Below are 119,921 nucleotides of genomic sequence, written 5' to 3'. Positions count from 1 at the left end.
AGACAACCTAGTGAGAGTTCTGTGACTTCCATTATTCATTACATTTTTTAGCTGATAGTAGACAGGAACTCACTTGGCTGTATTCATTTTGAGAATAAATGAATAATAAAAATGGGATTTTTCTTTGTCCTACACACAATGCTTGTTTTCCCTCAGTACAAGAGGGAAAGGACATTTTTTTTAGTTTCTCTGGTCATCTTCTCAGTCAGTTTTGCACCCATAGAGCACCCTTCTTTGAACGAGGTGCATGACTGTTTTTCACTCTTTTTTTCCTCATGGGTGTGCATTCTTCCAAAAGTCTCCAGGCCTCTTCAGTTGCACCCAATCAGCTGTAAACCTCTCACAAAGTGTAGCTCATCTTTGTCCTGGCTCTGATATTTGGCTAATTTTTTAGCAGTTGTTAATTTTTATAGCTGTCAATCTGTAAAGAAGGCTGAACTAGACATGTTGCATTTAAACTGAGTTTGTTATTGTCTGTTGACCCATTCACAGAAAACAGTACCACTTTTCAGTACAAGAAATATCTATACCAGTCTCATTATTTCCTGTGATGATTTATGGTCCAGGAAAACCCTTGCAAGTTTGATGATAGTTAAAGTCAACCCTGTCTGCTGGAATTCCAATGTGGCAGTTCTGCTGGCATCGCTGATACTTGACCCAAACTTGAAAACTCCATCATGCTGTAGTTGCTATGCCAACAAATTATGAACTATGAACCAGCTATGGTTGGCTATGAACCATCTTCACAAACTGCAAAAAACCCTGGGAAAGCTGTGTCACCCTGAAGGCCATGTAGGCACCTGCCATTGGGGAAGTAAGAATAAGAACCTGGAGCAGGCATGGGGATTAGAAGAGTTCATTATCATGAAAATCTGATTTCTGTTTGCCTTAAAAGTTAATGATACTGGCATTCCCTTTAATCAGAAATTGAATGGCTCATTGCTTACACAGGCACAACTTTGAAAGGATTAACAGGAGCTCCTCAGGGCAAATAGGTCAGCAAGTCCTTTGGCTTTGCATGACAGCTGCACGAAGTGTTCAAAGCGTGGCTGAATGAGTTAAGCTATATGCCTCTGAAGACACAACACAGATACCAGATTCTATTTAATAGAGGGCGTTCTCTTGGCATCTGCTTTATCTATGGCATGACAAAATAATTTAGATGCTGAACTGGAATATCCAAGTCAGGATTGTCATCCTCCTAGAGTGAGAGTGGAGAGAGAAAGCAAGGCAGAAAAGTCTCTAGAGAGCTGAAATCTTAGACTTGTCTAGAAGCTTTCCCTGACCACAGAAGGAACTTGAAGAAACTGTGTTTTAAACTTCAGTGTCTTTGTCAATTGGTTAAAGATAAGCAGAAAGGTTTTACCCTAGGCTTGAATAGGTGCCGAGTAAGAATAAAGGATTGTTCTGTACCTTCTATCTGAAACTTTAAGAGCTGTAATCATTAGACCCCGGCCTGAACTTGACACATATAACTCAGACCACTCTCAAAAATAAAGGTGGAACTTTTTAATGCTACCTAGCCAGTTCTTACTAACATATGGAAGAGAATGTACCTCTGAATCCCCTTTAGAAATATCTTGTTTTCCTATCCTGTGCAGAAAGCTGTATTCACTTCAGCTTAATCCAGAGACACCTGTGCAAGATTTCCCTTTTTCTTCTGTTAATTCTTTATGTTTAAAAGATTTACCTTTTATGTAAGTCTGTTTGTGAGGTTTGGGTATTTGAGTTAAAGAGCTACAAGCTGAAAAGTAAATATAATTAAACAAAAATTTAATATTTGAAACCAGATTTAATTTTACTTTTATATTTTTAAACTAAGATTCTAAACTACCTACTGGTTAGGTTAGAATATCTTGTTCTCCTAACTTTTTCATTCTACTGCTACTCACATTTTTAACTTGGCCAATTACAGCTGATAAAATAGCACTAGACATTCTTGTTTATTTCAAGACTATTCTGCTTTTTAGATGTGGTAAAATCTGCTATTTCAGATAATTTTAATTAGCATGCAAGACAAAATATTGTACAAGACAAGAGGATGTCTTATCAGTAATAAACCAACTTAATAGAATGTCATGATATTGCATAAAATAATTCTTTAAAATGAAAAATAATGTGTACATCATACTCCTGTTTGGTAACTTGTTCCTTGAATTTCCATTGTTAATAAATGGATACTAAAAATTATTTTGATAGGTTATAAGGTATTTCATGGTTTTGCTTCCTGATAATTTTACTGCTATATTTAATGTTGGTATAAGAATTTGCAGTATGTTCTCAGTATTTTGTCTAGGTTTTATTTATCAAGCAGTTTACCAAAAAAAGTTAATTGACAGAAAATAAATGGCAGCTGAGCAAACCTAAGTGCAAGACTACTCAGAACAAATACAGAAGTATCAACATCTGAGAGATTTGCATCATTCTTTTTGTTGTTTATAGTTAACTTGTACTGATCCTGAATCATGAGAGCATGGTCATCATCATTTTCACCATAAGCAGGTGAGAAAAATGGTCAATAATATGAATGTGCTGTACAAATTCAAACATACCTATAACTGAAAATGCATTTGATAGGTTTTGTGATCTGCCAGTTGCTTGAAGGTAAAGCATTGTCTACAATGAAAAGTTCTCCCTTAAAAAAATTAAATGCATGGTAAAGAAAATAAAGTAGATGCAAAATGAATAGTTGGGTAAATATTAGGAAAATTACATGCCTACAAACCTTTGATCATTTCTATAATAACCTATAATATCCACGCAGATTTGGATATCTGCTTGGCATATTAGTAGACAGAATGATTTACCCAGGAAGATTTTCATCTCAAGAAACAGATGCTATTCAAACTGGAGTTAAAAATAACTGGGTCTGTGCTGTTTGTTTTGGGGTGTACTTCCCAAAATGTGTCATTAACACAGTGATTTAAAGGTAACCTTCAGAATTATGGGAATTATGCTCATATAATGTAAAAGTAAAACAAAAAATCTCCACAACAGCAATAATAAAAAAAAAAGCCATCAATATATATATATATATATATATTTGCCTTCTTTTTTGTTCTCATAAGTAGAGTATATGATAGAAACTTAGTAAATATCTGACATTTTCTGAGAACTAACTCTGACACATACTATGCTATTTGAAACTTCTTAAAGAGGCTAAGTGTATGTTTAATGAAACCAAAAGAGAAAGTCTATCACTATCTCTCTTTCCCTTTTAATTTTCCTGGTTTTTTCTTCGTATTTAAAAGGTATTTTTATGCAAGTACCTCTATTATATTCATCTGTAGCCTGGCACGTCTTATCCAGGTTTGTAATGCATCAGCCCTCCTTAGGGTAAAATCTATTTTTCTGATTGTAATAATTTTCTGGTGTGTAGAACCTGGACTTTGTGCTTGTCTTTTATGGTATAATATCTCAAAGAGCACAGATGTGGAACCCAACTCACAATATGCAAGCAAGAATCAAATTCTGTTTTCTTTTACATCCAGACAGCCCAGGAAAGCCAACAGAATGAATTACATGAGTGAAATTTTATCAGTAGCAAATTGCTTTAGGATCTTCACTGGATTACAGCTGGTCCCTCCTTGGATACAGCTAACACTGATGGATCATCTAACTTTGTCAACAGAGCTCATGGATTTTCTGAAGTTCCAGAGCTGATCCCTGCAGGTAGCAGCAGGGTATAAAGTGACTTTACATTACCTACACACTACATTATGTACGTGTGGCTCAGTGCCACACCCAGGCTCTACACAGGGCAGTGGGAGGAAAGCAGCAGTGCTGAGGCAGGGCCCTCAGGTGGGTGTTCTTCCTCAACTGCTGACAGCCCAGCAAGAGTATTAGAATACCACAAACATATAATGATACTTCTCACACATAAAATCCCAGCTTCTGGTGATTCTTGAGCTAGGTTATTGGTATTCAATATCACATTGGGTTTTGTTCCATAATATTGTCATTTAATCCTATTGTATTTTCAATATGCACTGTCTGCTTTGAAAAGGATTTCCTTTCTTTACAGCTATACTATGCAATTGTTGAAGTTACTCTGTGAGAGATTGTGTGTAAATGCTCCATTTATATCCTGTTTAGGTCTATCAGATGTCATTGTGTGTAGAGAAATGTAAGTGAGAACAGAGGAGCTGTGTCTATGAAAGTTCCCGTCTGTATTTCCTTACAGAAATGCTGTCAGTGCTGCCTTGTAGAAGAGATACAGTGTGACTGCCAAAGATATTAAAATTTGTCAGTAATAGCTATTACTAAGGATGACATTGGATAAAATTTGAGAATATGTAGAAAAGTATGATATGGACATTTTAAACTAATTTCTTTAATGTTTGTCTTATGTATCCTTAATGAAATCAATTATGCAGTTAATATAATAAAAACAGGAATAAGAAACAGCAAAGAAATAGCCCATACATTAAAAATAATGATCTGCATATGCAAAAATACTATGTTTGTAAATCACGTGGTTTTCCTGAAGAAATTGAAGAGTTGCCATTTCTGGCATTTGGTATACAAACCTTCAGTTTTAAAAATACTTTTATTTTAGAAAATAAAGAAATAGGTGATCAGCATATCTGGCATATGCATGAAGTAAAAATGGAAATTTGACTAAAAGATTAGAAAACTCTTAACTTTGACTAAACTAGATTACTTTGTTGCAGGCTTTTTCCATACATTAAAAAGAAAGCATGGTTTAAGAGGAAAAACAGTTAGAGGTCTATTGAATGACTATTCAATGCTGGCATAATACCAAACACACATCATTACAGTTTAGCACGTGCTTAATCTAGCATTATTGCTAGTGAACTGCTTTGAATTATCCTGTGAAACACATTATATGGTCAGCTATCATTAGATAAAAATAATTTTATATAGTAACTGCTTCAAAGTCCTTTTTAGACATCTAAGGTTTGCCAAACTAGGCTGAAATGAATGATCTGAGAGATTATAGAAGTTCCTGGGGAATTTAGGCATTGAAAAATGAGACAGAAATATATTCCATGTCTGAAAACATTGACATTACTCAATGTTTTCTTATCTCAATATATTCACTAGCTCTGATGTTTTTTTCCTACATATCTCTGAGCAGCTCACAGTGAGCATTTGATACTATTTTAAAAGAAAACTGTGTGTTTAACACTACAAATTACATTTTAAATCCTTGCTGCATAATTTTAATGTAGACTGTAGAAGTTCATATCCAAAAACACCAGCCTAGAAGTCTTGCAGTTCAGAGGTCCCCACCTTCACTTGGCACACTTAGTCAGTTTTCTTAAAGGATCAAAATTAGGTACCAGTCCATGCTCAGAAATACAGTGGGGTAGAGAGCTAGTTATTCCTCTCATCTTTAACCTCTTGAGTGACTACCTTAGAAGTGTTCAGAAAAAGGCTTAATAGCTCCAGAAGCCTGAAATCTAAAATACTGAAAAACAAACCAACAGGCACAAACAAAAACTCATAATATTTGGAATGTGTTTTTTAACTTCAAAAAAATGCAGGGCTCTAAACCATTGTCCCAGAGGACAGTAATCATAGACAACATGTTTCAAAGCTCTGAAATATTGTTTAGCACATCCCTTTTAAGAGATTCTTTTTTACTTGTCTGTTCTGAAGATTGTTTAAATCTTCACTGTAGTCACACTTTCTCCTGTTTCTACTGAGCATTTTTTGGTTTATGAGCATTTATTGATTCATTTCTTCATACTCCTTAATTAGCTACATGGGTCTTCCATGCCCTTTGCTCCTTAAACCCTTGTTAAGATCAATTTCAATTAAAGATGGGCTCGTGACATCAAAGTCTAGTCAGGATCTTGAGTAGGCAAATTTAAGAGTTTATGTTCAGCTTTGTTGCTCAGGGGCCTGTTTAACTTTATCTGCTGAAGCTCGTCTCTTCTTTAAACCTTGACCTAAAAACTTGACAATGGATGAATGTGCCTTATAATTTGTTTATTCATCATAAATCCCAGAATGAGTGATTTACTAAATTATTACCTGGAGAGTATTAGTTGCACTAGTTTCTTTTTTCAAGGTTGAGAGTGCAGTACTCTTGTGTTTTTTCCTCAAATTCAGTATTTCTCTTTCTGTAGCCTTATTCCTAGTTACAGACCAATACTTTCAAAAAGTCCAATAATGCAGAAAATAAATAACATTTTCCTTTGTTGAAGCATCATACTGGATTATCTTTCCCATTCTTCGTGTAGGACCAATTCTAATCCTTTCTTGTTTGTATATTTTTATGGGTTTTGAATGAACATTTTGTGGTTCACTCCAGTTTGCCAGATGCTGCTCAGCTGTCTTTACTACATCTTATTTTCTCCTTAGTTCTTTTAGATTGTTATTTATTCCCAATATTCTGTATAAAATGTACAATATTTTACAATATTCTGTACAATATTCTGCTTTTCTTTTGTGGAGATATGGAGCCTCAATGTTCTTTCCTCTTGACATGAGCTGCAAGCATCACAAAGTTTTATATTCAGCTTAAAAGAAATTCCCTATGCCATGCTACAGCTAAGCCTCTAATCAATGACCCCAGCTGACTTCAGTGAGTCTTCTAACAACAAGAAAAAGATCTTTTTTTAATACTGTCATTTTACAGATGCAGTTTAAGGCAGAATAAATTACCAACTTAGAGGCACAAGAAATGTGCCTCTGTAAAGAGGTGAAGACGTAAGGGACAGAAGTCTACAGCTGAAGGTAGGAAAAGGAAGGATGGAGCTTAAAGCAGTTAATAAATTCTTAAAGATTCATAACATAGACTCAAACTACAGGTTCCTTCTTGGGAAAGAAAAAGCTTTAGATTTCTGTTTTTTTTGCTTTCCATGGAATTGAATCAGCTTGTGATGACATAATTTAGGTTTAGTGTCAATAATCAAATCATCACTGAAGCTCTGATGACTCTCTAAGAACGAAGTCTGAGGGAGGATTCCACCCCCTCCCGAATTACTCTGCTTCCCCTGCCTCCTTGCTGCTGGGGTGGTGTGAGGGCCAGAAAAGGCCTTGACATTTTCTAAGTGCTGTTCAGAAGTAACAAAAACACCCCTGTGTTATCAACACTGCTTTCAGCATAAATCCAACACACAGCCCATACCAGACATGAAGAAAACTAACCATGGCAGCCAAACCCAGCATGCATGTGCTTCTGAAATTTGTCTCTCCTTGGGGTCAATTACCACCCTGGAGGTCTGAAGTTCATTTTTTAATAAAACAGAAATAAACATAGCAAGTCTTCTCCTGATTCCAGGTGCCTTTAAGTAAAGGGGAAAAAAATCATTATTTAAAAAGGAGGTAATAGCAGAGCCAGCCTGATTAAATCTTGATTATTTAATGGTAAACTTGAACTGTAGGCCTCCCTGTGTTTAAAGAGGTTTCCGCCACTATTTAACTCCTAAAATAGAGACATTATCAGTAGGCTAAAAATCTTGACAGACTAGGAGACCAGCCCTGTTAATCTGAGAAAGCATGATTCTTCAGATGGAGGAAGCAAAGAAGACATCTCTCATTCTGGTTTTTCCTGCTAGGATCATTTCTGCATTTTGTATTGAAGTCTCTAGAAAATTACAGTGACAGGACTTGACCTCAGGCTCCTACACACCCTCAGTTAACTGGTGGGTTACAAAGTCAGCTTCCTTCTTTCTGTTCCTATTCTAGTACCAATGTTCTTGGCTGTTTGTTAATCCAGTTTCTGTAGGGTGTGGAAGCAGATTGCTTAGGAACTCCCTGGAAGTGGATTTGTGTTCAGATCTGTAGACTTGAACTTCTTTGGGACATACAGAAACTGGAAGCAAGTTTCTCACTTTGCCAGCCTACCCTCTTACCCTCCAACCCACTTACAGATTCCAGAAGCACAGGAAACTGGCTGTCCTACAATCTGCTTTACACCTGATCAAACCCACATTGCCACTAATGTCAGCAGCCAACAGAGCTGGAAAAATATTTCAAATATATGTCTGCTAAAAGCTTCCACCATTTTTCAACATAAATAGCCCAAATATATCTAGCAAATACAATGCAATATTTTTCATATGATTTTTTAAATTATGAAAACTTTTGTGCTCTTTGAAATTTTGTCATATATAGATACAGACTGCCTTTAAAAAACAATAGTTTTTTTTTATTTCTCTCTGGTTCACATGTAGAGCAAAATTCATGGTCACACAGGCAAATTGTCAAGTCTTCCATTTAAACACAGCTGAAAAACCCACAAATATATATATACACCTTTTTGATTCTATATTTACTCTTAATATTACAGCCATTCTTTATGATAACTAGCACTACCAAATTTGGAACATATTGAGTTTATAGACTTACCATCAGTTCTTGGAAGAGAAAGGGTTTCTAAATTAGGCTACTACATTAGACTGATTCATGTGATGTGTCTATAAACTATGTTTATTCTAACAGTTTTCAGTCAGCTGGCAAACTTCCAAAACATTTCCAGGGAGAGGGAGATTTTTCAGCATCAGCAATTTTTGACTGTAATCGCTGCTCATACAATTTGGGAACAAACTGTGCATCCCTACAAACCTGTCAAAGTCACTGTTGTAGGTCATGTCAAGTTGGAATAGATTCAGATGTTTTGGCAATGAGGATCAAAATTTAAAATAACTTCAATGAAAGAAAGAGGTGACACAAAATAAATAGGACACAATTCAGTGAAGTTAAATGACAGAAAAGGAATAATAAAAAGCACACTGACTAGGTCTCAGGTCTAGAAAACAGGGCCTGGAATTTATGAACAAAAAATTAATAAATGCATTAACCCTACAGTGGGAAAGGACAGAATTTTAACCTATTATTACAAATACAAGCAACATGAAAAACAATTGACCTGTTCCATTAGTTATCGGCAATATGCCAGCTGGAGAGGTTTAAGAAACAGTGGATCAGCTTGGGAAGAGCAAAGAAGAGCCACAAACAATTAAAAGGGCTAGAATATGTGCCCTCTTAAGGAAGGCTGAATAAGTTATTTTTGCTGAAGAAAAGTAGATTAGAGAAAACTTTATAACAGCATTCAAATACACAAAAATCTATGGCAAGGAAAAGAAAAACATCTATTTTTCTGCTCTTTCTATACTCATGATAGAACAAGGAAAATGACCTTGAGCTGTAACCCAAAATATTCAGATACAGGGAACGTTCTTACAGTAAAGCTAGACATGCACTAGAATAGATATTTTAGTAGGGTATGAAATCTCCACCTTGGAATGCTTATTAAAATCCACTTCATACTTGGAATCACAGAATGAACTAGGTTGGAAATGACCTTTGAGATCCTCAAATCCAGCCTATGACCTAACACCCCCTCATCAACTAAACAAGGGCACTGAGTGCCACGTCCACTCTTTTTTTAAACACTTCCAGAGACGGTGACTCCATCACCTCCCTGGGCAGAGTATTTCAGTGTTCAATCCCTCTTTCAGTGAAAAATGTCTTCCTGATGTCTAACCTAAACTTTCCCTGGCACAGCTTAAGATTGTGTCCTCTCATTCTGTCAGTGGCTGCCTGGGAGAAGACACCAACCCCCACCTGAATAGAACCATTCCCAGGTAGTTGTAGAGAGGGATAAAGTCACTGTAAACTCCATTCTGGAAGACTTAGTTTAATATGACTGAATAAAACTCAATTCCCTCTCATACAGTGGTAGATTCAAAAATATGAGGGGAAGAAAATTACTGCAATGTGGCATTTTCACTAATATTTGGTTGTGATTCATAAGATGTTCATTTCTTTCACACAAAAGGAAGTTGAAAAGTCTAGTGTAACATAACTGACAAAAGTTCAGGAAAAGGACACGACTTTCTTTTATCTGCCTTTGTCTTTCCCTTCATCTTGTGACAAAGTTGTTTTCTTTATAAGAACAGCTTTTGATCTGATATTTCAACAAAGAAACATATTTACATTTTCAAGGTACTGTTTTGAGACTTGTCTAGAATAATGAAGACCCACATTACTCCTTGACATGCCAGTCATATTGTGTCTTTGGTAGATAAGCACACAGTTTGATACATTAATGTGAAAATACACCAAAGAAATAGTATCTCTGCAGGAGCAAACATGCATCCTTGTGATGAGTGGAAGACTAAATCACAGGTATTATTTATCTATCATAAGGACATTACCCAAACACTGGCAACATTGGCTAGTATTCTACAATACAGACAGGGTGTCTGTGGATGCTGTGTTTAAGAAGGCTTTTGGTCTCTTTTTAGTTTTCAGAATGGCTTCATATCTGCCACTCCCTACTCCTCAAGTGCATCATTGGCACAGGGAAGTTTTAAAATGCACATGACAGCTGCTTTATTGTTCACAACATTGATCCCACAATTGATCAATTAGTACATTCAGTATTCTTGCATTGTTGTGGAACAACTGTGTTTCAGAGACAGGACTGGACAAATGCTTTTTTGTCAAAACTTTTTCTCCAAATTAACTGAGAATTATAAGTGTATTTCCAAATCTTATGAGAATTTGACATTCAGAAGAAATATAAAGTGTCTCTTAAAGTCATCTTTAAGCCATTTTGTCTGTATGAATCTGGGGAATTTTAATGGGGCTACCCACATCCCCATTAAAAATATCCTGGGAAGGCATGTTCTTGGTCCACAGAGAAAACTGAACCCTTTAAAAATTACCAACAAAACAGTGAGGTTCATTTGCATTGGTTGTTTCACTAGGACTGTAAATGTCATAACAGGGAAATGGGAAGGCAATGGGATCTGGAACTCTTTGGAGCACCATAGGAACTCTTTCTGACCTTGTAGCCTTCAGGGCACATGCTTTGTGAACTTCAGTATCTCTTAGACTGTAATTCAGTAATGGCATATATTCACTTCTGCACTGGCAATAGGCAAAATTGGTTGGAGAAAAGGACCTCAAGGATAAGACGGGTAAATCAAGTTTGAGAAAGAAAAAACACAACACATCAAAGTCAATGGTACAACAGTGGACAAAAAGGTATGAGCTGTGTCAAGTTACCTCCCCTACGCAGGCTTCAAAATTAATTTCATATTGAAGCAACTGCAAATTCTACTTGGTTTAATACATTAAATTTAGCATGTTTATGTATTGAATATCCATTTAGCATATTAAATCTCCATGGGTTTCTTTTTCCTGATGCTAGAAGAAGGAAGGTTCCACCTTTTCCCAGGTAAAGATGGGCAAGGAACTTCTGCTCTGAAAGAAGGATCAAGAGGAGGAAGAAAATTGCATCCCAAGTTGTCTCCCATGAGTAGGAACTGAGTTTGGAAAAGCTTCAGATCTCTTATTTGGGCTTGGATCTGCAAGCAGAACACACAAAGCTCAAGCCAGAAACTAAGTGTTCAGTGGCAACTGCTTTGTTCTCATTAGACTACTACAGGAAATGAAGGAAGGACCATGACATAGGTGGCAGTAGTTGGAAAAGGATGTCAAAAAGTCAAATGTCCTTGGAAAGGAATAGCTCCATGAATCTCTCTTGTGGCAAAGCAACCCAGTAGCATCCTAACTATTTTAGGGAGGCTGCTGCCATTAATTCTAGGGAGACAATCCTATCCCTCTGCTTAGATCTGGTGAGACACATCTGCAGTGTTATTTTCAGTCTTAGGATTCCCAGTACAGGAGAAACATGGGCACACTGCTGTGGGTTCAGTGAGTGATACAAATGTGACCAAGTGATTGAAGCATCTGTTATACAAGAAAAGCCAGAGAGAGATGGGATTGTTAAAGACTGGAGAAGATTTATACACATGTATCAATGTGTAGGTCAGGGGTAATAAACAAGTTGGAGCCAGACCCTTCTCAGGGGTATCAAGGGAAAGAACAGGAGATAAGGGGAATAAATTAAAATACAGGAAATTCCATTGAAACTTTTTTTTTTAACTGAGAGTCATCAAACACTGGAACAGGCTGGCCACAGACATTTTGAAGTCTCCATTCCTGGAGACATTGAAATCCTGATTGGATATGGTTCCAGATAACCTGTTCTACCTGACCCTGCTTTGAGCAGAGGATGGGACTAGATGAACTCCATAGGTCTCTTCCAGCTTCTGCAATTTTATGTCTCTGTGAATGGCCCTTCTTGACCCCAGGGGAATGGAGATGTCTTATGCCTTCATTGCTGCAGAATTGTCCTTGCAGTTATGCCAACGTGGTAGGCTGCCAGTATGAATTTAATCAGATTTTAATGCTGAATAATCAAAGAACACATTTGTCATTTTAAATATTGGATTATTCAGATTGTTTAAATTATGAGGATGATTGATGAATTCAAAGGCTGAAACTCAGACCTCAGTTTAATACATATGGATAGGCATGACAGCATGATTTTGCATTTTAGAAAACAACTAGCACATTAATAAACTTAGCAACTGTAAAACTCTAAACACTACTCTGATCTAATATAAAAATCAATGAAAAATATATAGTGCTTTCAAAATATATTGTCCTGGACAGATTGTTGTGATGTATTTATAAGGAAAATTCAAAAAACAGTATTAAAAATTACAGATCCAAAAAAACCCAAGAAAAGGATTTGTACTTTTCAATGATTAAATGATCTATAAATCAGAAATATTGAAATGTACTATTTGCAGGTAGAGTTTTCCACATCAGCAAAAAGGATCTGATAATTATTAGTGGTTTAAAGGAGGCTGTAGAATTCAGAAATGTCTACTGTTATACTCTGGAAGTCTTCTTCCAGCCCAAATCTGGCTCCTATTTGAGCAGGGGAAGTGCATTTTATTACAGATATCAAACCTTGGAAACATGGTTAAAACTGACTTTTTAGATATTCATTTTACAAAATTCTGCATCCAGCATAATTACAAAGATTTATACTATTAAAGAACATTACAGCCTACTTGAGAATGGTCTTTGTGTCTTTAGTGGTAAAATGGCATTGAATTTTAGATTACTGGTGATTAAATAAATGGTTGTGCAGTATATGTAGGTGACACACTATAGAAAGAATTATTTTATATTTATTTATACACATACCTACAGATAGATGTAGATAGATATAGATAGGCATATATAAATACAGAAGTTTCCTGGTGGTAGAAAATTATAATTAAAATGTAGAAGGATCATGTGTAAAGAATGAAAGACTTTACTTCCTTGAAAGAAAATTTTTTAGGGGGAAATTCTTATTTCATGAAGATTTGTTATTTCTTCTTTCATAAAATCATTCAAGTTGAATAAGATCTTGAAGATTGTTGAGTACTGCCATTAACCCAGCACCGCCAAGTGCACCACTAAACATGTCCCTGAGTGACAACATGTCTTTTGAACACTTCCAGGAATGATGAATCACCACTTCCCTGGACAGTCTGCTCCAATACCTGACAACCCTTTTCTCAAAGATGTTTTTCCTAATATCTGATCTAAACCTTCTCTGGTAAAATTTGAAGTCATTTTCTCTTGTGCTGTTGCTTGTCACTTGTAAGATGAGGGTGACTCACACCTCTCTACAACCTTTCAGGTAGTTGTAGAGAGCAACAAGGTCTCCCTTCAGCTTTATTTCCTTCAGACAAACCCCAGTTCCCTCAGTCCCTCCTCCTACAACTTGTGCTGCAGACCCTTCATCAGCTTGGTTGCCCTTCTCTGGACACTCTCCAGCACCTCAATGACTTTCCCTTAGTGAGGTGCCCAAACTGGACTCAGCACTTGAGGAGTACCTTCCCCACCAGTGCCAGGCACAATCCCTGTCCTGGTCCTGCTGGCCACACTATTGCTGATCCAGCGTGCCCAGATGCCTCTGAAGAACCTTCTAACCCCACAGCAGATCAACACTCACAGGTGACCTGGTGTCATCTGCAAACTGACTGAGGGTGCACTTGATCACTGCATCCAGATCATCAGTAGAGATGTTAAACAGGGCTGGACCCAACAGTGAGCCCTGAGGAACGCCACTTAGCATTGGCCACAGTATTTATTTATTTACCACTCTCTGTGCCTTGCCATCCATCCAGATTTCACCCAGCAACCATGTCCCAAACCAATCCATGACCAGCTGGTTTCTCCAAGAAAATGCTCTGGGAAGTGGTGTCCAAAGGTTATGAAGGTATAGAAATCCAATTTACCAGCAGATAGGAGAGGAAATCAGTCATTTAATATGTGAGTTTTGCAGATCAGATTTATGTAACAAAAAGAGAATATAATCCAATTGCTTAAAAGGTAACTTCTCAAAATGACTTCTCAAATTGTTAGTGAATGGAAATTGACATAGAAATTTTTGTGGGTTTGCTTTGTATATTTAGTCAGTGTATATAGAAGTCCATGCCAAATTACAAATATTTAGGAGTTAGACCTTTTGAAGTCATCCTTCATTAACATAACATGATTGGTAAAATCAAAGAAATGGGCTAGTTTTTGCTTTTGGTTTAATATCAAAATAAATACAGGGGAGAAGCCTCTGAACAAAAAAGCAATGAGACAACAGATGGATGAATCATTGCAGAGGCTCTGATAAAAATACACTGACCTCACTCAGACATTCAATAAAACCCAGTCTTTTGTTGTTTGTATGAAGTTTTCTTCAAAATGTGGCAATTAAAAATAAAACAACCATTGATTGTTATATGAGGTTCTTAATATCTCAGTTCAACTGATTTGTTGTCTTACCTATTACCGTATGAATTTACAGAAAAACAATTGACAGAAGTTTTTTGAGTTTATGCAATATATTTATAAGTTATTTTGAATAGCATTTCAGAGTCCTTCTGTGCTACTGAGATCAACTAGGAAATCTATTTATCTATCAGTTCTAGAAATTTATATCTATTTAAAAATAGAAAAATACATTTTAAGGAGTCATGATTTGAATTCTAAGCCCATCACAATAAACCTGGAGATTCATTTCTATAAAAAACAACACATAAATTGAGGACGTGCTTAAAGCTAGCAAAGAAGAAACTCGGTGAAATGAAAGGGTTTTAAAACCCACCCCTCTTAAAATTTTGACAATTGATCCAGAAGTTATTTTTGATCTGCCTACATTGCAGCTAATGAGGATCTGATATTCACACTATAAATATTCCAGAGGGCTTTTCCTAGGAATAGGATGGCTTAGTCCCTGCTAAGGAAACACAGTCTAGATTCTTTGAAGAGTTGTTGAAGAGCTGCATGGATGGTGGTGGTGATAAAGGGCATGGTTTCCATATCTTAGATGACAGGAAGCAGTAAGCTACATCATCATGCTCCTCTGATCATCTCAGCTGCTCTTTTGCTCTCTGATACAAAAGATATTAGTTATTTTGTCACAGTGTCCCTGCTTTACTGTGGATGAACAAAACCTTCTCTAAGAAAATATCTTGGCAAAAAAGAAACTCAGAATTATAAAATTTCATTCTAAAGAGGGCAAAAACTCCTAATTCTTTGGTGAGTAAAAGCAGTTCCTCAGTCCCAACTGAAGAAAAAAAAAATCGGGAAATTTATTATTATTTATTATTTCCAGAGAAGCTGGACCCTGTGAAAACATATTAAGGAATATTTGTTGCATGCCACATGAATTCCCTCTGCAGATACAAGCTCTCATTCACCATTTTTTTCAGATGGGTCCTCACAGAAATGTGGCACTGAGTGTAAGATTGAAAAACTAGCAGCATGCCCCAGCTTCAACAAACTAGACACTTACATAGCCAATGTGGCAGACGATCTTGATAAGCTGAGGTACTGTGAGGTTTGGCAACAGTTTGGATTTTAATTTTGACTGTAGACACAGAAACTTAAAGACTGGTTCTGTAATTTAAATGTATAACAATTATCCCTTATGAGAATGATTAGTACAAAAAACCCAAAACATTAATCTATAACAAGAAACATTCTTTCCTTGCTATTAGAACTTTCATTGACAAATATAGCAGGGAGGTCCAATAGATTTTTTCCACTAACATTCTTTACCAGCAGCATATTTTTTACCAATTCACCTTAAACCTGTGATTTAATCCCTGAAATATCATCAGAAATGTGAATTATTTCAAGACTCCAGGACTGACTGAGAGCAAATACTGCAGAATCAACAGTATGTTGAATATGAACTCATAACCACACCAGAACATCTGCTTTAAAAAAGGTCAAATAGAAAATATATTTTTATTTAGATTTTGAAGAGCAACTTTCATACTGCCAGACTGCATTTTAGGAAACTTCTTGAGGAGATTAGTCACATTAATTTTCCCACCTAGTGAATGGGTAGATTCCCTCTGAGACTGAGTTAGGATATGTGTAATTTGGAAGACTGAGATTACTCCCATGTTCTGTCTCTGCTGATTAGAATGAAGAATACAAGTATGCTTCAGTTTCCTAATCCTGCTTCCCTCAGGAGAGAAACCAGGCCATGGAGAATAACAGATATGGAAGTATCTACTGATGAAGGCTCTAACCAGGGTTATGGGAGGATGCATGCTTTACAATCAGTCTAAACAGTCCTTTCCTGAACCCAGACTGGGTCCCTGGTACTCTTTGCATTTTCTGGTACCTCAAACACTGAGCATAGTCTCTATTACTTCCACTTAACTTCTCTTCCCACATTTTTCCTCTTTCTTACCTTCATTGTGGTGCATTGTTTAACCCTTCATACCCAGCTACTTTTATTCCAAAGGTGACTGACACTAGTTGTGGTAGTTTTGACATCTCTTGGAAGGTTAATGTTATAAGGCTCCTCCAGAAAGAGAAAGGATTTCCCATAGGGGAGAGAAGAGTAAGTCTGAATAGCTTTCTGAAGGCACTTCTTCATTCAGTGAGGATAGAATGCCTTTAGAAAGATTAACTGCACTTCAGTGAAGTGAGCCTTTCTTCTAATTACCTTCACCTAAATACCATAAACTCTTCAAGTCAGGGGCTTCATTAGCATCTATAAATGGCCAAACGACTAGGCAGTAGTAGGTTAAATATGTATTTGGATATTATAATTAATATGATACCTTGTGGCAGAATTAAACTCCTGCTCAATATTCTGAGCTCTTCCCTGTTGAAGCCTGTAAGGAATAGATATGTGATCCAGGCAACCCATGGAATAAACCTCAAGTATGTATAGGAGGAGAGAGCATCTTCTTCCTTAAGGATGTGTCGTCAAGGACCTTTTCAATGCAAAAAAAGGATAAGAATAGATGGAAGACATAAACAAGGAGATGCAGAGGCACAAACCTGACAGACAACCATAATGGGGAAAAAGACAAGAAATAAACCTGTCCAGTCACAGCAGTTTGTAGGCTATTAAGAAGTTGCAAGCAAACTTTGCAAACCCAAGGGCAAATGAAGATGGAAGGGGGTCAATGGAGCTTAGCATGCTGATGAGGGAACATGCAGGGGAAGAGGGAGCAGGAAGAAATGAAGGGGGAAACTGATAGAAAGGGATATAAAAAGGGCTGGTTGCATGTAAAATGGAGCCACTAACACACTTGTCTGATGGAGCTCTGCAGCTGATCATCACAATCCATCCTAACTTTTTATTACATGCTGTAGCTCTGCATGATCTCGCCCTCTGTTCCACATGGGCGAGGGCAAGGTCTGAGTGCTGCCTACTGGGGTTCTGGTGAGACACGGTGGTTCAGCAGTGGCAGCTGAAGCAGGACCTTGACTCACAGCTCACATGTGTGGCACCAGTTTGGGGGTGGGGGGACAGGTGTCTGTATCACTGTCAAGATGTGTGTGCATGAAGCGTGCATCTGTCATTCAACAGCAAGCTCCAAGCAAGAACATGAGGCAGGTAGAGTCCATGGGAATGGGGGCTGTGGGGTGCTTGTGCAATGAGAATATGAGTCTGTCACTTTGCGGCAAGCCCTGAGCTAGACCAGCTGGCAAATTAAGGACCCAAGGGGTGGGTAAGAGGGTCTGGAGTCCCAGCAGGGGCATCGAATGGACAGAAGGGTCATGCTGCTACCTGTGACTGTGTGTGAGCTAGTGAGCCTGGACACTGATGTATGTGTGCCCACACAGGAGACCTGCTGCCTCTGCCAGCCCCTGGGGAGGAGGGCATGGTGCTCTCTGTGCTTTTCTGATGCGATGCAAGACCTGTGCAGGTGCAGCATCTTTGTGCAGCCAGCCATGTCCATGTCCTTTAAGTGTCCTGTGTGCCTGGGAAAGTGTTCAGCTTCCCTAGGGGATGAACTGAAAAGGAAAAGGGGCAGCCATATCTCACAGCCTGGGCAGAAACTCCAGGTATCTGGGGTACCTGGAGGTACCCTAAGTCAGGCTCCAGAGGTCAGGCAAGAAAAAGTCTTAGGACAAACCTGCTGGAGATGGGAGCTGCCACTAACAACTCTTAGCAATAACTACAGTCAATTTTATAATACAAATTTTTGATCTTTAAATCTTCTGTTAGTCTGTGAGAAATAATTACCCTCTTTTTGGAAGTTATTTGAGAAAAAAATATTAAGGTACTTTCTAACTTATGTGTATCCAAAATGACTTTTGGAAAAGGTCTTTAACATTTCCAAGAAACATTAGTTCACATAATTTTTATATTTAGGAATAATTATACAGTTCCACATACGTAAGAAAAAGGAAAAGTAATTATTTCTACAATAGATCTAATTACAGAAAGGTTTTGTGGAAAATGGAAATGTCAGCTTTCAATTAAGTTCACATTGGACTCAAATTCCAAAATGCTTGTTTAATCAAAAACAAATATTCCCTCAATATAGTGTATACTGAATAGTTATAGTAAGAAATTATAACCAAACCAGAATAGAAAAAGGAAAGTTCCTACTTTTATGAGATTCATTCACTGTTTCATTGTTTCTGGTTTCATTAATATATTCCTGCAAGGAATCATTACATAGATTAAACGATCACTACTTTTTACTCTCATTCACTTCTACTTTAATATCAGAGAAATATTTTTCAGTTGTCTAGATGCAATACACCAGAAAAAACCCCTAACCGGTGTCATGAAAACTACCTTTCTCGTACAACTTTCAAGTGTCCTGAGCCACCTTATGCTATTTAAGGAATGGAAGAGAAAATCCTATGTTCATCCTACCGAACCTTGAGGTTCTCATTTAGGAACACTACACTTTCTGTACAATCACGTAACCCTCAATTAAAATCCAGATGAGAGGAGATGTACAAAATACAACAATTGCCTCCAACTTGCATTCTTTTCAGAGTGCAGCCCACTGATATGGGATGAACTGTGGGACCAAGCCTTCAGCTGTTGATCTTGAAATAAATATATTAATCTTGTCTTCTTTTCTGTATCTTGTTTCTTAGTTAAATTCTTAATTTATTACAAATTACAGATGCACAGGTGCAGAATACACCTTTTTGGTATGCAAGGGCTGTCACGTGAAAAGTAAATCAGGGGTGAGTGATTGATGATTGGTTCTCCAGCACAGCTCCTTAGCACTTCAGGATGGGGTGCAAAGCAACACAGTCGTGGAGGCATATGAGACATTGTTCAACTGAGAACAGCAGACAGGAATATTAACACTTTTGACAATGATTTTAGAATTTTAGATGCCTATCTGCAGAGTGAAAAAATGAATAGGCAGCAAAACTTCAGTTTAAAATTCCTCAAACTGCCAATTTCAGAAAGCACTCTAGAAAATCAGTCTGTAGGTCTATACAGCTGGGGAGCTGAATCTGAGAAGGACTACTGACTACATCAGTCTCTACTGGTAACACTGGCCTTTGATTCTTCCAGGTCCTTAAGATCAGTGGGAAAATCTGGAACAAGCAGGACTTTTCCTTGGAGAAGGAGAACCAGGTTAGTGAATATTTAAACAAACTGGACATCCTCGAGTCTAAGGGATCTCATGTGACACAACAATGATTACTTGGAAGTTAGCCAATGTTATTGTAAGACCACTCTCAATTGCCTTTGATAGGTCAATCAAGAGAAACTATTGAGAGCTAGAAGGGACCAAATATAATTCCTATCTTCAAAAAGAACAAGAAGAAAGATCTGGAGAACTACAGTCCAGGCAGCTTCATCTCAACTCCTTGGGAATATGACAGAGCAGACACTTTGAAACATACGTATTACAGGAAGCTGGTTAAATCTAGTCAGCATGGATTGACAAAGGAGAAATCCCTCCATACACTCCAGATAGATTTCTGCAATGAAATGTCCAGCTTAGTTTCTGGGGAAAGACCAGTGGTTCATCTTGTTGTTAAGATTCCCCACACTATCTTTCTTAACAAACTGGTGCAATTTAGATTATGTAACCAAAATGAACTGTTTGGCTCAAAGTGACTTGATCAGTAACATGACATCCAGCTCAAGACCAGCACCTGTAGTGCACTGGAGGGATCAGTGTGAGAGCCAGTATTGGCCAACATTTTCATTACCTGGACAATAGGACACAGTGGTCTCTCATCAAGCCAGCTCTGCTGAGGTCAAATCTGAACTATTGTGTCCAGTCCTAGGCTCTCCAGCATAAGAAAGACATGGTCATAATGGAACAGGTCCTGTTCAGGACCATGAATATGGTTAAGAGACAGGAATATCTACTATACAAAGAGAAGCTCAAAGAGATGGGATTGTTTAGAGAAGAAAAGGCTGAAGAGGAATCTCATCAGTATGATGGGATATATAAACCTGATGGGAGAATATAGAGAAGAGGGTGTCAGGTTTTTTTTCACTGGTATTCAGTAAAATGAGAACAAACAATGAGCACAAATGGAAATACAGGAAATTACATTCAAATATAGAAAAAAAGTTTATTACTGCAAGGATGGTGCTCTGGAACAGGTTGCCTAGAGACATAACTCATAACGCCCAACTTTTTTCTGGAAAATGCCTGTAGGGGATTGGGCCACTGAAAGCAGGTCAGGGACCTGACCACTTTTACTGTCCTTGGCGACTATGGAATATTGTTTCAGCAAGGAAGGATGAAAACATGTTTGTTTGCCTTATTTTGAACTTATTTTATATACTTGAATGCCAAATCAAAAGACTCAGCTATGAAAGTAAATATAACCTGAGGCTCTACAAATCAGGTTGAGCTCACAGAGAATGGTAAAATAAAAATGAAACAAAACCCAACCAACACCACCAAAAAAATTCTCTGAAGGTTTGTTGAATTCTCTCATTAACAGAATTGACATTTTTCTTTTATGAATAACACTTAAACATATGACTGTCATAGCACTTAAAATTATGTTGGCCTTGTGTGGAAGCACTGATGTCATTCCACTTCCATTGACTAAAAATTAATCAGTGCAGAAATGGTTGTTCTTTCTTCACCCAGCTAATTTAGAAAGATTTAACAACAGAACATTATGTACTTTTTACCTTTCCTTCTCTGTTCCCATCTGATGGCATTTGCTCAAAAAAACAGAGAAACTGATTTTCTCTTAGCTCCTGCTGAACACATCAGCTATTAAATGAAGTAAGATGGCCATGAAATCTGAAAGTACATATGAAGATGATATATGACAACAGAATATTTTTTAAATTATGTATTTACCTTCATCCATAAAGAAAAGAAACATCACGGCTGGAATTGCTAATATTTGGCCAGTAGATCAGAGATCACACAGGTAAATGGAAAAAGCATTGGTTATAACCATTGATAAAATTAAAGTATTTGGTGAAGGCAATTGCATTTGATATCACAAACATCCATCTACATTCAGAAGGATACCGGAAATCTAATATTTTTTCTATTACTTTTACCATGTCAAAAATGCATCAGGAACTATTTCCTCTCAGATTCCTCTCACCCTGGATGTCTCTTGATAACTTTCTTTGGAGAAGGGGCAGGTTATCTGCACCAATTGCTTTCTTTTGTGTCTGCACCAACTCACTCTTGATGGAAGGGAGCACTTTGATTGTCAGCTACAGCTGTTCAAGGCACCAAACAAAAAAAAAAAAAAAGCATAATTTGGAGGGTCTTTGAGATACTGGCATCTAATTCTGTCATGCAGGGGCCAAGATCCTTAATTGAGATGACCAAGCATATACTCATCTCTCCCTCTGAATTACCCAGAGTACAGACTAGACATACCCCTAGAGGCATAGAAGAAGTTGAGAAAAAAAGGAGAGGCATCGAAGGAGAGTCATAAAAGCATAAACATTTGGGGACAAAAGCAAGAAGGTAAAGCTTGCTAAAGGATAAGAAGAAAGGAATCCACCAATGTACTAGTAGTAAGAGGACATTCTGGTAAAATATGGTACCTTTTTTTAATAGTACTCTATATATTTTTTGGGTCTCAGTCTTCACAGTAAAAATTGGCTTTCAGTCATTCTCATGTACAGTCTGAGAACACAAAATCATGGCCTTATAGAACACTTTGGGTTGGAAGGGATATTTTAGGCTGCTTAGTCCAGGCCCTCTGCAATGAACAGGGACATTTTCAACTAGAGCAGGTTACTCAGAGCCCCATAAAACCCACCTCAAATATTGGAAGGGGTAGGATATCTGCCAAGTTTCTAGGAAACCTATTCCAGTGTTTTTTACCACCCTCATTGTAAAAAATTTCTTCCTTATTGACTGTATCTAGTCTAAATTTACCCATTTATAAGTATTAAGCCACTTGCCCTTGTCCTGTTGCAACAGGCTCTCCTAAAATGTTTATCCCCACCTTTCTTATGGGTACCCTTTCATTACTGGAAGGCCACAATAAGGCCTTTCTTCAGGCTGATCAGCCCCAAATCTCTCAGCCTATCTTCATACAAGAGGTACTCCAGCCCTGCTAATCATTTTCATGATCTGCTCTGGAACTGCTTCAATAATTATGGCAGGATCCATCCCCATACCACCAACTGACTGACCATCAGTTTATCATCCTACTGTAAAACTTCCATACCTTCTCTCTGTGAGTTTCTACAGGCAGCTCCTCACAACTCTCACACCTTTTCTCTTTCTTCCACATGGCTCATTGACTTCTTCCTAGCCCTATTACGACTGCCTAACCCTTACTGTCCCTAGCACAACCACCTGACCCTTACTCCTTACAGCAGCACAGCCAACTGACTCCAAATCTCTTCTCAACCACCTAACCCACTCTTTTATACACCATCCTTATTGGACCATCCTTACTGGACACAGCTGTGACCTATTAAAGGCAAGGCTGTTCCTACTCTTTGGTAATTAGTACAGCTGCAACTCCTCAGGGGCGAGATTGCCTTCAGTGCTATCTCTATTCTCTTACATCATCCTCCTACATAAATATGTGTCTTTTCTGTGCAGGGGACCCCAGATCTGGATGCAGCACTCCAGGTGGGGTCTCACCAGAGCAGGTAGAGTGCAATGAGTAGAGCAGAGGGCCAGAATCCCCTTCCTTACTCTGCTGGCCACACTGCATTAGATGCCATCTAGGATGCAGCTGGTCTTTGGGCCTGAGAATATTTCCAGCTCGTGTCATCTATCAGCACCGTAAAGTCATTCTAAGCAGAGCCGCTCTCAATCCCTTCATCCCCCAACATTTATTGATACCAGGGGTTACTCCAGCCTGGGTGCAGCACCTTGCACATGGCTTTGTTGATCCTCATGATTTTCACTTCTCAAGCTTATCCAGGTCCCCCTGCTGTGTCAGCTGTACCACTTGGCTTGGTGTCTCTGGAAATTTGCTGAGATAGAGAACAACTTGAAGTGGGGAATCAACAGGTTAGGGACTACTTTGAGAAGCTGATAGTAGTCAGATACATGGAGCTGTAAGAGATTAATTCAAGAGTGCTGAAATGGCACATTGTTATGAGGCAGTTGACTATCATCTGCAGAAAGTAGATGAAAGATGGAGAAATTCTCTGCCAGGTGGAAAAAGTTTAAAGCTATGCTTATCTTCATGAGAAGTAAGAATCACCTTAAGAACAATAAGCTGATAAGCCTCACCTCAGTCCCTGGAAAGGCCTCAGAGCACATTTCCTTGCAATCCATTTCCAGTTTATTGAGCGACAAGAAGATAATAAGGAACAGGCAGCCTGCAAACCCTGCTTAATCAACATGATTGTAAGTAGGTTACCAGGTGAGGATAAATGAAGGGTGAAGGGCTAAACTGGAGGGCTTTAATCTTGAGGAGATTTGAGAAGCTTGAGCGAAGAGAATCCTCACAAAGTTCAACAAAACCAAGTGTGAAGTTCTGCTCCTGGAGAAAAATAATCCCTTAATAATAATAATAGGTGGGGGAATAGTTGAATGTATAGCAGCCTGCTGTAAAGGACCTACAGTGTATGTGACATTGCACGTCGTTCTACGTATATGTTACAGTCATACTGCAGACATCCTAAGATTAAAATGAGTCTTTCATCTCTCTTCATGCTGTAAAGGACCTACAGTGTATGTGACATTGTATGTCGTTCTACGTATATGTTACAGTCATACTACAGACATCCTAAGATTAAAATGAGTCTTTCATCTCTCTTCATAAAGTATAGAAGATAACTGCTCATGGCTTTGGTAATCTCAATGTGAAAGACACTTATGTGATATCTTGCATTTTTCTTACTTTGTGTGAACTTTTCACGTCATTGGACTGGTCAATAATTGAATTATCTTTAAAAAGTTTAGTTCTTACCTAATTAGTCATCAATTCTAACTTTGCATTTAATATTCCCATTAAAAATTGGGAAAATATTTTCATTTACATATTGAAACATGCCTCTAAACTTGCAAAGTAAATTTTGGGATTCCAAGGCTAACATCAGCATGCTATTTATTAAAAGTCCCCATCTTCTGAAAAGGAGGTTTGGACTTGACTAAATCCCAAACTTTGGGAAGTGCTTGGGGGAGTATTATTGTTTGAGGCTGCCAGGTAGGGTTATAACAACTAAATAGTATAGGCAGTTGAGTTGCCATCCTGTTCCTTTTACCATGCTGCTTAATTTACTAATATGGAGGTAGCAAAAGGGCTTGAAGTAAATACCAGTAGGTAAAATGGCAAAATAATGTGTTTAAAAATTTTTTTGAAAGGAAAATCCATAGCCCAGTGCAACATCTATATGTAGAAAATAAATTTTATTTATTTGTGTTTTATGAACAATAAAAGTGTTCTGGTATGATGCAACAGTTTCAGGTCATAGTGTTGTGTGGCCCAGACAAATTACACCTTGTCCAAGTTTTAAAAAAAAAAAAGAACAAACGTTTTCCAATTCCCATCTGAGTAGGAGTTGCCTTGGGGCAGTTTTCCTTATCTGTTGTTAATGGCCCCATCAATGCCTGAGAGATAACACCGTCCAGGAGGAGGAGGTGATGAAGGACACACCTTGTGACTCATAATGACCCATCGTGAGATGCTCTGCCCAAGGGGAGGAGCTAGGCATTCCCACCTGGATAAAACTGGAGATTTCTACACAGAGGGGAGCCTTTCCACAGGTTCTCTGAGAAGACTCAGCAACTACATCTGCCATCCCAAGAGGACTGCAGCTCTTCCAATTCGGACTGCTACCAGCACGCTGGCCAGGTTGTATTCTGACTTTGTCAGTAGCCTTTCCCTTTATATTATTGCATGTATTTTTGTCCTTTTCCCCTTTTCCCAATAAATTGTATTTCTGACTTGGAGTCTCTCAGTAGTTTTGCTTTCAAACCAGGACACACCTAATGGCCTTAAAGAAAGGAACAAGAAAGCTCTGTGAACATAATATAGTTTAATGCATTATATATTAAGAATTAATCTTTGAATATGGAAAAAACCCTCTGGAAGACATCTGCTCATATATTTCCAATAGATATTATAAAAAGGGTGAAATGAAGCATCACTTCTAAACAGTATAATAGCTAATTCAGGGCCAGCAGCAGTGACTTTACATGTAACTGACCAACACTGAGTGACTGACTACATACTCATACTTCACCACTTGTAAGGTGTTCAAAGCACAGTCTTGAAAGAGGACATATTTAGAAAAAAGGGAGCCTTGTGATGAAAAACTTGAAAAGAACACTGTATTCAGCTATGGAGATTACTTGTCCTTAACAATTAATGTGGGCTTGTAATTTCCATTGTGGTATATCAAGAAATATTTCAGACCTACAGAAAGGAGCATGAGATAGCAAAGTTGCTAGAAGTTGAGGTCAGGCCACTTCCCTGAGGATGAAAATTAAATGTTGGAGTAGTTCATAAGAAGACATAGGGGAATGTTAAGGTCTTGCAGAGATATTGAATTTCATTTTAAAAGCCAACCATTGATCCATCTCCTGGGGGCAATCCTGTAGTCAGTGTTCAGAGCAAGCCTGCACAGATCACCATGTGGTCCCATGGCACCATCTGAGTTTCTCTGTGCTGAGCTGCCCTGGTATAATGCCATGGCACATCAGACTGAGTCAGAGTCCTCAACGCATGTCCCATCATGCCCTGTCCCCACATCTTGGCTGTGACCCCAATAAGGACCAGTGTCTATGGAGCTGCCAGAGCAAGTGTGTCCCACTTTGAGGCTCTCTGCACTTCTGGTGTTAGCCCTGCAGGGGGGATAATTCCAGTCTGTTTCAAACTCTTCCTTTGGAACCACTGTAGGCGTGTTTTGAATTTCATCCTATCACTGTCATTCACATTAGTCTTTGGACAAAAGCACCTCTCAGATTGAGAACCTCACCTGTGTATCCCACTGCACATATATGGTCAAAAGACAGCTGCTCAAGTTGTATGTTAAAAGCAAGTGACCCCTTCTACCCTAGACTGACAGAATGCCTTTGCAGAGTCTTCACGACTGTTGGAAAGCAGCTGAAAATACTCCTCCTGTGGCTGTAAAAGGAATATTAAACCAAACACTTTAATGATTATTAAGAAGATTAGACAACAATAAAAAATGAATAATTAGCAATAATTTAAAGAGCTTGTTGTTATGAAATATAATTCCCAAATCCTGTTCTCTTTCCTCTTTTCTGAAATAGTATATATTTTCTGGCTGTCCATGCCTAAGCTTCCCACCAGTTCCCAGCACATTGTGGCTGTGCTGGGACCTAATTGACATCATTAACAATCTGTTTTTCAAGGTTCCTGGCAAATGGTGTTGGCAAACCTAGGGGATGATAAAATGGATTGACTGATATTGCATGCAATGAAGACCAGCCAACACACATGGTTCCCTTATCTCCACAAACCCAGGAGGTAGACACATTTGAACTACACTGGATGGATCTACAGCATGCACTGATTCCTATGCTGGGGCTGGGACATGGCTGTTATACCCAGCCATGCCAGAGCCAATGCTGAGAAATGAATGGTGAGGTAAATACTGCTTGGGTTTGTCCTCTAGCCTGTTTAAAGAAATAAATGCACTTAGAGGTGTAGGCAGCTATCTCAGCAGCACTACACTAAGAGCATCACAATTACAGTGATTAAATTACAGTGCTATAAAAACATCCAGTGTGACTTTGGACTTGAATTCTCTTGTTTCAAGAGAGGACCAAAATTTAAAATGTTATTCTGCATAGCAGCCTTATTATGAGGGAAATATTTGGTGTGAACCTAATGTTAGTGCTACCCAGCTGTTCCTTTTGCCTTCATCTTCCGTTCTGTAAGTGCTTATACAGTAATATGACACCATAAATTACATGAGAAATAGCTTAAGAGCCCGACAGGTAAGAGTATGCCAATAACCAATTTTTGGTAGTAGGCGAAGCCCAGAAACAGGAAAAAGAAACAGAAGGCTAAGCAGAGATTTCATGAGAACAGAGGGCATGCTGCCTTATCAAAACCAAGAAGTGAAATATTATTTTGGTTTAGATGCCTTATAAAGAAAATAGTTTCTAGGATACTGAAACTCTAGGATGTCCAAACAACTGCATGTCTAAACAAGTATAAAAAGGGTAAAGGATTCAGCCATAACAATGTGTAAACAAACTCTGAACAAAGAAATGTGAGCTCATTTCCTATGGCTCAGAAATCACAAAATAAAAGCAGAACATATTAACATGTCTCTGCAGTTATTTTTGTCTTCTATTCCAAAGACTAATCAGCCTATGAATACTTCACATGCTATCCCAGACAAAGATATACTTCATCAACTATGATAAATACGAAAATCAACTTGAGATGGTGGGGTGGTCTAACACCAGCTGGAAATTAGACTCCAAATAAGCTATTGCCCTTTCCCCACCCCTTCTGATAAGAGATGGACAAAGGCAGAGGCTATGGGTTGAGGTAAAAATTTACTGAAAGCAAACAGCCTTGGAATAAGGAACGCACAGTAACAGCAGCAATATAAATAAAAAAAGTATACAGAAAGTGAAGGTGCTTTACGCACAAAGGCTGTTCACCAGCTTGCCTTAGCTATGTGTGGCTGCTGGGACAAAGGCAGGATGGAGGACACTCCCACGCAGCACGACATGGTTTCCCCAGACAAAGACAAGATGGTGGATGCTCCCCACAGACAGTTTTCCCAACCCTGAGCCCAAGACAATGAAAAATAATGATTGACATACCCCCAAAGTCTCGACCATCTGTGCTGTGCCACATATTGTTTTCCGGGCCGCCGTGCTCGGCTGGTTCCATCCCACATGGTGCCATTGCTTTGCACTGCTCCACCCCACTCCACTTGGCTCCGTGTGGCTGCTTTCAGCTGGGCTGGGCCCAGGCTCACCTCTGCTGCTCTGTTGCCCACGGGTACTTCCCACACCAGGATCACTTTTCAACACCACTCTTTGAAGCTGTGTCTTGGAGGAATGGGAAGGGTATAGGCAGCAATAAAGGACAATGCCTGCAGGGCTGGTCCCAGCAATCTCCCTGATGGGAGAGAGGGAGGTAAAATGTCACACTTGTATTCATACATTCATCATTTCTTCCCCTCAGTGATGATGTGGGTAGCATAGAATGGAACCCTGGCCATGCCACATGGTGCTGAGCCATTCCCCCTCTCTGCATTCATTGCAGGCGAGTATCTATGCAGGGATTCAATCTAAGATAAAGATATTTAAATTAATAAGTGTCTGTAGGCACATGTCATTCTTTGCTAGGGTCCATGGAGGTAGAGTTGTAGAGAAAGCAGCTCATCCTTCAGCAGTATCCTACAATGAAATTCAGCTGCCTAGATATTGATGTCAGGTATTTTCTGGGTTGGTGTATGGTACAATACCTGGTTTCCAGTTTTCAGAGGGATGCAAGTCTCATGTAGTCTGTACCTCAGTAGGTATAATGCACTTCCCAGTGTGTCTGAACTGGCACTAAGGGACTACATAAAGGCAGCTGAATCCTGCATGTAATACTACTTCAACTAACTCACTCCACTTGCTGCAAAGAAAACTTCAACACAAACAGCACACCTAAATACATAAATGCAAGTCTTGAACAGATTCTACCTCCAAAATCTGTCACAGAAACTCTGTATGTGATAAGAAGCATATGCTGTAACAGACTTTTTGCTATTAGCTGATATGGATAGATCATGGGTAGATGAATTATAAAATTACTTCAGCTGAAAGATTAAGACTAACTGATCTGCAATTGAATAAATAGTCTTATTTGGGATATATCCCATATTTTCTTTAGTTGTTGGAGGTTTCTGAAGCTTTTAGATCAAATAGAGTTGATATAGTAGAACAAAGTAGGATAACTCACATTTGAGAGATCTCAGGCGTCTATAGTCTTATCTTCTGCAGGCTAACTGAGGTCTGACCCGGCTACTCATTCCGTTATTTCATCCAGGTCTCAAAAACCTCCATGGATGAAGCCTGCTTGATCTTTTTGGAGAATCTGTTCCAAATGAAATAGAACTGCAAGCAGAACTCATACACTTTGTGTGCACCTTTCAGAATGTTATTTAGAGTTTAATTTTCAGAAACATGTAGGCATTGCATGCAGTCCTGAAGAGACCGAGAATGAGGAAGAGCATTTTAGACATCCACAGAAACTATCAAATTATGAGCAATTTTGCAATAAGTATCATTAATAAGATCACTCTGGATACTGTGTTCTTGTTTCAGGACAAGAGATGAGAACAACCTCACAAGAGATGACGATATGTGTTGCAGATGATAGATAAATATGATTGTTTATAAATAATACAGCTAGGATGAGAACAGTTCTCCCAGCTAGCCGGATGACACCCCTGCCTTTGGATGGGTCCTGGGGTGAAATGGATTGTTCCATCCCACCCCCCAAAAGATGTATGGCTCACCCCACACCTCTGTACCTTCCCCTAAAACATCAGTGTCTGTAACCCCATTGGCAATGCCTTATCCCAACCCACCTAGGAGCCCCTGATAAGGAGGCTTCGAGGGGCCACATGCCCTCTTGGAACTTCATCCCCTCCTGGAACTTCCTCCCCTCCTGGGGCTTCCCCTCTCCTAAACCCTCCTTTTGTCTCTCCCCTTCCCCACCCTCTCAGGCCCGGCCACGTGCTGCGTCTGGGAGCACGAGGCAGGACCTTCCTGCACCCCCAATAAACCTCTTTCCCCAAGAGCAAATTTCAGAGATCTCTGCCTCCTTTCATCCACACCGTGCTGGAGCGTATTATTCTCACAGATATGTACAGTGATCAGTACACAACACCAGACTCCACCTTTGCTCATAGTTAGGACTGCACGGTGTCCATCCAGCTGCTCTCAAGAAATTAAGTTGCAGATACAGAAAATTACCAAAGAGTGAGAAAGAGGAAACTAAGCCCAGAAAGAGGAAATTAACCAAAAAGGTCTTACCAGCAATATTTAAACCAGACTGAATCTTGGACCCTCTAAAGCTGACTAATACAATCCAATTAGCAAAAAAGGCAGTATACCACAACTGGGGAACATACGGATTTACAGTAATGTCCCCTTTAATCTTCTGCAGGTGTATTAGATCTTTTCTAGTCACAATAGATTTCAGTAGAGTGATGATGTGAGATGTGTTGTCAACAAGGACAGTGACACTTAACCACTACCAAAAGGCTTTCTGTGAGACAAACAGGTAGTTCTTATCTCATTATATACACGTCATGTTTAAATTTGCTCATTTATAAGGTCAGAGAAGTATATGCAAAAAAGCCCCCAGTACCATGAAATTAATCTCACTTGCATCAAAACAGTTTAGCCAGCTAATGAATTGTAGAGATGTATTCATGACCAAATAACCAGGAACTTTAAAGCAATTTAGTCAATTTGAGAAACAAATTTGGTTTGGCACTTTACACGGTTGTGTAATGGAATGTTTAATTAAAATTTGAGCAACTTGTCCAACCTTTGTATTTCTTGGCACTGATTTAGCTAAGTTTGTTATATAACCTTTCCTTTATGAGAGCAAGTTACCTTCTGTCTGTGAACTATGGAGACTTTTCCACATCAGCTGTGGAGACAGAAGCAAGGTCACCGTCCCTTATCCTTTTTCAATGGCCAAATGTCGAAGGAGCATGGAAAACATAAAAACCTCAAGGTCACAATCTTTTCTCCTCTGCTACAACTCCTTTAACAATAAAGAATTTTTTTATTTGAAAAACTGGGGAAACTTTTGCACAGAGCATGAAAATTGTCAGCATTCAGAAGAAATATATTTCTTCTTAGTCCCTTAAAATCACACTCAAGACTCTCAGTTTATTAAATCTGATCTTATGACTTACAAAGTAAGCTACAAATATTCAGATCAATGTGGAATTAGCAGCTATTAATTCTTAGAACAGTAATTAGTGTTCATACTAGAATTTCCAAAAGGAAGACTATTGTTGCTGTTTACCATTTGGGATCAGAGGATTTAAAGTTAATTTTCATATGAAGTGATGCAGTACTTTGCTTCAGGCAATACTGATTCAGTACACTAGAGTTTCTTTAAAGCTGTCAATCTTCAGAGCACAGAAATCACATCTCTAATTGAGACACAAGCAAACATTGATTTTAGACATTACTTCTTGATTTTGTGGCTTGTTAGCCAAAGTAAATGATGAAGAGCAAAGAGAGAAAAGGGGGATAAGAGGTAGGGATAATAACAACATGATAAATAGCATCTTTTAAAATTAGGTTTATTATTATTATGTGAAAACAGCAGCTGGCAAATACAATCAGCCCAGAGAAAGTATGAATATGGAATGGGAAACTCATCATCCATTCTCAACTACCAGCTGGAGCAGGGAGGTGTTGCAGCTTGCTTCCTGTCACTTTAAGTCCTTTGGCATGATAAAGGTTTGCATACCCCTACAACCGCAGCAGTGAGTGCCTCCTTATAGATGCTGTACCTGCTTTTGTTATTTTCAGACTGCATTTTAGTGCACCCAGACCAGGCCTTAGGACCCAAGAGAGATGACTGTGAAGAAGAGGAATTAGGTGAAACAGCCTGACTAATATGAAAGATTAAAATAAAAAACAAATAAGGAATTGCTCACATGTCTTCCAACAAAAGAATAAGGACAATTATATAAACCCAGAGGGTGGCTGGTCAGTCCAAAAGAGAAGGTAGTTCTTCTCAGTGCAGGTGTAAGCTGTATTCATTAAATACCTATCTACCTCTTCTTAAAGAGATTTTTGACCTGCAGGGTGGTGAACATTCAAAGAATGTCCTGATGTCCTGGTAATCTGTGAATCTCCCAAAGGCCACATGATGCAGAATGAGATGGATTGGTGTAGTCATCCTTTCTATTCCCCGTCTGTATTTCCCTCATGTTAAAAATTGCCAACAGCCTTCAGATTCCCTCTTTGATGCTCAGATGTGTGATTCCTAATAAGAAGCAGAAGATGAAGAGCAAATACACCTCCTGATTCTAATTTTCCACTGTAGCTGCCAATAGGAGACACAATGTGGCCCAGTATTTTTCCCTTAAGAATAAGCAAAAGAAAATGAACAGTCTGACCAGACACATTCTTCTGAAATATATTCATTCAGGGTTTGAATGAATACTGAAGAACGCTGAAATATTCACTGAATTCAGCTGATTTTTCCTGTGGAAAACATCCTGGGATCTTGTATGGGAATGAAAACAGAGATCATGGAAACCATGACTGTATACAACTAAGTGAAAAACTTTGAATTTTAAGAAAGTTTAGCTATTTAAACATCTGCATAGCTCTCTCAAATAACTTTGAATGAAATCTTCAAATATTTTGCAGAACGTTTTCAGTAAAGATTTCATAGTCATACCATGGAGAAGCTAAACCTTAGCAGACACTTTATCAAACAACAATTGAAATTTATCTTGTAAACTCAACCAAATCTAAGAAATGCAGAAAATCCCAAGTAGAAAAATATATATTTATGCAAATTTTCCAAAATAAGTGCTGTTGCACAAAATATAAAGATATAATTATGGTTTTAAAAGCACAGTACCCCACAGAAGAAATCTTTATACTTGGCAATTATGTTCAGGTAAATTGGATCATTTTCAGCATATGGATGGTTACATGTGAAATCCTACTGCATTAATTTAAAGGTCACGGCTTCGCTGGAGAAGTGATTTCTCAGCATGTGTCCTCTGCCCTTTACTTTATTATGGTTTGCTTATTCCTAATATCTCTGTTTATCATTCTGGTATCCTTGCTGGCTACATCATGCATTTTTACAGCAAACATCACAAGTAAAAGGATAATTTTTCTTAAATGAAAGTCTGAAAATTTGAAAGATTTATTGACTAAGGAAAAAATAAATTAATGGGTATCTGGCTCCTAATATTTAAATGTGCCTGCACATATTCAGCTGTAGGTTTAAGCTGGCTATTTAATCTGAATATTTCATTTGGCCTTGACTAATCTTTCATAACTCTCTCCATAGAAACACATGAGGCTGCATTTATATAAACAGATCTAATTTTCTGATCCAATAAGTAAAATGGCAATTTTAAGAAAGTAAAAAAGCAACTATTTACTCAAAATATAAGAACATCTTAATCTGTTGTGTACCTGCATTTTTAAGGATATTGATATTAAAAGCACATAATGTAATTTGTAAAAATGTCAACTTCTGTAGAATGTAAGTGAAAAACCGACAAAAAATTATGATATTTGTACCAGTCTTGGAGAAAAAAAGCAAGTGAGGGAAGACAACAAAGCTATATAGTCACATTTTTAATAACAAGCCCTTTTTACTCATTACGTAGTGGAGGGCTGTAAACTTTAAGGAAAAGCCTCTACTTGTTTGTTTTTTTGTTGTTTTTTTTTGTGAATCAACCAATAAATCTATTTAAATCTCTGCTAGTCCTTTTACAGTTGTGAATTTTGAATAGAAAGTGTACCAGAGCAGTACTTCCCACTTCTGTTTTAAATTGCTATGAAGAGATCTTACTGTTATAAAGTGATATAAATTTTAGTGGTTACAGGCAGAAGAAATTTATGTGATTATATGGTGTTTTGTGCAATTTTGTGACAAAACCTTAAACATTGTGACAAAACTTAACAATGTGTGTCACCTGGGTACTTCCATTCTGTGAATGGTTCAGGGCAACAGAAAGGAAAAGCTAGTAGACAGAATCAGTTCCTAAAATTAGACAGCTCCTTCAATCCCTATTTAAATTGGGAATAACATTTTGACTCTATGTGTGTATACAGAATACATGTTATGAAGAATGATAATAAATTAGGTAGTCTAGACTGAACTGTTATACAAAATGAACTAGGCAGAAGGTGGTGCCCTTCCTGTTTCTGCCTCTGTCCTCTGTCTGAGTTTAGTGTGAGAAGTCATGAATTACATTTCATTAAGATGTCAGAAAACTGCAGACATGCTCCTAGGCTTGCCAAAAACCTGTGCAATTTGGATTAGCTCACCAGAGAGCTTAAGTGAAAAGAACTGGAGATGCTCTGTGGTGTTTTATAAAGCTCAGAAAAAGTTGCAAAATGACTGCTCTGTTAAGCAGGAAAAAATAATGAAAGATGGGCAATCAGTTATTTGTATAAGGAACAGACAGTACTTGTAGGTAGAAAGTGTTTATGGAGAAGGGAAAAGGAAGACTACCATAAAAGTGGGAAATTAAGTTCATGATCTACTGATTAGACTGATAAATTTTCATACCAAGAAGGAAAAAAAGGTTGTTGATGGTCAGAAGACATTCAGATAACTACTACACGAGGCAGGTAAAAATCCACCATTCCTTTGTACTGACACTACGGTGCAAAGTTAATAAACTTACTAAAAATGAAAAATATAATCTCTTTGTAGGAGTGAATTTGCTCAGTCTGAACTAATCATCTCTAAGGTACCTTCTAACCCAAACCAGTCTATGATTCTATGATCCTTTGAGGCTTCTATTGACTGGGAAAAAGGGGATTATCTGCTGAGGAAAGTGTGTGAAGGTTTTTTGGGGCCTAATGTTTTGGGACCTAACTCCATCTCTATACTTGATTTTCTGTGTGACCTTGAATGAGGTATCCAAGGCCAAATGTATTTCTTATGCTTTATTCACTGTTTTCATTAAAATGGGCCTTTCCCTTCAGTAAAGTAATGAGAATTGGTTTCCCCCTTTTCAGGCATTAATTCCTTTGGTTGAAATATCTTTTTTATTTTCTATTTGTTCCATTAACTGAGTTATATAAAATGTTAACTTAGATGCTGCTAGACTGGGAAAATTTGGCTCTGCATTGCGGAATTTCATGCACAAAAATGATGGCAGAAATGACAGTCTGACTTGGGGAGATACAGCAAGACTAATTCATTGGAGCCTTTAAAAAGCTGTTTAGAAATGAGAAAAACCTGTGGGATCTGGTTTCATGCAGATACAGTAATAGTCTTTCTGCCTCCTAGATGGAGCTAAAGTACTTGTCTCCTGTATCTTGGCTTGTGGGATGGAGGAAAGCAAGTAACGTGACAAACATAATTGTTTTCTCTTGCATTTCTTAATTAGTATTACCTGCATTCCTAAAGAACACATTTTACAGAATAAAAGTTAAAAAGCTTGGTCTCCATTTTGGAAGGACAATCTTCTGTGAGTGTAAATCAGGATAAAGCTCAGGATAAGGTCATTTTCTGCATCTCTGCAGGCAGAGACGGTGCTGCTCACTAGATGCGTGCTTCAGCAAGCACTGCCAGGTACTCAGTTCACCCTCCTGGAAGATTGATGTTCAGTTTTCTTCCCCCTAGTCCTCATGAAGGATAGATAGAGGACTTCTGTCCCCAGGCCAGAGCCTGAACAAACAGCTTAGATGAGACCTCTTCAGTGTTTATAAACGAAGAGATGCTGCAATGTTGAAAGGGAGGAATTTGAAAACAGAACCCACAAAACAAGGTACCATCATGATCTAAGTATAGACACAAAATCAAAGCAAACCTTGCAGCTTTTTCTACATGTGAACAAAACATTTCTAACAAAACCTTGCAAAAACCCCACACAAGTGAACAAAAGAGTGCCATTCAAACAGTGTATTCTGTTTCTGGGAAGGTCATACAATGTCAGGAAAAGGATGATCCTCTTTCAGAGTTCTGATGAAACTTAGGTCAAGTCATAAGCACATACATAGGTCTCTGTGTCTGTCTGTGCAACTCAGTATCTGTCAGTATACTGAGACATTTAATTTTCACTGCCTCATGGGTGTCAGCAATTCAGTCTACTCTACCTACCACATTTTGGGGTGATGAGACCAAAAGAAATGGAAGAGGCATATCAAAACAACCACAGGGTGAAAGTGGAAAGGGAAGAGACAAAAACTCTTCACACTGTACAGAAATATGGAAGACTCACAACAGATACAATCAGAGTCTAAGAACATTAAAAAAATAAAATGACCATACCTAAAGAAGACTTTTTTAGGTTTAAAAAGGGGAAGAGGATGAAGAGGTGGCTGGTGTCCTGTGCACCAGCTGCAGCTCAGTGTCAGCTAGGATCTAGGAAAAATCTCCTGCCTATCTGGAAGACAAGTTAGTAAAACTATTACAGCAAGCTGGCAAAGCAGAGCCACTGCAGAAGAGAAGGTCAGACCCTTTCCTCTGGGTTGCCAGGCTTCTGTCTATACTTTTGGACTCAAAACAAACAGACCTGAAGTGCAGCCAAAGAGACACTGCTGAATCTTTATGCCTGGCATCTGGCCTGTCTGCATTGCTTATGATTTTAATGGCATTAATTTATTGCAATATCTTATGATGGTTGTAAATTATTTAATTTGATGTTTGAGGTAATTTTTAATTATTTAATTTGTATTTGGTCCCTTATGTTGCTGCCTATATTAATCTGTGGCACTGATCCTACAATGACTTCCTTATTGGTGTACCTCTCTTCTACTCTGGACCTGCATAAAAGGTCTTTGCATATGACAAGGAATTTTCTCACTTCTTTTAATTAAACAATAATTGTCTATAAAAAACCTCTTGTTTTATTTTATTCTATACCTATCAAGAAACCATTGAAAAAATAGGTTATTTTAATAATATTTGAGCCCTAATTATCACTAGAATCTGGTTCTTGAGCCTGCTCTTGTGGAGCGATGTACTCTATACAATATGTTTCTTAAGTTAATACATCTGCTTTAAAACCAGACCAGGTTCATATTTGGAGACTGAAACCACAAGCCATAGGATTTTCCTGTAAGTCATACCTCAACTCCAGACCTCCTAGCAGAATGTTGTTATGCCATAAAATAACATTATGTAAAATTCAGGCTTCCCTTCAATATTTCAATATTTTTACTGCTCTGAGATGCCTAAGTATTGAAAATGCACAACACTGATTAACAGCCACGTTCCATAATAACTCCCTAGTTTATATACTGTGGAATCCTCTGAAAAGTTACTTATCAAAAATGAAAATTTCCCATGCCCTATAAAATACGTTAACATTCTGTAATTCTGTATTCTATGTATAGGCATGGGACCGAGTGTAAAGTAGACTGAAATAAGGAGCAGTATGTAAGTCTTTGAAGACTTATAAACCTTTATATAATACTTATGTATAATATATAAGACTTATATAAAGACTTTAAAGTCTTTAAATAATATCAATATAGGACATATTTTATCATCCTCCTCTGGCAAAATCACTGCTGAAGTCTTGGCCCAGTTCTCAAACACAGCAAATGCAGCTTATACTATCTCACAGACCTAGTAACACAGCTGAGAAAACTCTTTAAAGCTGCATGCTCATGTTTACATCTCTCCTCCTCAGATCTATGCTTATGTATGCCCAGTTGTGACTGAAGGATTAAAATCACATTAGTGCATGGTATTTATTGACATTCAAACAACTTACATGAAGAGATATTTTGTCCCTATGCATTGACAGAGCTGCCATGGAACCAGTTTGTTCTCAGGAGTGTCATGGCAGGTTGAAGGCTTAGCTAAGAAACCAAGCCCATAGTCTAATCTATTGCTGAGCACAGCTGAAAACAGATGTTAATTAAACTGCAATTACTTCATAACAAGACTTGCATGTCAATTGAAGATAGAAGGAAACAACATGAAACTGGTGTCCTGGATCATTGAGCTATCCAAGGCATTATGCCAAAAGGATACAGAGCCAACTGGCTTTGGGATTACTGCAGCCTCTCTGAACTAGAGCATCAAAATCCTAATGGAGGCAAAAATAAGAAGGCGTTCAGAGGCTTTTCTTGATGACTGTTACTTGAACTTGAGCTGTAGCAAATTGACATTTAAATAAAACACCTGCTATCACGGTGAAAGGGATTCCTCCTGTGCTATTATCTAGCTGCTTGGCATCACACACTTTAGCTAGACCTGCAAAAAAGGAAGTGTGGTCCATGGGGAAGCCAGACAGGTAGGAGAAGCACAGAAAAGTAGATTGCAGGGAATGAGGCCAGTGGGAATACTGGTCTTGCAGATTAAAGTGCTGCATGATTTTATGAACTACAAAGTACTGTGGAACACAGATATGCTCATGGAAGATAGAGATCAGAAAATTAAGTTTAAAAAAGTAAGTAATGCTTTACAATCTCTTTACACCTTACAAAAGTAAGTAACAATTTACAATCTCACTTTAAAATCTAAGAGTCATGAAACAAACAGATCTGAAGTGCAGCCAAAGGAATGATGCTTGGAACACTGTAACAGTGCTAAAAGTGTTTGGTGAGAGAGATTGCAGAGAGATTACTGGGTGACTGGTTTACTTATCTTTTTAAAACTAAAACTGAAATCAGCAGAGACAGTAGTTGTGCTGCAGAATTCGGTCATCTGGTATCCACAAAGAAAATCAAGGAGAATATTTTAATAACAGGGTTATTTTGTGAGATACAGCAGTCTAGTTTCTAGGACAGCCTGTTGAGAGAAAGTGAGCTTTGCCTTCAAATGTTAAAGAGAACTGGCATGAAAATACCAAAACCATGGTCAAAATTATGATGCTGATAAAACACAGCAAACATTTATAAGATCAAATCTGAAAAAATCAGGACTAGGAGACAAAAAAACTATATTCAGTGACAAAAATAATAAATACTTCAGGTCGATGTGAAAATATTTTCAGAATTTCGGCCTTTTTTAAAATTGCTTTTTAATAAAAGAGCCAATTTCTAACTGTAACAGTGACAGAGGGGAGTTATGCTCTGACAAAAGAAATGCTTTTGGAAGAGGACAGTTCCACCAGTTCACTGTGAAGACAACTTAGTCACAAACTACCAGAGGGGAAAAAAAGACATCTTAGATAAATTTTTCTGAATACAAGGACATGAATAAGAGGCCTAATTCTATACATCATAACACACTATGAAAGACATTCATTAATACACTACATTATATTTGCACCCTTGACAAGCAGTTCCAGGTAACACTAAAAAGATCTGGTACTACATACAGTAAAACAGTTCCCAAACTTTAGAGTTGGCCATCACCTAAGATATAATAATCACATGAAGTTGGTTTTTTTCTGTCAGCAAAGTGCTGCTCTGTGGGTGGAGAAGTGTATCTTTAAGAGGATCTAGACAGCAATAGCATCAGATTTAAGGGTGACAGCATTTAGCTGATGCATAATTCATGACTAGAGATAAAATAATGTCAAAAAATAAAGAGACCTTGTATTTTGTCATGAACACCCATACAGGGAAAAATACAAGGTGTGTAAAGAATACTTTGGTCACTCATGAAAGCAAAATTTTCAGACTTGAGAAATCACAGCCTTTTTTTTAGAAAAGGTTGTGACTGGCCTCTACAATTTTAAAGTAAAGAACTACAAGGTCAAAATTGTCAGCCTCTGAGTGCTAAATCATGCCAGCAAGAGTTATGATAAGTATTGACAGCAGATTCTACAAGTTGTAACATGCTGTTGCTTAGCATATGAATTAATGGGTCACACTACATGCCAGCATATTCAAATGTATTTAACACATTACTGGAATTGAAAAGTAAAGTATGACCCCTCTGGTTTCCCTATCAGCACCAGTGGTCCAAGCTACAGACTAGTGTTCTGAAATGTATGGAAGCTTATTGGCTTCTTTCAAGTTCCCATGCTGTGCCAGGTTCTAGTTAGACTTGACCCCAGGAAGACTCTGCAGGCTGCAATCAAATGAAGGACGGGAAAGGTGTAGTAAAACTGGATCCTGGAACTCAGACTGCAGAAAGGAAGAAGCTGGAAGTGTCACTATGACATTAGTGTGAGTACAACAGGACTAATGGGAACCTACCTGCATCCACACCTTAATCTGGTTTTACAAGCACTGAGTCCTCTGATGATATTATTCCGTGTGCAGCACACAAAGCAGGAACACTCTGCCCACATACAGACAAGGAAGATGCAATAGGATACAAATATCTGGGATCTGACTCTGATCGGGAAAAAGAACTGGATGTGGACAAAAGCTCATCTTCATCTTTGAGATTGAAGACAATGGCTTCTGAGGTACAGACATGAGAGAAGTCAATGTCTTCACAATTAATACAGTGGTGATCCAGGTAACATTTTTTTGTAAGAGCCTTAGTGAATACAACATATAAAAAGTCCCAGATTAGCCCAAAGTGTTTGTTATATAAATATGGCACACATAGGGCAGCAGGGACGTACCAATTACATGTCAAAAATTTCTACAGCTGCTTTTTCTCCACACTGCATCGTTGCAAGTAAACACATTAAATAAGGCAGGTGCACACTGCCCTCATTCTTCCAGTCTTGGAGCTGGAGCAACCATTTCTAACCTGAATGCAATGTGCTTGCACAAGCAGTGGCTTCACTTTCAGGACAAACCTAGCATTTTTTAAATCCTTTTATTTTTCCTTTAATAATTATTGGGGCAGACTTCCTCATACCTATGTCACGCAGGAAACATTAAAATTTGTATCTGAATGAATTAGTAAATATACCTTTTTTTTAGAAGAAAATTATATTCTGTTTTCATGAAAGATATCATTCTCCTCTGTCGATTCATGATTGAGAAAGACTCTAATTCTTATTTATTGCCCAATTTGGGCATTAGATTTAGGAACATATTTAATGGGAAATATAAGAGCAGACTACAGTGATTACAATTATTAGAATCATAGAAAAGGGTTTGATATCTCCAGGCTCTAGGCCACAAAACACACCTAGCATGAACAAAACCTTCAGGAATCAGCAGCAATATTAAGAGCCCTTTTTTTCTAGGCAATTTGTAGGACAGGACAGTGCTACAACACAGAATAGAACAGTATATGCACATTCCAACAGCAGATCCAAGTAGCACATGTCATAACCAAAATGTTGAGTATCAAGTAACATACCATAACATAGATAATAAGAAGCACCCACATATTAGATGTGAACACCTTGCAAGGAGAGATTATTTTACATTCTGACCAACAGTTATCTTCTGGTATCACAGAGGAATTAAAGTATTTTTGGATTAATTTCACTGATGTATATTGGCTTAAAGGGCTTTTCTCCTTACTGCATTGGTAGTGAGAGAAAATAGGTAAGTAATTTAAGTGACTCACACACCACATTGGGACATGTGCCTCTTCTGCATCAGTGAGCATCTGACTTTGAAAAATACAGATCTTAAGACTCATCAGTCTTTGTGAAAACTGCCACATGAATCCAAATTATTAGCTTGAAGAGTATTCTTTTATTTCATGGCAGTTAAATTGGTGTAAGGTAAGCATGAAATGTCTTTCAAACCCATCAGGTGACTGCTAGATTCTCTGCATTGTTCTGATTTTGAAAACTGATCTCCAGATTGTAGTAAGAATGCACTAGCTATTTCACTTCTACTTTTCTCTTATGAATCAGTGTGTTCTTTCTGCCCACCCTAGACATGCTAGCATATATATATATATATGTATCTACAGAATTCTAAACACTCTAACACAGACAACTACTAAAAGACTCCCTTGATTTTGCCTAGAATTTTCCTGAAGTTTGTGGCATGCTATTTGAATGCCTCTGTTAGAATATTCTGTTATAGAAAAGACCTGGTTTAAGGTGGTGATTAAATTAAACTCTAGCTATTTTTTGTTGAAAGGGAATTTTGATTAATTTATCTTTCTGGTAGAAAGAAATATTCAAGAATGGGCAGAAAATGAGCTTATCTGAGATAAGCATGGTATAACAATACAAGTAAAGGGACTTAGGACTTCAGTCTGGTGTAGCAGGTTCCAGTTATCCCTCTTAACTGTGGTATCTGGAGGGTCAGAGGTAGACCATAAACCAAAAGACACACACAGAGATAAAGGATATATCTATATCAACACAAACCAGGATTTGACCATTTTGCACTTAATATTTCTCAACCACAAACAGGTTTTTTGCACACAAATTCATAGGTATGTACAGAGATTGCCTCCACTCCAGAGGTCTCTGAAAAGTGAAAAGTTGAGGACACTTGGCATCCCATCACATACCTAAGATCTCTTTGTAAGTAGATGGATCAAGCAGAGGCTTTTTTTGATCATCAGCTTTTCTACCAGCATCTACCCAAAATCAGCTCTTTACAGGTATAATCATGGTTGTCTGACTAGCATAAGATCTAGTCAGGAAGAAGATATATGAAGCTGAAAACATGCTCATTCATGAGTAGTAGGAATATTATTATGTAGTGCACGTCTCTTCCCACCCCTCCTTTCTTAGCCCCACAACTTCTGCATCTGTACAAGATGCATTTTTTTAAAGAAAAAAGGATTTAATTTTTTTTTATTCATGTTAGATTGCTCATGTTTTAAATTATCTGACAAATGGCTTAACAAGAAGGTTGTATGTCATTTCAATGGCATGAACACTCAAGGAAATGACCTGAACTTATGTTAGAGGAGGTGTAGGTTGGATATTAGAAAAGGATTTTTCACCTAGAGAATGGCTGGGCACTGAAAGAGGCAGGAAAGTGGTCCCAGCACCAAGCCTGACAGAGTTCAAGAAACATGTGGACAATGCTCTCAGGCACAGGGTGCCCTGTTCAAGGCCAGGAGTTGAACTTTGATGATCCTAGTGGGTCCTTTCCAGCTCAGAATATTGTGTAATTCTGTATTATGGTAATCAGGCTTCATTACCCTACAGTATGCATAATTTCAGAGATTCCACTTTAAAAGTCACCTTGATTCTGTTATCTGTAAGATAAGAAATGTTATGGCTTATCTCTTTGTGTTATCCTCATGACTTACCTTGGCTTGAGTTTTATGGGCTGATGGGTTAATAAATAAAAATAAGAACTATTCAGAGCCTATGTTGTTTTAGAAGTCTTGCTGTTGTATTGCACTCTATTCTTCCTTTTTATTGGCAGAGCTGAAATGAGATATCATACCAGACAGGGCAGCCTTGTCTCCAATTTAGTTGCTGCTTAGACTACAGCTTTCTCTAAGTTGGGAATAATAGAGTTTGGGAACAATTTAATTATAACTAAGGATGATATTTACACATTCCTTCCTGAGGTAGAACTGAAGACAAACACAGTCAAGAAAATAGTATGTGCTAAGTTCAAGAACACCTGTAGTAGGGACTAAAACTTTTAATATTCATGAAGGACTATGTATTTTCCTGTGACATCAGAAAATAAACTCCCTTCTTTAGCCAAACAGGCTTGTGGGTAGGGAGAGATAAACATATGCCAATGAATTACACTTCTTCCATCTTCAGTAATAAACATGCCTGAGAAGTATTGCAAAGAGCTAACTTTGGTCAGATTTCATACCTCATGACTTAATTGAAGGCCTCATTCTGCACTAATCTTACATCTATTTCCATGAAGATGAAGGTCCTGAATGCATTCATCCCTGAATGACTTCCACTTCTTTGTTATTAGGCAGGTGTGCAGCATACAAGACAATCACCCCAGAGAACTTCTGCCTGTTCACTGTGCTTCAATGAATACGAGCCTTTCAGGACATTTTGTAACCTGCACTTTCAGGTGAGTCAGCAGGGAGTGTGCTTAAGTGGATAGCCATGCCCATAATCAAGAGGCTTGGCTTGCACACTTCAGAGTCCTCATTGGGTGTGACATCTCTGAGGAGAGCCTAAGAAAGTTCAGAGTAGATGAATAAAAGATGTCATTTTAGTGAAAACTCTTTAAAATGTTTTAAAATTTTATTTTCTGCAGTCAAATGTTTTCTTCAACTGTGTCAGTGTCATTACTATGGGCATATTCTTGATTCTTCCTCTCCCTAGAGCTAAACATTTTGCACTGAGGAGACCTCCAGGTCCCACTTTCTGTTGGAATATAGATATCTACTAGGCCATTTCAGGGTAGATTCAGAGAAGTAATTTTAGAGGAGAATTGAGCAATATCCACTTTGCCTTAGTTTTCATTCCCTTAAGAATTTATCTTGCAGCTTAGTTATTTGTTAGACTTTACTGATATTTGTAGGTCAGATCTGAACCAGGTGTTTTTAAGAGAAATACTGTGATTCGAATAAATCAGATCAGCACTTTATAAAAAAAATATTTTTAAATGTACTGAATTTCTGTTCATAAACATGAATGTGTTATAACAGAGTACACAAAATTTCCCAGAGAGATGTGATAAAATGAAGACTCCCAGCACACAATAAGTCATATTTTCTCTAGGGTTGAGATAATCACACCTGAGAGAACAGCAAGAGGGTATCTAGGTTAGCTCTAATTCAGAGAGAAACATGAGAACTAAAAGCTAGATCAGTGGTGCTCTGGTCTCTGTTCTCTCCCCAGACACACATATTAGAAGGTGACCAAGTTGAAACTGAAGTGGATACTGCCGAGAGCAGAAGGAGCACTGAGGAAGTCCATAGTTTGCCATTTCTAGCAAATCACCTAGGACAAAACAAATGTGTGAAGCCTAAACTTTTTTCTTGGCCCTAATGATTCCTTTGAAGTATTGGTAAGACTCACCAGCTGATGGGTCTAAGGAATCTCAAATTTAGTCCTACAAAACCACCTCCCTACTACGCATTTGACAGCTATACCTTGAGAACACTGAGTAGGATTTTAATTTTGAACATTAAAAAATTACAACTTCACACAAAATTATAACATTAACAGCAGTAAAGTAATATTTATAGTTTATGACTATGAGTTATGACTTCAGTGTGGGTGATCCTGACTTACACAATGGTGCAGTATGTTTGTCTGCAAGGGACAAACATACATGAAACTTTTGTCCAATCTCACACCACTGAGACATAAGAAAATCACTGTGAAGACCACTGGATTTGTTCAGATGCAAAAACTATTAGGAAAAGAAACAGTTTTCTCCAGATCATGAGATAATCATTAATACACAATATTCACAAACAATGCCCAGCAAACTTTGCACAGTAGTTGTACATTTAAATGTAATAAAACACTTTGTCTTCACTATTTGTCTTAATTCCTTCTTGCTGTTTGTAAGAGGTTATGAAGGGTTAACTACATAGATAGGAGGCAAGGAGATGCAGGGAAATGTAGCCAGCTGTTGAATGAAGCATCAAGACATGAACAGGACAATTACTTGAGGCAGTTTTCCTACCTAAAACAACAGGAAGCTTCATCTACTGGATATGAATTTTTAACAGGAAACCTTTGAAGTGACTTCAAAGACATGAGGTGATTAAAACAGATAAAGGGAGCAAAGGGAGAGGCTGATCTTGTGCCATAGGAGAGTCTGGGATGCAGAGAGGAATGCACTGGGGTTTGCAGGCAGGAGCCTGGCCAGCTCTCCAGCTCTTCATGCTCTCCAGCTAACACCATGGACTAACACAGCAGCTCCCTCAAGGACTGCACTGTCCACTGCTTTCAGGCAAAAAGTGCACACTGCTTTGTTTCATAGAGATACTAGCTGAAAACAAAAGCAATGTTTAGGATAAGGGCACAACACCTATCCTTGACACCCCCTAAGAGTTATTCTAACACGTCTTTCCACAGGATGTTCTTAACACAAGCCTGAAAAGGAGCAATATTTTCCTTCTGTTTCAGAAAGCCAAGTCTAATGCAGCTGCTGAATCATAGCTGGCAATTACAGAAACACTAGTGATAAAATTAAAGGAATTTTCTGAAGGTTTTATCCATTACTCACAAACTTGTGAAAAATCTCATTATTAGCATATTTGGTGTTAATAAGCTACACTTTTGTAAAAAACACTGCTAAGAAATTTCAAATGTCCAACTTGGGACTATATTGTGGCTGGAATATCGGTAAAGTGCAAAAAGCCTTTCGAAGTATCTAAAACAAAATGCAAATTAATTTTGTTTTACTGGCATGTCAGCCATGTTATTTGGTTAAAGGACTGTCTACTATTTGCAGAGAAAAAGGAAGGACTAATTTATAAAGTTCTAGCACAAAATTATTTTTTACACACAGAACAGCAGTTTAAATTTTAAGTCCTCGTTTATTATTTGATTTCACTCACGTTGCTTCATTTTGTACAACACAGGAGGGTTGTTTGAAGCCTCTTTTCTGGGGTAGGAAGGAGGGACAGTCTGAAATAATTTTGTGGAACATCTGTGATGTTCTGTGGAGCAACAGAAATTCACAGGTCACAAGCTGAATAATGCTAAACTTAATCAGGAAACGCTGAATCTGTTAAAAAAAATCCCAGAGCCCACAGAGATGGTTTACATAGACATAGTCTGCAGACTATCAAGCAGAGCCATAAAATGCACATTGCAGCTTGCACATTAAACCCAAAGGTTACAATAAATAAATGCTGTGCATCCCCTGAGGATACTCTCTCAAGGAAGGAAGGAAGATTGCCACGTGAAAAGAATGGCAACAGCTCCATGTGCAGCAGCAGTTTCAGGCCTCATGCAGGAAGGGGGAAACTGAGGTTTCCCTCTAGCCACGCTGCCCAACACCTTTGTGACTCCTGTGTGACGTGCCAGGCTCATGGCCAGCGCTGGGGGCTGCAGGCAGGAGTGAGAATGGGGCACCCCACACTGTACTGCTGCACAGAAAGGCAACTTCCAAAGCTTCAGCAGAGCCACAGCGATGCTGGGCAGCCATACCAAAGTGACCTGTTGTAAAATATCCCAAATCACAGGACAGATATTTAAAAGTAATTCCAGTCAATCATTTTTGACTGTTGTTTATGCTTACCCTTTTGTACATGCTGTCTTCTTGGAAAGTAAACATTCCTTTTTGAACTGGTAGGTCTGGAATTTCCACTTCCAGAATGATTGAATACAGTGATCAAGCTGCTTTGGAAAAGTTTTTGTAAGTATTTTTAAGTCAAAAAATAGCTCAATCTGAAGGGGCAAAATTAAATTGAGGAGCAATAATGAGGAACAAAATCCTCCTTAAAACATTGGGAGCTACTGACAGCGACTTGGGGATAAAGTTTACATCTTCTATCCCTTCTTTCTGAGTGGTTGGTCCAGTAGCCCCCGACAGCCTTCTTAGTTCCATGGGAATCCCCAGCAGCCTTCCTTCTCCCTATAGCACACTGGCTTTGCTCTCAGTGCCATGAGAAGCAGATACATAGATGGCTAGCATTTGTCAACTCATTTTTCCATCTTGGCAGAAAATAGTGAGAAAAAAACAATCAACAGAGTGGGATGAATTCTACAATTGTTAAGTAAGGTTACCTTAAGAAGCAACAAACTTAGAATTATTGTTTTGTTGCCACAGTAGATTTCTTAAACCAAAATGAAGCATTATAGTTTAAGAGCACCATTGAAACAAATACAATTATTGCAGAACAAGCCATGTGCATGCCTTCTGAGTAAAAATTCCAGAAATCCACAGATATTTATTCAGAGTTATACTGCTGCAAGTGCTGCAGATTGCAATGATCAATGTTAAACATATTTACACAGCAGAGTTGTTTCCATCTTTTTTCACAAATCTGTAAAGTTGCACTCAACCTATTCAAATAAACCTAGCTGTAAGTTATAGAAGCAGTTTCACCTAGTGAAGAAACAGGAGAAAATTCTTCATCACTCTGTCCTGAAGGTTATAATAACTCAGAAAATTTTAAAAAGGAATACATTAAGAGACAATTTAGGATTTTTTACTGTCTAGACAGAAAAGATATGAGATTGCAACAGCCAGGAGATGTATTGTACTCCCTGATATGATGCAAACAGGTAAATGGAAGACTGTTTGGTTTTTTAGGGGTTTTTTGGGTCTCTTTGTTTGGGTGGGGTTATTTTTGTATTTTGTTTTGCTTTTGGTTTTGTTTAATTTCCTTTTACAGTGTAGTTACTATGTACAAGGAAGAGAAAAAATGGACCAGAAACTACCCCAGCTAAAGTACCTCCAGCATAACACCCAATTTACTCACATTGATCCAAATTAGTAATCCTCAAAAGCCAGCCTGGTTTCTTCCAGACTAGAAAGTCACTGCAAACCCATTAACTGTCTGTATTATAATTTTTGATCACTCAAATTCTGCTTTGGTCAACCCTCATGGGCCCAGATCTTTCTGGCACAGAGACAGTCATCTCACCTTTCCCATGTCTCTGCCTTTAAATTTCTCAGTTAAGCTTTCCTCCTTTTTTTTTTTTTTTTTTTTTTTTTGCATTTAAGATACCAGGTTGTTCCATCTATCCCTGGTCTTTTTGAGTCCCAGGTTGATAAAAGAAGTCTTCATGGAGCTGAAGAAGAGCCTGCATCTCCCCTGGACTACCCCTGCAGGAGCATCACTGATGAAGATGAGCAATCAGGTAGTAAAGCAGGCAAGGTCAAGAGATGAGGTGTCTGTTGATTGAGAAATTGGGTCAACAGAAGAAGAAATCCTTCCTTTTGGTCCTTGTATCTGTCTCTGCTTCTTTATTTTAGCTTAGAGGACAAACAAATTATAGAAAAATGGGGTTGCATGATGCGTTTAGAAATTGAATCCTAGTTGGCTACATAAGAAACCTGTTTAAGTGCTGCTGAATCTTAATCTCCCACATGCTAGTCCAGTACTTAATTTAAAAACATTGCCCATCCTGAAAATCAGGACTTGGGACTGCCCTCTCTCAGGTGTAAATCAGCATGGAAATTACCTCAGTGTTATTTAGATGTAGAAGCTGTGGGCTCTAGTATTAGCTGGAAGTAATGAATACTGTTTTACAGCAAGCAGAACGCATTCATTCATGCTACTTTCACTTTATCATTGGTTTGCAGTTTTTCATCTATACAGGGAATATGCATCATGTACATAAAAAGAAAATCCAAACCGAAAAAAAAAAAACAAAAAAAAACAACAAAAAAGGTGTTTGAGAAACTCTGTCATCAGGTTGCTGTTTTCTGTACGCATTTTTCTGGTGATGATCCTTTCATGCAAGCATCATCACCATACTGAAAGCAATTTAATTGCATGTTTCCTAGGTGTCATTTCCTGTAATTGATTACTAGCTAAAGTAAAACTCAAAGAACACTCTGTTCTTACTTGAAGGTCAGTAAAGAAACATCTGCAAAACCAGAGTTGTTTGTTAATATGCACTTTATTCTGGGTCATTTGACTACCTTGTCAGATCAAACAAATCAGTATTAAGTATTGACTGATTATTTATTTAATACTATAAATATAATATATATGAAAATATCATGAGATATAATCACTTATCATGTGCAGACTACTATCACACTGGTACATTGACACTGAACCTCAAAAACTGGGGGTGGTTTAAATGCCACTTTTGTCATCTCTTCCATAGCCATGTGTATACTTTTGTCAGTGCTAAAGAACAGAAATATCTGACCAGGCTGTGAACTATGGCACTTCAGATACGTTAGCAGTCTCATTATACTTTCAAAATTGATCCTAGCTTGCATATTTCTCTGGAGCATCATTATGCATTGATGCTGATGCTGCGCTGGACACATGAATGCATGGGTAACAGTATGAGGAGAGAAAAAGAAAATATCTGTCAGGAAATGAGGGAAAACTGAAGACCAGGTGCTTTACAATGATTGTGTGGTTTTGATCTGTGAAGTTTTCATCAGATAATGAACACCACAGACTAGACCTGCTTGAGATGTCTCATAAGTGCTTACAGGAATAGCTAGTAACTCACTCTACTAACAAGGTCAGATTCCTGCTTCATATGGTTTTGTGTGACCTTGTGTGCTTTTCAGTGGAGAAGTGACAAATCACACCACTGGTTCCTGCTTTGGCCTTCTCAGCATTTCTCCCTGCCACAGTGGTCTGCTTTCACATAGGAAAAAATATTAAAACTATTGATGGGAGAGATTTTCTTGCTTTCTCCCTTTTTGTGATATTCAGGAAGATTGTTTCAGTTTCTCAGCCTCCCTGCCAGTAATAGCAATCTCGCTGAAGCCTGGTGTGGTCACTCATCAGCATCAAGAGAAAAGGTTTTGGGACTGAATTTTCTAACTGCTTAATCTGACAGTACATGAGTCAGAACAGGATACAGATCTTCTGCGTCTAGGTTTGAGCTTCATATGCTTCATAGGCTAGGGGATACATACAGAGCATTTGCATAGGAGTCCATGCAGTTGCTGGGAAATACTAAGAATGCCAGGTGAGGTATCCCCTGCACTGTGTGCTGAGCACCCTGCTGCCACAGGCTCTGCCCCACCTCTGCTCAGTGTGGGCAAACTCTGCTCTCTGCTCATGAAAATAGCAGTGGGATTCAGTTTTTGTAATTATCTGAGATTTGTGTGGAAGACTAAAGGCTCCAAGTGAAATGCTAGCCTGGGCTTTATGAGATTTTTACTTGCCACCTTAGTTTGTCTGTCACTTTGAAGCACTGCTGATTTGGCTTCCTGCTGGCAGGGATTTAAAATATGCCAATGTACATTTTGGTTGCCTTAAGCAAGTGGATGGATTAATATCTCTTTCTGCCCTATGATTCTTTTTTGCATTTAATTAAGAGATGCACAGATGTGCATACAATTATTATGATATAAATGCATCGACCCACATTTCCTCTCACATTAAAAGTATTTCTAAATATTTCAAGAGCATAATAGCTCTTGTTTCTCAATAAGAGAAGAAAGCATTCCATTATTTGTGAAGGAAGATGCTAAAATATGCTTAATGGTATACTTCTTGAAACTTCAAGTACCTAAAAATTGCGAAGTCGTGTCTGTTGTGTTTTAATAATTTCGGAACCCAAGGTAGTCATGATAATGGAGTGAATTATTTAAAATCCAAAGAAATAAGATCTATTAAATAATAAAATACTTTTGATCATGGGAAATGAAAAATTAAAAGGATTTTTTTTACAAAAAAAGAGAAATATACGATACTTCTTGCTTAAGGAGCTGCAGGTGAAATAGAAGTTGTTTGAATTTAAACTGTCAACTATCAACTTCATTCATTATTAATTTCTCAATGTAATGAGATTAACATTTTTATAAATAATTGATCTGAAAAATAATCCAAACAAGTAACTGGCTTGTTGACTGAATAAAATATTCCCTATTAGTCTAAAGATTATAGACTGTAAATTTTTATCTACTGAGAAAGTAATCTCTTTTGAATTATAGACCATTGTTGAATATACTTGTCTTTAGAGCTGATCAAGCTGGAAAATAAACTCATGTGAGAATGTATGCATGGATATATAGACAACCCTTAAAATATTAGCTCTGTAACAATACTCCTCAGGAGTATTTTCTCAGAGAGGTGAAAGAAGTGACATGATGAGATGAAAGCAGGGCTAAACACAAGTCTGTGAAATGTGGGTTTGAGGAGCAGTATAAGAGAAACAACTTGAGCCCACAGGTTTGCAGCAGACATATAAAACCAATAGCTAACTAACCAGAAGCCCTGATAGGAAAAAAGTGTGAGCAAATATAAGATACAAAGGTGCCTTCTGGTTTACTCTTATTTTCATGGCTTTTTTTCCCTCTGGCCACATTTGTGGTGTGGGTGGGGGAAAAAAAAGGACAAAACTGCTTCAGGCAAAGCCTTCATTCTGCTTATAATCTCCTAAAGTTCAACACTTCATTGTTTGAGAAGTTCTATTGCTTGAAGGCTGCACAATGTGTATGGAAAAAAAAAAAAAAGAAATTCAGTTAAAAAAAAAGCTAATTTGTGGAACATCTGTTCTTGAAATCTGCAGAGCAAAAAAAGTTTCCCTTTCACAGCTGGTGTCTTCCCAGCAAATGAGAAGAATGCTATTCTAGATCCATGATTTGTGACCCTATCTCTGCCCAAACATTTGAAGCATCAAAGGACGATGACACAATCTCTTGGACAATGGCACAATCTCTTGGGCAGTGGCAGTTACCTGGCTGAAGGGAGGCTGTATATGATGACATTGCTCCAGAATATTTCTCCCACCACTAAGAATTTGCAGTGCAGGGACTGTATGAGCCTGAGATGGGTGTCAATGAAGTAACTAAAACCCAGCCAGTTACTCGTCATGTAACCAGTGACAGATGCTGTTCTCCTAAAAGCTTTTTACATAGCATAAGAAAAAATCTGCTGCCAAACAGGCGTCTGATCTTCCCAGATACTTTTTCCTCCAGTTTTTTTGGTTTTCCCCAAACCGTTGCTCTGATCAGAGAAGGAAGAACAGAGGATATGTATCTCAAGGCATGCATGACATCTTTATGGCACTTCTCTGGCTGTGAGAATAAATATATGGCAACCACCTGCTTCCCTATGGCCTGCATTGATTGCTGTAATGTTTTTGGTTAGGAAAGCAATCATCAGGAGTTTCTGAGAACATCCTGACTTCAAGGCCTGTCTGCCCTATTGATTTATCCACTTACAGCCTGAGTCCTCTGAATCACTCTGGTGTAGATATAAACAGACTTGAACAGACTTAAGAGCTGACTACCTATCCCACCTTAGAAAGCACTAAGATATCTTTGTTTTGATGAGCAAGTTGAACAGAACAATTGTGAAGACCGTGGCTGACTCATTTGAAACTGGCCACTGCATACAGAGTAATGGTTAATATTTTTTTTTCTTTGCTTAAGGGTTGTCTACTCACTGATACCTATCGCAATATTTCCCCAAGTAATATTAGTCATTACTTCAAGATAAAAATAGCTGGGTATCACAAATGTAGTGTGAAAGATTGTAGTTTTTGAGATACAAAGGGAAAGACCATTTAGTTTATACAAAGATCTGGAATTGTACAGGCACTTAATAGAATTACAGAATCAGTTAGGCTGGAAAAGGCCTCTGAGATCAACTGAGTCCAACCTATGGATACAGACTTTAGCAAGATTTTAGTTTGGAATGTGCTTGCGCTAAACAAGACCCAATTTGCACACCTGGAAATGGACTCTCCAAGTCACCATATTATTGGTAAATTCAAGGCAGTGGAACCAAATGGAAGTATAACGAGGAGACATCCATGTCTGTACCCACAGCTACTCTGGCATGCAGGAGCAATGAAGCCTTGGGATTCCCACATGTCAGAAGGGGATGACAGCTCTTACTCAGCTATGAGGAATTCTTGGATAATAAAATAATTCTGCAAAAACTCTAAATATTATTGTTTTCAAAACAGTTTTGCAAAAAAAGTTTTCTTACATTTCAACTTTCAGTAAATAACTGGCATGCCTGGCATGCAAGTACTTACCTGCCAGAAATCCCCTACTCATACATTCATTGGTCTTGTCCTCATTAGGATATATGCATACCTTCCTTCTCAATCCAATTGATATGTCCCAAAAAGAGTTTTGGCTTTTATATATTTACTTAGTGATCATACATTTCAGAATGATGCACACAGAGTTGCTAGCAGGGTAAGTTTACATTTGTCCTAAGTAAGGAAAACACAAAGCGAAGGAGACAAGGCAGTAATTATTATAATGCCTTCTGTGTGTGGGAACTGGAAAAGACTTGAACTCAATGAACCATGATGAGTTTTACTTAAATTACAATATAAGTAGAAGTTCCTGCACAGGTAGGAGGCACAGTATTATGCATACAGGTATGTGCATGGGTGCCTGCAGACACCACGCCATAACCCCAACCATCAGTCTCCATATGTGGTAAATCAATATTAAATATAACCTTTTCTAACTGAAAAAGCACAAACGTCCTCCTTCTCTTAATTTCCTTCCTCCATTAAGTCTAAATATAAACCATAAGCTGTTCAGAAAGGCTATTATGTTTTCTACTGCTTTTTCACAGGCACTAAGCAAATATTCAGGATTCAATATCAATTTCTCATGAGCCACCCCTTGGTACAACTCATGCATGGAGTTGTCAGAAGTTAATTCTCACAAACCATGTGATGGGAATTATTTTTTCAGTATCAAGTACAATGCAAAGGATAGGCAAACAGATTTCCTGAAGGATGTTTCTTTTAAATAGGGGAGAGGAAATTAAGGCGGAGACAGGAGGAAAAAGAAAACACTATCGAACCTGACATTACTAGCAAGGCAGAACTAACAGGAAGGCAAAGAAACCCAAAATACTACAGCAAGGAAGTGATACATGGCTCTGAAAGCAAACATGGGATACTAACACTGTGGACCTTACCCCCATACCTTTTTGATCCCACTTACTTTCATTGTATTATACCAATATTTTATTCCAGTTATTTTATTTTAGTGGTTTGCTTTGGTCCTTTCTCTGTGGTGTGTGTGAGCTCTTGTCCCATAGAAGGTGCAACAGTTCTGCCAACAGCCATGCTAGCACAAAACAGCTTTGAGACCTCGATTTTTTAACATTTCATTCAACATTTCTGATGTCAGCATTTTTTTTAATGTTTAAAATTTTGAAATGAGAATTGCTAATAACAGCATGAGCCAGTGAAAAAACAAACACAGAAATTAGCTGAGCTTTAAAAGAAACATTTTATTTGGTAAAAAATAAAGGTAATAAATTATTTCAAGGCATATTTTGGTTTGTATTTGTACATCCACGGTATACCCATAACATAGCTGCTATGTAACCCAAGAATGACATCTTTGGAAAAAAGGATTTACATATCAAGTAGTTTTAAATGAAACCAGCACAGCATTTTAAATCTGTCAGTTTTGCAACCAACTTGAAGGAAATTCCTTTCCCACACCCCCCACCCTGCAAAATTACACAGGAAAATCCATTCTGGGTCTTGTGTATTTGTAGTATCCCTCATGCTTCTTTGCATCATCTAGATAGTGTCTCAGCTTTTTTTAATCAAAGAGTAACTGATTATTATGTTTCCTGCCATGTTGGTGCACTAGCTTTCATTTTCAACTGGTAAAATGTTCAGTAGGTAAAACATATGAATATTCATTTGTGATTTCATCTTCTGATTTTACTTGTTTCCTTTGCTGTGTCTGAAGATACCTGAAAATGCTTTTTAGTTTTGTCTCCTTGTCTTTTTAGTAATTCAAATTCACATCCTCTTCTGCAATTTTATGGAACATCACAGATCCATATAGTCTACTTTAAAGAAGATTGATCAAAACTTTGAAATCAGAATATTTTCACACCAGCACTTGTGACATTTGAAAGAAACATATCAAACATGATGTCTTAATGTGGTGATGCCATGGGTCAAAATCAGACATGACTCAAACAAAACAATACAAATACATAGTCAACAATTACCCACAGCTAGGATTGCACTGAAAGTTTTAATACTAAAATCTAACAAAACATGTATGTATGGTATGCTTTATCCTGGGATGGCCTAATTTAAAAATCTAAGCATGTTTTTCATGCCTCATTGGAATAGTTCTTCAGAGTAACATTCAAGAGCTTGGGAAGCTGTATATGACCAGTCTGAATTTTGCTAAATAAGAAAAGAACAGACATACAATAGACATGTAGGAATCCAGTGTTTGAATGCTAATTAATTAGTTGCATTCATTTCTCAAACACAATAAAATATTGTCACTGGTGCTAAGTCTTTCAAATATTTCTACTTCAACTGACATAAATTCTCTGTGTTCTGGAAAGAAAATAAGAAATTTTTCTCCCAGCTGTATTTACATATGGAAGCAACACTATCAAAATAAGCACATATCATGGCGCAAGAAATTACTGGTTTTCCCTCCAACTATCTTTTGCACTTAACCATTGAATTTTTAGATATTTTAACACATATGGTGAAAGAAAGATGCATAGTCATCACAGAAGCTTCTTCTGAAGGGATGCCAAGTAATTTTTAGCAAACCAGATTCTTCTCCAGAAATACACAAAGATATTTGAAAAAATCAAAGTTATTTATGAAAAAAAATTATTTATGTCTTTTGGAAGAAAGGACGGGCAACTCAGGACAACCACAAGGATATTGTGAGGCTTTGCAGGGAGAAAATTAGAAAGACCAAAGCCCATCTGGAATTTAACCTGGCCACTGCCAGAAAAGAAAATGAAAAAGCCTTCTATAAACACATCAGCAATGGGAATGTTGAGGAGACTCTCCATCCTTTCTTGGATGTGGGGGGAAACATCGTCACAAAGGATGAAGAAAACACTGAGGTATTTAATGTCTTCTTTGCCTTTACTAGTAAGAGCAGTTGTTCTCTGGGTGCCAGCCCCGAGTTGGAAGACAGGGATGAAGAAAATGAAACCCCCATACGGTGAGATACCTGATACACCCCTTAAACAAAAACAACTATAGGGCTGGATTGCATCTACTCATGGGTACTGAGGGAGCCGGCAAAAGTGCTCACTGATCCCCATTCATTTACCAGCTGTCCTGCTTTACTGGGAAGATCCCGGGTGACAGAAAGTTGCCAAATGTGATGTCAATCTACAAGGACCAGAAGAGGATGCAGGAAACTACAGACCTGTCCACTCTGATCTGGGTGCCAGGGTCACCATTTCCCACAGTATTCTTCTGGAGAAACTGGATGCTCATGGCTTGGGTGGGTGCACTATTCGCTAGGTACAAAACTGTCTGTCAGTGAATGGAATCAATTCCCATTGGCAGCCAGCAAAATGGTGTTCCCAAGGGCTCAATATTGGGGCCAGTCCTGCTTAGTACCTTTACTGATGATCAGCATGAGGAGATCACTTGGACCCTCAGTCAGTTTGTAGATGACACCAAGTTAACTGGGAATGTTGATGTGCTGCAGAGGGATCTGGACAGGGATATTGGATCAGCAACGTGCGGCCCAGCAAGACCAGAACAGTGACTGTCCCCCTGTGCTTGGCACTGGTGTGGCCACACTTTGAGCACTGTGCTCATTTCTAGGCCTCCCACTACAGGAAGGACATTGAGGTGCTGGAGTGTGTCCAGAGAAGGGCAAGAGAGCTGGCAGAGGGTCTGCAGCACAAGTTTTATGACTTAATTAGTCAACATCACAAAAGCAAACTCAGAACTACCAGCTTTGCTTAACAGCAAAGGAACCCTGTTCTGAGCTCTTCAAGAGCAAATATTTTCTTCCATCCTGTTTACAAGTACAGAACAGCATTCTCAGAACATGCAACATGTTTAGCATCATGTGAAATGTGAAAATTGTAGACCTAACTGTAACTCTTAGAGCTGAAAATTATGAAAGATTTCAGACCCTGTATAGAGGTACCCAGACATCTATCTGTAAGCACCTCTCTGAAATAAGGGATGAAATGGCAAGACAGTCTTGAGCATTGCAGTCTCTTCTCTTGTCACTGGGGTGCTAATGGAATACATACTTGTGCAAGTGAAAGCAAAATTGGAGGAACATGCTTCAATTACTCATGAACTACTGCAGCTTTATGTTGCTCTAACTCTCCTGACTTAAATGAAAACAAACTAAAATACCCCAAAATACTGTACTGTGCAATACAAAATTGATATGGGGAATAAATTACACTAAGTACCATGGTAACCCTACTGATCTCTCTGCATTACAGAGTTGCAAAGTTACTTGTTGATTGCACAGCTTACCCCACATAATTCTACAAATGAAAAAAAAAAATGTATTTATCATACAGCTTAGTAAACTAAATTTGAATTTTATTTTTACACTGTCCTGCAACACATTTTGGTATCTTTTATGATGTCTTATAAACCACGTTTTAATACATTTCAGAAAGCTGAAAAATTATCAAATAGTTGTTGTCTTTGAATAGTAATTTTTCACCTCTGCAAAAACATCTAGTGCCTGATAAGCTTCTTGTTTTTCTCAAGGTTTGCAACAAATACTACTATCCTCATTTATTAGACAGCTGGCAACTCACTTTTTCTCGATTTATAATCTTTCTTCACATCTAGTTTGTGTTTGTTAGCATTAATAAAGAGGGCACTGCAAGGTCATTAATAAGAGAATAATCAACAATTTTGCCGTCTGGGAGGTAGCAAAAGCTGTTTATTACAGGGCTGAAGAAATGAAGCAATTTATTCACTGTATATAATGACTGTATGTAGGGGTAGTTTATTTATGACACAAATTGAACAAGCTCTGTATGAGGAGCCTGCATCTTCCAGGTGCACTGCCCTCTGCTCCCAACAGTGCTCCTGAAGGAGCTCAGCACCTCAGGACTGCTTAACTCTGAACAGCTTTCACAGAGATGCGTGACAGTGCTAATGGAGCTTTATTTAATGCAGGAATGATGTGACATTTCTTATGGATTTCACAATTCCCAAGCCATGTGGCCAAACGACTGTCATGCATGGCAACAGCTATTACTTCACAGCCTTACAAAACAGGGAGTGCATTGGGTGTGTGCACATTGTAAAACCTGTAACATGCAATGCACATTTAGGACACTGAGTGAACTGCATCTCTTTGGAAAGGTAGATACACTAACAAAAGCTTTGGGAAAAAAGAAGTTCAAAAATACGAATTCCAACTTTTCCCTCCAGAAAACTGCACATCCTTTTTCTCTGCTGATATAAGGATTTTTTTGTCCCCTATATTTTCCTTTTTATTTTATGGACAATTGGGCTCCCATGGAGACATGAGGCAATCACATCATATGATATGAGTACATTAGACAGTACTGGGTGAGCATTTTCCCACTACCACAGGTTCTGGAGAGAACAAATGAACACTTGGTCCTTGCAGCACCTGTGGACAATGTGCTTCCCAACCTTCAAAGCTGTAGCTTCAGGCAGGGCATTAAGCTGCTCTTCCCATAGTGTCAAGCAGAGCCTTATCCTCCCGAAGCAGCACTGGGTCTTGTTACATTCCAAAAATAGTGATGTCAGTACATTAAGAGTCTGATCCTACTTCCCCTGAGGTCCATGGAATTCATTTTAATAAACCTTGGATCAAGCCTTAGCACAGACCATTCCTATGTGAGAACTCTGAGAAAAGAGTTGAAAATTAAAAAAAAATGCTATTTCTACAGAGATTTTTTTTTTTTTTTTTTTTTGCACGATCAAGTCTATGAGCAGGCTCCACTGAAGGATCTTAATCTTCTGTGCAGGTGAAAAACAGCAGTATATACCTACAAACACAGGTGATTTGGTTAATTAAAATATCTGCCTTATAAGGACTCTTTCATTAGCAATCTACTTTGAGAAATACAGTAATTATTTCTAAATTTCATGAGTGTAGATTTCCCAAGGCTTATTACAATATGGAAAGCAATTGCTCTTCTACACTTGCCCCAAGACCCTTGTTCTCCTTCTCTCGTTTCCTTCCCAAATATAGTTCTGCCTACAAGCATATGTCACTAGAGTACAAAGGAAAAGTAAAGATCTTCCTAAAACTACCCCAATCATTTTTAGCACCAACTGCACTTCAGTTCAGGTACTATCCTGGACAAATTTCCAACTGGCTAAAAATTAAGTGCTTTAAAAAGTACAGTTGGTAATGCTGTTGTCTGTGTAGCTGTGGAAGTACATTGTACCTATGTTGAAAACACACCTTGAGAACTAAGACACTCCTTATCCTGGGTCTGAACATGTTGCCTCTGTTGGAACAGAATATTTAAACATAAATGTTTATTTGGGAAAAATACTAACTATGGCATTTCATCAAGGAATGAACAAAGTGATCACCAAGAAATTTATAAAATCTTTTGTGATCACAAGCAATGGAGAGATCTAAACTTTCAGCAGAGGATTAAGATGCAAGTCTTTGTCAGTCATATATATAATTAGCATTGCCACAATGAAACAGTTACTGCTATGATGCATGAGCCCTAATAAAGGAGCCTAAGAGCTTGAATAAAAAGCTGACACTGCTTCATTGAAGTCACTGACAGTAACTGTGGTGACTTCATGGGAACCCGAACAGGTTATCAGTAAGAAGTAGATTTCCATTTAAAATCTATTCCCAGGGTCACAGGCAGATAAGACAAATTTACTTCAATTGGTGCATTTTTGCCTTTTTAGTATTTTTTTCTAAAGAATGATGCCAAGACCTTCATGGTGGACTCCTCCATAGAACACTGTGGGGCCTTTCAGATCTAAGACTGAAGTTTTCTCCTAAAACTCTCTCCTGAAACACAAAGATCTGTGTAAGAATTCTAAGCTTTCAGCAGTAAAATTTCAAAAAAATCTGAATTTTCAAACAAAACTGTCACAGAATATCTTACAGCTAAATGGTTATGAAGTCCTTCTAAGACACGAATTTCACACCCAGGACAGGGTGAGCCAGTTGAATGTTCTGGCTGCACATTGCAGATGAAAAGTGGATGCCATACTGCTGCCCAAACACATCACCACACCTCTGTTTTTGTAAGCACTAACCTGTAGTCACCTATTATTGAGAAATTTTTTATGATACAGAGGCTCAGATAAACCAAACATGTCCCTTATAGACTGCAGTTAGGTGTCTCAATCCCTTCACTGAAGTTTAACACTTTCTACTACCACCCTTCACTGATACTTTCTTTGTCTTAGGAAAGGTGCCTTATCGTTTGATGTGGTGATTTTTACAAATCTCACTTTTAGCTGCCTAATTCCTTGCAAGCTTGTAATAGTCATCCTGACATAAGGCCATTAAAGCAACAAAATACCTGGCTACACTTTAAGGCCACAGTTGCAAAAATATCTGGCAACACTTAAAACACACTGCTGCATGTGAAACAAAAACTTACCTGAGAAATGGAGGTCCACAGAAATTTTCTTTTTAAACACCAAAAAGAAAAATGTAATAAAAAAGCTTTTTTAACAAAGACATTACAGAATACTGGCATGCTGTACAAATGTAATTAACTCATTGAAATTTAAACTAATTGTAGGTTATGTTCAAGGCACCTTTTCTATAAATAGTTTTTTTAATGTTAATTCTACATTCACACTACTTTAACCATGTAAACAAGTCAGTGAAAACTCAGATTAAGGTAATTTTCAAATCTGTATGCCAAATACTTCAGAAAAATACATATTACACAGAAAATTCAATAAAGTAAGACAGATCCATCTACTGCCCAAACAGTTCAATAGATGCTAGGAGGTAAATTATTAACAAGATGAAACCTAAAAGAAGATTCCAAAAATTAAAAATAAGTAACATGCAATGCATTAACATTTGTGTTTATAATTTCAAAGTGTACATAAATGCTGAAAAAATATGACTTACTATTCCTAGTGCTATCCTAGTTTTGAAGGGCAAATCTTTGGAGACAGTATTATCTGAAGTTTAAAAACATCCCTCATCTTTTTTACCCCATGTTTATTAATCTTAAAATACACTAGAATGTATTTTATTCACAAGGAAAATGTATAAAATTAATCTTACAATATCAACACTATATATAAACAACTTCCTTGAGACATCTTCTGGACAGAGAATTTCTGTGAAGATTTAAGTATAACAATTCTAGAATAATTATTTTTAAAAATATGTACATTCGTTCCGATGTCCTAGACTCAAGACAAAATCCAAGTAATTCTACAAAAGTTAGCCACGAGTCTTTGTCCAGTTAAGATTATGTCCAGCTTTGCCAGTCTTGATGTATTTCAATATGATCAACAAAATTATAACATTACTTGTTTTTGTGTAGTAAGTTCCCAAACTTTTGCATAAATCCTCTCAGCTTGTTTTCATTAGGCTGCAAAGGGTGATAGGCAGTTGAGTTGTAGCTGACCATGTGATTACTCCTGCCATAATTATTCCCTAACGCCTTGCTTTTGATATCTGAGAGATGTGAACTGCTGTTGGCTGCATTTCCTGCAGGTTGGCTGGCATTTTCCATCTTACAGAATGGCTCAAAGCGACTATAAACACGCCTTTCACTCAAACGAGACCTCAGCTGCTCCTGGTGCTTTGAGCTTGGCAGCTGTGGTGTCATTGAACTTGCTCTTTGGAGAGCAGAAACAGGAGCACTTTCAGAAGTAGCATTTGTGGAGATTTCCTTTGCATCTTGATACTGAATCTGTTCTGTATTAAATCTTGGAGTAGATGGATCTCCTGCAGTTTCTATGAATTTACTTTCAAGGGGGCACAAGAGAGGACACTTTTTATTGCTCTCATCAGATGGAGGTTTTGGAGATTTCGGTGACTTTGGAGACTTCGGAGACTTTGTTGGACTCCCGGTGACATCTTCTTTACTTCTGTTCAAACTACCTTGAGAATTTGATGATGAATTTCTTTTTCTCCTTGGGGAAGAATCTGTCTTATTTTCAGAAATCTTTGGTTTTTGATTCTCATCTTCAGAAACCAATGTATCAGAGCTACTACACATTCTGTAAAAGGCAGGACCTTTGTTTTTTGACAAGTTTTCCTTCTTGTCTGGTGTGAGATTAAGAAGTGACCGCAGTTTCTGGGATCCTTTCTTCAGAAAACTTGGGGAATTCTTACTTTCTTTCTTCGATGTGCAATCCTTACTAGACTCCTCCCTGCTAGCTTCAGTGAGAGCTGCCATGGAGATTGCCTTGCTAGCAGTCGGGTTCTTCAGCTCTCCTTTCAGGTCCTTCTCCTCCTGTGGTGAGTGGTTGGTCACACTATGCAAACTTTTAGCACTCTTCAGCATCTCTTCTGGAAGTTTTGGACTAACTGGCTGCTTAAGTCTGTGCCTAGTCAATGTGCTGTAAACATAATTGGATGCATGTTTGTTGGTACCAGGATCCAATATGGACTTGGAATTAAACATAGGAAAACTTCTCCTTTTGAGCATATTTTCATTTTGAAGGTTCTTCAAATTATCTGCATGTTTGTCTGTACGCAGTGTTGTGTACAAATACACTGATGAGTCACCAGCTGCATTTGAATTTACACTAGGTTTTGTGTTGTCTGCAATCTGAATTCTGTGGCCTGTTGGTGCATCTGATTTAAGAGGAGAGTTTGTGCCAAGCTCCTCTAAATTATTATCTGTTCCATCTTCTACACTCAGAGCATGGTTAGATGTCCCTTTGGGTGTTGCACTTCCCTCTGACCCAATTATAGTTGAATTTGAAGAACTTGCACAGCTGCTTACTTCCTGCTGTTCAGGTAAAGTTGGCTGAAACACCAGTGACGATCGCAAGCGAGAATGAGAGTACAGCGCATGAGCTTTCATATTTTCAGCTGTGTCATAGCTATCATATCTGTCACCCAAGGCTGACCCATTTGACTCTACTGGATAATCTGACTGGTCATTCAAATAGGACTTTATTCGCCAGTTACGTAGGAATGATTTGGTGGTGTGCTCAAGGGTTGGCATCCTCTGCTGCAGATGGCGGATATGATTATCTGTCCCATTAAAAGACCTCCGTACAATTGAATTTCTCTCCGCAAGATTTACCTTTGGTCGTGAGAACTGATCAGCAAAACTTTGCTGGGGAATATTGTAGTTATTTGCATATCCTCCTCGTAATGATGACACAATACTAAGGCTATCAGATGGCATTTTCCAAGTATTTGGTAGATTGTTTGCTCTGTTAATAGCTCTGTTGAGCAATAGGTAAGGTGTCCTTTCTGGCTTCTCTCCAGCATAACTATGTCTCTTCCAGTGCTCATTTTTTTCACTAGGTTGATACTGCTGGATTGGATTTTGAACATTAAAAGCTGGATTAAATGGTTGCTTATTATAGGCTTGATTTCTCAAGCCATATTTATCTATTTCATTTACTGCATATCTTCCACGAGATTTCCAAACAGGATCTATCTTGAGAACATTGTCTTGCCTACCAAAAAGGTTTCTTTGGCTAGAAACTGAAGCCAAGGAAGACACTGAATGTTGGTATGTATCATTATCCCAGAGTGTCTTGCGACTGTTTACCCGTACTAATTCTGGGGCAAACGAACTGGGAACGGAAGAACGGGCATACAGTGTCCTGAACTCTTCATCAAAGGATTCAACAAGCTGTCCTGTGATAAGCTGAACCATGCTGAGGTTGGTTTTTTCAAATGACCACATAAAGCTGAAAGAAGAAAAAGGACCATTAGATACTGTTCTTTTAAGCTAAAGTATTGCACCAATCTTTCTTGAGAAGAAAGCTTTTACACAAACCTTGGGTTTGTAAAAGTACCTTCTAAATAAGTTGACGGCATGATTCATGTAATTTGGACTCAGGAGGTCTAATCTAACACCAGTTAAATTCAGATGGAGATTTTCCACTTATTTCAGTGGGAGCAGGAATGAGTCTATAACTACCCTTATAACTGCTCTCATAAAAGTATTCTAAAACAGGATTCACAAATGTAGAACAGTAAAGTACAAATACCTAATGGAAAAAAATCACTTCTACAAAGTCTATAGCAGAACTAACCTATACCCACTGTATTATCTCTCCAGTCAGATAATGTTACTGTGTGATTATGTTGTGAAAAAAATACATTTGAAGTAACATGCAGGAGTGTTTCAGCAATTTGGAATGTACTTCATTCTAAGCATTTTCAAAAAGATGCATCTCAGAATTTGAAAAAAAGTTTACATTTTCTAATATGCACACTGCATTGGATATGAAAATTTCTTTTAATTGCAATGATAATACTTTGATAATACTTTTTCTCTTTTCTGCTGTGAAAGGCTGAACACATGCTCAAAGGTAAGTAGCTGCAATTAATTTACAGCTACAAAATGAGATAAAATATATTAACATGTACATTAAGGATGCTGCAACAAGACTAATATCATGGAGCGAAAAACATACAATTTACAGGTTACAGCAAAGAAAACAATTGTTTTGAAATCCTATTTCAAAAAAGGAAAAAAATAAAGAATTTATTTATTTGCATTTTTCTTCTAGATATTAGAAAATAGGTTAGCTTTGTTCATAAAAATAGCTTACTGATTAAGGTTTTTTTTGCTGTTTTTGTATTTTTCAGGAAGTTATAGTGTATCAAGATTAAATCAAATCATTCTGCATAAGTTTTTTACCCATTACTTCTCACAATTAACATATAATATTTGAAAATACCGCTAAACTTTAAATTGAGCTCAGTGACAGATTTCTAAAAGACTTGTTTTTCCTGTTACAAATCACTAGATTCTTTTACCAAGAAGGCCTAATTTCTACAGAAATTGATGATTCCAGCCCCTGTGGTGCAAGGTGTTCAAGTAGTGCTGTTTTTCAAATTGGAATGAGAAAACCTATCCCATTCTCACAGACTATGACACTGTGCGTAGATGTCAAAGCATGCAGACTCTCCCTGCAGTCTCTTACCCACAGTAATTTATGAACTTATCACTTACCTCACTACCATTTATACATGTCAGTCTGAATTTGGGGCTGGCTGAGTCTTGGAGGAAATAAAAGGTCAGATTTCCAAAAGCTTACAGTGGTGGAAATCTATGAAAGACAGTGGCTGTGGATCTGGCACCCAGGCACTAAGCTGGCAGAAACTAACTCACTTGGGCAAAAGAGAAACGTGTAGCATGAAAAGAAGGAAAATATTTAATAATGTGTGAGTTAAGATTGTCTCTGCTTTAACTTAGGTTTTTTCCAGCTCTGCAAGGCTCTTCCAGCCTGTTTTGCTCACATACACTGGAAATAAAAGGAAAACAGAATACAGAAACTTAGCCAAACACAGAGAGAGAGACATGGGCAATTTTTAATTTGACCATCATATACTAGAGAGCCACAGAAGCAGTCTCTAATGTTAGCTTTAGAAGATTATTACATGGAGGAACTATCTTATGAAAAAAACTTTGTCACTCACTTCTCTGGAGTGAATGTTAAACAAGAATAATTCAGACAACAAAAGACAAATCAGGATTTTTTTCTTCAGCTGTAGCAAAACCTATATCCTTTATTTCTTATTTGTGAAAAATGAACAGAGGATCTCTTAGGCTAGTTAGCAATAAGTATCTATGAAAACTTGTTAAATTACAGAAAACATTATCAAATTTACCCATGTGATTCCCTAGAAGAATTTTCACAAATACAAAATCTCAAAATTTGCTATACCAACAGTACTGAGATGACAGGTTTGCTACAGACACTTCAGTGATTGATCTTACCTGTAAGAACCATACATGACTTTCTTACAGTCAACAAGAATAAATTTTTGTTCCATTTTTCCATGGAATTTTGCTCCTGTTTTAGAATAGTAATCTTGTCCTTTCACTGTCCGCACTCTCATATTCTGAAAAAGACAATAAAAACACTTTACTTTGTCTATTATAGTCCATGTTTAACATTCAAGGAGCTAAAATTCAGAGGAACAGTAGGAGAAAAGTTAAATTATTGCACATTAATAAATTCTGCAGGGAATGAAATGCTGACCAAATTTATTGCCAGGGACCCAAAATGGCCAGTTACTGTCTTGTCTTCAAGATTGATGAGATTCCCTAGGCCTCAGAAAATGAAATTATACTTTTCCATAGCCAAAACTTCCAAAAAGACGTTCTGGCAGAAGATATCTTCAACAAGGGAAAGTGGTTTTGTATTTAAAAAAAAATTCTTTCCATCAGCTGATACATGTTTATATGATTTCCAAATATTTCAGCTAATCATAGAGAACACTTAAAAAGAGCCAAGATCACTTTTATTTTAATTGAACAAGTCTACAAATACTATATCCTACTCTGAGATCATCCACCAAATGATACCACTTAGTGCTAGAATCCCTTGCAGATTTACCACCAATAAAATTTATCTATCATATTTTTAAGTTCAGGGACGCTAACACAACATTCAGAGGTAGCACAAACTCAATGCAGAAGCTAATTTTGAATTCTGTTAAGATTTATGCTTTATTCATGCAAACTCAGTAAATGGCACTTGGGAAATTTTCCACGCCGGATCTCAAAAATATGAAATTTTTTCCCAAACTACTGATGAAACTGATTCAGCTAAGTCAGCATCTTCTCATTTTTCTGTCTCTACTGTCATGTGGGTTTTTATGATCATGGAAAGAGAAAATTTGAAGGAAGTTGTTACTATACCTTATAGACTGTACTAATAACAATTTTCAAAAAGTTCTTATGGGGATGTAGAAAAAAAGATACATTTAACAGAAATTGTTACACAAAAGGTTCTTACTTATAGAAAAGCTAAAATTTATATTCAATGCAAACCAACCTACAAGCATCTACTTTATGTAACTATGGAACACAAAATACTTCACAAGACATAAAAGCAGCTTGGAATATAACTGTGAATGATCACAATATTTACTGTAGCTTCTAGCCTTGGAATAGTTTTTCTAGCAACCCTAAGTTTTCCAGTGGGAGTAAAATCCATAATTTAGCATTGGCAGTAAAAACCAAAAATCTGCACAATTATTATATACTCTGTACATATGGAAATCATGGAATGTAAGACCTGTGAACAGACAGGAATGTCACATTTCACCAGAACTGCCACAAGGGCAGGCTGCAGATCACAGATGTGCTCTGTAAAGGTCAGCTGTAGGTGGAAAGGCTGTTCATGAAGCAAATGGAAAAGACTGTGTGCATCGTAATTCCACCAAAATCAGGAGGATTAAATAAATAGAAAAGGATGGGATGGGATGGGATGGGATGGGATGGGATGGGATGGGATGGGATGGGATGGGACGGGACTATTTCAGGTGGAAAGGATGTACAGTGATCATCTACTCTGACTGCCTGACAAATTCAGGACTGACCAAAAGTTAAAGCAAATTATCAAGGGCATTACCAAATGCCTCTCAAGGACTGAGGAGCTTGGGGCATTGATCACTTCCCTAGGAAGCCTGTTCCACTGTTTAACAACTCCCTCAATAAGGAAATGCTTCCTGATGTCCAGTCTAAACCTCCTGCAGTGGGCTGAACCATTCCCATGCATCCTGTCACTGGATACCAGGGGGAAGAGACCAGCATCTCCTTCTTCACTTCCCATCCTCAGGAAGCGGTAGAGATGTTCAAACTTACAAATTCATTTAAAATTTCAGTCTGTAAAATATGACTGAGTTTGCAATCAGTGACATAAACCCTCATTATCTATCAGAGCACTTCTACATTTGCCTAAAACATATAAATTTCTGGTAGATAAAGGCTGTAGGAGTTTTAAGGATAATATCTACTATAATCCAATGAACTTTATTCTTTCCAAACAGAACATTTAAAAAATTAGGAGAAAATATCCATGACATGAAAGCACATTTCCAAATAATACATGCTTACTAAATCAGTGTATATTTCAGTGTTGGTACTTTGAAACTTTTACCAAATGAAAAATCAAACCACAGAAGCAAGAGTTACACTTAAAAGCCGATGAGTGGGAAAACCAGGGTTTAACTCAAGTTATCAAAGTTCTTTAAACTTCATTCACTGTTAGGTGAGTTTTTGCTTTGCATTTTTGTCAAGCTTTGAACACAAATTCAACTCAGTTAAAATGTACAAAGACAGCATTTAAGAATTTCTTTTGTTCATGAGCTAGCAAATGTAAAACATGTCTAGAAAATATTAAACATAAAGCTTATCTCTTCATTAGAAAAATAAAAGAAATATTATCTAGAAGCACTGTAAAATTTTAAAAGGTAAAAAATTTAAAAGCAAAAATACAGGTGGATACTTAGGTCTATTTCCAGAAAGAGCTACAAAAGAATTAATAACAACCCAAATTGCATTACTGAATGCCAGATATACACAAATCTGCATCTCTAATTGCTAATCACTTTTGCCAACCTAATGTCCTGTCTTTTAAGTTTTCTGCATTCCAATTAGAAGTTGTCTTCTTGATGAAAATCAATTTTTGTGCTTTTCCAAATTGATTTTATTGAACTTTGAACAAGCATACTGAAGAAAGTAATTTTTTTACCAGCAGCTATTCAAGCTTTAACTAATTATATTAAAAACTTTCTTTTGAAAGATAAATACTATGGAAATAGTAATTCCTGAAAAGAAGAAAATACTGAAATTTACCCATTCTAAAGATAACCATAATAGTAACCCCTTACTTTAATAAAATCTTGTGAATTAGTAATGAAATTTGCATTTACTTTGATGACTGTTTTACCCAGTTCTATATACCACATAATTATATGTGTATTTCAGACATATTTAATTATATTTAAACATATTTATGTCATTATAATTTGAAAAAGGTAACTTGAGAGCAGCTTATACATTTTCAAGTGCCCATAACAAGTAATATTGGCCTAAAGACATGTCAGTTGAACACATTAAATGTTACTTAGATAATGTCTGATCAGTATTGGACAGGATATAATTTGGGAATCAATGCTGGAGGCACAACCAAGTCTAATGGCTTGCAAATTGCTATACTACACAAACAAAAAAGCTTTGCCTTAGGTACACATAAGTTGAAATATAACTTTAAGTAGGCATATGTAAAAAGGGAATAAAATTATTTACATTAAATTCCTGGGAGGTTTTAAGAAGAACTGTAATCACTGTAGTCACTCTGTTCTCCTTTTTGTTTACCTTCTCTTCAGTATTTTTCCTCCTGTAGCTTTTCCATCCCTATTCACCGATTCGGAACTCTTTTCCTCCTTTGGTAGATCATCCATTACCAGATGGGAATGTGACAAGTGCAAAAGATCATGCTTACCTTTCTCACATAACACTTCCTTTTCCTGCACAGTTCATCCAGCATTCTTCACCATCTCCAAACCCTCTAATTAAGGTGCCAGGAATGCACACTTTTATTAACCACCCAAAGTCCCAAATCACGCAAACCATATATGAAATGTAACAATGCGTTCCACTTGGGATTAGAAGCAGTAAACATATACATACAGAATTACAAGCCCCATCTGGTATGAAGTGCTGGGATTCACCCTCCTGCCTGACTTCATCCTCAGGCTATAGGACTCTCCTAACAGCAGTGTGCTCATCACAGCATCATTGTGGGGAAAGCAATCATTAATTTATGAATGGATCTTCTCTCTTGCCCAAGAGTTTACAGGACACTCAGGAACATTTAAAACATCCAGTGGCTGCAGTTTTATAATAGCCATCAGTGCTATCCAGTTAAATGACACTCAATGATGAACAAGAAACAAGCTCTAACCTCTTATCATTTTCTTTACATTTTCATTCCAGAGAGTGCCACATAACCATGATCTAAAATTTTGAAGTATTATGCACCATTACACATTTATTTTCCTTAGTAAAATCTCTACAGTGAGTATACTGGTCTCAAACATTTCATTTCAGCACTTTTTACTTGTAGGCACTGCTTTTATCAGTGGTCCATTACTTGCCCCATACATGCTGTCAAGAATACGTACAAAGAAAATGGATGTCTACCTAATATTTAACCTAACAGTTTTAAAGGAAAAATAGTCAAATTTCTCATATTGTTCCTTAGTGATAAGGTCTCCCTTTCTCTTCTCAAAGCTGAAAAAAATCAAATCTCTCAGCGTTTCCTCATATAGCAGCTTCATATTGGATCATCTTTATGGCCGTTCTCTGGCCCTTCTCCAGACTATATATTTTTTTAAGTAGTGGAGGTGAAAACTGAAGACACTATTCCAAGTGCTGAGTAGAGTGGCACAAAGACTTGTCCATCTCTGCTGGTGATGCCCTTGCTGAGGCAGCCCAGCACGCTGTTGGTTTCCTTGCAGGAGCAGCACACTGCTCACTCACACTGAGCTTGTTATGGGCTGAACCCCAGTGGTCATATCCCAGCCTGTGCTGCATTCCTGGATTATGCTTTCCCAGGTACAAGACTTTACCCTCATGCTTGCTGAGATTCATAAGGGCCTTGCTAGCCCACTCTTACAGCTAATCCAGGTCCCCCTGCAGGGTGGCTCTCCCTTCCAAAGTGCCCACTTATTCACTCTATCTGGTATCATCAGCAAACTTTGTCAGGGTGCACTTGATCCTCTCATCCAGATCACTTATGAGAATATTAAACAGCATTGGACCCAGAACTGACCCCTGGATGATACCACTTGTGACAGATTGTCAGTTTAAAAAGTAGCTATTGAACACATATGTGCTGTAAAAATGCCAAGTAGTTTTCAAGTTCACTTCTATTCTGACTTTGAATATGACTTAATGATCACTACTCAAGACATGACTGGAGTCTGGTCCTTATCACAGAATTTGCTCACAGATACAACATCATGCTGTGAGTGGCTATTCAATAACCAAATTTGCCTTAGATGTGGAAGTACTGGCAAACTTTTGATGATTTTGGTAACACTGGTGAGAAAAACCAGGCTGCAAGCAGGTCTCAAGAACAGCTACTACTGTGTATTTAAACATGCATATCTGGGAGTAGATTTCAAAGAAGGAAAATAAAATCAATTAGTGGTTTAATTTTCCCTTTCCTGCAATTCATTAAAAATGTTGAGAGCATTATCAGATAATAATCAGGTCCTGCTAAATTGCTTTCAATATCCTCCTGTAGCAAAATGGTTCTTCATTAGCAGAAGAGTAAAAAAAGAGGTTTCTCCAGAGCATAGAACCTCCACTGTCTCACGTCATATCAAATAAAATACCTGTCAGTAGCAGAAAAAAAAGTGAAAAAATTTACCATTAGCATCTGAAAAATCACCTGGAAAAAAAAAAAAAGTTTGAATCTGTAACAACTTTTCATCTTTCTACGCAAAGGAACTGCTGACCAAGCAAGTCAGACCAGTGAGAAAGTTAATCAAAGAAAGCTCAGGTAGAGAAAAAAAACAAAAAAGAAACAATTAATTACTGAGGACAAATGCAGTACAGCCAGAAAACTAATGAAACTGGGAAAGAGAAATGGGAAAGTACAGGAAAGGAATTATTTGAGCTCCACTGATAGATGTGATGTCAAAATGAATATTAAGTAAGAAACAACCTAAATGAAAAGATGCTGCAGGAAAGACTAGAACGAATCCTAGTAACCCCCTGATTTCATAGTTTCCTATATGGAATTCACAAAATAATGATGGAATATATGGTCCATCAATTTTTTCAGTTATATGTTTCAATAAAGAAGAAAACATGCCCAGGAGTCAGACTACAGATGAGAAAAACTGTCTGCACAGACATTTAATGAAGATTTAGTAACAAAATACTCTTTCTTTTCCATACAGAAGATAACTTAGTTATAAATGTGAACTAAAAAAAACAGTTTTGTTCATCACTGCATCTCGGTTTTTTTACTGATTCAAAAGGAGAGAAAAAGAGACAGAGGTGTTGAGTCTGAAAGGCTTTGCAGAAAACTCATCATGAGTGTCAGGACTAAGAAGCATCATCCATACTCCAACAAGACTGAACCAAATTATGCCAGACAATAACAAGACCAGTGCTGCTGGTGCTACATCTTCAGGAAAAGAAATAGACCCATAGAGCTCTGCTCTCTTCTTGCCTTCACTGAATATAAGGGCAAGGCCAGAAGCCAAGAGTACAAAAAGTTGAAGATGCTTACCTTTTTTCTGAACCTTGAGTGATGTGAAAAAAGGAAAGGGAGAAAACATCTTCAAAATACTGTCTGTTCTTTCATAGTCACCTGCATTTCCCTTTTATCCTCTAAAAAGGCACAGGAGCTAAAATGCAGGAGTAGTAAACTGCTATTTTCAGAGCAACAGTCACTGGGAGTAGCCCATGGATAAGAACACCATTAATTTGAACTGTTTTATTTCAAGCTAAACTGGAAACTCAGCACACAACAGGATTATTGCTTAGCTCTTTGGCATATATTTTCTATTTTCTGATAAAACTCAAAGTATTCTAAGTTAACCTTGCAGAGTAAAGATGTATTTTATTTCTCCTGCCAAAAATCAGAAATGTAAAAATACAATGTCAATGAAGAAGTTACATACAAACCCCTCCAATCCACACTAATCCATACAAAATCCACTCTAATCTATGTATATTAAATTTTCAACCATAGTACAAATACCTAAAAGTCTATAAAACTGCCTTAAAAAGACATCCTTGAATCCAAAGTAGGTAAGCTTTTGCAACAGCTGTGGATACACACTGCATGGAATTATTTTGAAAATGCATATGACATTTTCAAGACATCCCTTTAAAGGCACACTCCTAATTTTCTATATTTTGGAAGGACAAAACTCATTTAATATATAGACATAGATAATTTTTGGCAACCTCTACGGCATAATTAACCCAAGTAATCAGTAAATGGTGTTATCTCAACTTCCAGAATATGGAAGTACTGCCAAATACTGACTTCATGAAAGGCAATCACTACCAGTGTTTATATAACATCACAGTTTTGGTGGTTTTTCCTCAGAAGTTCCCACAAGTCTGTGTATTAGGCCACCAGACAGCAATCCCAGACTCCTATGCAAGAAACAAGCATGGAAAGTAGAGTGGGAATATTTCTGAGGACATAAGTCAACACTCCAGAGTAAAAAATGGGTATAAAATGGAGTTTGCTCCAAACATCCACCAAAAAGTCCTCTTTATCCTCACAAATACACCACATCTCTGATTCCTGGACTGGGTTCTTAAAATAGGTGCTGCTAAAAAGAGCTTTTATAATACTTTTGACTGGCATGAATGTAGCTTAACTAGTTACAGAGGCAAGGAACTTCAAATGGAGCTATGAGCTAAGGCAGTGCTCAGAACTTTGCAAGCAGACTCCAACAACATCCTTGGAACTTCTTTATGTCTGTCAACAGTAGAGTAAACCAAGAAGTCCTTATGAAACACTTATGTCAGTTCAGTGCAGCTCATGGTTTGTATTCTAATCTCTGATAAACATTTGGGCAATGCAGGACATCTCGTGAAAATGTAAATGTCATCTTGTTATCTCTCTTACAGGCTAAAATTACATATTTAATGTCTAAAAGCAATAGGACAAAGCACAGACATGGAAATACGGATTTTCAGGAAAACACTATTAAAATAGAATCTTGGGCCTCCTAAAGTATTTTAATGCAGAATCTTAAAGAAGAAATCATAAAATGAAGTACACAACTTATTAATTTATCTAAGTCTTATGACTTTATTTGCAGGCAACTATAGGAGAAAGGATAAAAAAAAAGCTTAGTTTTACAAACATGCTGTATTCCTAAATACACAATAATGGAAAATTATTTTATAAATTATATATGAAAGCTATGACATTCTATGAAAATGTTCTTGTTTTGACACTTGAAAAATATACTTAAAAAAAATATATCTGTAGAGAAAGTTCGGCTGAGAGCTTACCTATTTACACCTGTTTGTTAATTTTAAAAATCAGTATTTAATAACCACTTTTTCAATAATAATCACTTTTCAGTGGGCTGTGGAGGAGTAAGTGGTGAATGTTCATGCAAAGGAAGACAGGATGCCTTACCCTGAGTCTCTGAACTTGACAGCCTTGTTTCTCTGTCATCTTCAGAAAGTGACTGAAGTTCGATTCATCAAGCAGAATATACACTGCAATCCCTCTAGCAGATGCCTCCACGATTTCTCTAAAAATATCCACATCTGTAAACATATCCATAACAATGGCAATGACCTGAATCAAACAGGAAAGACACAAATTATTGTATTGTATAAACTCGTATCTAGAATTCTTCACTGAAGCCTGCACTGAGCTTCTAATATGCTAATGTTTTTTACACAATAAAATGTTCTATTTTCTATGCTGTTCCACTTAACCTGAAAGCTTTCAAGACCACTGGATCTTCTTTTTGAGAAATCAAGTGATTACCTATGTGATGTATGTCACAAGTACCAAAGTCCAGTAAAATGTGTTGTGGGTTTTCTTGGTTTTGCCTGGAATCAAGTTGATTTTGTTCCTAATAGATGGTACCGTGCTGTGGTTAGGATTTAGCACAAACTGATGTGGTTGTTGATAAGTAGCGGTTATCCCAAGTGAAGGACTTCTCAGTGTTCCAAGCTCTGCCAGTGAGCAGGTGCATAAGAAACCGGGAGGAAGCACAACTAGGACAGCTGACCCAAACTGGCCAAAGGCATTTTCCATACTGTAGAATGTCATGGTCAGTGTGCAAACTGAGGGGAGCTGGCTGGGAGGGGCCAATCACCGCTCAGGGACAGTCTGGGCATTGGTCAGTGAGTGGTAAGCAACTGCATCACTTACTTCTTGGGTTTTACCTCTCTCTCTCTCTCTCCTTTTAACTTACAGTTATTGTTAAAACTACCAACAGAATCCTTTTATTATTATTATATTTTACTTTCTATGTAAAAATGTACTTTACTGTAATACATTTACTTATTAAATTATTAAACTTTTCTTATCTCAACCCACAAGGGTTTACTTCTTCCCAGTTCTCTCCTCCACACCACTAAGGGGGTGAATGAGCAAGTGGGTGTGTGGAACTTTGTTGCTGGCTGGGGTTAAACCATGACATGGGTGTGCGTAGTGACTGGTTTGATAAGGGAAAAGGAATCCCAATAAAAGTGAAAGAGAGGGGGAAACAGCAATACAAGTGATGTGTAAAAACCTTCAAAATAAAATTGCAATATGCATAGAAGAAAAATCAGTTAAAAATTTTGTACACAGGGCTTCTTAGTCTTTCATCATTTTCTCTAAAGCTAATGGTGCAAAAGCCTGAAGTAGCTAATAAGCAGAGCAGAATAAGAGCTGGAGGTGCTCTTACAGGGACAAAATGTCCTCAGCTCATGAGAGCTTGGCTCAAGAAGATCAGAATGCTGAACACCAGCTACCAACAGCCTTCAATCCACAGGGATAAAGCAAGTATGTCTGATTTGGAAAAGCAATGTCCTTCTAGAGGTATTTTGGAGATATACATATAAATGTACTGTTGACATATCATTAGTAATTTGGGAAGAACTACTGTTGAAACATGAAAGGAAATAAGAGGAAAACCCCATGTCTGTGTAACTTTTAAAGGTATTATTTTTGTCCTCTAGTGTTTTCATGAAAAGTTGCAATGAGGCGTCTCAGGTGAAAATTCAAATCAAATGAACCCTTCACAGATATCAGACCAGGTTTTACGATTTTCACTAATCTTTAAACTACTTGTACAACAACTTTAAAGGTGTAATTGTTATGTTTCAGGTACTCATCTTTTTCTAGAACCGAAATATTTACCTCACAGAGGTAAATGTTGTTGCACACAACCAGGTAGAAGCTACGTCTCCAGACAGTTGCACAAATTACCTTTTTTGAATCCCCCCTGCTTAGAACTAAAACTTTCATTTATGCCAAACATGTAATTAAATCACTAGAAATATAAATGAGAAATGACTTACAAAAACTAAAAGTAAACTAAAGTAATGGAAACAATTAGAGAAGGTAAGAAGACAACTCCTGAATAAGGGAAAAGGAACAAAATTGGCCTCTGCTTTACATGTCACTTGGCAATAAAGTCTTTACAAATCCACCACTCAGAGAGGAAATGAATAGCATTAAAGAATTTTATTCTTACATAAATCTTAGGTAATATGCCAATGCACTACCTCATTTTCTTTATTGACTTTTTGAAAGTAAAACCCAAATGTGTTTTTCTCCAGTACAGAATATATTTCTTTATCTAAGGACTGAAACCACAAATGTTTATCTTGGCTCCAAGGATCTCATCACTTTCAGACTGCACCTTCTGCTTATTCTTGTTTCTGAGATACACAGTGTTAACTGAACAAGGCAACCCTATATATTCATCTGTCTTGTTTCACTTGCATCTGAGAAGAAAACTGCCAAGACAGATCAGGTATGGTAGGTAAAAAGACCAAAAAATAATCTGTTCTTAAATAGTCTGTTTCATTATGTTTCCGCCTTCCTCTGAACTCCCTAATTTCTTCCTAGACTTTCCTTTTCTTCAGTTCTTCAAGAAATGGGTGCTCATTGCATTCTAGGATCAATTTAAATGTAAGAGAAAAATCCTGAATGGATTCATTAGTGCACACTGATACAAGTACCTAAAATATTCAAAACCCACAGCACAGCCCTCAAAAAACATTTTAACACTCCCTTATGGCAGATATCTAAGATATTCACAGGTTTGCAGCACTTTGTGGTTGCAAAGACTGCTGAACTGGAAAGATGCAGAATAAACCCCAGAAGAATGTGCAATAAAAACCAAAACCCAGCACAGACTAGAATGGCCATTATCTATCTTTATGAAGAAGGTAGAGAAATAAACATATAAGCAAGCAGGCCAGTAACTTGGTGACATAAGAAGGATGTATGTGCACTATTGTGCAGATATTTCACTCGAGAATGAACAGGGAACCCTCTTTGTCTTCACTAGTAGAAATATTCTCAAGCCATTTATCTTATTAAAAGCATCAAGTAGCCTTGCAAGAAAATGTAGGTTTCACTTCCAGAGTTGGAATAGAGATTATCTTTTGAAACTTGACGCTCATGCTGTCTGAAAAGTCCTTACCAGAATTTGAGTGCATAGATGCAAAGCCAGAGTCATGACCTGACAACCAAATGGGCATCCATTTGTGCATTTCCTACAGACCAGAGGTGACTCTTTGTTAAATGTTCTCATTAGGCTGCCCATTTACTCTTAGCAACATGCAACTGATCTATTAAACACAAACATAATCAGGCTCATCTGCTGGAGATGAGTGACAAATTTGAACAATGCATATGATACACATATGATACATACAATAAGTAAAAAGTCATTAACAGTGATAAGGTAATTTCTGCATACTGATTTCCATAAACCTAAACAGATGTTTGACCATAAACTATAGGTTTTAATTTAGAAAGAGTGGATTCCATAAAGGTCATGGAATAAATAGTCTGGTCTTTAAATGTAATAAACTTCCTTTTTTTTTTTCCTCCTTTTAATAGGGATATGTGTACATTTCCTCAGTTTGCCTACTTTGCAGCAGAAGGGAGTATTGCACATGGGAAAAGACAAAGCAAATATGGTATTCAGAGTTCCGAGTTTTGATTAATTAAGGAGACCAAGACTGGGAAATTACTTCAATGAGGTATTCTATAATGTGTACCTACCTTTTATTAAAGCTGCAACAACAGCTGCAGGATTACAGGACTAGTTACTTGCTGCATCACTTCAGAAGAAAAGATTTCACTGCTGTGTTTTTACATTTGTTTTTGCAATTGCAGAGCTAATTTCCACCCTGCTACTTACAAGAACACAACAGTAGATTCCAGTAAGAGAGAAAAACTGATATAATTCAAACTGCAGAAATACATCAGAAAATTGCCTATTCCATACATTCTGTTTCTTTTAGGCATAACAATACTACCCTGAGTCAAGAAAACCTCCTAGAGGCAGAAAGTTCTAGTATAATACAGGAGGCTTCCTTACAAACTGTCATTTTTTTTCCCAAAGCATATTTGTTTTCCATAATGCAAAGATATTTTTAAAAGGAACCACTCATGCTTTTAAATCATATACAATGGCCTTCCAACCATTCCAGGAAAACTTGACGGGTACAGCAGTTTTTTGATGAAAAGCACCAGAATTCTGGGAGAACTTTCCAAACCTGATCAAAAATGACCCTCACTTGGGAACAGCTAAACAAGCATGTTACACCTCCAGGGAGGAGAAAATAGTTGGTAGAGTAGACATTTGCTGTGCATAATATCACATAGCACTGAAATTAAGCACAGCAAGAGGGAACTACCACCACCTGTGTGGGTATTGGATAGAAGAACTAAAAGTTCAGTTCTTCCAAAAGTGAAGAGAGTGCAGAAAACAGTTTTATGCTGGCTTTCTTCTCCCAAAATTAAAATAATCTTTGATTGTCACTGCTAGTATTTTTAGTTATCTACCCAATCTTTTTTCTTTTTAAGTAATGATTGTTTTTAAGCTTAAAATTCAGTTTCAATGACATCCTTACAGAACAAGAGAATCTGCTGAAGTCAATAAGCACAAAATGACTTCTAATGAATCTGACAAAATGCTCAATTAACTGAAGGCAGTGGTAGAGCCACATGCTATTATCCTTCTTACTGTCTTGACACAGACTATGCTTTGCAACAGAAAAGGAAACTACACACCCTGCTTTGGCATTTAAAAACATGTAAATATGACAAGAAAGTATAATTTTGTTGAATAAGACTATTTTTATACAAATATTCTAAACTACATTTTTCAGTAAGCGGATTTATTTAATTGCATGTTGGTGAGGAAAGTACCATTTTAAAACTCGGTATCTCTAAACTATCATCACTCTGTAAGAATACAGAGTATTCTTTTCATTCTTTCAAAGTTCTTAATCTTCAATTTTGGTAAACAACTGACTCCTACAAAAAGTACCAGTGATGAGGTTCATGAAAGACACATATACATTTGTTTGTTGGTTAAAACAAAAAGCTAGAGCTGTAATATCCTGCATATCCTTGATAAACAGGAGATTATGTACATGGTTACATGGCAACAGAGTGGATAACATGACACAGAAAATGGAGGCCAGTGTTCAGTTCTCTGGTACCTATTATGCCAAAGGGTGTTATTGCTAGTTTGGGCCCATCCATGTGCATTGCATTTGCTTAGATGGTTTTCACCTTCAGAAACTAACTCTATTCAAAGACTTATCTAGAAAGAAGTTGCCACTCCCAACAGTTACACTTATCATTAAACATCTCCTGAGCTCGTCCAGGGGAGGGCCACCAAGAGGGCACTTGCCCTGTGCAGACTACATGAAGGAACTGGGTTGTTCAGCCTGGAGCACAGACAGCTTCAGGGAATCTTTCAGCAGTTCCTGGTACTTTACAGGGAAGCTCTCGAAGGACAAAGGTTCTTTGCAGTGGTGGCAGGACAAAAGACAATGATCAAACTGAAACAAGAACAGTTGTGCCTGGATAAAGGGAAACCCCCTTATTCCCACAAGTAGAGCAGGTTGCCCAGAGGGGTCCAGTTTGCATTCTTGGAGGTTTTCAAGACCCTGCTGGATAAAGCCCTGGCCAACCTGTTCAGATACTACCACTAGCCATGCTTTAAGCAGGAGGCTTGGCTGGAGACTTCCAACTGACCAAAGACTGCAACTCAATGATTCAGAGATCTTCATTCCCATCATTGTCAAAATGAAAGCAAAAAAGCAAATTTTGCCATGTTTGGTAGCAATTATAAACTTAACAGAGACTATAAAGAGAGAATGCTGAGAGCTAAAGGAGTTTTTCTGCTTCAATTTTTGATAAGAAATAATAAGTGGCTTTTAATCTTCATTGAGTTTTAGGACATCAAAATCAATCTTTTAATAGGCGTGTGTGCTGAAATTCAAGCATAAATGTAACAAAAGGCCTTCACTGCTAGCACTCAGTAAGTCTGTTTTGTGAACCCTTGACAGTTTCATTATCTCAGCATTACCACTTCTTTCACAAATATGAATTATGATTCTCTAGGTTATATATTGCAGTCTGTGTCATTTAACAACTCCTCTGCTATGAACAGTAATAATACAGGAGTCCTCTACTAAAATTGTTTGCTTAGGGCAGGCTTTACTAGCGACACCTACCAATGTCAATAACCTAGTAATGAATAATGCTGAGGATCTACCCTACACCACAAAAGTATTGATTTCTTGTAACCCACATGGGGCTTACTTTGGGCATTACATGACAAAAATCCATACTGCTGTGCAGTGCTTTAAATGTCACCACCCTTTCTCACCCCAAGAACAAAACCACATCTCTGCAAGAATTATTAATTCTATTTTCATCGACCTTTTCTCTGTTACTCCAGTCCTCTTTCTGCAGATCTCTGTTTTGGGGAGAATCTCCTTGAGGCACAGGCTCAGTGCTGAGTCTGGTCTTTCTCAGACAGCAGGCAATTAAAATAGTGCAGAAAGATAATACAATGCTGTGTACCATGCTGCTAGGAACAGGAGGCAGGCAGCAAATGGACTCGTGAGTTTCTGACATTAGAAGAGACAAATTTGGTGGTCAATGCAGACAACATTCCCTCTAGTAAGCTATATAATAAGTCCCACAAATTATTGTGGCTCTTTTCTCTATTACATTATGTTGGTTTTTCTGGTTAAGGGTTTAGATCCAGTTTTACGTTTCCTGCAATTCATACTACCAGCTCCCTAATAAATCATCTGTTATCCTTACTTTCTGGCTCTGTTGCTCTCACCAAAGTGCTTCTAAGACCAAAGTTCATTAATTTGCTATTAATTTGCAAAACTGAAGACAGCCCTGAAATGCTTTGTACAATAGATCCTTTTAATGCAATGTCTACTTTGAAACCATTTGTGCTGGGTGAATTGTTGAGGTCTCACAATACAGTAACAAATGAAAAGTCTTGCAATAAAGTGCCAAAGTGTAATATAATGAGGGGAGTCTTGCTCTGTAAATATAACCTAATACAATAATATAAATAGTAATCAACCATCTGAGTATTATCTATTCTCCTACAATTTCTGTGGCAATATAATGGAACAAATACTGAATGATTTATACCTATGCAACATTCATGAAATTAATATCACTACTTGTTGCATTGTCACTACTTGTATTATCATCATAATTGACCCCCTGAGATCTTATTTAATGTATTTAATTTGGCTCTACAGACACAGAGAGATATACAATAACTATGCAGAGTACTTGGAAATGTTCTCCCATTATTGCATTCTCTAAAAGCAATTTAATTAACTACAGGGTGAAGTCTGGCACTTCATTATTACAGGCAGCTACACCACCTCAGAATCAGCTCTCCTAACCCTCACTTACCCTCTTCCTCCTCCTGCTCCAAAATAGTTCTACCATTTATTCTGAGGATAGAAAAGCACAGGCTCTCAGAACCAAGTACACCTTCTGTTCTCATTACCAAGCCTCAGTTTATCATGCCATATACCACCTATAAAGATTAAGAATTTTAAACTAAAAACTAAGTTTATATGAAATATAAAATTAACTTCTAACATATACATTAGCAATCTTTAATAACCATAACAATTTCTCTCTGCAACAGGACATCAGAAAAGTTCAACACCAACAAAAAATCATATATATTAGTTCACTGTCCAGAAAACATAAACTAAACTTCTAGCTGGCTCCTGCAATACAAGAGAAACCAGTGCAAACTATTAGAAAATTATGAAGGTGGGTAACCACACAAGGTAACTATACAAATAATTTTAACTGTGTTTACCTGTGTAGTCCATGATTTACCTGTGTAGTCCACAGGTAAAGCCTTATCTGTTCTGTCCAAGAAACACACACAAAAGATGTGCAGTAGGAGAACCTTCTAGCTATCAGTAGCAGGGGAAAATGTTCTAATTCTGTTGACGAATAATAATATGACAGTAAAAACAGGATCTCTGAGAAAGGATGCAATTTTAATTTGAAAAACACTGGAAAGATCAAATTTTTACAATGAAGAATCTTCTTAAAACTACATGAGAATTCTGCCTTTTCCTCAATTTGGGATCAGAAGACCAGCATTAGCTCTTCAACAGGTGAAAACTAAAACCAAAACAAAAGTAAAATTCCCTGAAATGGAAATAAGTGTTTTCTCTGAAAAGTGAATGTACAGAACCATTACCTTTCAGAATGCTATTGCAGGCCAAGCTAGCAAGTCATATATACACCACCTTAAAGTGAAACCTCCTCTGTCACCTCTTGAAATTCACACAACTGGGATTTTTATCTTGCAAAACTCATGGGAGTGAGCTACATTAACTCTATAAATGTGATGTTTATCTATGAGTTTGTTAGTTGTTATTCTGGTTGAAGGATTAGTAAGAACTCATTGTAAGGTGACCACATTACAGGAGACACCTCCTCCCTCTGGCCAGCAGCAGAGGCAGTAATTCTTCTGAAGCTTCACTTCCACTCATGCAGAATTGAGTGTCAGCAAGTCATGGCAACAAGAAGATGAAAGGGGACATTCCAGGGATTTTTCATGGGGACTTTCCAAAGAGCATTTATAAACCTAATCCTTCGAATGAAGAATCTGCAAAGAAACAACTGCTGCTCAGTGCTGGCACACCATAGACATGAAAATATTTACCTAAATCTGCAAAAATCTGTCATGCAAGAAGCATTAACAATGCTCAATTTTAACACTCCTTCCTGCCTGCAGTGCTCCCATCAACAACTAAAATGCTTTTGGTATTTAGCAAGCAAGTTGTGTTCTGTCACTGAGAACAGAAGCAGGCAGAGGTCCTACAGAAAAGGACATAAGGCAGCCCAGAAAATCCTTGGCAAGAAGGAGGAATGCATTAGGGACCTTCCTCTGCCCTTTCTTCTCTTGCCATTAATATTACTGCTGTATTGCCAGTGCCATGTGGGCTGCAGCTGGTTGGGTAGCAAGACTAATATTTGTATTTAGCTCTTCAGAATGTTCATATTCAGTTGTTATGTTGAGAAGCTGCCAAGCTTTTTCTGAGGAAAGCAATCAGAAAGGAAATGCCAGGATTTCTGACGGCCTACATCTCTGCTATACCACAATGGAAATTCATGACAAAATCAAAGGTACTTCTCTAGCCTCCGGCTTTCTCTATGATGAATTTCAAAGACTTCTGCTTCAGAAATGTATTTTTTATTTAAAAGAGTATTAACAGCTTCAATATGTGGGTTCTCATAGGATTCCTTAATATTTAGTGAATGTTTAGGCTATTTCAATTAATATTATAATGTTATACTTTTTATTTAAATTTTTTTTTATAAGTAGAAGCACTTACTTATTCATGTGTGCGTATTTAGTGACTGCACAAAAGCAAACAATGCACAACGGTGTGATAAGTCTTAATTACTTTATTTAAAAGTCTCAGTAGTATGAGTTACTACTGAAAGGTTAAAAACTCTTTTAATATCTGAAATTATTACCTCACACCTGAGAACAAGGGAAAGGGACACTTCAAATGCAGGGGGAGATAAGGGGAAGGCAAAGGGACAAAAACATTTTTTAAAATGCACTAAAAGTGTCCTTTCAAATTATTTCTGCTTAAAAATGCTCCTCATGCCACAGAAAACTAGATTGGACATTAATACTTCTAAGAGCTCTTCCTGTGATTTCTTTCAAGAAATATTAAAATAATTGACTGCTTATCAAAGAATCAAAGTAAATGTATGAAATTTCAGCTAATCTAGATAACAATTCTAGAGAGTAGTTTGGGGGTTTTCCACCTTTAACAGTATATTTTGGTGGGGTTTCTTAGATTGGGAATGGAGTGATGTTCTAAGTCAGTCGGCCTTCCCACCGATTCACTTGGGTTTCCTCAAGTGTCCTGTATACATTTTCAATAAAAAACCCCTCTTTCTGAGAGCTTATATATTGAAAAATGCTTGAAAATTTATAAAACTCCACTATATAAATACACATTAACAGGCTGTAAGCTTTAATCTATAACAAAAGCATTTCTTCAAGTATAGAACTTTGTTGACATTTTTTAATTAGTCACTTAGAAACAATGAAAGTCTCTTCTTCCAAGGCAGTTTTATAAGAAGAAGAGATGATTCAGACCAACTTTTCTAGACCAGGAAGGATAATTTTGCTTTTAAGCTGTGTACTGTTTGTCATCTTTAAGATTTTAATAGTAAACTGCCTGAAATCCCTTGCTCTTGCTTACAAGAGTAAGTAGGTACAGCAGGAACAGCTTGCACAGTAGAGAATCCAAAAATAAAGGCAGGTATGTAACACAGGGATGGAAACTGCTGACTGACTCCACAGTAGATGCTGGAAAGGAATGGAATTAGATGAAAGTGTCTCAAAAGCAGGAAACACTTATTTTTGCATTTCTATGCATATGAAAATTTTGGTGTATCCAAGTCAGCAGACAAACCTGATGTGTTTCAGAGTGGCTTACAATTCAGAAAGATAGACTTTGGAATACATATATGCAGTATGTTAGGCACAGTCCACATGGATGGCCCATCAACATTTTTAGCAAGTGGAAAAATAAAAAGCATAGAGTTGAGGAAGACTTGAAGGCTGTGTACTGCTAAGTCCACAAGTCTTACACCAGGGTGGCCTTGCATCAGGTAAACACAAATTCATGCAAAGACTAATATTTTCTAACATGGAAGGCACTGCATCCAAGAGAAAACAAATCTATTTTTGTAGGTAGTGCTCAATTTAAAACAGCAACTACAACAACAACCAAAAAAACCCAAACCAAACCACAAAAAAACAACAAAAAACAAAACAAAAAAATACAACAAACAAAAAAACAAACAACAAACAAACAAAAAGTTCAATCACTAGATTTCAAATCAGTAAAGTGCTGCAGACCATTAAGCATGACCTGATTATATAACTGACTTAATGACCTTGATACTGAGAAACAATTCCTATATCATTAATTGTTGAAGGCTAGTCCTCTACAGACAGTTGAAACTTCTTCCAAAAGATAGACTGCATAAGGAACACTGGTAGAGAAAGTGTTTCAGATATAAACATAGAAAAAAAAAGAGGAACAAAAAATTGGGAGTCCTTGCAGAAGATGTATGTCCATAGAGCCCCAGCTGACACTAAAAGCAATTCTAGTTAAAAACCTCCTCTAGTTCATAGTCTAGAGAAGGTAATACCAAAGTGAAGAAAGAAAGCCTCAAAAGAAGCTCCTGTTAATCTCTGGAAAGTAGTGGCATAAATTATTTGTCTTTAGGTTAAGAAGGAACATTATAGTCTACTGCAAGAGAGTAATATTTGTTGCAGCTGTAATTAGCAGACCTGGATGGATCACATGCAAGACAGCAAAATAATTTTGCTGTTGGTCATTTTTAATTAAACTTTTGAGTATTGGGGAAATAATGCTTATGGCCACAATTAAAGAAACAGCTTGATGACCCAAAGTGGTTGCTCTGCCTGACTTCTGAAAGGAAAACCAACAAAAGAGTCAATTAATAAAGAAATGAAGGCTAATCACTTATTTAGGGAAGGAAAAATGGGAAAACACCTTTTCAAATACTGCTTATTTAATCCTTTTTTGAAATACACCTTTTGTATTCAGCTTCATATGTGATTGAGGGTCAGTAATAGACACATGACTTAAGGACTGGTTACTGGCCAGATGTGTAAAGTAGTTGTCCAATTAAAACATTTTGATTGCATCTATTTCTAGCAGCCTGTAAGCACAATGACTTAAGGATTTTCATATTGTTTTCACAAAAGGGGAAGCAAACCCACTATAATTTACAGATTATTATGGCCTATTTCTGTTCCCCCTTCCCTTTCTTCTGTGACTGCCTTTGCCTTACTTCTCTCTTCCCTCTACTTCCCCCTACTACTTCACTCCCTTAATTCTTTCTTTCTCCCTTCCTGTCCCTTCTTCCCCCTTTCAAGGGAGGAACTCCAAGGTCATTTAATTTGAGACTGAAAGCAACCTGATACTGGATACTGAATGTGAGATTAAAAGGGGTTCTGATGCATTTTATACAAGCTTAAAAATACTTCCATTTTTATTCTATATTTTATGACTATACCATTATGATATTCACAACAACACTTTTGATTTCTGCTACAATGCCACTAATTCAAATTCTATAGATGTACCTAAATATGTTTAAGGAGGTCACCTCAAGCAGTAATATGGTTAGAGTAAACCAGAAAAATACAGAACACAGGCTGTTTAAAGTTACTGGTCACAGGTAGTGATAGATCAGTATAAAGTAAAGCCAGTGATCCTCTGGTATAAATAAGAGAGGATGAATAATGAAAAGTTTCTTCAGGGTTTAGCTCTGCCAGATTCTCTATTTGCCTTTAACATTTTTTGCAGTTTAGCCACATGATATAGTAAATTGCATTTATAAGTAAAAATAGAATGCCTGGACAATATATGTCGCAATATTTAGGTTGCAAAAAGAACAACAATAATTATGTCAGATCAGTGTTCTGAAACATTTATAACAGACATAATGTCAGCCTGCATAAGTCCATATGGCACATAGTTACATCTGAATGCCAGTAAGCAACCTAATCAGATGATTTAAACTATTTACTTTTTTAAACATGCTGCCAATTGAGCAGGAACCTGCCCTGATACTCATGAGAAGCAGATTACACCACCTGCTCATGGAGCAGCCACAGCTACTTGTGCAACACACTGCTAATGACTGTGTGCTGGCAGACTGCATTTCAATTTCACCTGTTTAAGACAGGTTTTGAAACTAATTAATTAATTGTTGTCTGCAAATCATGTTCAGGTCCTCAGGTGAAATCCATTACCCTGGCATGCTAGATTATTTATTATAGATTAAATGAAAAAGGAAAAAAATAATTGCAGACTAGTCTGAAAGCATCGGCAGAATGTCCTAAAGATAAGAAAAGATTAGTCTTGTTAATAAGTAATTATGTGCAGCTTTTCAGGAAGAAAACAGATTCAAATTTTTATGCACAATAACATATGGGGTAAAATGTCTGAAATAGTAGGGAAGCAATTATAAAAAACCTGCTCAAACCTCCCATGAAGCAAACTGAAATGAAGAAGATAAGTAGTGCTGCAATTCTTGCAGCCCCACTGGAGTGAATAGTGAATTGAAACTAAACAAGGTACTAAACTGAATTTAATTCCTGAATCAAATGCAGCACTTAAAAATAAAACAATAAAATAATTGTAAGTAAAAATATTATTAAAGAGTTATAATTTCAGTACCAATGCTATGCTTTAAAAATACTATATTTATAAACAATATTTCAATTTTTAAATCCTTTAAAAGCTTTTTAAGTGAAACCTGACAATTCTTGTTAGAGCATGAATCTTGCAGACGTAGTGAGGTAATTGAGGGAGTTGATAGTCAAGGGTTAAGAAACTGAATTAAAAGACACAAGTGAAAATCATCTAAAGAAACATTTCTTTCTTATTTCTTTCTGCCAGGTCTTTGCTCAACTGATCTTTTGCCTTGATGTGAGCTGACTGTTGAATAAATATCTCTGTCAAGCAAGCAGCAATACAGTTTTAGAATTATTTTGGTGACATTATTATTTTTGAAAATGCAGTTAGCATCAGCTTTCACTGATCTGCACAGCTCTTCCATGAGACCACACAAGTATTAATTCATCACTTGCAATGCGATACTATATTTATGTAAAGTCAGAGGAAAGATTATTTGATCCTTGTGACAAAGTCTGGTCAGGTATTTATAATACTCCATCTTTGCTATCTACTACTCTTTCCAGTTAAATGTAAAAGTTTATTTTTGATGGTTACAAGTTTATTAAACGTATTCATAATGTTTTCTCAAATCAGAGCCCTAGGCCACTTCCAGGACACATCTGGGAAGGAGCAGATACACAGCCAGGCTGCAAGACTTCCTTCCGTGACCCAGATTCCACCTGCCTCAGCCACAGATGGCCACTGGGGTCTGCTCCTTTCATTTTTCTTATTCTCATAAGGATATGATGCATAATGAAGCATTCATTCAGGAATCATTAAAATGAACAATTATTCAAATAAAGGAGTTATCGCTGTGCAAGTAACTGAACCCTTAATACTCAATTGAGCTAGTGACCAAGTTAATGGCAAGTTAATTGGGGTTTTTTTAAGAAAAAGAGAAACATGATATAACAAGTGATCCACTGAACAGCTTCATGTATGTGAGAGCATTCTGCTTTCTACAAAATAGTCCTCCTAATGTGAATTGCATGCCAGTTCACATATACACACCTAACCTCCATTTGGGTAATGATAATCAGAGATCTAATCAGGAAGCCTCCTGAACATCTGCAAGAAATGCAAAACTCCTGCTAGAGCAAGGTGGTATTCTCCAAAACATCACAGCAGATACCTAAATTTAAGAATGGAGGAAGAAGAAAATCAGTCTCAAGAGTACCTACTGCAGCTCTTCAGTACTTTCCTTTGCAGTATTTGCTGCCTGTTTGTGCCAGTGAATCCCCTGCAGCCACAAAACATTCCTGTGCTGAATATCTGTGTACCTCAAAGGTATACATGCTAGGAGACATGAGGGGCAGAGAGGAAAATTCACTTATTTTGCCATCAAAAGCAGAACTTAATAATAAGGAGCGAAAGCAGAAACACCACTGACCAAACCACCCATGGATTTACATTAAGCCATGTTCTATTGGCAAATTGGCTCTGCTGGAAAATGTGCCAAGCATGCTAATAGCTAAATATACTAGATAACTTCAGTTGTTTGAAGGAAGGATGGAGGTGAGAACATGCAATATACATCTGTGGAGAAGAGCTGAACATTTTATTCCAAGAACACTTTGTGAAGTGTTGCTTTTCGATGCAAAATGCCTTTCAAGTAAATATTTGTTCTTACAAAGTGCCTCTCAGGTCTCAGGAAACATGTTCCCTTGAGTAACCTGCCTAATCCGAGTTCATGCCAGAAAGCCTCTCCCCATCCCAGACTGCTCTGCTCCCCGTGCTTGTGTGCCTGCATGGAATCCACACTTTCTGCAGCACAGTTTGCACATGTGCATGTAGAGGAAAGCACACATGCGCACATACACTGACTGAAAAAAACCCATTTTATTATTTGCCAATTTCCTTTAGATAAAAAGTTTCAAATCAGCATTGTATCAACAAAATAAAAAAAGCAATAACAATCATTGCAAATGTAGTAACAGGACAGTTTTTATTCTTTTTTGTTTCTCACTTAAAAAGGTGTACTTCTTTTCCTGCTCTTCAGAGTCTCTCCCAGTAATTCTCAATTTGCTTTCAGATACTGGTACAGTGTGCACTCACTCAAGAAGTACAGCTGTCAGGAAGGAACTTTTCAATGAGTCTATTATAATTTTTGGTTTACTGTGACTAGCAGTTGGCAATTAAAAGATACTCCAGCCTCTTTTCAATCTTAGATGTGCAATATACTTAATTTTTACTGACATGGGAACAATTTTTGCAATGAAACAAGACTCATGTATGCAAAGGTAAGCCTTTCATGACACTTCTGTGGATGATTGCGGATTTGCTGAAATGTAACCAAAATTAGAAACACTATTTCAAGTGAACAACAAAAAAGATTATTTTCTTGTTTCTCACTGATGCATTGCGGGACATTGTGAGGAAAAAAGTAACATCAGAAGATGGGCAGATAAGGGGGAAGTGAACAACTCTGTTTCATATTTGGATATTACTGAAATATTTCTGCTTGAATACTCTAAATCAAACAAACAATCTCATGGACAAAACAAATATACAAAAGGTTGATGCAAAAATATAAAGTTTTAAACCACTGGAAGCGCCTGAAAAAGGTAGATTTCACCACAAGCTCTTAAAACCATGTTACCTACCCCTAGCACGAGTACACCAATATATATGTCTTCACAAATCACTCTGAGATTATATTAATATTTATAGATGAGGAGTCTGTGTTCTACAAGGAATTTGTATACAAGTCTTCCAAGTCCTAGACCAATGTATAAGGTCTAGGTCAATCAGAATTTTTTTTTATATTCAGCAAAAATAAAATTATACAATAAACCCCATACTTTTTAAAGGATGTAAAAGACCTTTGGAGACAAATGAAGGGAACTAGAAAAAAAGATGTAAATCACTCCCATTTTATCCAGTTCTAGAAGATATTAGCATAGAAATATATTTTTAACAGAGTTATGTTACTTACTTCCCAAATCATCCTTCTAGTAACTAAAAAAACAGAAACTTACTGAAATCTGTTTCTACTACTTCTCAGTCATAAAAGACCCCAGAAGAATTACCAGAAAAAATAAGCATCTTTAAGTCCTCTTGAGTTAATACTTAAATGCATACAAAGAGCGCAACCCATTCCATAAATGCAGGAATAACATATTGCATCTCTTTGTATTTGGGAAGCTGAGCACACACAGGGGGTGTGTGTGTGCATGTCACGCTGCTGTCCTGTGCAAGAACACCTGAGGCAGCCCTTGCTCAAGAGCTCTGCCACTGGGAACAGTCTGGTCACGCTATGGTGATGCTCTGAGGAGGTGAGGGCACCCTGCTCCTCGTGAGTGCCCCTGTGCACTGATCCCTGCTGTGAGAGCACATCCTCAGAGGCCAACAGGCAGGGATTGTGGAGAGGCTGAGCATCCCAGGGTCCCTATGAAAGCAACCCCTGCAGCTACAAATCAGCCCAAGCCTCACCCTCCAGTCCTGCATTTAGAATTTTCTGCACCTTCTCTTTTGGCTGACTGTCATATTGAGTGATGAGATATACAAGCAGGCTTGGTCTAGGCTCGCAACCTAGGTTTCCTTAAGCAAATTCCATCATTTAGAAAAAAAGTGATTGTCCAAAAAAAACTTATCTCCTGGGCAATTATGAATTAGTTACCCAGAAGTGCTGATGGTAAGACTAGCACCCACCTGTTTTAAGGTCAGATTTATTTTTAGTATCAGCTCTTTGAAGATGCACCACTGTCAGGCTTGTGCGGGGAGTCAGGTGCCATTATCATTACAGTCTCTCCTGCCATCAAACCTGTGAATCTCTCTGTTTCATCAGCCTCTGCTGATTTCACAGTCCAGAAATGGCTGCAAAGATGAATAGGGAGAGCCCAAACAAAGCTATGAGGTTTTTAAAGGCTACAAACACTGACCACAGGCTCATGTTTACCCAGCTCTGTTTTAGAGCAACTACCAGTAAAGTCACTTGGAAAATCATATCTGAAAAGGAAAGCAATAACAAAGCTCTTGAAGAGCACACATGAACACAGTACAAGCAGTGGTATATAATCAACAAGTACAGAAGACTGCTTTATACATCAAAATAGCATTCATTAAAATGCCAAAATGACTGCTAGCCTTGGGGGAGATCACATCTCTAGGAATGAGTTCAAAACTAAAGGCCTGCCACTGGGATTTTGAGGAGAATGAACCTGGAGAATAGGAATTCTCACTGCATACAATGCAAAGAGCCACTCACTTCAAATTCCCAGGCACAGAGAAACCCAAAGCACACCTAAAAAATCCCAAGGACGCAAAAACTGCAGGTTCTGGAATCTTTTACAACTCGAAAACAAATGAAACATTTAAATTGGGATTTTCTCAGTTTCGTGGTTTTGAACAAATTTGAGAATGGAAGGAAAAAGGAGTGTACAGTTTATTACCATAAAAATCCTTCCTGGACAACCTTTTGACCTTCAAGAGCCAACCATGACTTTAAAATTAATTAAACTGTACTAAGTGAAATACCATTCTCAATTTTCATAATGCATTAATTTAGTTACCTATGTTCATAATTACAGTGAACAATTTTTGGCATATATCATATTCACAGGTGTTCTGCATTTCAGCCTATGGCACTGCTGACAGCAAGTTTTTCAATGAAATTCCAGTGTGTGTGTGTGTGTGTGTGTATGTATGTATGCATGTATTTATTTATATAAATATTTTGTAACCTGTTAATATAGATTATTTAAAAATATTTAATGTCAGTTCTTACTTCTTTTTTTTTTTTTTAGGAGATAAAGAGATTTGTCTTCTTGCATTTATATATTTTATAAGCCTAAAATGGATCAAAATAGGATTTGCATTTTTACTGTTTCAGGCCAAAATCCAATTTAGAGCCACAAACAAATCCAGAATAGTTCAATGCTTATTACTTACACTGTAATTGTTTTATTCATGGCTGTTGAAAAAGAGAAAATACAAACCAGTGTATTATTACCGTAATTTAGGACAGACAGTGGAAGTCACTGAATTAGGAAAAAAAAAGTAAAGTCCTGGAATATTTTTAACTGTTTTGTTACAATGCTTTCCATATTTCCAAATTTCTCCCCACTAGAAAAATAGCTTAAATTCTAGTCAAAGTGATTTTTTTCATAATCTCCAAATTGGAGTATATTTTGCATAATTTTCAGAAACTTCTCCACTGTTACGACAGCAATGCCTCTAATAGGCATCCACAAGAAGCTTTTTTGTACCATATGAAGGATTTATCTTCTTTAGGGAAAATTTTAGATTCTTTAAGCAGATTCAGCCAAGACTGATCAAAGAGACTTGCCCAGATTTAGATCTGCTGAGTAAGGAAAAACTATGCTTAAACCCATGTCTGTTTCTTTTTGCATGCACTATATATATTATGAATCCCCACACATACTGTATGACAAAAAGCAGCGCTAAGTTCCATTTGAGTTTTTAAAACTAGAAAGTCTGTGTGAACATCAGTCACACAGTCAACAGACCACTGTTGACTGAAAGGCAGTCAACAATGCCACTGTTACTTCTTTAAAACAGGTCAGAAAGATTTCTGTATTTGGAATTAAAATACCACAGTTTTTTTTTTTCTCATTCAGTATCATATTTCCACAACAGATAACTATAACTGTGCTCCTAGAATGTTTCAACAAATCTGCTTAGCTGGAAATCCCCCCAAATGTTTAAACACTTAGCTTTACGTTGTATTTTCAGCCTAATTACATTCTATAGAAAAAAGCCTGACAAGGATTATCTCCTAATGAGCCCTTCAGATAGAGTATTCAGCTTGTAACTTCAGTGCCTACATTGAAATACTCTTATTGCATATTTCAGAAATTAGGTATTTTCCCCTTTTCAAATTATCTCTGTTTTTGTTATGTGCCATCTACTACCTTAAAAATAGATGGCTGGGTTATGAACTAGACAGTAACACATTAAACTATTTTCTTTTTTTTTACTTTATATCTCAAAGGAATACTTTGTATAATTAAATTTAGCAAATAACCTCCTCAGATGTATGAGCAAGGTCTCTGCACAGAATTTAGCAGACTATGAAATTCTGATCTCTAGAATTTTTTAAACACCACTACGAAAATTCAAAATAAGTAAACCTACCTATGTACACACCATTTTGTATCATTGTCTATTTTTCAAGATAACTGTTTTGTTTTAATTTAAGAATATGGAGTATTTAAAAAACAAAATCCTTAAACTATTCTGGATAATTCTACCACAATAACTAAATTCCAGATGTTCACTTTTTACTGGTTTTTCTTTTGTTTTTGTTACTTGCATGCCAGCATACATGGAAAAGTGCACGTATGCTTTTTGCAATAAATTTTGCAATCATTTTTAAAGCCTTAAGAGTACAGATTGAGAAACTTTTCTATGGAATTTTCATTGCCATGTACATAGCTCAGTAAACATGTGTAATGTGGCAGAATAAAGCATGTATCCCCCATATAAACTGTTAAGGTTTGTTAGTTTGGTTGAGGCTATTTATAAAAAACTACAGAATAAAACATTCTTTGATAGACATTCCATATTGGCAAAATCTGTTCTTGCTCTTTATGTATCAACATGATAAATTAAGTCTCACTCTTGTATTTCTTTTGAAGGGACCAGCCTATCTTCTATAACATCCATCTGTGTACCCACCCCACTTCTGTGGCACCTGGGCCTGAATGCAGGGATCAGCAAAGGGATGGAATAGCATCTGGGGAAAGGAAAACATTCCACTGCCTTCATGGCTTTGCTTGGCTTTCAAATATTCAGTTATTCAACACAGGGTTTTTTTAGAATAAAAAAATTACAGCAGTCTGCTTGGACATGTTACTCTTTTTTTTAGGTGCTCACAGTGGACGCAATCACCTGAAGATGTAGCTCATTTTGGACTACAAAAGTACTGTGGCATGATTTAAGAGAAAGAAGTTAATTAAACCTTCAAAATCAGATCCTTAATGATATATGGCCATATCCCTAGGCATCAATCCTGCAAACATATGCCTGTCAAGTTAATAGAACCTCTCATGTACACAAATTACAGTATTTAAATCCTCCCAGAATTGCAGACCTAATTTTGCTTGAAGAAAAAAAGAAAATGTCTTCATTGAGCAGATATTATTTTTTTTGTCTCTCTGTCCTTTACTAAATATTCCCCCAAAAAAATTCTTGTCAAATTTTATTAGATGTACTGTTTGATAAAGCAATTGTGTATACAAGTCACAGTTGTAATTAAATAGACTACTGTAATTTCTGATACACAATTGTTCAATCTCTAAACTTTGCAATTTTTGCCAAAAACATTTGTAAGGTAGTCCTGTTCAGAAAATATACCTTCCTAATATTTAATATCAGAGATGCAATTTATAAAAAAATCAGAAACCTGGCAATGATTAGACTAGCAATTCAAAAGCATTGCTGAATTTCTAACATCATGTTGGTGCTTTACAAGTTCTTGCTGGTAGCGACAGAGGACGGGGGAGTGACACAAACACCATACTGCAAGCACTGTCTTCAGGTATGCTGACTGGCACCCTCCAGGGCTGCCACATTTCTTTATTGACCTAAGAGGGAAATATTATTTGCAGATCTCCCACCTGGAACCGCTTTCCAGAAAGATGCCAGAAGTGTCTAGAGCAGGCAGTAAATGTTCACCTCTGTCAGAGGTGCACAGTGGAAGGAGAAAGGACAGAGGAGGTAGGGCTGTCCAAGGGACAGAGCTGGAGAGGGGGATCAAACAGAGAGGGAAAGGAAAGAGGAACTATGACCAAAAATGTATGCATGATGGTTTCCTCTCAGGTATGTAAGTATGATCACTTCAGTATGCACAACTTTTGTGCCTTTTGTGCCTCCCACCCTTTAGATACAGATTCTCAGGAAGTTATTTCTGATCAATGCTCACCACCACAGAGTGGAGCCCAGCTGATTCAAACATTGGTCCATCTGTGTATGTCTTAAGCTGTCCACTTCCATATGATGTTCTAAGACTCCACTAACCTCAAGCTGCCAGCATTTTCACCCTGGGTGCAGGTTCCAGAGTGTTATGGTCCCTCAGAAGGTCAAACCAGTGCTTAGTTGCTCCACTGGTTACTAAAAAGAATCAACTGGAAGGACTGGCAGGATCCCTGCTTCTCTGACATGCCTCTTTCCCAACACCCAAGAACAGCACATCTTTTCCTTACTTAGCTCTCCTTTCTCCAAAAAGCACCTGGAGCCCTGGCATGCTCACAAAAAAGCTTCCTGAGCTCTCAAGAACTCATTGCAAAGACATTGTTTTTAACTCCTCTCAGGGCCTTTACTTGGGACAGAAATCCTGCAGCAGGTGATTGAAATATCATATGGCACTTCACATCTGGACTGAAGTGTCATCATTAAACCCATGCATAAGAAATCAAATCCTCTAATTAATGAGATTTCTGGCACAACTGGCTTACTGATATTCAGTAATCTAGAATTCATTAACAGAATAGCTGATGATATTATTGCAACAATTTTGTGCATCATAAAATCCATTAGAAAATACAGTGATATTACTGGTGCTCATGTTATGCTAAAACATGAAATAGGGTGATAGCAAATAAATAAATAAATAGAAGAATCAGTTGTAATTTCAGTTTCATATGTATGCTCAGTCTTCTCATCGTAAATGTATATCCTTTGAACAAAATAACAGTTTTTGTTATATTTTAAAACAACTTTCTGTAGACTTCTTAGAGTACATACTGCTGTAAAAGTTAGACTTGTAGATAGCTGTATTTTTAGGCCCATCCTTAGCAAACAAAGACTACTGATCTCTATCAAATACATTCTGTGCAGCCACATAGGCCTGTTATTTAAAAAAAAACAAACAAACAAAAAAAAAAACATGCCCTTAAGAGTGACTTTTCAGGCAATTATTGCATGCCTGTGCTAATCCACCATTAGTCAGTGACAGGAAATTATCAGAACAGCAGACAGCTTCAGATATTACTGTGCTCTGGAGACCTAGTTGCTTTGCCAAGCAGCATCTCTCTGGCATTTGCACCAAATCAGTGTTGCTGGCTTGACACTGCAACTTCTGTTTGCTGCCTCTGATGTCTCTAATCAGAAGGCACAGCTCACTAACAGGGAGTTCTGCACAGCTTAAGAAGAGCCTAGTCCCTTACTGGGCATTTCTTGAGAAAGCTCCCACTGGGAATCATAATTTTCCTCTGTGCCAGTTATTTAATCTCATCCTCAATATTATTTCTTCTGTATCAAGCACCAAAAGTCTAAAGAAAAACACTAACTACAATGCCTTCTGTGGGGCTGGTGCCACTCAGATTCACCTGAATTCAAAGGTGATGTCTTAGTGCTTCACCTAGTGCTTAAGCCATAAAGGGAATTTATTGAGCTGAAGTGCAGCCTTCTTAGCAAAGAGTGCCTGCAGCTCCAGGAAACAGCATGAAAATAGGGCTGAGATGTTATATCTGATGTTTGAACTGAAGGCACACCTATTTGGCTACCTGAACACACAATCCTGTGCTACTGTTCGAGCCTGATTGCTAATGGGTGATGCAGATCTCAAAGTTTTCTTTTCATCTCTGAGATACGGTGCCTAACTTCTCATATTATCCTATCACTCAGCTTCGCCTCTGACAGCAGGATACTGGCAGAACTGAAAAGGCCTGAGGAGATCTGGTGCTGCAGCTAGCAAAAATCCCTGGATAAAAGATGCACCAAGAAGCTTTTTGAAGGCAGCTACATGCCCACACTCCTTGCTGGGGAAAGCAGGGGTCACCATGGACCCTGTTTTGGTGCAATCTGTTCTGTTCCCTCACACCATACATCTCCTGGGCAGTCAGCACAAGCACTCCAGACCAAGAGACAGAACTGGTTAAGATAACTCGTTCCTAGATAAGGTATGAGAACACCCTATATACGTCACACCCCTCTTATCTGAAGCTAAGAAATGCTTTGCAACTTTTATCAGTGAAGTACTAATGTTCATCAGAAATTAATCTGAAAATTACTAATGTACAACTATAATTTTTATCAAAAACTAAAATTACAGAGGCAAGAAAATAAAAAACAGCTCCTACTTGCTCTGAGTACTGTATGCTAATGTATAATATTCTCACACTTTTGGTTTATAACTGTATCTTTAAAAAGTTATTTATATTTATTTAATGCTCAGTGTGTCTCAGTAGTCTCTTTTACAGAACCACACATGTTTTGGTTAAACTTTTTGCTGGCTAAGGATAAAGGCGAGCATACAAATTCTGAATCTACTGTTTATATTGTAGTAGTGGTATGTCTGTACTGGCTGGCACCAATCAGGGAGAGTAGACAGCAGTAACACGTACAATATACAGACACGCAATGAAATATAATAATGTTCACTGCTTCAGAAAACAAAGACCTAAGATATGGGAAAAGATGACAAACAAGGGCAAGGAAAGCAGAGAGTTTGCTTATAACTTCTGTATTTATAATGCAAATAACACTACTATAAATTCAGCTGGTTTACTGATCAGTGGATTATATACTGGAAAATTATTAACTGTTGATCAAGCAAGCGATGGCCAAATCTTGCAATTATTTATTTTGGACAGTTCTATTGAGGTGAGTCATTTTATGGATGTCTGTAGATCCTACTAAAGTGGCAAGCTCAGCACCAGTTACACCCTGTTATGGCTGGGATACTGATCCTTCCTTCTTCCAAAGGTTTTACAGTAGGGTTCTACAGAGCAAAAGCCCTCTGAGGTCTCAGGCATGTTGACAGCATTTCTGAAAATGTGGACTTTAGCTTCTCTTGCACTTTTATTGTATCTTTATTATGAAGTGGCTATAGATACAGAAAATGGATATAGATTATCAACAGGCTAAAATGGAAGGTATGACCACAGCTATCTAGGGCAAGGTCTGCACTACTCTTAGAGCAGTAAATAATAGTGTACTTTGACTCCTCTATCATCTGAGCTGGAATGCTTGCAGTACTCCTCAAGGAAAATAACACAGCATTAAGCAAGTTGTTCTGAAATAGTTTCAAGTGAAGTAGATACTTCTACTCAGATGTGATATAACAGGACACTTAAAATATGTAACTCACTGGCAATCCCACTCCTTCCAAACAGAAGAATGGGAAATTTTGAACTTTTTTTGTTTTGTCAGCACTTCTCTGTTTTCTATGTAGATTCTATCACACAAATTCTGTATTACACAAATACTGCTTCAGTACTGCAGATATCAACAAAAATGCTATGCTCATGTAAAATTTTGTCACAGATATAATATTTTAGTTTCCAAATTCTGATATATAACAAATTCAATTTTTAAAATTACCCTAAACGTGTCTCCCTCAGAGCATCACCGGCTGTGCTGGAAAGCTATCGTGAGCTCAAAAGCTATCCTACAACTGCAAAAGATGAAAAAAAGGCTTATGGATTTATGAATGTGATTAGACTTATAGTTCTTCAGGCAAGATTGTTTCCTGGCTGAAATAAAAATAAAAATAAAAACAAAAACAAAAACAAAAACAAAAACAAACAAACAAACAAAAAAAAAAACAAACCAAAAAAAAAAAACAAAAACAGAAAAATGGAGATCTTTCCAGGAGAGGAATTCAGATGAACAAAAATAGCACGTCAACATTATCAGTATTTTTTAGACAATGCAAGAAAAGGAGAGAGACAAAACTCAAATACACTAGTTTAGGCACTGAAAGAAGCATTCTGCCTGGGCAAAATTATTTTAAATCAACGGTTTGGTACTTATAGCATATTTTGATCTGAAACTGCTTCAGTATAATACAGTACAAAGTTATTGTCGAATATTATAAAGAACACTTTAATCTACTGAATGTGCAAAAAGCATAAATGACTTAATGGCACTTTTGTTTTGACTGACTGATTTATGTTGAGAAAATGTTTTAATGAGAGGAACTGCTACAAAGCATATGCGTATGTTTACTTCTCATATGTATGTGAATGAGACAGACATTAATAAAGAAATACAGCTGCCTGCAATATCTAGCCTTCTATCTTACTTAATCTATTTTTAAATTCATCATGGAGGTGTGGTATTTTGATAACACATTAGCACAGTTCTGACATAAAAATGGCAATACCTATAAATTATTTAATTACATATTTTAATAAGAGTATTGAAGATGTCAAGTCTTTCAAGGATAGAAACCTGTGAATACAAAACTACCACAACTAATTAAAAATTTGTTGGAATCAAAGATTCCCAGTCCTCAGGCTCTACACTCTGCTTGCTCTTCACTTTTGTATCCTCCCCACATAACAGGAGCACTGCCAGGAAAATTTGTGGGTTTCATATTTAAAGCACATAAGAATTGTATTTCACAAAAGCCCCAGGTTTTCCAGATTATAAAATTGCTTGCAGATGTGTCCCATCAATGACAGTCATCCCTGCTGGCACTGTGAGGGCACTGCTGTGACTGCTCTGGGACTACCCTTACGTGGGGGGAGCAGGACAGCAGGGAGAGAAGGGGACAGGCAGGTAAAACAATGTGAAGACTCTGGAGACAAATCCAAGCGGAGAAAATGCCTGAAATAATTACTCGTTGTGAGCAACACCACTTTGTGACGACAAAAAATTGATACTGGGTCAAACAGTAGCAACCAGAGTAAGATGAGTCCTCTTCCAACACATGGATGTACTCTATGCAATTTGAAAAAATGGGATACAATGTCACTTTCTGAAATAAATCTACCACAAACTGAAAACTATGCTTCACCTGGAAACCATACAGATGTCTGACATGCTAGTTTCCAACCACCAGGAAGTCTTTTAACAGATGTTGAGAGGAAATTAATGATGAATTCACCCTTCAGCAGAGCAGCTGAACCAAAAGGCACCTGCTGAAATCCTTGTGGGGCAGAATATCTTGGCAGGGAAAATGCTGCCTGACTTTCCCCGCCTCGCACAGCCCGCTGAATATCAGGCTAGCCCAGAGATCCAAGGAGGTGAGGGGAGGAATATCAGGAGATGGCAAAGATTTCCAAAAGAGGCTCTTACCCCAATATACGTTGGCTCAGCTCTCTTTATTCTGTGATGTCCAAGGGGAGAACAGGGCAAAAGAGGAGGAACAGGAAATGTCAGGGGTCTATATAGACCTTGGACAGGGTGGGCTTCCCTGGCTCTCCGCCAACACCATTGGGGTAGGAAGGAGGGGTCTGGGGATATCTTGATCAGAGTCACAGGGTCCCAGGGAAGGGGAAATAGAGTGCCCATGAACTCACTGTAACAACTGCCTATAGGTTTTCAGCCGGAAACAGAGTATTTCTATGTGTTACTCTCATCTTATAAAATGTTATCTGCTAATTATCTAACACATTAGAGATAATACAGAAAATGTCTGACTGGGACAACTACTGTATTTATCTGTTCTTTCTCTCTGAACTCAGCAGATTGCTCTGGTTCTTGCATAAAAAAAGGTGCAGCCCCTCTCTCATCTGCATGAACTGGTGCAATTAGTGAGCTAAGACAAGCACTGCCACAAGCACAATTCATTATCATTGTTCCAGTCCGTGTTCAAATTATATTTAAAATAGTTGGCAAAGAGTACTGGTGAAAGAGAAACAAAAGATTGCTCAACAATCCATATTCTACAAGTTTTCTCCTGTATAGAAACATTATTCTTCATATAAGCATGTAAGAATTTGATTTTCTTTCATACTAGACTGTAGCCAGTACTACACAATTATTATTGTATTATACACACGAGCAAATGAGATTAACAGTACATAATAGTTAATTAATAATGAACAATAATGAATAATAATTAATAGAAAATAATAATGAATTAATAGTGAATATTTTTCCTGTAATACAACTCACTCTTGCTTGAAACAATACACAACAAAATAGAAAAAAAAAAACAAAAGTAAAAGAAAATATTTTCCTTTTTATATATTTTTAAAATGAATCAACTGGTTTTATTTGATCAGGTCCACTGCTTTAGAAAACAATGTAGATATTTCGTACACAATTCTCTCTCACAGGAATTCAAAGGAACACCTTTTTGACTAAGTGCTTACCTACAATGTCCAGCAAGACCAATAACAACTTACTCTGATTCACAGTGCATAATGTAATTCTTTCCCAAAGGTCCAAGTTTTGCAACTTTTCTCATTAAGAACACCAATCATGAGTATTTCAGCAAAAACAACTGCCTTTTTTTAGTTTCTAAAATTATAATACACTAAAGATTCAAATTTTTATTTAAGCAATTATATTTTTGAAAATTCTTACAAATATCATTGAGTTTGTGAACCCAGGCTTATGACTGCTAGTCTATCTGAATAAAATAAAATCAGTGAAAAGTACTGCATATTTTTTGAATAATGTGCTACCTCATACATTCCATCATAAATCCCAAAAGTATGTCAGGAAAGTCTTCCAAGTGTTTTCTGGCATGTGCTACAAAACAGTAACCCTTGGGTTGTCTAAACAACATGGTTCTTTAAAAAACAGGTTTTAATTGGATATTAGTCTGAACTTGTGCCTTCTCTCTAAAACTGTGTAAGAACGTCTCCATGGTCAACAGAGGAATCTAGTTACTGTAAAAGAGAAAAACACACTGCCAGAAAGCCCTTTTGTTGTCCCGTCCTGTCCCTTCCCTGTGGCCCCACCTGTCAATCACACCTGAGAAAATAGTAAAAGAGATTTCTTGCACACATGTTCAAGCTTGTAACTGATGGTTTTGAGGCAACTCTTCTATGAAAAGTCACAGAGAGAGAGGACACTTCATTATTGAATTCTCTGTATTACAGTGGTCTAAAAGTAGGAAGTTTCATGTTAACCAGTGTCAACACTCTACAACCTGGCATAGATGAGTAATAATCTTTATACCATTTCCCAGATGAATAATCTCAGTAAAAAACTGCTAAACATGATCAGTTGCTGTTCAGACAGCTCAGCCGTGATGAGTCAGGATGTAGGAGCACCTCAAGCCTCAGAGAAGCCGGAAACCTGCCAATGATTAAAGGTAGAAGCCTCCAAAACGTAAGAGAAATAAGGCTAAAGCTTGTTTACAAAAGTCTCTATCATTAAGGTCAGACAGACCTTGCAGTGCTTTTTCCTCACATGGTTATATCAACATGTGAAAAAGGCTCGTGTCTCCCCAGTTGACACAGTCACGCCAAGCAGCCGCCTGGTGTGAGCACAGGTTATGTTGACAGAGGAGGGTGGCTGGCAAGCTGTATCATTTAGAGATGAGGTCTGGTTACACCAACCGTAAGCCCATCTTGTTGACATCGTGGTTTTACCTAAGGCACTCTGCTAACATCACATCTATCCCACAGAAGTTCTGTAGTAAAAAGGAACAATGTAATGCCATGCTGTGCACAATACAGTTTCCCTGCTCTAACAAATCTTCAGAAACATACATCACAAGCATGGATTCATCTCTTTAAAATGGTTAGCTCATTTTTCTGGGATTTAACAGTATTGATCCTTTTCTGTAAGAATCCCATTATTATATCACCTGTATTTTACACTGAAGGTGATGTCTATAATTTTTATGCTGCTTGTGTATTCAAGAAATATGTGACAAGATTATATTACAACACTTCTCTATAGCCACTGGTTTTATTCTAGTGTAGCATAGCCTTACAAATTATTTCTTTAGTCAGGAAAAAATCAGTCAGCAAGCAAGTTGCTTAATGTTGTTTACAACACCTTCTTAAGGTCAAAATTAACATACATAATAATCATTTTAAGGAGTGACACTGTGATGCATCAAGCATGAAAGAGGTCAAGAATAAGACCACTAATACTGTCATCTTATCCTTATATTCAAAAGCATCTAGGTTTCAAGTGGCTCAGTCTCCTTCATGAATTTTTGGGATAGTTTATACATATAAATACACATCAAATGGGTTCCTTTATGAAGTGAATCAGTGCAGAAATATTCTTTGCCTTGCCCTTGTAGGAGCTGGTTTCCTACTACACCGAGTTCTCAGGTAGCCCAGGGAAATCAATGTCTGAGCTCCGACACTCAGTGCTTGAATTTAAGTGGTATGAACATGCCCACCTCCAACTGCCTGTTTATTTTCACACAGAAGTTTGCTGAAATTCCCATAGATTACTTTTTTCCCACAGCTTAGAGCTGTGTTGGCTGAATATGATTTCCTGATTTATTCTTTACAGGTTTCTGTTTTTCATGTGTAACATTATCCTATTGCCTCTGAATAGTCGCAAGACTATACATCTCCACTACTACATAACAAAGAATCCTGTTTAATGTAACTACATTTTTGTAAGTGGCTTAGGAGAAGTGCAATAGGCTGTTTACAAAGGGCTTACCTACTGTAAGCATGATTAAAATACTTTACCTTAGAAATATTTCAAACTTTTCTATGCATGTGCAGACAAAAGAGGCTGAATAACATTATGTCTCAGATTTAATTGCTGGTCCCTGAAGCAACCAATCTATATCACTGTATCAAAAGTGTTATGGTTGTTGATGTTGAGGTTGTGTTGATCAGCTAAACAAACCTTTCAGCTGTTAGATTTGACAGTGACACACATAAAACATCCTCTTTATAACATGTAAACAACATAAGTACATCAGGGAGCAACATACTATGCATTCAACTTTCTTCCAAAGCAAAGCAAGAAGCACACCTAAATCTCTTCTACAGCTGCATTAAAGGAGCAGCTAAGGAGGAATGCCACTTCATGGCATCTCAAAACTTTGAAGCAAAACTGAACTAGTCTTCTCAAAAGAGTTAACAGTGTTTTAGTTGTTTCCCTTACAGTGGATACATTGGTAGGTCAGGAGGTGTAGTTAAGAGTATTTTGAGCAATTTACAGTCAGGTCTCACTACATACCAAAACTGAAAACATCAAATCACACTCAGAAAGGGATAAAGAGGAAGATAATTAATGAACTCTTCCTTGAGCATACAGTCATTCTAAATTATAAACTGTAGGATAAAAGGCCTAGTGATAACTCTATTATGGCAACAAATTATATGCTTTATCTAAATATAGCAGAGACATTGCAAAAAGACACAGTTCTCCCCTGCCCTGCCCTGTTCAGTCCATTTCTATTGCACACATTTACACACTTCTTTCAGCCAATGAAGTGCTCGCAGATGTATGTGAGATAGAGCTGAAATTTCAGCCACAGATGTATGTGAGATAGAGCCCATTCCACTAATTCAAAGCTCGCAGAGTCATGCAAAACACGGCTGTATTTAATGGGGAAAATTTGAGAGTGTGACATACCTGCCAGAAATACTTATGAAACTTTGTCCTGCCTTTTAAAGAGGTATTACAAACCCATGTCAAACAGATCTGCATGCTAATACTTTTTCTGATTTTTTTAACTAACATTGTTTTAAAAATTTAGAACTTAAAAGTTTTAAGCTGTGACACAGACTACAAAAGTGGTTTGTACATACAACATTCTGTCACTAAGGTGTAAGATGGGTGTGCTATAGGAAACTTAAGTGCTCCTAAGTGCAGACAGGTACATTTGGAAAAATGTGCAAATTTTCTAGTCATTGATCAGAATTGAAGGCAAGATACACAACTAAGATCTATTTCCTTGTTGCTCAGTCTAGTTTGTTTTTTTCATTCAGAGTTTGATTTCCGCAAGGACATGCCAAAATCACAAAGCCAGACTCTCAAGGTATGTGAGTCAGATGAACACTGAGGTGTTGTTTTTTATAACTGTCTGCTATGCCAAACCAATGCATGTTCCCTCTGATGTAAAACAGAAACATTAGTATAAATCCTGAAGTTATACAGAATTGTGTCAATGTATATTCAACTGAGGTCAAAGAAAAGATGTGCTGATTATCTACAAACTTCTCATGCAGTGGTCAGCATTACAGTAAAATGGTAATTATTCATTATAATGGTAGTATTAATTAATCCCTCCAATTAACCCTTCATCCCTCTGAATTAAGGTTAATAACACTAGTGCATGTGATACCAAAAAACTGATCTCAGTCTGGGAAAATCTTTCCTACTGAATTGTGAGCAACTAGATAATTTTTGCCTGCCAGGGCAAAAATAAAAATAAAATAACCCCATGTAATAAAATACTAGATTAACATTATTGCCACTTTTTTACCAATATTATTTTTCATGTTTACCTTTCTTGCATCTCGTATCATCTTCCGAACAGTTTCCTTTATGGTGTAAGGCTGTGCTCGTGGTGGATGAAAAAGCAGATCAATATTTGTGCCACCAGAAATTCCAGACATCAGATAGGGCCAACCTAAGTCAAGATTTGGAGCTTCCACATCTGATTCAATGGGCCAGTAGGTTCCCGAGGAAGAGGTGTCATCAATAGCATGGTTAGAGGAATAAATTGTGTTTTGGGGAAGTTTGTGAACATTGTTCAAAATATAATCAATTTCCTCATCCGCTAGGAACTCTGAGCATCTCTCTTTGGAAAGAAATTCTTTGTAGGCTTCTAAACCTCCTTCAATCAGAGCATCAATAGCTATTCGGTACCATTCCTTGTAATGAGGTTCAATATAGTTGTCTGATCTGCATTCATCATGTAAGGAGGACAGCAAAGATGAAGTTTCCATTTTCACATGTATTTTCTATAAAGTCTTTTAAGAGTCCATTCATGAGCAGATGAAATGTATCTGCAAAGAGAAAATAAATAAGAAAACAATGAAAATATTTCTAGATAACTAATAGCTATTTCTAGACACACACACAGTTATTAACTCAAGTACTCTTCTGGCAAAGTTACTCTAAGTTTTTCTAGCATTTTCCAATAATTTGAAAATATTTTGAAAAGGCTCAGGGACTACTTACTACTGCCAAAAATTAAATATTAAAGAGATAAATAAATATTAAATAGATAGATGATATTATATTAAAGAGATAGATAAAGAGCTTTTACATAAAGTAAACTAAGCACAAAATTCAGTGCTTTTAGGAAGTTGATATTACAAACTGTCAGAGTTTATAGTACACTGAACATCATACCAGTGACACCAATACATACCCAATGCATGTTCCAATACACTATCACAGGCTGTGTTTCAAAACCCCCTCTGCAACAACTGAGTACAAAGAAACACTTTCCAAAGTAACACTGTCCAAAGAAACACTTCAGAAAGCAATTAAATTTCCTACTTTTTGAAACATTACTGTCTCTGCAATGCATCGCTTTCCTTTGGCTTCTTTGAAACCACAGTCATTCAGGTACTTCTCCTTATCTACCTGTTCTCCCATGCTGATCTAACCCATTTGTTGCTCCCAAGCAGGACCAGCCTACCTCATTTCAGTGAGTTATGAGGAACTCCAGAAAGATTTATCCTCCCACATCTGGGATCAAACTCTGAATCAGCAATTTGATGTCTAGTTTCCACCCTGCTTACTCCTTCTGCCAAAAGGAGCGGCTGCTTTAATCTTCTTTTTTTTTTTTTTTAACATTAATAACAAGTTGTTTACTGCTGATGTTTTATGAAGTAATTCTTATACTTTTTTATTTCATTTAGCAAGGTCTGAGAGGGTTGCTTTGTGCTGCACATTGCAGATTTAAGAGAGAGAACAAATACTTAATGTTTCTTCCTTCACATTTCTGCAACCCTCAGTAACTCACCAAAAAAAAGTGTGGGGGGGGAGGGGTGGGAGAGAAGGTGTTTCATGACAGCAGCATCAGCATAGTCATGTAAAAAGAGAGCTGGTAGCACATCTTCCAGGGCTATGGCGTGAAGCCTAAGAGAAAGACTGCAGATGTAGGAAGAACATCCTATGAAGGCAGAATAGTTAAAAAAGCTTGATAGCTTGAAAGTTAACGCTGGGTTTCCCTACAAGCCTAATTAATAGTATAGGAGTATAATAGCAAATAGTCTTATGGAGTTCTGATTTCATTTACTGGTATATAAATGTAGCTTAATTCCCTCTTCCCATCAAGACCTTCCAGTTATTTTCACAAACAGTGGAATTGCTTTCCACTGTCTGTTGGGAATAGTTTAAATAGTCCCAAAAGGAAATGTAAATTAGCTATATTAACTTAAAGGAATAAAAAGAAAAATCTCCATATCGACTGATAGTTCAAAAACCAATTAAATGTTCAATTAAACCAAGATTTATAAGGAACTTGGAAAGTCTGACATTCAAAAAAGACCAAGAAATAAAAATCCAGATCTGAAGCTGGCATCAGCATCTCATATGGAATAATTCCATTTGAATCCTGTCTCTCAGCCAAGTAGCAGGGCAGATCTTCCCAGATAGGATTGCTTTCAAGCCTGGGGGAAAGGAGTGTTCCTGGCTGCTTCAAGAGTAGCTCTTTGTGGTGAGCTGGAAAGCAGAACACGAAAGGGATCTTACTGCTCTCCCCCAAACTGAGAACTACATGTATGCCTCTGACAGCTACTCAGGCCTTCATTCTACACTGCTCTCACAAGAAGAAATTAATGTTATAAAACAGGAGTGATACCATTTCCCTTCTCACAGATGCAGAGACAGCCTGTGGCAGAAGGTGACAGAGAACTAAGCACACACTACAGGCAAGACAGATTCAAAGATTAAGCTCTTAACATACTGTAAAATTAAAACACTCACATGAGGACCGGCCCAATCGTCTGGACCAGGTTTTCAAGACATTTTAGATACAGAATGAAGAACAACCAAGAGTACAAAATGCAGGTACTCAGCTGAGTTGTTCTCGAGTCTGAACAGTAATACAGGTGATTTCATTGAGATTCCAACACACCCCTCTTTTAGGGCCCTCCAGGACAAATCATTCTCTAGTCACTGCAGTAACACAGTCAGTCTTAAAAGTCAGTCTTATTGTAACATGTAAGAATAAACACGATTTTACAGCAGCAAGTGAAAGATATTTCAAAAATTCCCACTACTTTGGAATGGATATACTTCTAAAATAGAAATTTTTCCACTAACTACATATATACAGTTGTGAAATATGTGTTTATTTCAAAAGCCTATCTGAATTGATTTTTTCTTCTTCTCATTTTGACCTTTGAAAATAGCTTAAGGGAATAGGACTATAGTTAATATGTAACCTTGTGCAATATTAAATATTGAATGTTATGAACAAATTAAAAGTAAAAAAATTATTACATATGTGTTCTGCCTCACATACATTTATTTGGTTTGGTTCTTTCATTTGTTTTTCACAATAGTATAGTATATTGCTTGACTTTTCATTGAACATAATGAATTAATTAAGTATGGAATAGGTCAAATAAAGCAACTTATGCTCAGACTTATGGTGAAAGCAGGGTATAAATATAAGTAACCGTGAAAAGGTGAGACTTCTGGTGCAACCTCTTCCAAACAAGAACAGTCATTTTACAGTGAACTTCTTTGAAGTTGATGTCTGATTAACAAGTGCTGTTTACAAAAGAAGCTTAAAGCAGCGCACATTAATATAAGAAAGTAAATGTAAAATTTTCCAGCATGGAAATAAATCACAGAACACTTGAGACAAATGAAAAAATTTTAATCCTGGTATTTTAAATTAAGGACATCAGCATGAGATACATTCATATGAAACAAAAGAGAACTCCCAAATTAAAACAGTGGCTCCAGGTGTACTTGAGAAAAGCTCTAGATGTCTTTAGAGACATATTTTTCTCCTTAGCAGGTAAGAGCTACTGTGAAGAAACTGAACCCTTGAAAGCATTTAATTCTGCATAGAACGGTAGGGGTTTGGACAAAATTCTTAGTAACTTTTTGATGTCTTCTTCAACCATGTACTATGATTTCCACATAATAACCTTGATTCTTCAAAGGTCCTCCTCAGGTCAACAGTTACATTAGCAAGGTTGTGCAGAATGAGGCCCATCTCTGGAGGCTTACAGATCTTTATCACACTTTATGTATATGATCCCAAACTTTACCAGCACCAGGAAAGTTCTTCATCCTCTGAGAAACAACCTTGTCTGTTAATCCCAGCCCAGTATATCAACCATCTTCTCTACCTGAACACAGGGATCAGTCACTTAAAACTTTTTTAGTAAGTGCTATTAATGGCCTTAAATTGAATTTAAACTCAAATGCAGCTGCTAAAACTGGATCTTCTGCTGAAGATCACAAATTCTGAATCCTGTATTGATGTGATCGTCTTGTCCTTCTATTAACATGCTCAGACCTTTCAAATGCCATTACCAGGAACCCAGCAAGAAAAGACCTTTTTCTACGAGAAAGAAGTAACTATGCCTTTATATAGAAAGATTTGGAGAATATCCCAGACTTCAAAATTGTAGCAATAACAAATGTCAACTAACGAAAATTATGCAACATTCTACAGGGGTTCCAGACTAGTACTAGAGACAAGGAGCTTCCCTGCCATACTAATATTCACAGGATTTGAAAAATTTCTTATTCAGCAACTTTAGGGAGCAACTCTAACCTCAGGCTTGTACAGCCGGTCCTTGGCAAGGGCATGGCCATGGTGCTTTCCTCAGAATGTCCTTATCACTTTTAAATGGAAATGTGATTACTTTGACAGTTTCTACATAAAGTCGCAATCTTGCCAGGAAATTTAAACCTCGGGAACAGCTTGTTGCAAGCTGTTGCATACTCTCAGGTATGGTTTTTGGGGCATCCACCTGAGCATCTCTGGCCCACGGCTCGGCCAAGGAGCCTCCTCACAGCTTAAGGGCCTGGCATGACCAATCTCTAACAGAACAAACAGGCGTTTTATGACACCTGCCCTTCACCAGCCTTTCTATTAAAGAATTGTATCAAGAATAAATAATAATTACCTTACATTAACCAGTGACAGGCAATTATTTAATTATTAATGAAATTACATTTTCTGTGAATACAAAGAGCATCAAATCCAAGTCAAAAACAACACCGCAAGTGTTCCTGCTGCTTTCCTTCTTTTCTCTTGTCTGCTCGTTTTGCGGCGGGCTTTTTTTTGGGGGGGTGCCTTCGTTCGTTCAGCCAGAAAGTTAACTTTCCAGGCAGAACAAGGGCAGCGGGCGCTCCGCGGGACACCGCACGTGTGGCGCCCCCGGCCCGGCGGCGCGGGGGCCGCTTGCGCTGGGCGGCCCCGGGAGGGAGCGGCGTGGGAGCCGCGGGAGGCGCGCCCGGGGCCGCCCGCACCGCCCGGGGCCGCCCGCACCGCCCGGCCCCGCCGCCCGAACGCCCCGCGGCACCGGGGGGATGTTGGCGGGACGGGGACCTGCCCCGCCCTGCCCCTCTCCCGTCCCTTCCCGGGGGAGACTGAGGGGAGACCACTTACTGCGCCGGTGCCCCGCGTGGGGTCTCGCCTCCGGAGCGGCGGGGCGGCTCGACCCGGCTGCTGCGAGCGCGGCGGCGGCGAGTCAGGGCGGCGCAGCGCTCATCGCAGGTACTTCCCGTCGCTCTCAGGCGCGGTGGGTGTGGAAACCAGTTACAACATGTCAGGACGGTGTCGCACCGAACCCGCCGCCGCGGGAGCGGGGCGAGGACTTGTCTGAACTGGGGAAGCCCGGCCCTCTCTCGCCGGGCGCAGGGCAGCGCCTTCCCCGGGCCCCCCGCCCCGGCCCCTCCTGCGCTGCCCTGCCCTGCCCTGCCCTGCCCGCCGGCCCGGCCCGCAGCCGCCGGAGCCCGCGGGGCAGGGGCGACCCGAGCCGAGGCAGCGGCTGCCCCGCGGCGGGCCCGGCAGCGGGCTGTGCTGGCAGATTAAACCCAAAGTAAACGTTGGGTTCAAGAAAAAATAAACCCGTCAGCCTCGAGTCACGGTTTCCAGGTTAACTCCGGTGGAGCAAGTCGCGGCAAGGGAGCGATACCCGTTTGAGACCTTCAAGTCGGATATATGGACAAGCCCCTTTCCCGTAGCTCAGTTGCTTTGAAAAGGCTCTTCTTTTGCTCTTGATGTCTCGAGTGAGAGACACAGGTAGAGCCCCCCCCCACCCCTTGGCAGCAATTCACCTGAGCCTTCCTGCTTCGTTCTTCTCTGCAGCAGCAGGCAGGGCAATGCCCGTGTTGAAACTTCGGAGAGTCCTCTCTGAAAGGCTCTTTGAAAACACCATCTCTTCAGCAGGATCTTGCAACCACCAACAGATCAGCACATCCCATGCACATAGCAAGCACACTGAGGGGCTTTTTTAATTTTACACTTTTTGTAGACTTTGTCCAGATCATACTCTGGTGCTTGACTGCAGGCAGCTCTTCTTTCAGGCATTTAAGACAATGCAATATAACCCTGACAGGCTTTACTAGCAATAACTCATCCAGTCTGGCTTTAAGCACAAACTCATTTTCCTAACCCAAGTCCTTAATAGTAACTGTGGGATGTATCCTATGCTGTGGCATCTTGATGATGGTTTCTGAGAAGGAAACAGTAAAAATATGCAATATCTGCATGGCAATATTTGTATATTTATATGTATATAAGTGTATAAGTCTGGCCATCGAGGAGTGCAGTTAATTCATGTAGTGGAATGCACAAGAGGAAATAGTTGGTGTTAATATATTCATTGACTACCCTTTACAGACAAAGGAGCATCTGGATTAAATAATTAGACTCTTCTCACACTCAAAAAAAGAATTTCCCTGGTTTTGATGGAAAAAAAGGGGTGAAGCCACTTTAAAAACAAAATTTTTAAATATACACAGAACTTTATGGTTAGTATACAGCTTTTTATCCCATGAAAATATGTAGTCAGGAAAGAGGACCATGTTCTGTGGTTATCCGTAAGGATAAAATCTAAATTTTTAAAAGAGCAGATCTGATCTATTTTCTAAAATTATTTATTAAAGGGTAGGAAGGTAGATAAATGGTTACAAAACTTCTTTTGACCTTGACTTAATTTGGTTCCACTTTTATTACACAGAATTTACAAGCCTGTGTCTTCTAGAAAAGTTAAGTGGTTGAGTACAGACTTAGCATGAACAAAAAGCTGTAATGACACCATTCATAGTTTTCTAAATAAGGAAATCTGCAAAAAGGAAAGTATCTAGATTTTTTTGCCACACTAGTATCTATACAAGAAAAGGTTTTTTCCCGCTCCCTTACAATTTATCAATTGAAGCCCTCCAGTAGCTATACTAGACCAGACAGTTCATAAAACCTAACTTGGGTAATGTATTTTGGAAACTGTTAGCTGTCAAAATAAAGAATGTTTTTACCTAGCAGGTAGCAAACTTCTGTGTCCTGCAGCCACAGGCATCAGTGGAAGCAGACAGTATGAGCAAGCTTAATGAGCAGTAAGACAAATTCTAAACAACAGGTATAAAACTTTATTGTAAAAGTATGAGGCAGGAGAATGTGCTTCAGTATCCTTACTCCTAGAGCTGTGGAACTGCAGCAGTATGAGGGGAAGGACTGCAGTATTTGGGAAGCCCTCATTCACCTAAACAGCCTTTCCTTTTGCCATTGAAAATGTAGCATTGGGCAGGATCAGTTGAGCATCCTATTGTTTGCAATTGTTTTACTGTAATCCAGCTGATTCATAAAGCCTCAAAACTACAGAAGTTCTTAGACATAGCTTGTTCATAAACTACATGAGAGAAAAGGACCAACTTAATATGTTTGATGCCACCATCTTAGAATGATTGTCTTAAGTGACCTGGATACTAGGGTACCCTGATGGATGATCATCCCTGCCACTCCCATCTTTTTGCAGTTCTGAAACTTTTTTTTGTATTGACAGATCATTATGCCCTATAACAAGTGTAGCTGATTTCAAGCAGAAGATAAAATATTATTAGCACATATGCAATGGCACCAGTCCAAAAGTTTATTGTAGGGATGATTATTAAGGATAAATACTTATATGAATTATATTTACATTCCTACTGTATGCTTCATAAGATTTCATTTAGATTTACTAAAGGGAACATTGATTTGGAAGTAGTGGATGTTTATACAATTCATGATACCTGTGAGTTGAACTTTTATTAGATTTTAACAGATGAAGAAATAATATAGTCCTGAAGAGTCATGCTATTTACAAATCAATGGCCATCTGATCTAAAGCATAAGCACAGAGACTTCACACACTAACCTTAAAATTAGAGGAAATGTGCTTTTACAGATATGAATATAAAAGCAGCTGCACTGCATTTATAACAAAGCTTGATGGGTAGTGATACAAATTCCACACCTTTCATAAAGTAGCAGAGAGAAAAATGAGACAGAAAACTACAAACTAATACAAAAAAGCAGGCATCTTACTCTCAGTATGTCTTTTTCAAATTAAATAATCATAATCTACTCTAATAACTCTATTTTGTATCATATTCTTAAATTAAGAATACATTAATTTCATCCTTATAATATTAAGGAAATACTTGGCAATGTCCAATCACTGTCTAGTTTGCAAGAAAAAGCCAGTAGTCAAAATACAAAGTATTAATGCCAAGGTCTTTTACTGAGAGCATTCCAACCATGTATTGGGGCCTGGGTATATGTGCTATATACTATATGGTAGATTTTTGTTATAGGTCAGGTCCTGTGTTAAAGGCTTGTACAAGCCTTCTGAAATTACTTCAAGAAGTTCAATAGTATGAAGAGAATCTGTTTGTTTCCTTTACAAAATTTTGGTAAGAGATGAATGAAGTTATGCAAAGTACATTATTTTTGAGATACAAGTAAATAAACAAAAATCCACCAGTCCTTATTTTCTACCCCTAGCATAAGCAGCTGAGAGGGTAAAAGAGCAGAGTGAGAGGGATGAGCGAAGGTGAAGAAGAGTTGCCATCCGAGGAAGAGTCACGCAGTGTGGGACTCTTCAGACTGGAATGGATTTGGTGATTGAGGCTTCCTGGTGTGGTTCATTACATGACGTGTAGCTCCAATGTACAACAGGCCTGAGACAGAGAAGGAAACTCCTCTGAGGTGAGCTTTAATATGAAGCCAATATCTCTCTCTCAGGCAGTTCCAAGACAAGTTCTAAGATGATGGAGATTGACAAATATTCTTGCTCCTATACTCCTTTCCTCTCACTTTCCTCTTTGCCACTAGTCTGCATGTCATTAAAGGGCAGATACAAGGGTACAGAGACTTTTGTTCTGAATTCATACAGCTGTTCTTATATTCCTTCAGAGCATGCTAAAGCCAATGTATAAATTGCAGAAACACAGATTTCTTAGTTGGGATTAGCTTCCTTCTCTATGGATCAGAGAGGTAGCTCCTCTTGGTCTTCTTAAAGGCTTGAGATATCAGTGTGTGCCATTAAATATGATTCCACCCCTGCCCTTGGGGAAGGGGACTGCACAGTGGGCAGTAGGTTTCTCTGAGATTTTATGGCTTCTGAGATTTTAAGCGTCCTTGTTATTCAGTGTCCTTGAAATTTTTCTGCCCAGGTGCCCAGGTGCAAATATTGTTTTATCTTTCAAGACAAATACTTCAGGATGATTCTTGTAATTATTTTTTCTGTGCTCATTTGCCCTTACTTTAACATCCACCTTTGACTTTGGAAAAGTACTCCTTGTACTATTACCACTACAAGCAGGCAAATTTTGACAGAAAAATAAAGCAAAAAATTAAATGCATCTTATTTTTATTTTGATTGGAACACTTTCTTGTTTCTTGCTCTCCACTTGCTCACTTTGCCAGTGAACTTTCTGGGGTGTCTTCCATACTGCTAGCCTGTTCTCCTCATCAGATGAGAACAAGGGATGGTACACTGCCAGAGTTTGAAATCTTAACCATATATTTTGTGAACCAGATTCAGGGCTTAAGAGTTTAGAGGTTAGGGATGAATGAACTTGTGTTTTCAAGTCAGACATACTTTAGGGTAATGTGAAAAAGAAAGTCTCATACTAATTCAGTAAAAGGTAAACCTACAGTAACTTTTTTAAGTATATACATTTAATATTATAGAAACTACTATATACAAATTCACATTGTGTATAAGAATCAAATTGTTAAACATAGCCATACACCAGTTGGTCCAAGATTTTGAGTACACTGAAGTTCAGTTTGCTGCTGTAAAGGAAAATGTCTCTTATTGTTTAAGCTGTTTCTCCTCATTACAGATTCCATGAGACTCCATCCCCATGTAGGAAGGCAGAATGCATGCCCTTATGGGATGACGAGTTTTCTGCTGTTGATCTTAATGATCTGCAGATCCAGATCTTGCATTAGGCCATCACCAAAACCCCAAAACAAGTACCGCGGGTTCATAGAATCATGAAACATGAAGATGTTGAAATGGTCCTTAAAGATCTAGTCCAAAGCCCTCTGCCGTGTGTGGGGACACCTCTCACTAGACCAGGTTCTTAAAGCCTTGTCCAGCCTGGCCTTGGACACTGCCAGGGATGAGACATCCACAACCTCCCTGGGCAACTTGTTTCAATGTCCTGCCTACTACACAGTAAAAGATTTCTTCATAACACCTAACTTAGATTTCTGTTCTTTCAATTTGTACCTCCTTGTTCTCTCTACAGTTCCTTACAGAGTTTTTCTCCAGCTTCCCTGTAGGCCCCTTCAGATACTGAAGGTTGTTGTGAGGTCTCCACAAAATCTCTTCTCCAGGCTAAACAGCCCCAACCTTCTCAGCCTATCTTCATAGGGAAGTTACTCCAGTACTCATCAACTTCCTGGCCCTTGCCTGGACTTGTTCCCACACTTCCATATCCATTTTATGCTGGGGACACAGAACTGGATGCAGCACTCTTGGTGGGGTCTCACAAGAATGGAGTAGAGGTGTAGAATCATCTCCCTCACCCTGCTGGCCACGCTGCTTTGAATGCAGCCCAGGGCACACTTGGCTTTCTGGGCTGTGAGCACTCACCACCACCTTGTGTTGAGTTTTCATCAGCCATCACCCCCCAGTCCTTCTCCACAGGGCTGCTCTCAATCCCTTCTCTGCCCAGCCTCTAGTGGTGCCTAGGATTGCCATTACCCAGGTGTAGGCATTTCTCTTGCATTTCTCTTGGTTGAACTTCATGGACTTTGCATTGGCCCACGTCTCAAGATTCTCAAGGTCCCTATGGATGACATCCCCTCCCTTCATGTAAACTCTTGCAACTTAGCCATAAGGATCTTTGAGTCAAAAGGAGAATTCACAGCTCCTAGGATCCTTCTGACTGAGAAAAAAGGTGAGCCCTGTATATAAATTCATGGAAAGAGAAAAATGATATGGGGCCAGAGAGAATAAATCATTGTTGTATTTGCACATGTTTTATTTTCAGAGCTGTAACCACTGTGGCAATGGGTTCCCACTTACAAGGACCCAATTTTGGCCTAGTATTTACCTCTCTGCCTGGAGGTGAGGTTGAAAAAAGGATGAAAGGTCTTTGTCTCCTTCCAATCCCAGAAGTGCCTGAAGCTAGTTTTCCTAGAGCTCGTTACTTGGAGTCTTCAGTGTTACTCTAGTGTTTGCTTGGGTGCTTGTGGTCCTCATGAACTTTATATTCCCAGGCCCATCTTTCTTGTAAACCTTTTCTTATTCTAAAACTTGGGGAGGATTAAAGGTCTCATAGTGCCCTTGGGAGTCCTCTGGTCATCAAAAGTAATACTGGCAGAAGTAGAAGAGAAAGATAAACCAGGGAATAGACCAGCCTATATCAAGTAATAAAATCACACTGAAGTCTCAACAGCAAAGGAAATTATGTTAATGTTCTAAAGTACCAACATCATAAGTCTGAATGCAGGTATTACAAATGGCAGATGTACTCTTTCCTGGATAGATTCCCAAACTGCCAATGAAGTTACAGCCAAGGAAGTTATTACCAATGACATAAATGGCAAACAAGTGCCAGAAATATTCTGTCCTCAAGTACAAGGTTTTCTTAAGTGTCTGCATACTTGTCCAGAAAACAAAAATGCACTATGATTAGGGGAGGTTTATTGGCTGAATGGCACACAGCAAATGCTGGAGTTCACCTATGAGCATTATGAGCTCAGAAAATGTTTTCCCATTAATTTGGTGCTTTATAATCAGTGTGAAATTGTTAATTTACATGTACAATTAATGAAACAAATATAATTTGTTCTGCATTTATGAAGGTGCCCTCAGAATTAATGTATTAGTGTAGTGGTGACCATCATAAACTAAGAATATCTATGATTCAGATTTTTAAGAATAGTTAAATCTTTCATCAAATTATCTAATGCTATTGTGGAAAGCAGACAAGCTTATGGTCACTGACACTCTCCAAACCTGGGATAGACACAGTAAACTTCAAATACAAGTACCCAGAAGAGAAACAATATACAAGTACAGGAGTATCTATACTAGATCCATCTAATTCAACATCATGTCTTTGACAGTAATTGGTTTGAACAAAGTATTTGGGCAAGTTTGTGGTCTTCCATCTTCATCTCTTAGTTCTTTCAGAGTCATATGAGAGTTGTGGGTGATGGATCATCATGATGGATTGTCATTCCCAAAGCTTGCTGAAAACTCAAACATATCTGAATTCCCAGGTAGATAAAATGCAGAGACTCTTGTTTCAATCTGTTTCTTGCTGTGAGGTTGTGGGAGGAACGGGATATATTGTAATGGTACTTAGGCAGTGCTCTCTGTGACAATGAGACACTAAGATGCAAGAATCACAGGTTGCAGCAAGAGAAATTCTAATTGGGCACCGGAAAATTCTTCACTGTGGGGGTGGTTAAGCACTGGGATGTGCTTCCCGGACAGCATTTGGGATCCACCTCTGTGGAGATTTTCAAAACATGACTCAACAAGTCCTTGAATATCCTCATTTAATTTTTCAGTTAAACTGACTCAAAGCAGAGGGTGAAATAGAAAACATCCAGAAACCCTTTCCAGCCTAATTGTTCTGTCATACTGTGATTCTGTCCTTCTGTAACAGCTGCCATTCTGAGAGAAGTTATTCCATCCTTATAATGGTAAAAATCTTACAAGAGTTTTTTGAAATGTAATATTTCTTTATGCATCTCTATTGTGCATTATATTATAATCCTCAGTCTTTACCTGAAATTACCTGATGATACTAAAAATTTTGGGCTTAAAAGTTTAACAGTTTAACAATTCTACATTCAAAACACTTAAGAGCGCTGCAGAAGTTACTTCTAGTAAACTGAGGAGGTTTGCCATTTCATGGGATAATCAACTCAGAAACAGTGAGAAATAATAGCTTGAGGTTATGAAATAATGTTATTATCTGATTGTGTCTAGAGATTTTATCAATAATGGAATGGCTAACTTCTCTGATATTTAAATTGGCCTTGGAATTAAAACAGCAGATCAATGGAGGCTGTTCACTCCTAACACGAGGCTTCAGCTAGCTGTTAATGTCCTTAAGGTCTGTCTTGAAATCCTGAAACTGGTGTAATATATAATATTTCTAAACACCAGTGTAGTTCTGGAACCATAATTGGGTCATGGCTGTGTGTGTTCCTTATAGCAGTATACGGAGATATCACTTACAAAACTTTAAGCAAAACAAATACTGTCAGATTTTCCTGGTAATTGGTGAACTATCTGACATCACAGAGAAGCTCTATGTGAAATGTTTATGAACAAACAAGATGAAAAGTTTTTGTACTTTATCAATAACATTGATATGGCCGCAAGAGATTGTGTTTCAGTGCTTAGAACAATGCTTTGAGTTGTCTATGATATGTGATTGTTAATCTGAAATAATTAGGTCCTTGAACAGTATCTTGGACAAAACATACTCATAAATCCAAATGTTTGTGGATTCTTTCCATTCCCTTCAGCTACCTGAAATGGAAAACCTGTGTGATGAAGGCCTAGAGGTGGGTTTGAGTTATTGTATGTTTTCCAAATATGAGATGTCATGTGCTCACAATTCAATTAGGTTAAACAAATACATTAACATTTAAGTGGCAATCTAATCTGACTTATACTGAGTTAGTAAATGAATAAAGGTAGTTCAACTAAGGGCAAAAAATACAGAGTAATTGAGTAAAAAGGGCTGGGTTATGAACATGGAAATTGTCAGTTGCCCTCACCAAGAATTGAATTTGTTTTAAAATTTAGACATTTATACAGAAAAAAAGAAAGATAGAAAATATCTTAAATTCAGTCTTGCTGAACTATAAATGTATGGCAAGCTAGAATGAGGCAGACTATCATAAAAATGTTATCCACCATAAAACCTTATTTGCACCTTCACATCTAACTCATAAGTGTGATCAACTCCTAGAAGCTTTGAATTCCTCCTCTCACATTCCACATTATCAGATCAAAAGGTTCTCAGGTTCGCTCTGACCCTCTCAACTATGTTTCAGACATTTCAGTTTTTATTTACTGTGATTTACAGTGAAATCATAGAAAATCTTCCCAATTCAACTTGCTTCATGACGTCAGCTTTGGTTCAGGCTCTTAGCAAGCAGCACGCATCTCGACAGACACATGAGCAGAGCTTATCAGAGGAGGCTGGTGCACGGGCTGCGGTGAGTAAGGAAGGCTTCCGGTGACCTCAGGAGCATGAAGGGCTGGTGACCTACAGCATGAGCCAGAATGCAACATACCCACACCCACAGGAAGAGCAGCAAATGCATATCCTCATAGTAGGAAGCAATAAAGGAACAGTGGAGC

At 37.8% G+C, this 119,921-nt stretch overlaps 1 protein-coding gene across 3 annotated transcripts; it reads right to left on the bottom strand.

Annotated features, from left to right (window-relative positions):
* Positions 1-54,742: 54,742 nt before the first annotated feature.
* Positions 54,743-110,886, bottom strand: SACK1B (scaffolding CK1 anchoring protein B). 3 transcript variants are annotated; one of them, XR_014953610.1, is made up of 6 exons: positions 110,696-110,881; positions 105,606-106,109; positions 74,366-74,530; positions 66,163-66,287; positions 60,874-64,120; positions 54,743-59,274 (listed from the first exon to the last, which is right to left on the bottom strand). XR_014953610.1 is itself a non-coding variant. In XM_021551222.3 (5 exons), exons 2-5 carry the CDS (start codon positions 106,047-106,049, stop codon positions 61,765-61,767), a joined length of 3,090 nt encoding a protein of 1,029 aa, XP_021406897.3. In that variant the 5' UTR covers positions 106,050-106,109; positions 110,696-110,881; the 3' UTR covers positions 54,743-61,764. The 3 variants fall into 3 exon arrangements, 2 of the variants coding, with proteins under 2 accessions (XP_021406897.3, XP_085430787.1); XM_021551222.3 differs by having other exon boundaries at positions 54,743-64,120; XM_085574661.1 differs by lacking the exon at positions 74,366-74,530 and having other exon boundaries at positions 54,743-64,120; positions 110,696-110,886.
* Positions 110,887-119,921: the final 9,035 nt, after the last annotated feature.

This window comes from Lonchura striata, chromosome 3, assembly GCF_050655825.1.
Source record: "Lonchura striata isolate lonStrDom1 chromosome 3, ASM5065582v1, whole genome shotgun sequence".
Classification (NCBI taxonomy): Eukaryota; Metazoa; Chordata; class Aves; order Passeriformes; family Estrildidae; genus Lonchura; species Lonchura striata.
The sequence above is the reverse complement of the archived record's forward strand: the minus strand, read 5'-3'. Positions and strand labels throughout refer to the sequence as shown.

Excerpts from the sequence above, each read along its gene's own strand:
- SACK1B (XM_021551222.3), bottom strand. The coding sequence starts at position 106,049 with ATGGAAACTTCATCTTTGCTGTCCTCCTTACATGATGAATGCAGATCA. Across the intron at positions 66,288-74,365 it reads GTCAAGTTCAGAGACTCAGG|AATATGAGAGTGCGGACAGT; the intron begins GTAAGGCATCCT and ends TGTCTTTTTCAG. Across the intron at positions 64,121-66,162 it reads GTCATGTATGGTTCTTACAG|CTTTATGTGGTCATTTGAAA; the intron begins GTAAGATCAATC and ends TTCTTCTTTCAG.